This window comes from Ascaphus truei, chromosome 21, assembly GCF_040206685.1.
Source record: "Ascaphus truei isolate aAscTru1 chromosome 21, aAscTru1.hap1, whole genome shotgun sequence".
NCBI lineage: Eukaryota > Metazoa > Chordata > Amphibia > Anura > Ascaphidae > Ascaphus > Ascaphus truei.
The window spans coordinates 20,229,104-20,350,999 of NC_134503.1; the positions used below are offsets into that span (position 1 = coordinate 20,229,104).

At 43.7% G+C, this 121,896-nt stretch overlaps 2 protein-coding genes across 4 annotated transcripts in view; one reads left to right on the forward strand and one right to left on the reverse strand.

Moving 5' to 3' along the window:
* TPRN (taperin) overlaps positions 1 to 7,364 on the reverse strand; it is a 70,829-nt gene extending 63,465 nt beyond the window's left edge. The window contains exon 1 of the mRNA XM_075579277.1: positions 4,633 to 7,364. Coding sequence (XP_075435392.1) covers positions 4,633 to 7,212 — 2,580 coding nt within the window. The 5' untranslated portion in view covers positions 7,213 to 7,364. The remainder of the gene's footprint in view (positions 1 to 4,632) is intronic.
* Positions 7,365 to 58,055: 50,691 nt separating this feature from the next.
* Positions 58,056 to 116,520, forward strand: LOC142472295 (multidrug and toxin extrusion protein 1-like). 3 transcript variants are annotated; one of them, XM_075579279.1, is made up of 18 exons: positions 58,056 to 58,218; positions 58,318 to 59,129; positions 74,032 to 74,133; positions 76,125 to 76,193; positions 77,379 to 77,527; positions 84,249 to 84,291; positions 88,458 to 88,502; positions 91,589 to 91,686; positions 92,860 to 92,957; positions 93,753 to 93,866; positions 97,901 to 97,968; positions 99,456 to 99,564; positions 101,289 to 101,364; positions 103,754 to 103,823; positions 104,256 to 104,388; positions 108,621 to 108,715; positions 109,172 to 109,247; positions 114,950 to 116,520. In XM_075579279.1, the coding sequence occupies exons 2-18, from the start codon at positions 58,923 to 58,925 to the stop codon at positions 115,171 to 115,173; spliced, it is 1,776 nt and encodes a 591-aa protein (XP_075435394.1). In that variant the 5' UTR covers positions 58,056 to 58,218; positions 58,318 to 58,922; the 3' UTR covers positions 115,174 to 116,520. The 3 variants fall into 3 exon arrangements, with proteins under 3 accessions (XP_075435394.1, XP_075435393.1, XP_075435395.1); XM_075579278.1 differs by having other exon boundaries at positions 58,056 to 58,214; XM_075579280.1 differs by having other exon boundaries at positions 58,095 to 58,161.
* Positions 116,521 to 121,896: the final 5,376 nt, after the last annotated feature.

Genomic DNA, 121,896 nt, shown 5'->3' on the forward strand with positions numbered 1-121,896 from the left:
TATGCATGTAGCATTGGAGCTTCTTTGTCCATTAAGAGTATGAACCACCAGAAGACATGGACAGGTATGGGCCCTGTGTTGGAATTATCTGGATGTACAACAAGGAGTTTGCACAATCAAAGCTCCCCTCTCCTTCCATTTTACCTAAAACTTAATTGGCTCTCCGATAAGGATGGGGTGGGTTAAAGATAGAGGAAACCAACACTCCTCCACACAAATGCTCCCAAGAATAGGAATCAATATGAATTAATTGCAGGATAAACTACAGTCACATATTTGCTTTTAGTTTAATTATCTAAAGTGGCAAATAAAAGTTTGTGAACCCCGATGAAAATTACAGAAAAGTCCATAGTTTTTCCATGATAAACTTTTTGAATCAAAACCAGTCTTTTCTTCTGAATCAAATAGGGTTTATATTAACCAATTCCATGTCTTGAAACCCAATTATGTATGAATTAGACAAACAATGAGTCATTAAAAGTCTGGGTATGTGCAAAAGTACTGTAAAAGTTAAATCCTGGATCAGTTAAATTAAAAAGGAGATTATTTAAACACCTGGTTGTAATTATTAGGTAGATCTTCAGGTGTGAATTTGAGGCCCCACCCTATATAAAGATCATAAACGTTATGAGTTTAATCTTCACCATACAGGTGTGTGGAAACACCTCATGCATGATCAAAAAGCAGCTATTGATGCTCATCTATCTAAAAGGGTTACAAAACCATGTCACTCTATGAAAATCTCTTCAAGAACAAGCCGGAAAATCATCCAGGAAATCACACAGAACCCCAGACTAACATCTAAGGATCTGCAGGCCATCTCGCCTTAGCTAATGTGAGTGTGCATGACAACTATTAGAAAGCCTGAGAAGAATGGTGTTCATGGAAGGATAACCAAGAGGAAACCACAGCTCTCTAAAAATTACATTGTTGCCCGTCTGAACTTCACCACATAGATGATTACACAAGATTTCTGGAACAATGTTCTCTGGACAGACGAGTCAAAAGTAAAACGTTTGAGCCTCAATGAGAAACATTGTTTGAATTTTGCCAAACACTGTTTGAACAGAAGAACCTCATCTTAACCATCAAGTATGGTGGTGGGAATGTAATGTTTGGGGCCACTTTGCTGCCTCAGGACCTGGACGGCTTGCCATTGACACAACCATGAACTCTGCATTGTATCAGAACATTCTAGAGGAGAATGTCAGGCCATCCATTCGTGAGCTGAAGCAAAAGTGGGTCATGCAGCAAGACAATGATCCTAAACATACAAACAGATCCACAAAAGAATGGCTGCATAAGATTAAATTCCGTGTTTTAGAATGGCCTAGTCACAGTCCGGACCTAAAACCCATCTAAATGTTGTGGCAGGATCTGAAGCGAACGGTCATACAAGGCAGCCCTCAAATAATCACAGAGTTCAAGCAGTTCTGTGTGGAATGGGCTAAATTTCCTCAAAACCGATGTGAGACTGACCAGCAGTAACAGGAAACAATTAGATTAAGTCATTGCTGCTCAAGGGGGCGCCATCAGGTACTGAATCTAAAGGTTCACATACTTTTTCACACATGGATATTGAATGCTGAATGAATCATTTGTGGATAAATAAATGTTGAAAAAAGTATCATGTTTTTGTCATTCGCTCAGGTTATCTATTAGGATTTAGATTAACATCTAATAACATTTTAGGTTTGAAATGTGAAAATCCTAAAAAGGTTCAAACTTTTTATCACCACTATAGATTGATAAATTCTTTACCAAAGGTTATTTTTTGCTAGCTCTCTGGGATTGTGCCTTTAGTCTATTACATATGCCACTGTCCTTAGCTCACTTTTGTCCTTGGAGGCACTGCCCCCTTATCTACCAACCACAGAAGCCGCTTGGACATTGCTCCTAATGAGCCCAGAAGTTTATTCTACTGCTCTTGGACAAGTCTTGGCTGCAGATCCAAGTCTTAATTCCCTTGGCAATGAGCAGCATAAATTGTAAACGCCTCAGGAATTGTTTACAAGCAGAACATGATGTACAGTACAAGTGCGGAGGACCAAGGCAGGCCATCAAAAACACAGAATTGATCTGCAGATATCTAAAATAAAAAAAGTTTTTAACTTCTTTGGTGCCACCGAGGCCTGTGAACCAATGGTGATTCCCACTGGTAAAAGTGGCTTTTAAGAAACGTGGCACTAAGACTTGAATAAATTTAACATCGCAGAAAAGCTATAATCGGAAAGACACAGAAGATTTTTGGGTTATGTCGCCAACAAAAACCTATCCAGGCACTGAGCTCTGCTGGGCACTTGGTTAGGAAACACACATTTATGCTTAGAAGTAGAGCAGAAGAGAGACTTACTAAAAGAAATCCACTTTAAGTTAGAAAGTGGAACTATAAGTAGTGGCCATGATGATGATGATGATGATAATAATAATATTTTAGTCCTATTTTGTAAAGGACCTTATTAATTATTATTAGCAAATGTAACAAAAACAGGATGATATTTTGCAGCCACAAGATGGCAAATTGCAAATCTAAATTAACATTCTACCAATATAAAACCTTAATTACAACATTTAGAGAAGCATATTGAAAAAGGACAGGTATAATATGGATATCATGTGTAATACAGATGTATCCAGACTTGCTGCTTGCGTGGTCACGATCGCTTGCGGCCCTGTGACCGCGCCAAATACGGCCTGGAAGGATTAACGCTGCGGAAGGCCCCATTGATAAGAATGGACCCCCACGCAGCGCCAACCCTGCCCCAGTGCCTCTGCTTGTCACCGTTTAATCCGCAGCCACGCGGACGGTAAGGCTGGCTACATCTGTATGTGCCACGTCAGCTTCCAAGGTGCTTTGGAAAGATGGGGGCGAATAAGGTTGCAATTAGTGTGCGCGACGGCACGTGCGATTGCACGCGCTGCGCGAACAAAGTGCAGCATATATACGGGCCAGCCAAATTATTTTGTACATTCGCGTGGCTTCGCCGTCACGTGAGCGGTTCAGCCAATGAGGGTGAACCAGCCTGGTGATACGTCCGCCACGCCTCCATCTAAAAGGGCACACATCGCTCGGGCGACAGGCACATGCGATGCCATGTGCTTCGTCGCACAAGCGCCAACTATAAACGCAGCCTTACGCCTCGGCCATGTTACCTGCTGGCGTGCTGAGGCTCAGGGAAAGCGGGTGCTTTCCCAGTCAGGGGGCGGGCCAGTGACGTCACGGAGCTGGTTCGCCCTCATTGGGCGAACCGCTCACGTGACCGGCCCTGCGCGCCGGCAAGCAGGGAAATTTTAAATTCTGGTAAGACCTACGCTTCCGCGCGCTTGCGGAAGCGTAGACGAGCCCCTACTAAAGCCGCTCTAATTGCGGCTGTAGGGGCTCAGTGCTGAGCGGGAGCGCGCCTCCGCCAGCAAGCAGCAACCATGGCCTTAGGCTGGGGCCAAGGTGCCTTCGCCCTCGCGGTGGCTGGGAAGGTGCTTTCCCTGGCCATAGTGGATGAGCCGTTGGGGGCGTGCCTAGGGGCGTCACGGAGCTGTTTCGCCCTCATTGGGCGAACCACTCACGTGACAGGCCTGTTGCGCCAAGAAATCAGTTTCAACTGATTTCTTGCGCAACGCGCGCCCCCTCCCGCTTCCGTCCAAATGGACGCGATAACTGCCTTAAGGCAGTCTGATCGCTCAGTATGCGGATGCACGGTCTGCGGCAGCATGGCACCAGCCTTAGAGTAGATTGCCTCTGTCTATGGGGTAGATTCATGATAAGAAGACGCACATTGGTCCAAAAGTCATATATACATCATAGGCTAAAGATCGCAAAAGTTTAGAAACAAAGTTTACAAATTGGTGGAAATTCTGGCATTAAAAAGGTATATGTATCAAGGAAGAAAAAATACAAAATTGCACCAGATATAGCCAAGAAAAAAAGGATTTGTTTTTTTCATTGATTCATATAATGTAGATATTTTCGTAAACAATTTCTCCACTTTTGCCTTGATAAATATGACAACAGGAAAAGTGAGACATTACCGGCATTAATATCCAGATAATACCCCTGTTACTGCAAAATTAAGTATTCTGAACCGGATGACGGTCACTGACAGCTTTCTGGAACTAGGAAAATATTGCATTGAAATAACACAGTACTGTATCATGTTAGTCAAAGAAAAGTAAGCAAGCTTTCTGAAAACAAAGACAAATTATGGCAAGGGGGAAGGGAAAAAAAAAAAAAGGTGAATAAAGCGAAATCTAGTGCACTTTCTATGCAGCCGTTACACTTTAATTAACTGCTATATTTCTGTTGACCAATGAACATGCATAATGATCAAAAGTATCTTCATATTATTCTACAGTACCATTCATGACCAATTATTTTACATAAATATGACAGGCTACCTGGTTGAAAACCACTATAGTAAAATGTGTATTCAAGGTGTGGGCAACTATTAGCATAACCATCTGTTTTGTTACATTATAAACTTCCTCATTTGCCAACCATTGATCTGACTAACAGAAGAGCATTGCTATGTTAACCTATTGAAGACTTGTGTCACTGATTGTTAATGGATAAACACTTCAAGGTACTAACACCAACCACTTGCATTAAATGTTAAAAACGTGTACATAAATCATTACCTTCTTTCTAGTTGAACCAATCTTAGACAGGCAGGATTTTGACAAAGATTGATATCCACCAATTACTTGGATCTCCTCCGCTGTTGGGTAGCGCTTTTTCAGCAACGCTCCCAATTCAGAATAGGGAGCCTCCATGCCATTTGAGGATTTGCTTTTAGATCTGGCCTCTTCATACTCTTCATCGTCCTGGTCTGCTGTCCCACCAGACCTCAAGGCCTCACGCTCAACAACTGGTTTCCTCTTGGGCACTACAGTGAAGGTATTACCTCCTTTAAAACGTACAGAGGACAGTGCAGCATGTGGTCGGTAAGAAGGCATGGAAGAGTCAGTCCCTTTAGAAGCTGGTTTGGCCTCATTGTTTATATCCCTGTCCTCAGAATTCACTATGTCATCTATATTTGTGACAGGGATGTCAGGTTTAAGAAGGTCTTCACCGTGAATTTTCGTGACAGGGATTTCCTCCTCTTCTTGGATGCTGCTGAAATACTCCAACTCAGCCCCTATGTCAGTGAATGAATGGCTCTCTGTGGAAGAATGTGGCAAAAGGTCACTTTTCCAATGAAAATCTGTAAGTGCAGGTACAGGAGATGCTCTCTCTGTCACATAATTGCCCATCTGTTGAGTCCTTTCCACACTATCAATAGTGTCCCCTTGGTGTGTTTCAAATGGTCTGCCATTTGACTGAATGACATTCTTTTCAGGAGATTCTGTATGTTGGACCTCGTGGCCATTAGATACGGAAGCACAATCTTTTACCTTTGGCTTGTTAATAGTTGTTCTTTCCCCCCGATTGCCTGGTTTTGGTATAGAAGGGGCCTGCCTCTTCTTTGGAATAAAAACAAAGGAGTTTTTGGACTGCATCCGGATATTTGCCAACGCCTTTGCCTGGATATCATTGTCTGGGATGCTTTGGAGATCTGGTTTTGGAGCTGGTCTGATCTCGAAAGAATCATTGTTGCTGGTGGAAGCAGAAACCTTTTTTTGCTGGGAAGGGGTGGCACTGGTCAAACCACGTTCACAGTGGTTATAGGAAGGAGTTTCTGACTGAGTGGCACAGTACTTGTAGGGAATTTTAGAATTAACATGGTCCACTTCCAACTTTGGCCTCCAAGTGTAGGTTTCCTTGGAGATCTCATTAATGGAAACACTTGCAGTAGATGGCACTTGCCTTCTTTCCACTGATGCAGTCTGAACCGAGGTTCCCCCCTTTCTCTTACTTTTGGAAAGGAGATCTTGGATTTTAATGGATCCACTTGACTTTGTGTCTACTTTGGAGTAGTCAACATGACCATTTGTAAGAGGTGGGCAGCCTATTGACAGATCACAATGGGGATCTGAAGATTTCACCTTGGTATTAGATATAGCTTTTGGGTTGATAACCATGGTATTGTTGCCAATCTTCTGAGAAACGTTACTCGGTTTTGACTGGGATAGATCATTGTGTGTGGAGCTATTCTCAAACCTTTCCCTGAAAGTGGCCACCACAGGTGACCCTAGTTTGTCTTCTGTAGAGGAGTCATAATGAAAAGACTGTAAAGGAGAAGAAGGGGATAAAGGAGTGACAGGCCCCGATAGTGACAGGGGGCTGGAAGGTCTCTTGTGAAATAGACCAGGATCAGGTAGGGAAAGGATAGCAGGATGTTTAGAAGGAAGCCAGGACGGGTTGTTAAGTGGGAAGCGTTTACCATCTTCATCCAACATGGAAGAAGGTGAAATATCTCCAGACCTCCTGGATGTCTGGTTCAGTGGAGCTTGGCTGTGCCTCTCGGCAGTAGATGGCTTTGGCAACACATGCGACTTGCTCTTCTGGGCTGCAGGCGGTTGGGAGTCTCTCTCCAGCATGTTCTCCCAGCTCTTGGTCCTCACCGGTTTGGTGTGACCATGGTCAAACTTCTCCATCAACCGGCTCACCCTCCCAGCCTCCTCCAACACCTCACTGTGCCCCTTCTCCAGCGTGGCCGGGGCAGTAATGGAAGGGTCCCTCTCGTAGATGACCACTTCAGCCGCCCGGATCTCGGCCACCTTGCTCCCCCTCTTGGCCAGCAGCTCCTCCATGGGGTCAGAGTGACACGATGGGCCCTCCGTCCCTCCTCCAAAGTATCCCGGGTCTGACTCTATGATGATGATGTTCTCGGCCCGGATGGTACGGATCCCCGGTACGTTGCTGTAGAGATCCAGCAGGTGCCGGATGGGGGTGGCAGCCCCGGAGTGGGGGTGCTGAGGGCGGCGGCGCCTCCGCTCCTTCTCCAGCTTAATGAACGGGTTGTCGTGAAGGGGTCCCAGGCTGTCCTGCAGCACCAACCGCTCCCCGGACCCGTCCTCCTCTTCCCTGGCGGGGCTGCCCTTGTTCCTCCCGGGCTGCCTCACGGGGCTCCCCGCCGGCGACCGCTTCCTGCCGTGCTCTACCCGTCGGCGGTGGGGGGACACCTCGCGGCCGCGACCCCACGACAAAGCCACGGCAGGGACACTCGCCATCTTCGCCCGCTTCCTCTCCAGGACCCGGAGCTTCCACTCCGGCATGTTCCCGCCGGGGTGTGGGTCCGAGGCCGGCCGGGTCCAGGCGCCGCCGCTGACAGACATGGCGGGGGGTGTGGGTAGGAGGAGCGCTCGGTGCTTGTGTCTCACTTATCCCTGTGTGTGTCCCCCCCGGACCCGCCGCGCCGGCAAACTACTCACTGACTGACCCTCCGGAGCTCCGGCAGCCGCATCCCTGTCACAGGAGGACACGCCCCCTTCCACGTGACCTCGCCAACAACATCACTGTCAGGTAAGGACACGCCCCCTTTCGCGTGACCTCATCCCCCCGCCTACCCCCTATCCACGGCAGGTACTCGAAGAAAAAAAGGACGCCGAGCCGGTGTTTGCGGATCCAATCAGCGTCTTGATCTGTGGGAAGGTTGCGTGACTCACGGGTCATAGCGAGGCTGGGAACGCAACTTTGTAAGCCACGCCTCCCTGTCCAGGTGGTTTTCCCTGTAACCACCTGACCGCGTATTTGCATAACGCTCTGGTAGCGGCAGCTCCTATTGTTAACTCCTTCAGAGCTAGAGATCGCTGGATCCTAGCTGGTCCAAGTTGCTTTTCTTTTACCTCAAGGACCCCCCAAAGCCACAGCTTTTTTTTTTGTGACCTACCTAACTGCCTTCCCATGCTCCTTCACTCTGGCATCTTCTCTGTGCGTGACGCGTTGACAACGTGGTGTCAAATGGCGTGGCCATGTCATATGGCTCCTTGTTGCCATGAAAAAGTGATGCTAACAACGTTTGTGTGTTGAGAGCGGGGGTCTTACCTTCTTAGGAGCGGCCCCTCGTCAGCGCCGGGTGGTCATAGCGGCCCTACATCAAATGACACAGCGATGTCACTTGGCAACGCGCCGTTGCATGCCGCCGTGAAGTCATGGGGTCACCCTATGGGCGGCAAGAGGTGAAATCTGCTCCGGGCAGCATTACCATGGCAACGCGCCGTTGCTGGAGGAGAGGAAGAGCAGGAGAAAGTAAGGCCTCGTCCAGGGTGGTGCTGAGCGGGTGCGCGCGCTCACGCTGGACACGTTGTGACAATGTACGTGGCCTGCGTGAGCGGGCAGGCGCGCCTGCTCGGCGCTCAGCCGCTTGCCGAGCAAGCAAAATTGATTTTGCTGCTCGCAAGCGCGTCACGTGAGCAGTTCGCCCAATGAGGGCGAACAAGCTCCGTGACGTCGTGGCCGCGCCCCCAGACGCGCGCGCACCTAGCCGGCACTCCTGTTTCTACCCTGGACAAAGCCTATGGCTGCGGCCAGGCAGGGAGTTGGCGCGCTGTTGCTTGTGCGCGTTGACGTCACGCTCCCTGCTCTGCCGGGAGATTTGTGGCCGGCTAGGTGCACCCGGGGGGGGGGGGGGGTGGGCATGACGTCACAGAGCTGGTTCGCACTCATTGGGCGAACCGCTCACGTGACGCACGAGCGAGAGACAAATTCAATTTGCTTACTTCGGCAAGCAGCTAAGCGCCGAGCATGCGCAGGTGCTCATTCACGCTGGCCACACACATTGCTGCAATGTGTTTCAGAGCGGCCAGCGTGAGTGCGCACGCCCGCTCAGCCACCCTGGCAGCAGCCTTAGAGTCCCCGCGTTTCCCCCGGGTCCCGGCACCTACTTTCTTACAGAAAAAAGCACTGGCCAAAATCTCAATGATTTTGGTCCTTGGGTGTGACATCTCTGCAAGTGTTCTCCATGTGGAGTCAACCTTAGCCAAAGGTGAAAGTGTGATGGTACAAAGTATTTGATCACCCACAGTACCACTACTATTTATTTTTCATTTACAAACTCTATTTTATATTTCAAGAAAAGAGATTTATTTGAGAGAGCCTTTCCCCTTTTCTATGCAGGTAGCACAACTATCACTGATATCTTCCAAAAATACAATTCATGGAGCTTTGCCCCAATGTTCAGCAAGTGCAGATCTCTCTTTTTTTATTATCAGACTACGGGGCTTATGCAGAGAGGCTAGAGAATGGAAATAGCGCCATCTTTTGGCGAAAATACGGAGGCGAGAAGCTTGTCCTGCCGAGAACATGGAGGGCAATTCAAATTCGCCAGACGTGTGGCGAGAAGCGTGATTTCGCCAATGCTGAAACACGCAAGATTCCAGTAGCTCCGATGCGCATGTACGCGCCAATCGGAGCTACTAAATGGCGCGTTCAGGGGACATTTTGCCCGCCAACAAAAGTTGGCTGTATTGTGGTCAAATACAACGCGCCACTACATGGCGAGTTTCACACCAAGTGAAACTCGCCTAATTAGCAATTTCAAGCACACCGCGCTAACGGAGTACCCTGCATAGGACCAAATTTATTGCCAATCCTGCAGCGAATTTCAGCCTTTCTGGGAGGTACCTCTCTGCATAAGCCCCTACATTTTAAAGCGAATTCAACCACTGCCTACAGTCCACCTTGTTCAACATGTGAAGGGAGATTTAAGGAGGAAATACATGAGGATGACCTCACCGTCACTGTTACTCAGTGTCTGTCACATAAGGTCCCCTAAATCAGTGGTGCTGAAAACCCCAGTCCTCGACACCCCCCCACAACAGGTCCGGTTTTAAAGATACCCCAGCTGCCATCTCTATGAGGCTGATGCGGGGTTACCCCTCTATGCTATGACTAATACATCCGAGTCTGCGTGAAGCTGCTTCCTGATATGGCGGCGTTAACCTGATGAGTCATCTGGCTGCTTAACAGTCTGATATCTCCACAGCATATCACTCGCTAGCTATCATCATGAGTTTGGCCCTCTGGAGATGAACACCCATTTTAAATTTACAATCATTTTTTATTCTGTTTTAGGAGCACCTGTTATATATATATATATTATAGTTATCCTGTATTTATTTTAATATGCCTATTAAAGTTTGATTTTATTACCATCCATTCATTCCTTGTGATAGTGTGCACCATTAAGGGATCTCTGCGTTCCATGTACGCCGTAGTACATTTTTTAAATAACCCAGCTTCAGCACAGATGGCTCAGTCAAAGACTGAGTCTCTGGTTGAGCCACCTGTGCTGAAGCAGGGACTAATTGAGCCACCTGTGCTGGGTGACGCTGGGACTGATTGAACCACCTGTGCTGAAGCTGGGATATCCTCGAAAAGCTGACCTGTAGGGGGGTCTTCAGGACTGGAGTTGAGCACCTATGCCCTACATGATATCATGCGGTTTCCATGGGATATATTTAATAAAAATGTGGCCTTAGCCAAAGTTGATCATACAGTACGTCTTGGTGCCCCGACAATTTTCTCAAAATTGTTCAAACGTCCCGCTTTTTTAGCTTTTTCCTATTTGGACACACTTAATACTCTTAAAACCGTAAAAACTGCCTGTTTTTATTTGATCGATCATATCAAAGAGTAAAAATGTCAAATATATTGGTAAAATAACAATTTATTAATATGATTTATTTCTAAAATGTTTTTGCCAGGAAATAATACGTGGACTTACCTCTCTGTTTGAACTTTGCCATGATAACAATACATGGCTCCATGAAATGATCAGAGGTTCAATTGACCATTTCATTGAGATTACATTCAATTTACAGACATTTTGGGACAGTTCGAGATAACATGATTGTGGGCGTATGTAACAGTGACAGACAAGATTAAAATGTAAGACCGCTGACAAACCGTCACTTTGCTACACTCAAAAGTTTGTGTATGATAGGAAACTGAAATAAATCAATAATACTGCATAGTTGGAGGCTCTAATAGACAAATACCCTTACAAAGAAATATTATAAGTGATATCATTTGTTTTATAAATAATATTTTAATGTGTCCCGATTTCTCCTTTTGAAAATCTGGCCTCCTTAACCTTAGGGGGTAATTTATCAAAGTCTCCCGGCTGCTAATCTGCTTCAAAACTAGTCCAAAAACACCACCAGATTTATTAAAGGGAAAAAATCCTGTTGATTTCAGTGGAAATGGTTTTCCGTCGTAAATTGATCGGGTCTGGTCTGTTTTTCCAGCCGATGACTTTGAGAAATGACCCCCTAAGCGTCTTGTTCATGGAGCATTTTGCAGCACATTAGGAATTTTCAACCAGGAACTCTGTGATTGTGATAACACTGAGACTGATAATTACTAATCAACTACAGGCATACCCCGCATTAACGTACACAATGGGACCGGAGCATGTATGTAAAGCGAAAATGTACTTAAAGTGAAGCACTACCTTTTTCCCACTTATCGATGCATGTTCTGTACTGCAATCGTCACATACGTGCATAACTGATGTAAATAACATATGTGTAACAGGCTCTATAGTCTCCCCGCTTGCTGGTATTGCTGTTCAGGAAGTGTTGACAGGCGCATGCGTGAACTGCCGTTTGCCTATTGAGCGAGATGTACTTACTCGCGAGTGTACTTAAAGTGAGTGTCCTTAAACCGGGGTATGCCTGTATTTGTTTAAAACACTTTCCGGCACATACACTTTTCCATTCAATTAACATCATTTTGTCCGCATTCCTAAATGTCACTCATTTCAGTCCTTGGAGGTTGACATCTCTGCATTAAAGCTTCCCATTATTTAATAAACCCTGTCCTTTGTTGTGTTTATCCCCTTGTGTTTTGCATCTCGTTAAAAAATGGCAGCAATTATTCGAATGTATTTATAGTATCCCAAATCTGTTTACAGACCTGCTTTTTGCATTATTGTATCTCCAATCTTGTTAGTACATGGGACTGCATTTCTCACTGGCAGTTAATCTTCCTAGCAGTTTACACAGGGATTACTGCTAATTACATTGCATTGCATTTATAGACAATCTGACACTTTAATGGTGTATAAATCCCGAAGCAATGCTCTTGTAATGCTTCCCTAAACCATAGCGTGATGTGATGTCAGCGAGATCATGCTGTCATAGTTAATGGTCGACCCCTACTTTCTATTTAAAGACGCCGTCCCACTAAAGCATAGTTAGGTTCATTCAGCCATCCAAAGAATTCGGTGCAGTTAGGCAACAATATATATTTTATTAAATAACCGATTTTTTTTATTATAGGATACACCATGTTCAAAAGGTGCGTTCCCATACATGCGTACTCTATTAATAAAGTAATGGTTCCGTGCCAGACTTCAAGAATCGTGAAGCGGCCTATATATTAATCTATATCTTTATTTATGTTGTGCCCACAATGAAGATGGGACGATTTCAAGCCTAAATATTAATTATGGTATATTCTCTATATACAGAAATATTCCGCATGGAACTGGTTAAAAGAAGTAATTTAGTATTAAATTAGAAATTATATTGGCAAATTATTAGCTGACTGCAAAGATAAGCTGAAGACAGCCAGGTGTATAAATGTTTTAAACCTTATATGTTTAATATCCGCTGAGTTGCAACAGTTTTGATTCAAAGGTTAGTTAAATAGTTAGTAAGACAATACAATAGAGATGGGTTTTAATAGATAAGGAACATATGATTACGTATAGTTACTTATTGAGAGACCAAAGAAGGGTCTTCTAAATCAATGTCTAAATGAAGAAATAGTGTTCTAATGTTAATGATTGACTAAGAATATTTGGGCTGACGGTGAGAAAAACAGGGATTGCTAAAATGTATAAAGATTGCATTTGGATTGATAGAATTCAGAATCATTTAACACCCAAGCTAAGAACAACGAAGCTAAAGATCCTCCACTCTATAAGTAAATCCTATATGCCAGAATGATGTACTGTAACTGGCTGAAATGATGCTGTGAAAGATGTTTTCTATGGTCTCTGAATAAATTGAGACAAGAACTGGACCGTGGACTATTTGATATATATTGAAAGGTGAGACATGTATTTGCACCCATCTAATGAGCAAATGTTCATGCAGTGTACTCAGGGCTTTACAGAAGAGACAATACAATACAGGGACTACAATAAGTGCAGCAAACAAAATAAGACAATAAAAGGAAATCCCTGCCCCGGAGAGCTTACAATCTAAGGAGTATGTTGGGAGACTTACAGAGACAGCAGGTGAGGGAATAAGTGCAGTAGATGGCAGTGCTTGGCCACGATGGTTAGTAGGAGCGACTGTGGGTGTGGGACAGTAACCATGAGTCCAGGCTATTGAAATGCATAATTTAAGAGGTGGGTTTTAAGGTTTTACTTAAAGGTGGGGAGAGAAGGTGCTTGGCATATTCTGAGTGTGCGGGAGTTCCACAGGTAAGGGGAAAGGGTTTAAGGCAAAAGAGAGCAGTAGAGGTGAAAGCGGTGGAAAGGAGACAGTTATGGGTAGAGTGCAGGAGACAAATCATAACGAGAGATCAAAGCTGTTAAGTAGGAATGCGCTGATGAGTGGAGAGCCATGAAGGTAAGAATAGAACTTTGTAGGTGATCCGGGTTTTGATGGGTAGCCTGGAGAGGGATTTAAGGAGGAGATGAGCAGAGACTGTTTTGGGAGAAAGTGAAATTAATCTGTCAGCAGAATTCCGGTCAAATGTGCTAAGATGATATCATAGTGTATATTTTTTGTTCGTCAAAATATGAGTGCTAAAAGTAGTACAAACCTTCATAAAATGTGCGTTATATGTAGGAAGGTCGCTATGTGATTTCATACATATGACGCATAGTTCATTAAATGAAGTTTGGCGCATTGCGTCATGTTGAACAACACATCTATTTAGCTGCGTATGTGACTAGAACCATTTTTGACGCCTGTGGCGCACTTTGAGCAAAGTAAGGTTAGTACCTAGGTGCACACAAGCACAATTAAATTAGAATTTTCTATGAGTCAATTGTAACCCAAAAATGCTATTTGCAGCATGGAACCTAAAACCTATTACAGCGGCAAGTCTTGCTGCCAGTTTTTTGGGGAGGGGGGTTTCTAACGTGAACGTGTTGCTCTCGTTTCCAGGGACCCCCAGTTGCTGCTAAGTTAACTCCTTAATCTCACAGCGAATAATTTTTTTTTTAACGGAGCGACAATATGGCTGCTGGCTCTGTTATTAAAAAAAAAGACTGCGAAACAGTAAAAGTGCATTTTACTGCCAGCTAGTTGGTGTTGGGGAAGGTGGGGGGGGCGGATCTGGAGCTGAGAGCACCACGGTTGGGAGGGCGGGGGGGCGACCTCTGGATGGTCCCTGTGTCAGATGGTAGAATTGAGGTTTGTCTCTGCTCTTTTGCTTAGTCACAGTCCCCTTAGGGGACTGATCATACAGTCCCACCCCGCAGGGCGAGACACCCTCACTCTTCAGAGTCAGAGCTCAACATGTATGTATATACCAGTATTACCTCTCTGAACATGTATGTGTATACCAGTATTACCTCTCTGAACATATATGTGTATACCGGTATTACCTCTCTGAACATGTATGTGTATACCGGTATTACCTCTCTGAACATGTATGTGTATACCGGTATTACCTCTCTGAACATGTATGTGTATACCGGTATTACCTCTCTGAACATGTATGTGTATACCGGTATTACCTCTCTGAACATGTATGTGTATACCGGTATTACTGGTGAACATTACAAGAAAATCTGGACTCTGCACCATAACAACAACAACTTTGCTACTGTGAGAACTTGACTTTCTAAATGCTGTGATTATTTCTCCTCTCCCTATCCTCCAATAACTGGGAAGTCTCTCCTCCTGCATCTCACTATGCCCTCCCTATTGCTTTTTCTGTTTACTGTTTCCTCACTCCTTTGTGAATGTCTTTGTTCTCTCCAACTTCCCCACTGCACCATTATTTATACACCTTTCTTCCATCAACTTCTTTATCCCTCAATAAAAAACACCCACACAAATCCTCTATTCACACCCTTTATCTACTCCTTCCTGCTGCTGGGGATTTCCCCTAAACCTGAACCGAGACATATACACCTGATCTCACCCACGCCTCCCTGCCATCTCTTCCCCTGTAAATGGTGTTAACCTTCTGATTTAATACTGACTAACCTTAAAACTCATCCCACAAATCAAGCATCCCAATAGCCTGCACTCATGGTTACTGTCCCACACCCACAGTCACTCCTGCCTCCATTATGGCCAAGCACTGCCATCTACAGCACTTATTCCCTCACCTGCTGTCTCTGTAAATCTCCCATCATCCCACTTAGATTGTAAACTCTCCGGGGCAGGGTTTTCCTTTCCTATTGATTTTGCACCGCTTATTGTATTATTATAATTCCCCGTACTGTATTCTTTGTGAAGCGCCGAGTACACTTTTGGTGCTATATAAATAAAGACATACAATGCAATATAATTACCTCTCATGATATGTATGTGTATACCGGTATTACCTCTCTGGACATAGTGACGTGACCAGCTTGGGGGGCCGTGAGATTTCCCCAAGCAAAGAGAGAGCAGGGCTGTTGCTATGGGACTGGGCAGCTTCCTCAATCCTGATTGGCTGCATTATGCAGCAGCAGCCAATCAGGAGGAGGTGTCAGGAGCCTGGGGGTGGGGCCAAAGAAAGAAGGAAACAGCATGGAGCAGAGAGAGGGGTGTGTGTGTGTATGTGTCTCGAGCGTGTCGCGCCTTTCACCATTGTGTCCAGTATTTTTGGAGATGCCCCCTGGCAACCCTAGTCATGTCACCTTATCTACTTGCGTGCAACAGGCATCAAACTTAGAATGTAAGCTCTTTGCGGTACATGCTTATTCAGAATTCTATGTACATTGTTGCGTACACTGTCAGCTCTATATTATCAAACAATATTGGTATTATATAAAAGATGCACGTGTCACTTCAAGGTATCATTAGCTATGTAGATCCCACTGTATCTAGACCTCCCCGGAAAGCGCTATTACTCCCTGCCATTTATTAGCTCACCTGTGTGTATGAGAGTGCCGAGTGTTGCTGGCTTGTGTACACGGTGGCGAGGCGGGGATTTCGGCCAGGGGGGAGCACCAGGCAGCGCGAAGGCGAGGCCGGCAAAGTCGGATGGAAGCAGGTAGAGAGGGGCTGCTTTTAATTTGCGGATGGATCGGGTGGTTCCTTTGGTCTGCGGATTGGTTGATTCGTCTTTCCGAATTGTATTTTTGGCGGGATCCGGTCCTCAGATTCCAGTGTCCGTTGGTGGATTTTTAACCGGGTGGTGGGGAAATTCTCCAGCGGATCGCAGATTTCTCCGGCGGATTGCGGATTCCTCCAGCAGATTGCGGATTCCGCGGATTGGATTCTTGGAGCTTGAGCAATCCGGCGATGGAGGTTGCACCGCAGAACAGATTTTGAAAGGAAAGTTTGGGAAATTCCGGGAAACAGATTAGTACAGTTTCATTCATCTCCAGGGGCAGAGCAGGTCCAGGCTTCGGTGCAGTCCCAAGCGGCGGCACAGGCCTGGAGGTGCCGGGGCCTGGTGAGGCGAGCAGAGCAGGGAGAGGCCGCAGCACGAGGAGAAAGAGCGGGTACATGGCTTTGTGCTGCAAAACACTGCTCCCATCGCGTGTCATCAGGAGGGGCGGGTCAGGTGACATGACCGCCCAAAGCAGCAGGGAGCAGAGGATCAGGAACCTCAGCAGGGAACGGCAATCCCGGCCCAGCTAGGTGGTGCAGAAGAGGATGAGGCCGGCCTTGGATCGGCGACAGGTAAGTTGACCAATTGAAGGGGTGGCAGTGGGAGGGTGGGGTCAAGGACCAGACTGGGCAGCCATAGGGTGCTTGCACAGGAGGGGCAGGTAGGGTTAGAGCAGGGTAGTAGTGATCATTCCACCTACAGTTTTAGGGACGCCTACGTTTGCTTAGCTAGCACGCTGGGGATGCATCTATCGTGACGTTGAAGGAGCGGGTTTGAAGGATGACTGTGAATTTGCTGACACTATTGCCGGACTACAAGGAGCAGGCAAAGTCAAATAAAAAGAAGGATGTGGAAGAGGAAGAGGGAGAGGAGGCAAGCTCTCAAGTCTTTCTGGTTGCAGGCCTCCGTGATTTTGGTCAGCGTGATTGGGGAGAAGAAGCCGGAGTATTGCTCAACAAGTCCCTGGATTCTATTTGGGAGTCCTATACATATTACGGGGGTTCGGGGTGGTGAAGTACCATAGGGACTTCAGGCTGGTAAAGGCGATTAGGAAGCAGTTGCAAAGGATATGGACCTCTGAATGTCCAAGATGATGCCACATAATACAAACCCCTCTCAAGCCTGGGCCGGCAGCTTGCAACATATTGGGTAGTCGGCCAGGAGTAAAAAGGGGGCTTGATCACAGTTTAATGAAGGACAGTGTAAGTGGGGTGTGAAATGCAACGGCTGCAGGGGTAGCCAGCCCGTGATGAAGTGCTTTAAAAAGGGCAACGGTGGAGTTAAAAAAGGAGCAAGTGGAGAGGCTGGGGCAAAGACAGAGGACACCTGTGAGTGTCAATGAGATGACACCGTAGCTCCGCTGCTACACTAACAGGGAGGAGGTGGAACTTCTAGAGAAGGGGTTTCTAGATCCCATTGAGGGAGGTGGTGCTAGAGATGCATGTGGGAGTAGCGGGGAAAATAGAGAGCGGTGGGGGTGGTCAGAATGGCGACCCGTTTTCTTCTTCCCCATTACTAATAGTTGAGGGTTTCTCCTTTGGGAGTGGTTGCAAAGAAAGAGTCGTGTTCATTCATCACCTGTCATACCCGGAGGGATAGGATTGATAAGGGATTGTGTAGCGTGCAGTATGCATCCTTTGACAGGAAAAACTAAAACAAGAAGGAGAGCAACGAAAGGGACCGGTACCCTTCTTGTTTTCGATTTGGAGCAGCAGGAGGGACTTTTCTCTTGCATCATTTGACAGGGCCAGGGACCTGGTAAGGGAAGCTGGAATGGGGGCATGGATGGCAAAAGCCGACGTAGAGTTGGCAATTCGTCTATTGCCGTGCACCAGGAACGCTTCCACCTGCTGGGGGACATGTTGGGAAAGGAGTTTTTTGTGGATCTATGCCTCCCGATGGGGTGTTAGATCTCCTGTTTTTATTTTGAGACGTTCAGCTAGTTGGGTGTTGGGGGCATCCTGCACTACTTGGACAACTTTATATTCATAGGAAGGGATGGGTCTGATGTGTGTGAGAGATTTCTGGGAGAGTTGCAGGAGCTCATGGCCCTTTTTGGGGTTCCTTTAGCTAGGGACAAAACGGAGGGACCAGCGGTGTTCATCAGCTTCCTGGGAATTTAAGTTGATACAGTGAAGATGGAGGACCATCTCTCAGCCAGGAAGCTGGTGGAACTGGTGGAGGGCTTTGGTGAGGGAAATTATGGCCACACAGAGGCGGTTCCAGTCCCTCCTGGGCCATGTCAACTTCGCGACCAGGATCCCACCAATGGGAATGATCTTTGGGGGGCCACTGGCGTTTGCGATGGCAGGGGTAAAATCGCAGCGCACTTTATAAGGGCAGCAGAGATGTATGGGGAACTTAACATTCTTTGAGTTCTTTCTGCTGGTGCTGGAGCAAAGGGGGACAGAGCTCGTCAATAGGGAGGTTATCACCCGGATAGACAACATGGGCGTGTTGGCGACCGTAAACGGGCTATCGACCTCATCTCCTTTAGTAGTCCGCTTGCTGAAGTTGCTGGTCCTAAAATGCCTGGATCATAATATATAGTTCAAGGCCAGGCACGTCCCGGGATTGGAGAACAGGATGGCACATTTCCTTTCTCAATTTCGGTTTGTGGCATTTCGGGAGTTGGTCCGGGGAGCAGCCACAACAGGGGAGCCCTGCCTGTGGAAGCTGTGGCAGGAAGCAGTACAGGAATGATGGAGCTGGTGAGGGCTTCGGTAGCCTTGGGTACGTGGTCAGCTTACACCAGGGCTTTGGAAGAATGGCAGGCCTGGTTAAGAAAATATTTGGAAGAGCAGAAGATAGAGTGCGCAAGGAACAGGGGGTTTTAGGGTAAGGGCTTAGGGTAGGGGTTTTTAGGGTTAGGCACTTACCTTAGTGGCAAAGTGGCCGGCAGCGGCAGGTCCCGGAGGTGGGTTGAGTCACGGTGAAGCACCGGCGGTCATTTGGTCACAGGGAAACGACTGCGACCAAATGTCCTAGACCGGTCTCGCAAGGCCGCCGACACTGGGAAAGCTGTCTGCGGCCCTGGTAGTCCATTACATTTAAGGAAGGTTGAACTTGATGGGCATGTGTCGTTTTTCAACCTCATTTACTATGTAACCGATTGTAGTTCCATACGAGCTTAGCACTTACTGCGCATGCTTTATTTGGATATACTGACCTCTTGTGGACATATTGTACTACTACACATGCAAATAAATGCAGAGGAAGACTCGTATTTACTAAGCAGTGAGTGCACTGTATAATTTTTTTTTTTAATGTGCTATGCAATAAGTTCTGGAACCACAAGACACATTATGTCCCATTGAAGTGAATGTCTTATGGCATAGCATGGTTAATATGTGAACTTGTGAAAAAACAGTCACATTTGGGCCCCTCTTTCCTCTCCACCAACTTTTTACAATGTATTAAAGAGAGGGGGTGGGGACTGTTAAATACTTTTCTGCTATTTACCCAAAGCTGCTGACATTGTTATACTGGAATTCTGTAACGGAATACATATAATTTGATTCATGATAAACCCCATTTCATCTGATGAGGCACGTGTCAGCATTTCCCTGTGACGTGCATCCCTGGCCCTGTGTTTGCACAGCAGATGGCTCCTTTGCCGACACTGAAAATTGCGAATTGGGTCATTTAACAAGTTACCGGTTGTTATGTAGCCATACACGCACCCTTTTTATTTCCCCTTTGCACTGAAAGACTTTGTCATGGCAAAATATATATTCCCACCTGCTGGTATCTGTGTGTATTTTATTGTTCATTTCAAGTACGACGGGATACATTTTGATGTTACCATTTTTGAAGACTGTTGTTATTTTGACACAGATCAAATGTTGGTGCTTTAATAAATTGTCATGTCCTGAGCACAGTTTATGGAGTTGTCTGTGTCTGTTTGTTGGTTGACATTCTAACTGCATGTCTGCTACTTAAACATGCAACGTTACACATCTTTGGACTAGCATGGTGTAACAGGGTACCTTCCCTGTTGACGTTTTTGCAGGAAAACATGTGAGGAGAGCTTGAGCCCAGCACTGAGCAGGTTAATTCAGAGGAGACTGTCCTAATTAACCTGCTCAGCTGGCTCATTAGCTCCTTTAAAACGCCTGCAGCATTGATTGCAGGGAGAGAGAGAGAGAGAAAGTCTGTGCTGCCAGAGAGATCCCTGTTCCAGGTAACACCGTTCCCTGGAATCCGCCAGAGGTAAAACCACACAGACCCTGGAGTGACATGGAAAGCACCCTGCCTACAGGTACTAGGGTTGCCAGGTGTCCGGTATTGAACTGGACTGTCCTGTATTTGGACACTGTCCAGTAAGAAATGAGAGGTAATATTGGACATGTGTGTGTCCGGTAATACCTCTTTGGACATAGTGACCTAACCGGATTAGGGAGCCGGGAGAGAGCAGGGCTGTTGCTAAAGGGGCTGGGTAGCTTCCTCCATCCTGATTGGTTGCTGCTGGGTAATGCAGCCAATCAGGAGGAGGTGTGAGGAGCCTAGGGGTAGGGCCAAGTAGAGGAGGAAACAGCATGGAGGGGAGAGAGGTGAGAGGGGAGGTGTGTGTGTGTGTGTGTCGAGCGCTTTACTCCTTTCACCATTTTGTCCAGTATTTTTGGTGAAGCCACCTGGCAACCCTAACAGGTACCTCTCTTTGGACTTGGATCAAAAGGTTGGTAAGAGGCCTAGCCTACCAGCTCCCAGACAGGGACTGCTGAATGTTAATCAGTCCCCTACATGGGGTTAGGCCTGGTTGTTATTTTTTGATCTGAGTTTGTTTGCTGGTATGAAGCTGTTTTCTGTTTAAAGCTGCCGGTTAATAAAGCCTATGTTTATTTTCTCCTTAAAAACATCTCTGGTGTTTTTCCCTCTGCACACATCTCCTACTCATGGTTTAGTGAATACAGCCAAGATAAATAATCTACCTACAACGCATTATTTAGCATTTATTACATTCGAATAATTTATTGCACTTAATTATCTAATATTTGCACAAACCAGAGAAAACCGTGTTATTTTTCAGCTGTGGTAAAATACCATATTTTGTTCCTCACAAGAAAATTAAGGTGATACATACATATACATACTCCATGGACTATACTCCGTCCTGAGACATACTCTGTCCTGAGACATACTCTGTCCTGAGACATACTCTGTCCTGAGACATACTCTGTCCTGAGACATACTCTGTCCTGAGACATACTCCACCCTGAGACATACTCTACCCTGAGACATACTCTACCCTGAGACATACTCCGTCCTGAGACATACTCCGTCCTGAAACATACTCCGTCCTGAGACATACTCCGTCCTGAGACATACTCCGTCCTGAGACATACTCCGTCGCACAATGATTAGCCGCTTTACCTTTTCTTACATTTCCCCTTATTCCCTCTCTACACTGTAAGATCTCGCGAGAAGGACCCTCGTTATCTTCTGTATCTGTGCATGTTTGTCCTTTTTTGGCACGCCATTCTCTTTATGTAATATACATATCTCTGTACTCCCATTGTACCGCGCTCTGGTATATGATGGCGCTTCACAAATAAATGACAATAATATAATCTATATATACAGTGGCGAGAAAAAGTTTGCGAACTCCAATGATAATTACGGAAATTCCATGGTTTTTCCATGATAAGCTTCTTGAATCAAAACCAGTAATTTCTTAAACATCCAACAGGGGTTATATTAACCAATTCCATGTCTTTTGAAACAAAATGATGTATGAATTAGACAAACAATGAGTAATAATCAGGATATGTGCAAAAGTAAGTGAAACTTTGGGTTTATCAGCCAAATTAAAGGGGATAATTAAAATCAAGTGTTTAAATAATTGGGTAGATCTTCAGGTGTGAATTTAGGAGACCTCACTCTATATAAATATTAAACTTTGCGAGTTTGGTCTTCACCATACAGGTGTGTGGAGACACGTCATGCCACAATCAAAATAAATCTCTGAGGACCTCAGAAAAGCAGTTATTGATGCTCATCAGTCTAGAAAGGGTTACAAAACCATTTCTAAAGATTTGGGGCTCAACCAATCCACTGTCAGACAAATGGAGAGAGTTTAAGACCACAGTCACTCTATCCAGGAGAGGTTGTCCTACCAAAATCTCTCCGGAACAAACTGTAAAATCGTCCAGGACGTCACTACAGGCCAATCTCACTTCTCCCAATTCTATCCAAAGTCATGGAAAAATGTGTCCACTCCCAATTAAGCGATTACTATACCAAGACAAATTTCCCTAGCCAATTCCAATCTGGCTTTCGCCCCAAACACTCCACCGTAACTACCCTGCTAAAAGTTTGCAACGAAATCCAGTGTGGAATGGAACGGGGACAACTCTCTGGTGCAGTATTCCTAGATTTTGCAAAGGCTTTTGATACTGTTGATCATGCTATCCTGCTTAACAAACCCCAGAGCTCTGGAATAGGGAAGCATGCTTTAAACTGGTTTCATTCCTACCCATCAGGTAGATCCCAACATGTGTCCATCTCAGGCTCTAACTCCAACCCCCTGGATATCACCTGTGGTGTCCCGCATGGCTCTGTTCTGGGGCCCCTACTCTTCTCAGTGTTCATTAATGATCTTCCCACAGCTTGTAAGGAAGCATCAATACACATGTATGCAGATGACACAATCCTATATGCACACAGCCATAGCCTCTCTGACCTTCAACACATACTTCAGTCTTACTTTTTGAGACTCGAAAACTGGATTTCCCAAAACAAACTGTTTTTAAACACTGACAAGACTGTAACAATGGTATTTGGGACCAAGACTACATTTTTAAAGCTTCCAGCGACTGAGCTCCAGATTAGAACCAACGCTAACACCACTCTAACCCCTGTCACTGGTTTTAAATACCTGGGCATATGGTTTGAATCCCACTTAACATTCGGGATGCACATTGATACCATGACAACCAAGACCTATGCCAAACTAGGGGTACTTTACAGGAACAAATCCTCGCTAAGTCTCCTGGTCAGAAAGCGTATCGCACAGCAGATGCTAATGCCAATTATTGACTATGGAGACATAGTATATGGCTCGGCACCTCAAAACCACCTTAGCAAACTTGACACCCTCTACAATTCAATTTTTTTTGTTTTGTTCTCCAATGCAACTACAACACACACATCACTGCGAAATGCTCAAAGAACTAGATTGGTCATCACTTGAGTCTAGACGCAAAGATCACCTTTCCCGTCTTGCCTTCAAATTCTTTATGGGCAAGCTACCCACCTATCTGAAGAAGCTCCTCACCCCTACCACATGCAGCACTTATCACCTGAGATCAGACTCCAAAAGTGTCAGGAATAGGCGTTCTCCACGGTCCCCACACAGAGCACCCCCTTCCCGCAGGGAGTCCCTGGACACACAAAACAAACCTGCCTTACCGGCCTCCACGGCTCCTCGCCCCTGCCGCCGTCGTGGGATCACTCCCGTCGGCGATACCTCTGCTCAGCGCCGGGCGCGCCCACGCCCTCCTGCACGCACACCTGCACCATCCACTGGCTCGGTTCCTCCAGATCACTCAGGGACGGCGAATGGTGACACAGTATGCTGTGGAATTCCGGACTCTAGCAGCCGAGACTAACTGGGGACAAGAAGCTCTCGTTTCCGTATTCTGGCAAGGCCTGGCAGATCCCACCATGGACGAACTCTCTCGACAATCCAGGCCGGATCAATTGGAGGTCCTCATTGATTTGGCTGTCCGAGTGGATCATCGTATCCAGGTACGCCGCTCTGAGCGTCAGCGCACTCGCTTCCATAAGTTTCAAGTTCCGTTCTCCAGTACTCCCAGCAACATTCCTGCTCCCCCAAGTGCTACCACACCTTTTCGTCCTGCACTGGAGTTGCCAGAGACAATGCAATTGGGGGTACAACGTATCCGCACACCGATACGGCAGTTCCGCCACGCCGGGGGATTGTGTTTCTACTGCGGATCCATGGAACATCTGGTTCGGGAGTGTCCACTGCGTCCGGGAAACGGGAACACCCAGTGAGTACAGAGGGGCTCTCTCTGGGTGTAATGTCTCCACGTCCCCTTTCTAAAGGTGAACTCCCTAAGAAACTTACATTTCCAGTCTCCCTTTCAGGCGATAAGTTCAAGACTTCTACCGCCGCTTTCATTGACTCAGGAGCTGGAGGAAACTTCGTGGATCTTGAATTCGCCAGGTTAAACCGCATACCACTCGTGAGAAAGAAGGTTCCCATCGCACTCGTCGGTATCGATGGACGTCCTCTTACCCCGGCCCACATCTCCTTAGAGACGGCTCCCTTGCTTCTGTCCTCACATCTGCACAAGGAGATCTTAGTTCTCGATGCCATTCACGCTCCTGGGATACCCATCACCCTTGGTCTTCCTTGGCTCCAGCTTAACAATCCTCTCATTGACTGGACTTCCTCTGCTCCCATTTCCTGGAGGCCGAGGTCAGGCGAGACTCATCAACTGCTGGCCAATACCTCTGTTCCCGAAGTTATTCTACCTTCCGTTTACCATCAATTCCGGGACGTTTTCAATAAGGTACAGTCAGACCTCTTGCCGCCACACAGGACTTACGATTGTCCGATCGATCTAGTTCCAGGTTACTCCCTACCCAAGTCCAAGACCTACCCCTTGTCGTTACCAGAATCTCACGCTATGGATGAATATATCCAGGAGAATCTCAAGAAAGGCTTTATTCGTCCCGCCAATTCCCCAGCAGGGGCTGGGTTTTTCTTCGTCAAGAAAAAGGACGGGTCGTTGAGGCCTTGCATCGACTACAGGGGTTTAAACCACATAACTATTAAAAATCATTACCCCCTTCCCCTTATTACCGAACTGTTCGATAAATTACAGGGGGTCAAGATTTTTTCCAAGTTGGATCTACAACGGTGCGCATCAGGAAGGGGGATGAATGGAAGACGGCCTTCAACACGCGTAGTGGGCACTACGAATATCTGTTAATGCCTTTCGGCTTATGTAATGCTCCCGCTGTCTTCCAGGATTTCATCAACGACCATTTGTACGCCAAACTGGAGAAGTGCACCTTTCATCAGACCTCTACTCCGTTCCTGGGTTACATCATTTCCGATGAGGGTTTTATGATGGACCCCGGTAAACTTCAAGCAGTCACTGAATGACCAAGACCCAACTCTCTCAAGGCCATACAACGTTTTTTAGGGTTCGCTAATTATTATCGTAAGTTTATACTGAGTTTTTCCACCATTGTGGCACCCCTTACTGCGCTCACCAAAAAAGGAGCTGATCCTTCTGCTTGGTCATCCGAGGCCATCTCTGCCTTCGAGACTCTCAAGGAAGCCTTTATATACGCACCTATTCTCCGTCATCCCAACATTGAACTTCCCTTCGTCCTGGAGGTCGACGCTTCTGATTGCGGCGCTGGTGCCGTTCTTTCTCAGAGACCCATGCCCCAAGATAAGTTACATCCCTGTGCATATTTTTCCAAGAAATTCTCGTTTGCCGAGAGGAACTATGACGTGAGTAACAGGGAACTTCTGGCCGTGAAGATGGCTCTTCAAGAGTGGAGACACCTGCTGGAGGGGTCGAAAGAGCCGTTTACTATTCTCACGGACCACAAGAACTTTCTTTACATAGAGAACGCTCGAAGCCTTGGTCCACGACAGGCTCGTTGGGCTCTTTTTTTTTCGAGATTCGATTTTCACCTTTCCTATATCCCCGGGACCAAGAACGTAAAGGCAGACGCACTCTCCCGTATACATTCTTCTGAAGAGAGGCCAGAGGAATCTTTGGAGACTATCCTTCCGCATGAGAGGATTCTCGCCACGTCTTCTTTCAAGAATCTTGACAAGATTTTGCACTCCCAGAGACGCATTCCCAAGGACTTGGTCGTTCTCAACAACAAACTCTTTGTACCTTCCAAATTTGTTCCAGAGGTCCTGTCTTGGGGTCACTCCTCTAAATCTGCAGGTCATCCAGGTTTTAAGAAGACTACTGATCTCATTCGTCAGAATTTCTGGTGGCCAAGGATGTCTCAAGATATTCTGGAGTTTACCCGCGCCTGCCCCACGTGCGCTCAAAGCAAGACTCTCCGTCAAAAGCCTCAGGGTTTTCTGTTACCCCTTCCAGTTCTCGACCGCCCCTGGTCCCACATTTCGATGGACTTCATCGTGGTGTTGCCCAGGTCCAGAGGAATGAACACTATCTTGGTGGTCGTGGACAGGTTCTCGAAGATGTCCCATTTCATTCCACTTAAAGGATTGCCCACCTCTCCCGCCCTTGCTGATATCTTTATGGAGCAGATTTTCCGGATTCATGGGATCCCTTCGTCCATTGTTTCTGACAGAGGTTCTCAGTTCGTATCCAAATTTTGGAGAGCTTTCACGAAGAGATTGGGCATCTCTTCTTCTTTCTCTTCCGCCTATCATCCTCAGTCCAATGGACAAACGGAGAGAATCAATCCCTGGAGAAGTACCTGAGATGTTTTATATCCGATTTCCAGGATGATTGGGCTCAACTCCTCTCTTGGGCAGAGTATGCCGTCAATTCTGCCAAAAACGAGTCCACCCGGGAGTCGCCCTTCTTTATAAATTATGGGTTCCATCCTCCCTGTCTTCCCATCCCCAACATCCCTTCTGGAGTACCAGCCGTAGATGAACGTATTTCTTCCCTCCAAACCGCATGGTCCAGGATTCAGTCTACCCTTCTCAACTCCTCCCGCAGATCGAAACTACAGGCCGATCGTCGTCGTCGTTCGGCACCCAGTTACAAACCAGGGTATTTGGTATGGCTCTCCTCTAAAAATATCCACCTCAAGGTACCATCTCCTAAACTGGCACCTAAGTTCCTGGGTCCCTTCCCTATTTGTGAACAAATCAATCCCGTGGCATACCGGCTCCAACTACCACCCAGTATGAAGATTCCCAATGTCTTTCATGTGTACCTCTTAAAACCATTTATCTCCAGTCACTTCTTTCTGGATCAGACTCGTAAACCGGATCCCATTACTGTACAAAATAACGAGGAATACGAGGTTCACTCTCTTTTGGATTCTCGCCTATCCAGGGGTCAGCTCCAGTTCTTGGTGCAGTGGAAGGGCTTTAGCCCTGAAGAGAGATCCTGGGTACCTTCAAAGGACATTCATGCCCCGGCCCTTCTTAAGTCCTTCAGGAAAAAGTTTCCAGAGAAACCGTTCTTGGACCGTCCTGAGGCCGTTCCTGAAGAGGGGGGTACTGTCAGGAATCGGCGTTCTCCACGGTCCCCACACAGAGCACCCCCTTCCCGCAGGGAGTCCCTGGACACACAAAACAAACCTGCCTTACCGGCCTCCATGGCTCCTCGCCCCTGCCGCCGTCGCGGGATCACTCCCCTCGGCGATTCCTCTGTACAGCGCGCGCCCACGCCCTCCTGCACGCACACCTGCACCATCCACTGGCTCGCTTCACGCGCGTACACGAGTTACGGAGCACGCTCAGTCTGCACACTCTTATTCCCGTCCCCCGGACCTCAGGCTCCGCCCCCGCACACTGCACGGGCATACTCAGGTTACCAACAAGACTCACCTGGCCTGTTATGCCTGCACCAATCTGCAGTGTCTCCCTGTAGCTCTTCCTGTCCCGCCTCAGTTCCTAATTGGACTTTCCTATAAACAACAAAACAGGTAGCGCTAACCGCAATGTGTGTGGTGTAGTAACTATTACCTTATATATTAATTAAAACTATACATAAGGGGCTGCCTAGGACACAAAGCCTGACCCCCTGGTCAGGAAAACAGTATGGACAGGGAATAGTTCCGTGGGCGCCTATAAAATTTTACCACTATAAAGGATATACGAAAACCAAGCCTGTTGGTTGTGAAGATTGTTGATCCTCACGGTGGGCTTGAAAACAAAGAGAAAGCACAACACATAGCGTAATACTGTTGAAACATTAAACAAACAACATATAAGACAACATATAACAGCTGAATACTGAAATGGTATTTTTAGGACAATAAAATCATTTAATAACAATTAATATTTAATATAATGCACAATTTGCATGGACATATAGATTTAAGCAATTAAAAATCTGAATAGGTGGTTCAACTGCTCCGTAGCACCAATGTTGATGATAGCAATGCCTACTCACCAGATGGAATAGGTTTGCAGGCAGTGGATATTTTAGAGAGTATCCCCTCTCATCTGTGTGCTGCTCTCTGCTTAGCTGGCGTCTCTGTCGGCTCGTGGGTGCAGCTCATCAGCAGGGACTCCTGCAGCTCCAGGAAGCACGTCTGAGCAGATGGAACTCAGCTGCAGCTGATTCAGCACGATGTCAGCCACGGACCACTGTGAGCTCGTCTATCTGCTGCTCACTGCTAGCTGGCGTCTCTATCCGCTCGTGGACGCAACTTGTCAGCAGGTACTCCTGCAGGGCGCCAAGCAGGGCGCTTGAATAATGGGAAACTGCAACAGCTGGTTCAACTCGTCGGCGGCTATAAGAGATGGTTAGCTGGCAGCTCACGTTGATTCACCGATGTACGGGGGGTACTACACCAATGTGTGCGGGGCTTGAACCTCCACCCTACGCGTTTCAAGAGCGATCTGCTCTCTTCCTCAGGGGTATATGAATAAAAAAGTCCAAAATGTCCTTTAAATACTGACTTCACCATTTGGGTAAATAGTTCCACCTGTAGCTAATTGCACATGTGCTGTGCTTGTGATAAAGTTGCTCTTAGTGTGTTTGCAATCAGACACTGCACAGTGAGAATGTCTTTGAACAAAAAAGCTACTTACTATTTTGTACAGCTGTTATACATAATGACAACATTAAACATAACACAATATACAATGAACATATACTACTAACAACATATATATTTAAACATGACACAATAAACAATGAACATATACTACTAACAACATATATATTTATGTATATAAACAAAAAATAAATGAATAAAAATAAATTAAAAAAAAAAAAAAATGCATAATTTTAAGGTAGGACATAAAAAAAAAAAAAAAATTTTTTATTTAATATAATATTGCGAATTATGATTAGATAAAATGTATTAAACCAGTGATAGTGTGCTTATTTATGTAGGATGAACCTACTGCTATAAGCGAATTTAAACACTAATGTATATGACGTCACCTTATGTGGATGTATTTGGTACTAACCCACCAAAAAGGATTTCAAATCGAATTCTACATTTAAGCCCATTGGGGACAGAGTACATAACTCATAAATCCAATAGGACTCTCTTCTCCCCAATAGGCTCAATGTGTTACCTCCTCTCCAGTGTGGTACAATGCGCTCTATTCCTACGCACCTCAAACCTTTTGGGTCTTTATTGTGCACCTGAAGAAAATGATTAGACACATTGTGTGTGACTAAACCAGTTTTAATATTGTATATATGTTCATACAAACGCCTTTTTATAGCTCGCGTTGTCATACCCACATACTGCAGACCACACGGACATTCAAGTAAATATATAACAAAGGAACTACTACATGTAATATGTTGTTTAATTTTATACTGTTTATGTGTTTTATTTGATATAAAATTTATTTTTTTGTTACTGTATTTGCATGCCGTGCATTTGTTACAGAGGAAGTATCCCCCACAGAGTGTTGTGTCTCTTTGAACTGGCTGCAGCGATGGACAGCCTATTGGGGAGAAGAGAGTCCTATTGGATTTATGAGTTATGTACTCTGTCCCCAATGGGCTTAAATGTAGAATTCGATTTGAAATCCTTTTTGGTGGGTTAGTACCAAATACATCCACATAAGGTGACATGTCATATACATTAGTGTTTAAATTCGCTTATAGCAGTAGGTTCCTCCTACATAAATAAGCACACTATCACAGGTTTAATACATTTTATCTAATCATAATTCGCAATATTATATTAAATAAAAAAAAAATTTTTTTTTTTTTTATGTCCTACCTTAAAATTATGCATTTTTTTTTTTTTTTTTTTAATTTATTTTTATTCATTTATTTTTTGTTTATATACATAAATATATATGTTGTTAGTAGTATATGTTCATTGTTTATTGTGTCATGTTTAAATATATATGTTGTTAGTAGTATATGTTCATTGTATATTGTGTTATGTTTAATGTTGTCATTATGTATAACAGCTGTACAAAATAGTAAGTAGCTTTTTTGTTCAAAGACATTCTCACTGTGCAGTGTCTGATTGCAAACACACTAAGAGCAACTTTATCACAAGCACAGCACATGTGCAATTAGCTACAGGTGGAACTATTTACCCAAATGGTGAAGTCAGTATTTAAAGGACATTTTGGACTTTTTTATTCATATACCCCTGAGGAAGAGAGCAGATCGCTCTTGAAACGCGTAGGGTGGAGGTTCAAGCCCCGCACACATTGGTGTAGTACCCCCCGTACATCGGTGAATCAACGTGAGCTGCCAGCTAACCATCTCTTATAGCCGCCGACGAGTTGAACCAGCTGTTGCAGTTTCCCATTATTCAAGCGCCCTGCTTGGCGCCCTGCAGGAGTACCTGCTGACAAGTTGCGTCCACGAGCGGATAGAGACGCCAGCTAGCAGTGAGCAGCAGATAGACGAGCTCACGGTGGTCCGTGGCTGACATCGTGCTGAATCAGCTGCAGCTGAGTTCCATCTGCTCAGACGTGCTTCCTGGAGCTGCAGGAGTCCCTGCTGATGAGCTGCACCCACGAGCCGACAGAGACGCCAGCTAAGCAGAGAGCAGCACACAGATGAGAGGGGATACTCTCTAAAATATCCACTGCCTGCAAACCTATTCCATCTGGTGAGTAGGCATTGCTATCATCAACATTGGTGCTACGGAGCAGTTGAACCACCTATTCAGATTTTTAATTGCTTAAATCTATATGTCCATGCAAATTGTGCATTATATTAAATATTAATTGTTATTAAATGATTTTATTGTCCTAAAAATACCATTTCAGTATTCAGCTGTTATATGTTGTCTTATATGTTGTTTGTTTAATGTTTCAACAGTATTACGCTATGTGTTGTGCTTTCTCTTTGTTTTCAAGTCCACCGTGAGGATCAACAATCTTCACAACCAACAGGCTTGGTTTTCGTATATCCTTTATAGTGGTAAAATTTTATAGGCGCCCACGGAACTATTAATTGGACTTTCCTGCTTTATCTAGCTCCTCTCTGCTCTCAGTCTTTGCTCGACATAGTCTCTGTATGGAAGTACTTCTGGATTCTCTCAGTGTTTTCACAGGTTCTGACGCGGCTTGTACGACTACCCCCTCTGGCTCTCGATTTCGGCACTCCTCGGACAACGCTCACTCTGGTAACCCCTTGAACACGGCTTGGACAACGACCTATCTCCACTCTCCACTCCCTGACTTCGGCGAGGCATCCTTCACTCTATCTCTACAACCGGTACCGGCAAGTATTGTCTACCTTACTACACCTGGCCTGGCAACGCTTCATACCACACTCCGGACACGCTCCTTTTGCTGCGGGTGTGTGTATTACCACTTCCCCCTTCAGCTCAGGGGACGGGTCTCGTCTGCGGGCAGCACCGGCGTAACAAAAAAGACTGTTTATGGTCCCAAGGCTCAACAAAGTATCCGGCCGTTCTTCCTTCTCTTACCGTGCACCCCAAAACTGGAACAACCTACCAGAGACTCTCACATCCACCACCAGTTTAAGTTCTTTCAAATCTAAGGCTGTCTCACATTTTAATCTGGTCTGTAACTGTTTCATACGCCCATAATATATATTTTCTTTAACTGTGCATGCAGTGTCTTCTATATAATGTATACCCTGTCCATTTATGTAACTGTACTTGTAACCATGTATTATTTGTCTTAACTCTGTGCCCAGGACATACTTGAAAACGAGAGGTAACTCTCAATGTATTACTTCCTGATAAAATATTTTATAAATAAATAAACAAAGAAGCCCAGAGTAACATCCAAGGATCTGCAGGCCACTTTTGCCTTGGCTAATGTGCGTGTTCATGCCTCAACTATCAGAAAAAGATTGAACAAGAATGGTGTTTATGGAAGGATAGCCAGGAGGGAACCACTACTCTCTCAAAAGAACATTGCTGCCCGTCTGAAGTTTGCCAAAGAGCACATTGAGACAAACACTCAAACAGGCTGAATGAGTGTTAGGCCTCGGCCATGGTTAATCCTGGCGTGTGGAGGCGTGCTGAGGTTGAGGGAAAGCGGGTGCTTTCCCTGGCCTTAGACAGCGCACCGTCCGGGGGCGTGTCGGCGGGTGGGCCAGTGACGTCACGGAGCTGGTTCGCCCTCATTGGGCGAACTGCTCACGTGACCGGCCCTGCGCTCCGGCAAGCGCGAAGATTTAAAATTTCCCTAAGACCTACGCTTCCGCGCGCTTGCGGAAGCGTAGGCGAGCCCCTACTAAAGCCGCTCTCATTGCGGCTGTAGGTGCTCAGTGCAGCCTCCGCCCGCAAGCACTATCCATGGACGCGGCCTTAGTGTTGATAATTTAAACAACATAAAGTGACAAATATAATATATATGAAGTATTAATAACATACGTTGGCTGCAGGCTTATAACGCGTTGGCCAAAGGGTTTAACTAAATAACCCTTATTCATGAGATCACTATTTTAGCCTTATTGGTAGGAGCGCAGGAATCGTTCTTTTAGTATTAATAACATACCTATACGTTTCATCAATATGCCTCAACATATTATAGTGTGTGTTTTCTGTTTGAACATGTCTCTAACGGTCCTTTCTGTCTCTTTCAGTCATCCTATGGACATGAGGGGGTTAACTCTAAGCCCTCCTCATGTGAAATTTATAGCACATAACATATGGTACATTTGTGATAGCTCTATTTTTAAAATATGTTTATACCTCATATAATCTCTCTTGAAGTAATATTGTATTTATTTTATAAAACAGCAATGCATTTGAGTTTTTTATTGTTCTGTGTCAATGAAAGTAATTGCAATGTTTTTATGTCACGCACCTTTTAGGATTTTAACTGATAATTGTGTATACCTGTGAGTGATTGTATCAGCAGGTGTGTTCAGGCTTTAAGAAGGACTCACATGACAATGCTGAATGTATTCTCCTGAGGAAGTTGCTTGCCAGAGACGAAACACGGAGAGATGTTCTGATTGGTGGTTCCGGTAGTGACGTAATTTGATGCGCTGCGTCTAGCCACGCCCCCCCGATAGCAGTCAACCTGAGAATCCCCTGCTCAGCTGTGTGTCGGCGTACACATCAGCTGCTGAACGCAGAGTGCACTCATTTTCACGGCGCCACTGGCGCCCTTCCCCGCTCCCCTGCGACACTGAATAACATCGCAACTGAGCCCAACAGAGGCCGTCCAGCCTGGAGGCTGCAGCAGGGAGGTGATTCACCCTGGCTCCAGTGTGTTCCTGCAGACACACAGAGCAGAGATTCCTACCTGTTATCAGGTTTTTCTACCATGCGATTTTAACACCTTTGTTTGTGAGTGCACATTTTAATGTTTTCACAACCATATAAATGTACTAAACGGTATGGAAAGCGTGAATAAAAAAATACAATCTGAGGGTTAAATTGCAAAATGACAAATGAGTTTATTGGTATAACAGGTGCACACACCGGAGAAAGCTTCAAAACAAAAGCTCTCTACAGAAATATGGCCTTCAAGACATTTTTATACCCTAATACTAAAGCTCACGCCCCCTTTATAACAAATATGAATATGAGAACATTCATTTAATAACATAAATCTAAAAGAATAACAACAATTAATTAAGTCAGCTAGAAAATCATTATACAAGCTCGTAACCTTACCCCTACATACGTCGGTTTCTTGCAGGGGTACATTTGACCATGAGCTCCCTCTATTTCTACCACTTAAAATGTGAGAAGTGACTGTTCTCTTTACTCTAGTTTCACAACGGCAGCGCATCTTCTCTTCAAGGTTTGTGGCTAGCTGAAAGCTTATTATCACAAAAATATTTAGGAGCAAAAGAGAAAAAAAAATGTTTCTTTAAACTCAACTTTCATTCCACGCAGTTTTCATGCAAACAGTAGACAAAATGGATGACAAGATCAGGCACCTAAGATGGATACTGAACAAAATGGCAGCTTAGATCCTAGTGCTGTTTACGTCAGACCCCCACCCCCCTGCATCATATTTTTAATGTTGTCAACGGTAATACACTATGGGCCATGCGCTTCTGCTCTTTGTATGTATGTATATGTAACGGGTATTCCACCCCACCCAATCGCAGATATAGTGTGGGTGCGTAGAACATGCGGTGTTACCAGGTGTGGTGCGTTATACCTGTCAGGCTCACAGGAGGCCTGAGCCTCCGCTAGTGAGAGCCTGGGGTGAATCCTCTGGAACGTTCTCGGTTTCAGCGCCTCCACCTATGTAGGATTCTATGGGAATGTAGAATGACCCTAACATAGGAACCCACCCAGAAACCACATACACCAGTATTATGTATAACAGGTTTACTGAATGAACAAAGAATACTATAACATCATACTTATGCTTTATAACATCACCACATTATAACATCCCCACACGGTGCCCACAGCCTCACCCCTTTGTCCCGTGGTCAGCACTGCCACTATGTGAGAGAGAATGTTATGATCTGTTGGTGCACTTATAGAGTGCCTGCCGAGTGCTCCTGCACTCAGGCCTGCAAGGAACTTCACAAAGGATCTGTCGTTCTGTGATCCCGTCTGATCCGGTCCGGTGAATCCTTGCTTGGGGTCCGCCCGGGGAGGTCCCACCCTGAAGATAGTCTTTCTCTCTGGGCATAGACTTGATCCCAAGTCTCCTTTCAGGAAGCGCAGCGTCCGCTGTGTCCCTGTCGATCACTGGCCCTACGTGACACGCGCTATACTATAGGCCGTCCCTACAGCACAGCAACCTGTAATTGCTTTGGGGAAAACTCCTAGGGCCTACGGGGTAGCCTATCTTATGCAGGGGTCCCTGACCCCCTGCACCCACACTACCTCCTCCCGTACTACCCGAGTCCCCTCTGCCTCACTATTAACTAACTGGTCCCAGCACCTGCAGCAACAAGCTGTGACCCACTGGATGCTTGCAGCCAACGTGCTGCACAACACTGTGCCTGCCTGTCAGACCTCACGGCACTGACAGCCGTGACTCTGACAAGACAGCACACTGATACTAAGGGCAGCGTCCCTATCTTGGGCCGTCCCTTATAATTACCCACTAACTGGTGGAGAGTTGGGGCCTACCTGGGATGTGGGTACCTATCTGGGTGCAGGAGCCGCACTCACTCCCTGCCCCTTCCTTCCCTCACAGCTCCCCAGCTCCAACTGCCTAACGTGCTGCCAGCCCGCGAAAATGTATCTTTTGCCTGCCTGGAGATCCTAAGCCCTACTGGCTCCCTGGCATCACGTGCGCGCAGAGGCTCCTGGGACTCGTAGTCCCTACCTAGAGCCTTCCTTGGTAGGCTAGGGCTTCGCGGGCTTTCTCTGTGCTGTCCTGCGCCTGCGCAAGCTATCTGGGGCTGCCTCAACCTTTCCCTGCCTAGTCTCACGCTCGCGCGACTTCTCCCTGGCTCGGGGGCCCTACCTGCGCATGCGCGATCACTGCGCATGCGCAAGTCACTATTCAATGGCGGCGCCCTCAACGCCCGGCTCCGGGAGCGCCGGGAGCCCGGTGACGCGATCGCGGCCTTGGCAACCGGCCACACGCGTCCCCGGCAACCCCCGAGCCAGAGCCTGACCGCCATCACCCCTGCGATCGGCTCGCGGGGCCGCCCTGGGACTCGGCGGTACCCGCGATCGCGCTCGAGGTGAGAGGGGTGCTGACAGCTAAGGGAGACCTGGCTACATATATAAATATATATATATAGAGGAAGAAAAGAAGAGAGAGCGCACGCCCCATAGCGTAAAAACGTAACATTTAATGATGGGAAGGAGGGAAGGGGAAGAAATACACTCACAAGGGTAAGTATAAAATATGCGATTTGTGAATATAATCACCGCCCAGCTGGTAACTCTGTGTCCGGAATCCACAGTCCAAATCTCACTCCGTGGTGTAGGCGAAAAGCGGATCGCTGAGGAACCCCAAAGCACCTGGTATCTTCACAAAAGTCCAATAAAACAAATCTCCTGTTGCAATCAACCGCAGAATGTCCCGCGCTCAATCCAACCTGGTAGTGCGCGTGCGTGATGACGTATTGACGTAGTGCCCCTGCGTGTTGCGTAATAGCGCTCCCTTATGCGTTTCGTCGCTCTCGGGCGACTTTCTCAAAGGTACAAGATGAAATGTTTTATGTCAATGGAGGGTTAATCTAATAAAAAAGGTTAATCCCAGCCTGCTGTCTCTCTTGCCATGTCGAGGTCTCTCAATGTTTGAGCAAAATATTAGGAAAATGTATATTGCAATAGGGTACAGCTGTATGATATACTGGTACCCTCTCCCCTCTACCAGATACCCCCTGTGGTTCCTCTATTCTGTGTAACAGGCAGCCCCAACCATTTGCTGCATGACCCCCATTTAAAGCTCCTTAAAGTCCATACTGAGTGTCACCACTTTGTATAGTTACTTTTGTTGACTGTGTGTTATATGTTGTGCATTGTACCCTTCCAGATTAAACTCTTGTTTAAAATCCCTTTATTGTCATGACTGAGTGTTAAAGCTGCAGTTCAGTCTTTTTTTTATTTTATTTATTTTTTTACTTCAATAGTTTCATGTGGGCAATCTCGAATTACCTAAATAACTGTATAGCTGCCAGTCAATTCGTTCTCCATGTATTGATAGGCGAAATTTGGTGACATAATTAGAGCTGGCATATGTTTTTATTTGCTTCTGTCAGTCAGTGGAAGCTCATGAATATTCATGAGCACTCCTGCACTGACATGTGCTAGAGGGAGGGCAGGGCTGACAAAGGGGTGTGCCAGGGCTTGTGACAGGACATGAAGGGGCAGTGCCTTAGCAAATGGCTGTTAAAATAGAATACAAGAAAATTGGTCTTTCAAAGTTGTTTTTTTAAAAACAGAAAATGCTAAAAGTATTTTTTCTTACTACAAAACTGATTTATTAAAAAAACACACATGCAGGATATTCACTGAACTGCAGCTTTAACCCACGTGGTTTTGTGTAACTTGTGACCTACTGTATATTGTGATATTTGCTGAGACGCTACCCCCTATTGCGTTTAGGCTAGGTTTGTTACTGTATGTGCCCTATGATTCGTTAACTTTGCTGTGTGCTCTCTGGGACTCTCTAGGTTAAGGGGAGATCCCAGTACCCCCAGGGTAATAGAAGCTGGGTTAGGATCATTGTGGTGTGTGTAATGTATAGACAGACAGGTGTCCTACCGCTCAACCTAATAGGTGTGTGTACAGGGATTGTGTAACTGTTTTGTGTGAGTTCTGGTAACTCTGCACTCACAGAGGTCCCCTTGTCCCCAGAACCCACCAAGGTATCAGAGTAAGGTTGTGACTCCCAGTGAGAGCCTGTTATCACCAGCATTGGGTGGGTGGTATTCCCAGCGTGAGTGTGGCTCTTCAGGTGGACCCTTTAGTGGTTCTTGGTGGTGACCCTACCCTGCTAGCAAAGTTCAGTCTAGGGTTCGCAGTGTGTAGTTTCGGTCAGTGACCCCAGGATTGGGTGGGCGGCATCCCAGGTATAAGAGCGTGGCTCTTGGGGAGGGCCCCCTAGTGGTTCGGGTGGTAACTACCCTCCTAGAAAAGTCAGGCTAGGATTCCTAGAGTATAGTCTGGGTCAGTGTTCCCAGGAATGGGGTGGGTGGAATCCCAGGTATAAGAGCATGGCTCTTGGGGAGGGCCCCCTAGTGGTTCGGGGTGGTAACTACCCTCCTAGAAAAGTCAGGCTAGGATTCCTAGAGTATAGTCTGGGTCAGTGTTCCCAGGAATGGGGTGGGTGGAATCCCAGGTATAAGAGCGTGGCTCTTGGGATGGGCCCTCTAGTGGTTCTGGGGGATGACGCTACCATCCTAGAAAAGTAAGGCTAGGAATAGAAGTGGATGCTTTTGGGCCCCTTTTTGCCCGAGCGGGGACCCCTCACAATCAGTAGGACCAAAGCGCTTTCCCAGCCGGCAGAGTCTGGATAGACTCAGTATACCGGTGACCCATGGTTTGGAGTACTGACAGCCTGGCACTCCGGCTTGCCCAGACCTTTCCGTGACGGCCGTCTGTCACAATGATCTGACACGGCATAGAAGTCTGTGTGAGAACACAGACTCACCATTATATATTGGCCATATTAATTTAGAGATAAAGAGATCTCCTACAGTGTCAGTCTCCACCTAGCTGCTGAGGATTGATATTTAATAATAAGTGTGGTGGTTTCGATGTAGTTCTCTGTGAGGTAGATTACTTTTTTGTTATTTTGTTGTGAGGAAGTTATATGCAATAAACTGAGCCCGATTGAGGTTAGGTTTTATTTTTCTTTAATGTATGTTTTTTGATATAGCTTTTTGAGTGAAGGAACAATGTGTAGTAATAGGGAGTACCGTTGTATCTTTTGTGTTCGGATCACACTAGAAACACTACAGTACTGTATGTACTGATATTTCCGTAATTGTGCTGATGAACGCACAATTCTAGTTGAGACCTACGAGCAAACATAGGCGACTATATAAGAGACAGGGTAAGATCACTGCCATTAACCCCTGAAAAAGCAGACAGGTGAAACGGGTAGTTATTTTCTTCTTGATTTCTTTAGAAGTTTTTTGAAGTTTGATCTGGAAGGTGGTTTTGATGTCTTTTATAAAGTCAGGCAAATCTTTCTGTGAAGGGCCACATTTCGAGGCTATTGCCTAGGAGAAGGTGTGGCTCAGTGAGTAATGACACTGACTGGCACTGAGAGTTTGAACATGGGAACCTGGTTCAATTCCCGATGTTGGCTCCTTGTGACCTTGGGCAAGTCACTATCTCCCGGTGCCTCAGGCACCAAAAACATAGATTGTAAGCTCCACGGAGCAGGGACTGTCTGCAAAATGTCTCTGTAAAGCGCTACGTAAAACTAGCAGCGCTATAGAAGAACATGCTATTATTATTATTACATGAAAATGCCTGCACCTTGAAATGTAGCTTTTAATGTGCCGGTAAATGTTAAAAATAAACAAAATCAAGATGGCTTCCAGGATCGTCCAATAGGAAGTTGCAACGTTATGTCAGATGACAATCGCAACTTCCGATTGGACCACCGGAGTGAGGCCAATTTGGTGGCCATTTTGATTTTTTTCTTTAAGGGAAGATTACTGGAAAATAAAACAAAAAGTACTTTTCTGGGGAACAAGCGAGGACCCCAGGGATAAAAATAATGTGGTTCAAAATAAACGAGTAGCATGGAATTGCTGCTTTAAACATTTCATTGCCATTCTTTCTTTTTGGTCTTAGGAGGGAGTATACCGCAAGGAAGCCAATTACATTATAAAGTTGTTATATGCTTTTGTAAGCAGAGAATGGCTTTCAAATGTTAACTTTACTGAAATTTAGTAGACAAAAGTTCTCATTATATTCACTTTAAACCCACCCTGGTTTAGCCTCGGGACAAAACTGTACTTTCCTCCATGAAGATTTCTCTTCATAATATCTTATATCATAGAGACCATCGACTTGGCAGAAGCAGAGGCGTCCATTAAAATAGAGTGTTTGGCTCTGTCATTTTCTATAATAGTAAGCTTGCTGTGAAAAGGACGTTGTTCATTGTATCAATGTTATTTTCTCTCAATAAAATGATATTAGAAGAAATATGGTCTTAATAAAATGAAAATAAACAAATGAAATCTGCTTAGACAGAGCCGTACGTAAACAAAGGACATCTGGTTATTATATCATTTGGCATAATTACTATCTCCCGTGTAAATATATACTTATTTCACACTGGTAGGCTAGACATGTTTACCCAAATTTTCCCGAAAAGGAAAAATATTTCTAGAAATGCAATCTATTATCTTGCCTGGCTTTACAAATGGGTAAGAATGAGAGCGAAAGGCACTCAGGGAGAGGGTGAGAAGGTGATGATGTGGCGGTGGGAGAGGGAGAAAGAGGGTATATGGGGAGAGAGATAAAGGGGATGGAGAGAGAAGAAGGGACGGGGGGGGAATGAGAGAGGAGGAGTGGTGAGAGAGGGGATAGGGGAGAGGGGAAGAGGGGGATGGGGAGAGAAAGAGAGGAGATGGGAGAGAGAGAAAGAAAGAGGGGATGGGGAGAAAGAGAGGTATATGAGAGTCGCTGTGATCAACGTAAGCTTAACATGTCAAAATGTCACCTACTCAGTTAGGCCGTAGGCTAAAGGTACTTTTTTCCCCTGCCGCTCTGCTGATGTTGCGGTGCGGCCCAGGTCTTGGAGTCATATATAATTGTCCCCCAACATATTCTAAGTTTGATGGGTTAGCTATGAATCCTTAAAGATGGACAACCGGGTAGCTTTCCAGGGGGGCCGACCGGCGCTGCAAGTTGGGCCTGACTTCTGGCCAGGCCCGGCTGCCGGTCGAAGCTGGGCCCCGGCTCTCCCTCAGTTGCCTGCAAGCCTCTTCCCCACTGTGTCCCTAGCTTCCACCTCTCCTGCGTGACGACCCTCTCTGACGTCAGCGCGCCGCAAGTAAGCTGGCTTCCGGTGCGCGGGCCGGCATGAGAGGGAGGCCTGCCGCGCGCTGACAGTGGAAGCACGTGGGACACAGTGAGGGAGAGGCCTGCAGGCAGCTGAGGGAGAGCCGGGGCACCCCACAGCCTCCGGGCCTGGCCTGAGACCATCCCCAAGGTAAGTCTTTTTTTTAATATATGTATTGGGGGGGAGCAGAGGTCTTTTTAATATGTATTGGGGGGAGTTAATTTTTATTGAGGGGGAGCAAGGGTCTTTTTAATATGTATTCTGTGGGGGGGGGATTGAGTGAGAGTGGGGTAATTGACGGAAGGTGGGGGTGAGTGAGAGGAGAGGGGGTGAGGGAGGGAGTAAGGAAAAGAAGGGTGTAAGAGTGAGACGCAGGGGAGAGAAATGCATGTGAGGTGGGAGGGGGGGGAGAGTGAGAAGGGGTGCTTGAGGGAGTGAGACGGGGGGTAGAGAAATACATGGGAAGAGGGGGGAAATAGAGGGGGCTCGTAAGGTGTGAAATGGGGGGGCTCGTGAGGTATGAAATGGGGGGTAGGTCACGATACCGCTGACACTGGGGGAGGGGGGGCCCCAGAAGCAACTCTAGTCCTGGGCCCGAGAAATCTGTCAGCGGCCCTGGACACGGAGCTAAACTACAGACCTGCGACTGAAGTGGGAAGGGTGGCTGAGAAGAGGGGCCTGCTGTGGTAAGTTGGAGGAAGTGGACCAAAGCGGCAGGAGAAAAAAAAACGCCTGCTACAGAATGGCGAGACTCTCGCCGGCCAGGTGGGGTGACATCCTGCATCTTGGTAAAGAACAGTTAAGTAAAACAGTAGTGGGTCCTGAACTGCCCACCCTCCCCACCCGCTCTGCTTCTTCTTTTCTCCCTCCACCTTAATTTCCATTTCACTCCAGCCCCGCCAAACTGAAGGCAGTTAAATAAAAATGGCCACTGAAAACACACACAGTTAAGGCCTGCAATACAGTGAGAGGGTAACTGTTGAGCTGCAGCAGGGAAAGTAAGACACTGGAGACAGACCAAATGACTACAGAGAGAACTTAAAAACCACCCCAGAACCCGTGTAAACCAAGGCACATATCAAGATTAAGCAGGGGGTTGTGGGGATGGGAAGGGGTAACTGCAACGAGGAGGACGCTAAAGATCAATAAAAACTTGCAATGCCTAACCAAGGGAAGTAGATAATTCCACACAGTTAAGAAATGCAACCTTGAAATAACCTATACGGTGATACCGGGAAAGAGATAAATCTGACAACGTTGCACCAAAAACAGCTCTTTCCTTCCAAAACACGAGTATATGGACAAATTCGACACCAAAAACCCGAGTGCAATGAGATCCTCACAAAGCGATAAACAGGAGAAGAGGAAGGGGGAAAAGTGACAAAAAAGGAGGAGAAGCAGAAAATATGGCTGAGCATCCAGATGAACTGAGTCTGTCTCAATGCGAAGCAATAACCAGACAAGCAATAATGAGTATTTCAACGCTACAAGGCTCTAAACTAGAACCAATCCAGAAAACACTGGAAGGAATACAACAGTCTCCTGTACTGACCCGGCAGCTTAAAAACAGATAATCACAAATTGTATTACTAGAATCAAGACCCCGGACGATAGGGTGCATTTATTTCAGTCCAATATAGAAAGGCAGTTTCTTAAATATTATTCCGAACTCTATACAACTCAATTTGATCATTCTAATACACTGCCTAACCCTGTGACTGCGTAATGCTAAAGACCCCAACAGTAGGATAAATGAATGAATGAATAACCAGATACTTGTAGGGGGGAACCCTAAACATAAACTTGATAGAAGACAGGTACTGGGTTGCAGTCCCGGATGGTAAGCTCACTAATAAGTGACGCTGTTGTTAACAATAACACCAGGAAGATTGAGCATAATAACACCCTATAACGTACCAATTGTTTAAATAAAGTCCTGAACAGGAAAACATGTAGCAAGCGATTGACTCACTCTGAGTGCTGCACAGTCCATGCGATCCAAAGGTGAGGGGTCCCCAGGTGTGCTTCCGTCCAAGGGGTAGGCTAGTAGAGAAGGAGAAAAACTGGAAGAGCACTACTGTAGGTATCAAAAAAGTAGAAAGGAGGGTGCGTATCCCATAAAAAGATTATTTATTGGTCATGGAAAAACAGGGCAATGGAGATGTTTTTCCATGACCAATAAATAATCTTTTTATGGGATATGCACCCTCCTTTCTACTTTTTTGATACCTACAGTAGTGCTCTTCCAGTTTTTCTCCTTCTCTAATACACCGCCTATGTTGAAGGCATTAGCTAATATTGCATTAAACAAAATTACAGCGACAGATTGGGATCTCTTAGAGACTCTCATCGCTGAAACAGAAATTGCTGGTGCAATTGCTAAAATTAAGGGTGGTAAGACGATGGGTTCGGATGGATATCCACACACGTTTTATTAAATATTTTCCTCGGAAATTCGTCCTTTATTGCGTAGAGTGTTTAATGAAGTAAGAGGAGGTAGATTAATTGAACTTTTGAACACAGACAAAAATACGTGCAATAATCGTTCCTGGCCACTCGCCAGGAACTCTTTATGTGCCAACTTGAACATAGGTATCGGTAGGATTCATTGGAGGCGGACACGAAGCAGAGAATGTTAGAAGAGTGCTCAATATGATGTATCTGTTGCATAACACTAACTGCAAAAGCCATTTCATTTTAGCATTAGATGTCTAAAGGCATTCGATCAACTGGAATGGACACATTTATGGGCTACTTCAGACAAGATGGGTTTGGATCTTGGGTTCTGCACTATGATCCCAGCTTTAAATGGTAAAGAACTGTTGGAACCTTCTGACAGGACCCTTGTACCCAATTGATGCAGATGATATTGCCCTCTTTTGAGTGAGCCTGAGACCTCGTTCCAAGAAATTAATTTGATACTATAAACATATGGAGAGGAGGTGGGTTATAGTGTCAATCATATTAAATCCAAGTTAATGTGGATGGGATCCCACCCTTTTAATTTACCTTTATGTAATCACATCCCTATGTGGATGTATCGTTTATCTTGAAGTTGTAATCCCGGCTGACTATCAACGTCTATATTAATTTAACTACAGCAAAACACTCATTAATTTAGAGGTGCTGCTAGAAGAATAGTGTCAGAAATGTCCCTGGTGGGTCTGTCTCGCTCCAAGCCTGGAGTTCTGCCAATAAACTGTCCTCGATCAAGTTATGTTGAAGAAAAAACCCCAATTGGGTATGTACTCACTGAATAAATCGCTGAATGACGCAGCTTCTTGACTCCATGGCGTCCTCCCAGCCGGTAGAGAACAGATGTTGAAACCCAATGAGTGGAAATTGTGCACAGCTGCAAGAAAAATAGAGCTCAGCAAAAAGATATAAATTAAAAACAATTTATTGAGTAGGTGACATCTAGGATCATGATGTGGGCAAAACTCTAACTCTAACGCTTTATCAGCACCGCATTAGAGTTACTGTTGTGCCCACATCTTGATCCTAGATGTCACCTACTCAATAAATTGTTTTTAATTTATATCTTTTTGTGCTGAGCTCTATTTTTCTTGCGGCTGTGCACCATTTCCCCTCCTTGGGATCCAACAATTTATCGTTTACAATGTTTAACGAGGAGCCCAGACACAACTTTTAGGATTTATAGCAAGTTCGCTTGCTTGTTTGCTGAAGATATAACCTGTGCACAAGACGTGGATGATTATAATGAGTTGCAAGATATACAGTATGGGGATAACTGCGAAAAACTTCTATTTCAGCTTCATTAATAGAAACAGGTTACAACATTCTCTATAGAGTGTATTTAGCCCCAGTGACGGCAGCCTACATGCAACTGGGTCAAAGAGATGTCTGTTGTAAAATGTGTGGACAAAGGGCAGACAATTTGCATCTATGGTGGAGCTGCAAAACATACAACCCAGAGGATACCTGCTCAACCTCAAATATTCATAGGTAGGTGCACTTCGGGAAATATTATAACATAGAACAAAATCTGAAACACAGTGACTGAAGATAGACAAAAAAGCCCCAAATTGTATGTACTCTATGTAAGTTATTCTGTGTGGAATTAGGAGCCCCATCGAATGGCATGGAGCAAAATAACCGGTGTAGGATGCAACATCCCTTGTCATGTACTGTAGTTTACCCCTATTGAATAAGTACTATGACTAGAATTTAAAATACAACTTTTATTTTTAACATTTCTAAAACGAGTGGGGAATAGAAAATCTTATAGTGGTGTACTGGTATGATACAGCAAGTTAACAGATCAATCCGACAGGTGGTCAGGGATAAATGATAGCTCGCGTGACACACGAAACTCCAGTATCTAGACTTCTAAAACGTTTGCTCTCATTAGTGGCACAAGGTCTGATAGACATGAGTCAAAGTGCAAACTACGCTGCGCAGTAGGGTGCTACAGAATAATGTGCTTGTTGCTGAAACCAGCAGTGAGTAGCAAAATATTAGAAAGTCTCAATGAGACTCGTTGTTACTGTAACCTCCAAGCTGTTATTGGGAAAAATACCACCGCCTCATTACTAAAATCATAGTTTGGTTAGTAGGCAGAGTTACCCTTTTGTGTACTATTCTGAGACCCATTATAGTCACATACAATAGGGGTGTATAGGAGGGTGGGGGGTAGGTAAGGTTGCCTATAAAGAGCATACATTTTGTATTGCATCATTCTAAATATAGACTCCATAGATTATGGATCCCAGAGATTACATTTTGCATTTGCCAGGCATAAAATCAGGTGATTCTTAATAACGACACCTACACAGATTTTCAGAAGGTGTGGTTACCTTGGATTCTGAGTGAAAATCAACAAGAAATTAATACCCACTTAATTTTGTTGTAACAAAAAAAAAAAAAAGGATATTTATATTAACTGTGTGATAGAATATTTTAAGAAATCTTGTTAGGTAAAATTGTAAATGAATGTGAACTTTCTCCCATCTCTATTTTTTGTACCCTTCCCTCCCCCCATTTTTTATTTTCTTCATTCCTCCCCTCCCCCTAAAAAATTTTAATAAAAATTAAGTTTAAAAAAAAAAAAAAATCAGGTGATTCATTCTTCAGGCGTTGACGGTCTGGCATTGCCAATCTTCCAACCGCAAATTATATAAACCAGACGTTCCCAACTCCCGTCCTCAAAAACCACCAATAGTGCAGATTTTAAGGCTGCCATTATTATCACTGAACCACTCGTGTTCAAGATGGGGTATGCTTAAAACCTGCACTGGAGTCGGGAACCTCTAATTACAGTCGTTATTGATCATCTTATTCTAGGTTTACATTTGTTCCAAACAAAATCATAAATAGTTTTCTCCATGTCTTTAAGGAAAAGAAGGGGAACTGGTAAAACTTGAAATAAATATAACATTGTGGGCACTATCATCATTTTGATAGAAGTAACTCTCCCCGGACTAGGAAAGAGAAAAATGTGCCCAGGAGCACAGATCATGTTTGATTTGCGATGCCAGCGGAAGATTGTTTGATGTAAACTGAGTCAATGTTTTCATTATTTGGACACTCAGGTATTTAAGGCTTATATATTTCCATTTGATTGGAAATATTGATTGGAGTTGATGTTAAACTGCAGTTGTAGTTGAGTCTGAACCTCTAGCGATGTAAATAGGCTCAGGGCTTTTGACTTGGAAGTATTAGCTAGTGTTGGACCGGGTCCTCATTTAAAAAAAAAAAAACAGGTAACGGGTACTCGAGGGTTTCAGCGCCTGTTACCCGGCTGGGTACCCGGCTACCTGGTTGGCAGGGTAAAACCAATCAGTTAGAAACGTCAGCGAAGTATGTATTAAAATTAACACCTATTTTAATCATGCTACATTAATACTGCAATATAAACATACCAAATAAAATATACATTTCCCTACAGGAGCTAGTTTAATGGTTTGATAATGAACTAAGTTTTTAAATAAAATGTTTGCCTTGTGAACCCCCTGACAAGTCCTAGCTTTTTTTAGTGGCTACTTTTCAATCATACATCCTGTTTCCCTTGAACCTCAGTCTGGCCTGTGGTTTGCGGTGGTTTTCTTGCTGTCAGTCTGACTCAGTACTATTGCAGGCTTGCAAAAAAGAAAAATGTGCTTAACAGCGCTAATGCTTCAAATATTATTAAGTGCTTACAAAAGGAATACTTTAAATTGTGAAAGATAGGCAGCCTGAAAAATAGACTGATACAAATCTAACCAATGACATATAAAAAACGGAAATTCGGCGCCTAATATTACTAAGTGAATATAGAAAAACTATGTGAACTAAGTGTCCAGAAAATAAATAAAAGGAACTCCAACCATAAATAGTCCAATGGCCAAGATGTAGCAAACCTCCAATGGGTCTCTTGAAAGTGGTATGGTGTTGCACTATGATATTCTTTATTTGTGATTTCAATGTGCTGTGAGACCACTTTCAAGAGACCCATTGGAGGTTTGCTACATCTTGGCCATTGGACTATTTATGGTTGGAGTTACTTTTATTTATTTTCTGGACACTTAGTTCACATAGTTTTTCTATTTACTGTTGCAGGCTTGAAATAATGAGTTCCGCCTGGAATTTTTTTTGAAGTGTCCCCTGACGACGAGACAAAAGCAATGTGCAAATTATATGTTCCGTTTAATCTCGAGGAGGTACAAGTACCAGAACCTTCGGAACATCAACCCAACCCAACATCAACCCAACATCAACCCTAATGAAACATGTACGGTACGGTACAAACATTATACAGAATTCAGTAAAATGGATAAGAAGAGGAAATTAGATTTCCCCAGTCGCGAGACCGTCGCATCCAAATAAAGGACAAACATTGGAACAGTGTTTGGACAAAATCAAATCATGGGACATAAATCATCTTAAGGCAAGTGCAATTCATTATAAAATTGGAGAAATGATAGCTGTGGACAACCAGCCTTTTTCTATTGTTGAAAATGTTGGATTTATTCATCTTCTTCACACATTGGGGCAGCGATACAAAATACCGTCCAGAATTTTTTTTTACGCAAAACATTATTCCATCAATATACGATAAATGTTTTGCCAAAATTCAGGATTTGATGAACATTGACAATTTACCAAACAGTTCCGTCTCCTTGACATCTGACATATGGACCTGTTCAGAGAATAATGAACGTTTTTTAAGCCTCAGTGGGCATTGGATCACTGAGGAATTTAAGAAAATTTGCATTGTTATAAATGCTCGTCATTTTTCAGGAAGGCGCACAGGTATTGCCATTAGTGATGCATTAGCCGAGATGCTACAACTCTGGAAGTTAAGTCCTGAAGAAAATATACACGTATTGCTTCGGGACAATGCACGTAATATGAAAAGTGGCCTAAATATGACCGGTATGACAAATGAGTCCTGCTTCATCCATTGTCTACAATTGGTGCAAGATGAAGCAACGAGGTGGAATTCTACATATCATATGTTAAAGAGGATTTTTGAACAAAAGCCATCACATTATACTCATCCGATCACAACATACCGAGCTTGGCTGCTGACAATTTTAAGCTGATTGAAAATGTACTTCTACTATTGGAACAATTATTCACTGTCACAGTCAAAGCCAGTGCAGACAAAGCGCTTATATCTATGGTGATTCCAAATGTTGCTGTTTTAGAGCGTTTTCTCTGCCAAACCAAAACCAACGGCACACAAACCATGCAAACAGAACTGCTGAAATCTTTTCAAACTAGGTTTCATCATGTGGAATTTAATAAATTGTATGTGATCGCCACCGTTTTGGATCCACGTTACAAACTTACATTCTTGAAACCCAATGTACGTGTTCTGGCTAAAACTTGGATAATTGAACAAATGAAAATTCTGCCTCCAATATGTGCAACTAATGGAACAACAGAAGAAAAACAACAAGAACCAACAGAAGAAAAACAACAAGAACCAATAGAAGGTAACACTGATCACGTCAAAATTAAAGATAGGGAGAAGGAGTGGCTCAGTGAGTAAAGGCACTGACTGGCACTGTGTTTGAAGCAGGGGAGCCTGGTTCAATTCCTGGTGTCGGCTCCTTGTGACCTTGGGCAAGTCACTTTATCTCCCTGTGCCTTAGGCACCAAAAACATATATTGTAAGCTCCACAGACCTGTGCCTCCAAAATGTCTCTGTAAAGCGGTACGTAAAACAAGAATATGTTGCTATTATTATGTGTGGGCTTGCTTAAATAAAATTTCTGTGGAAAATGAAAGCCAACAAGAAGATGTTCCAACTGCAGATGATAATATGTCTTATTCAAAAGAAGAGAGGCAACTTGAACATTTTATTAAATGTCCTAACATTGCTCATAAAGAAAATCCTTTAACATGGTGGGCACAAAATGCCACTATCTTTCCAGAGTTAACAAAATTGGCCAGACATTACCTGTGTGCACCTCCAAGCAGCAAACCCAGTGAGAGGATGTTTAGTGAGCCAGGAATCATATACGAAGAGAGGAGGAATAAACTCCTTCCACGAAATGCTGAAAAACTATTGTTTCTTCATCATAATCTCCCACTCTAGAATTTTAATTATTAGCATTGTAATTGCAGTAAAATATTTTTACATTTGCAAAAAGTAAAAAAAAGTTAAAAGCTGGTGCTGGTAGTTAAGTTAACCAGCTGTTAAAAAAAAGGTGTGGTGAAGTACCATCACACTATTTTATAGAGTGCACTCAGTGCTTTCATATGCATGTGTTAAAAATATTAATAATTATAAATATTTCATATTATTTGAAATGCAAAAAAAGTGGTACTGGTAATGTTAACCAGTTGTTTAGCATCCATTACGATGCATAATATGCTTAAATAAAAACAAATTTCACACTCAATCTGTCATCCAGAAGTTTATTCTCTTAGTTATATACATAATGACATCACTACCCGGCGCCGGGCACACTTTCCATTTGCCGGGTCCGGGTAATGTCTGGGTAGTTGGGAAGGCGTCGGGTGATGCCGGGTACCGGTTAATTCTGGGTACTCGGTACATCACTACTATTAACTAGTAAGTTAAGCAAGAGATCTGACCGGACGTTTCAATTTCTACGAAAAGTAAAGGTTGGGGTCTCGTTCAATGGTAAAAGAAGGTTGTCCGCAAAGAGATGTTTTGCATTCTCTATTCTTTTTCAAAAGACCTTTAATTTTAAAATGGTGCTGAATGTTGGATGCCAGGGACTCAGTAACGATTGCTTTCCGATGTGGGAAGAAGAGGTATCCCTGGCGGGTGAAGGGCGTGGAGGAGAAACTATTAGATTTAATCATGGCTGCTTAATGACATTATAACGCATTGACACCATTTACAAATCTAGTCCCCACTTTTTGAAGGGCTTGTGACATAAATACCAGTTAATTCTGTCAGAGGCTTTTTCTGCATCCAATGAAATACACTGCAGGGTAGTTGGTAGAATGATAGTGATGTTTCAGTTTGACCACCCTACGAATGTTGTCAGCTGCCTCTCTTTCACGGATGGACCCCACTTGGTCAGGTGGACGAAAGAGCCCTAATAATCGTTCATTTCTGGTGGCTAAAATGTTGGCAAAGATTTTGATATCGGTGGTTATAGGGGAAATTGAGAGGTAGCCGGCACATAAGTCCGGGTTCTGACCCGTTTTTAGTATTACGGTGTTAGTAGCGAAAAGCCTCTCTAAGGCTGCGGCCAGGCAGGGAACGGGCGCGCTGGTGCTCGTGCGCTGCGCCCAGCTCGGCCGGGCGATTCGTGGCCGGCTAGGCACGCGCATGGGGGAGCGGCCACGACGTCACGGAGCTGGTTCGCCCTCATTGGGCGAACCGCTCACGTGATGCGCTTGCGAGCGGCAAATGTAAATTTGCTTGCTCTGAGCGCCGAGCGGGCACAGGCGCTTGCTCACGCTGGCCACACACATTGCCGTAATGTGTTTCATTTTGGCCAGCGTGAGTGCGCGCGCCCGCTCAGCACCACCCTGGACGAGGCCTTATGGAAATCAGGACCCGTCAAGAATGTTGTTATACAATTTTGCCAGGTATGGGGCAGTGGAAGGGGCAAAATAAAATGTAATTAGAAGTTATTATAGGCTAAAGCTGTTAAATCCGGGAAGTATTGTATTGCATTGTATGTCTTTATTTATATAGCGCCATTAATGTACATAGCGCTTCACAGTAGTAATACACGGGGTAATCAAATAAATAACAGATAATATAAATAACAGATCATGGGAATAAGTGCTTTAGACATAAACGTAACATTAAGGAAGAGGAGTCCCTGCCCCGAGGAGCTTACAGTCTAATTGGTAGGTAGGGAGAACGTACAGAGACAGTAGGAGGGAGTTCTGGTAAGTGCGTCTGCAGGGGCCCAAGCTTTATGTATCGTGTTCAGAATATCCACAGTGCTATTCATATGCTTCTTTAAGCAAGTGTGTCTTAAGGTGGGTCTTAAAGGTGGATAGAGGGGGTGCTAGTCAAGTACTGAGGAGAAGGGCATTCCAGAAGTGTGGGGCAGTCAGTGAAAAAGGTTTAAGGCGGGAGAGGGCTTTAGATACAAAGGGGGTAGAAAGAAGACATCCTTGAGCAGAACGCAAGAGTCGGGATGGTGCATAGCGAGAAATTAGGGCTGAGATGTAAGGAGGGGCAGAAGAGTGTAAAGCTTTAAAAGTGAGTAGAAGAATGGAGTGTGAGATGCAGGATTTGATCGGAAGCCAGGAGAGGGATTTCATGAGGGGAGATGCTGAGACAGATCTAGGAAAGAGTAGAGTGATTCTGGCAGCAGCATTTAGGATAGATTGTAGGGGAGACAGGTAAGAAGCAGGAAGGCCGGACAGCAGGAGGTTACAGTAATCAAGACGGGAGAGAATGAGGGCCTGAGTTAGAGTTTTAGCAGTCGAGCAACAGAGGAAAGGGCGTATCTTTGTAATATTGCAGAGGAAAAAGCGACAAGTTTTAGAAATGTTTTGAATGTGAGGGGCAAATGTGAGAGAGGAGTCGAGTGTGACCCCTAGGCAGCGTGCTTGGGCTACTGGGTGAATGATCGTAGTTCCAACAGTAATGTGGAAGGAGGTAGTAGGGCCAGGTTTGGGATTAAGTATGAGGAGCTCTGTTTTAGCCATGTTGAGTTTAAGGCGGCAGAGGGCCATCCAGGATGATATAGCAGAGAGACATTCAGAAACTTTGGTTTGTACAGCAGGTGTAAGGTCGGGTGTTGAAAAGTATATTTGTGTGTCGTCAGCATAGAGGTGATATTTAAACCCAAAAGATGTTATTAGGTCACCTAGAGAGAGTGTGTACAGAGAAAAGAGAAGAGGTCCCAGGACAGAGCCCTGGGGTACCCCCCCAGAGAGATCAATAGAGGAGGAGGTGTTAGCAGAAGAGACACTGAAAGTACGATGGGAGAGGTAGGATGAGATCCAGGATAGAGCTTTGTTCCGAATACCAAGAGTATGGAGAATATGAAGGAGAAGAGGGTGGTCCACGGTGTCAAATGCTGCTGAGAGGTCGAGTAATATGAGCAGAGTGTAATGACCTCTGTCTTTGGCAGCATGGAGGTCGTCAGTTATTTTAGTGAGGGCTGTTTCCGTGGAGTGAGCAGTGCGGAAGCCAGATTGTAGAGGGTCTAGGAGAGAATAGGTGTTCAGAAAATGGAGCAAGCGAGAGAATACAAGACGTTCAAGGAGTTTAGAGGCAAAAGGCAGGAGGGAGACAGGTCGATAGTTAGAAAGACAGGTAGGGTCAAGCTTGCTGTTTTTGAGTAATGGTATGACTGTTGCATGTTTGAAGGAGGATGGAAAGGTTCCAGAGCAGAGGGAGGAGTTAAAAATGTGTGTGAGCGTAGGGATTATAGTAGGAGCAAGAGGTTTTAGGAGATGGGAGGGAATGGGGTCAAGAGGGCAAGTGGTAGAGGGAGAAGAGGCGATCAACAGCGACACATCCTCCTCTGAGACAGTGGAAAAAGAATCAAGGAAGGCAGGAGGAGAGTTAGGAAGAGTTGTAGGATGGGAGGAAGAAACAGAGGGGATGTTCTGCCGTATGGATTCCACCTTTTCCTTAAAATAGTCAGCAAAGTCCTGAGCGGAGATGGAGGAAGGAGAGGCAGCTGAGGGTGGTTTGAGTAGAGTATCAAAGACAGAGAACAGTCGGCGTGGGTTAGACTTGTGCATGTTGATTAGTGCAGAAAAGTAAGCTTGTTTAGCTTGTGAGAGGGCAGAGTTGAAATAGGATAGCATAAATTTGTAGTGAAGGAAGTCTGCGAGAGTGTGAGACTTCCTCCAGAGGCGTTCAGAGGAACGAGTGGAGGAACGCAGCATGCGCGTGTGGGAATTTAGCCAGGGTCTAGGGTTAGAAGGGCGAGTGCGGCAGAGAGAAAGCGGGGCATGTAGATCAAGAGACGAGGACAAGACAGAGTTGTAGTTCCTGACCAGGTTGTCGGGGTCTGTAGCAGAGCTGAGAGAGGAGAGGGAGGAGCGTAAAGTGGACTCAAAGTCAGGTAAGTGAATAGAGCGCAGGTTTCTGCAGAACCGGGGGGTAGATGGAGGTGGAGAAGGGGAGAAGCGAGATAGGGAGAATGAGATGAGATGATGGTCAGAGAGAGGAAAAGGGGAAATGGAGAAATCGGAGAGAGAGAAGTTCTTAGTGAAAACCAGGTCTAAGTAGTGGCCATCCTTGTGGGTGCTGGCTGCAGTCCACTGTTGAAGGCCAAAAGAAGAGGTTAGAGAAAGAAAGCGGGAAGCCCAAGGGAGAGAGGGGTCATCAATGTGGCAATTGAAGTCCCCAAGGAGAAGAACAGGGGAGTCTGAGGAGAGGAAGAAAGAGAGCCAGGATTCAAAGTGACAGAGAAAGGCAGAAGGGGGATGAGTAGAGGTAGGTGGGCGATAGATGACCGCCACATGGACAGGAAGAGGAGAGAAAATCTGGACAGTGTGAGCCTCAAAGGAGGGAAAAGCAAGAGAGGGAGGTATAGGAAGGGTTCAGTAACGACAGAGAGAGGAGAGCAGGAGCCCCACGCCTCCACCCCTGCCATCAGGGCACGGAGTGTGGGAGAAGGAAAGGCCACCATCAGAGGGCAGCTTCCAGAGTATTGAAATCCCTGTAGTGTGTGTGTGCGTGTGCCTGTGTGTGCGTAGAGCTGCAGATTGTGTGTTTGTGTGTACAGAGGTGGGGGGGGGGCAGTAATGCTCTGTTTTTTCTGGGATTATTACTTAATTATAGGCTAAAGCAGCGGTGCGCAATCTTTCCAGCGTGCACCACCCTCCCTGCTCGCGCTCCCCCCTCCCTTACCTCCTCTCCGGCGTCAAATGACGCCGCGGGGTCACGTGACATCATGTTGCCATGCCAATGTGATGTCACATGACCACGCGGCGTCATTTGACACTGCGTTGCCATGGTGACACGTCGCCACAGAGAAGGTAAGTGTAACGCGTAGCTCACCACAAACCAGACGTGACCGCGAGGCTGAGGTAGGGAATTGTATAAACGCCAACCCACAACCGCGAGGGCGCGCCTAGAGTGTAGAATGGTCTTGCAAGCCGGGTCAGGAGTATAGAAGGTAGAGTAGTCGTTATACTTGCCGGGTCTGGATTGGAGAGTGGAGAGTAGCCGAGGTCAGGAGTAGAAAGTTCAGAATGGTCGTACGTAAGCCGGGTCAGGAGAGATGTGGAGTCCAGATACGAAGCAGGGGTCAGGCAGCAGCAGGAACAAGGCAGGAAGCAGCAAGGCACAAGGCAGGATTGCAGCAAGGCACAAGGCAGGATTGCAGCAAGGCACAAGGCAGGATTGCAGCAAGGCACAAGGCAGGATTGCAGCAAGGCACAAGGCAGGATTGCAGCAAGGGTCATTTAGTATTACCCTTTGGCCAAAGCGTTGTAAGCTTGCGAGCCATGTCAAGGCAGACACCTGTTCGCAAGGCCTAACACTACCAGATAAAATACTAATATACCTCTATTAGGATTAAAATTCTCATTTACCTCTATCAGGAGGGAGAAAGACCACAGTGGGTCTATATCCAGCAGAATGAGGCACTTTCAAACTATGGAAGTGGGGAGGGGCGGGCTTAAAACCTGGGAAGGAGGAGCCACTAACCTCCAACAGATGAAACAGCTGAGAATGGGTTAACAAAACACAGAACCCCAGCAAGCTCTTTTTGGGAACCCCTGAGCCCCCACAGAATATATATATATGTATATGTGTCAAAATGGAGTGCTATTGAGCGTGGCATACAGTGTATATATACAACAGACGACAGAGAAGCCCAATGCTACATCCAACATGACAGAAATATACAGTAAAATACTTATATATTCTCTTGAAATAGGGTCATTTAGTTTAACCCTTTGGGTTAGGGTTAAACTAAATGACCCTATTTCAAGAGAATATATAAGTATTTTACTGTGTGTTTCTGTCATGTTGGATGTAGCATTGGGCTTCTCTGTCGTCTGTTGTATACATATGCCACGCTCAATAGCACTCCATTTTGACACATACATATATATATTTTGTGGGGGCTCGGGTTCCCAAAAAGAGCTTGCTGGGGTTCTGTGTTTTGTTAGACTACTGAGTGTGCGAAACGAGAGAGTTCTCCTGCTAGAGGAGTTGCTGAGGCCTAGCCCCTAGGGGGTAGGGTACTACGGAGATAATGGCTAATGCCTCAAGATGGGTTATCATGTCAATCCTGTGATGCAGTGCATGTATCCTGCTTTTCGATAAACCTCAGTCATACCAACACCTGACGTAGTATTTGAAGCATGACTGGGAAGCAAATTAGGAGTGTCCATTAGTGTCATCCTGAAGGACTCAAGATCCTCTTGGACTGGAGGCACTTTCACAAAAGAACCACCGTGAGCTTGTCCTGATGTCCTCCCCACAACACTGTGGAGATCTCCTGCCTCCTGTTTACCAACTAGCTATGAAACAGCAGCCACAGAATACACCAGTAGCAAGACCATTTCCCAGGGGTGGAGGGCAGAGGGCTACACTTATACTCCGTTTACATATATAAACCATCTTCTTTTACAGCCACTGCTACCTATACCTGAATTCCCTGCACTTTACGTATTTATTGAGCCTTCTAAATCAACAGCTAATCCTCTCTAAATCTAGAGATTAAATTGAATAAATGAGGCATTGATGAAATCTGCTAAATCCCACAAGCATAACCAGCTGCCATAGCAGCAAATTAGCATCTTCCGGTTACCATGACAACCTGTGGGTATTTAAACCTATCCAGGAGCGAGGTTGTGTCAGCACTCCCTCGAGAAAGCTCCCGTAGGATTGAAACATGTGTTGGGGCTGGTTGCGAGTGACGTAAAATTTTAAGGGAGGGGGAAGGGGGGCAGGAGCTTAGAGGTGTAGGAACGCGGCAGTGTTCAGATACAAGCTGTGCACTGCTGCAGTACAAGAAAGACAAGACTTTAATACTTACTACTTTGGGCAACCAGGCATAATATGTCAGCCAGCCCTGCTATTTACTAAGATAGTTCTTATCTTCTCCTAACCTACCTTACCATCCTGGGCTAATAGGCGCATTTTATAGCCGCCAATAAAACTATATATTTTGTGTGCACACAGCAGGAAGGTATCTAGGGGGTTTCCCCTGTGCTGCTCTTTAAATTGATATTTATACCTCCTAGAGCAGTCATTATTTTACACTTATGAAAAGTCAGATTTATCTATGTGACCAGGATTTCTATATACTCTATTTTGTGGACACTCGCTGCTCAGACTCTGAGTCTGAATTGTAGGCCTCCACACCACGTGGCGATCCTCCGCGCAGTAACGTGGCGATGCTTTGTCCAGTAACATGGCGATCCTTCGCGCAGTAACATGGCGATCCTTCGCGCAGTAACGTGGCGATCCTTCGCGCAGTAACGTGGCGATCCTTCGCGCAGTAACGTGGCGATCCTTCGCACAGTAACGTGGCGATTTTTCGTGCAGTAACGTGGCGACCCTTCGCGCAGTAACGTGGTGATCCTTTGCGCAGTAACGTGGCGATTTTTCGTGCAGTAACGTGGCGATCCTTCGCGCAGTAACATGGCGATCCTTCACCTGAGGATCTCATAGGAAAACTAGAAGGCGTTTCAGGTCAACATGTGCCCAGGTATTGGCCAAATAACGTCCACCCCTGATGAACTGCCAAATGTGGTGGAGTTAGGTTCCCTTGATCCCAGCGGGTTTAAAGGGAAGATCCCTGTTATTAGCCAATGGGTATGAGAAAGTTGTAAAAAAACAAAAACACAATGATGGCAATGTTAATCCTCCAGAAACACAGGTTTTTCACCACTACAAACTGGTGAACGATATCCTTTAATTAAATGACATGCATAAAGAAGGCTGGCGACATTAATATATAGTGTCTTCATTAAATCTTACGCAGAGAACCTTGATAAAATGACAGAGAATGGAAAGGCCGTTTGTTTCAAAATTGCCCATCGTATTATATAGTATAATATATTATACAGGTAGTCCTCGTTTTACAACGCTTCACTTTACAACGAATGGCTTATCCAACGCTATGCAATGCATACCTATGTTCATTTTTACAACGCCAAAACGGCTTATCCAACGCTCTTACGACGCTTTGCAAAGTTGTTTATGTGTATATAATATATATATATTATACTATATAATATATTATATTATTATATTATATATTATGTTATATTATATATATACAGTAATTACAGTATATACACTATATAATGTATGTGTGTGCTGCGTATCTTATTGTCTGCGTAAAATATTTTGTGTATTTTAGCATTAAAAATGCCTTCAGGAACGGAACCTTTCATTTAAACAGTGTTCCTATGGGAAAACGTGTTTCGCTTTACAACGTTTCGTTATCCAACGCCATTTTGAGTAACGCATTGTGTCGGATAACCGAGGACTGCCTGTACATGTATATACACAGGGGAAATGCGGTGGAATGCAGTTCCTGTATCTTTGTTCATATACCATGTGGTAACATTTTATAGCATTATTGTGATAGACTAAAAAAAAAAAAAAATCCAATGTTTTATAAAACAATTAAAATGTAATAATTATTATGCACAAAAATAATAACAGTTTGGGAAACTATTTTGAAATATGTGAATATATTATTGCGCATGTCCAAAAATCCCCCCCCCCCCCAACCAAGAATACCCACTCCCATCCTCACGTCAGGTACCCTCACCTTCTTTTCTAGAAAAAATGCACTGCTGCTTTGGACGGTTCGTTTGCAGTTCAATCCATTTTAGACTACACTGACATTAAAGGGTTTTTGGTGGTGACTCATTTATATCTAGAGGCTACACAACAGTGAACTACAGTAGTTCTTGAGTACAGTATTGGCAGTTCTGTTTATGAAAGGAGGGGCATGAGGCTGGAAACCTAAAAAAAAAACTCTCCCCTCTCCTCCCCCCAGCTCACTGTGCCTGCAAATCAGAGATGCCTTTCCATCTGCGCTTGATGTTTTTCTGTTCACTAGGCAGCCTGGTATTTCCCTGGGAGAGACAAAGCAGCAGAGAGTGATTCTTGAGAGTGAAAGTAAGAAGAAAATTACCTGCAGCTTGGGTCACAGAGATATTTCCTTATATACAGTAGGTGTGAGATGTGCAAAAGCTTTACATACATGTGAACTTAAATGCTGTGGTCCTGATGATTTCCTGCTTAGAAACTTACGCTGTCTTTTTTTCGTTTTAGAAAAGTGGGCTGTTCTTTTTCACAAAAAAAACTCTCTACATGGCTGTTTTTACAGCAAATATTTGTATGAACGTGGATTGCTTAATGGGACGCTGCTCTGATCCATATATTTTTTTACTTTCAAAGTCTGTGCATAGAATTTCACAAGTTCAATGAATTGTTGACCTTGAAAAGTGACTATTTTTGGAGTGCTGCATGCACCAGAAGATAATAATGTTATAATAATGTTGGTCCTTGTATAGCGCTGCTAGTTTTTACTCAGCGCTTCACAAAGACATTTTGCAGACACCGTCCCTGCCTCGTGGAGCTTACAATCTGTTTTTGGTGCCTGAGGCACAGCGAGATAAAGTGACTTGCCCAATGTCACAAGGAGCTGACACCAGGATTTGAACCTGGTTCCCCTAATTCAAACTCGGTGCCAGAGTCAGGGTCTTTGCTCACTGAGCCGCCCTCTCTCAGTTGCACTGACTTACAACTGACTGGTACCTGCTCTCAAACCAAGATCTCCCAGTGGAAAAAACAATGCTCAAGGCTACTTCCCTCTAGCTTTTTCATGAACATTGATTGCAGTTTTACTAGGAGATTGCCCGTAAAAGCTGTCAGTGATGGAAGGAGAGGACCCGAAAGCAGCCACAAGTCAGGGCGTGGAACAGGTCACTAGTTCGGAGTCGGACAACAGAGACTCGTGTATTCCTCCGGAGCAGGCTCCAGGTGGATGTTGCACAAATGGATGTGCACAGAAGGTGTGCAGTTTCCTGCCTGCAGATGTCTTCCAAGAAGCCCGTAAGCTTCTGGCACTAGCTGGACCAACGGTAAGGACAGAGATGCTACCAGACATGCCAGTGCCCCTCCTTCTTAAAATGTTTGAATTTTTCATAGTATGACAAAAAGAAACAATTGAAAACAGCTGTAGCACGTATACAAAGTTTGTTATATTTTCTGGGGATTTTTTGGAGTGCTCATCATTGAGATTTTTTTGTCTTGTTTGTGCTATACTTATTTTTGTCTCAGAGCACCGACCATTCTCTAAACTTTAGAGTATATACAGTATTGTATTGTATTGTATGTCTTTATACTATTTACTATGGTCTTATAAATACCCTCAATAAGGTGTGTATGCGGTCTATACGTGTGTGTGTGTGTGTGTGTGTGTGTGTGTGTGTGTGTGTGTGTGTGTGTGTGTGTGTGTGTGTGTGTGTGTGTGTGTGTGTGTGTATATATATATATATATATATACACATACTATTATTTGTAAACCTCCAACATACTCTGCAGCAAGGTACATTGGGGGTACAAATGTATAACGTAGATGTGTCAAGTGATATAAATGACATAAACAGAATGGGGTAGCCACTCTTCGTCATGGGATCTGGCCGCCCACGGGCTACGTGACGAATTGTCATCATTATGTCCGCAGATTGCGAGGGAGAGCGCGAGACGCGATTTGTAATGCAGAGAAGAGGACTCTTCCCATTCTGTTTCCGGGTTAGGCCGAGATTACACACCCGGGCGACGTGTAATTGTGCGGGAGGCGATGGGGAGGTGGGGTCGGACGCGTCACGAGGCTGGTTCGATCTTGTGGAAATAAATTAGCAGTGGAGGTAAAAGTAGAAAGAAAATGTTTGTAGGGATATGCTATGAACCACCGAATATCTGTGAGATTGAGGAAGCCAAAATACTTCTGCAAATGAAGGCTAAATCCATATTGCAGGCATCAAAACTAGGTCATGTTTGCATAATGAGGTATTTTAGTTATCCACACGACTGGAGTAAAGAGATTAGCGTTGCTACGAAAGGAAACAGTTTTTGGGAGTGCTAAAAGACAATTACATGTCGCAAATTATTGAGAAATCAACCAGGAGAGGGGCAATACTGGATTTGGTAATATCAAACAATGTATAGGTAATAATAAATATTCAAGTCCGGAAACATTTGGGAAACAGTGATTATAACATGGTGTGATTTTAAATAAATGATCAAAACCCATATTATATGGGTTCCACAAAGACTACATTTTAGAAAGGCAGATTTTTATTAACTGAGGAATAATTCAGAAGGAAGACATGGGAATTACGTTTTTGCCGGGAAAAATGTGGAAGATAAATGGACAGTCTTTAAACCACTGTTAGAAGAGCACACACCAGTTTTATTGCCTTGGGTAATAAATATAAAATAAAGAAGTCTAAACCAATGTGCCTAAATAAACAGGTTGGGGAGGAAATGGAAAATAATTGGCAGGCGTTTAGATTCTTTAAGTCAGAAGGGATGGAGGCATTGTATCAAAATTATAAGGAGTGTAACAAAAATTGCATAGGGCAATCAAATTAGCAAAAATTGAAAATGAGAAAGGATTGCAATAAAATGTAAGATCAACCCTAAAAAGTTATGTAAACAAAAGATTAAAGAAGAAAATATAGGACCCTTTCAGTGTGAGATGGGCAGGAAAATTATTGAAGATAATGGAAAAGCAGGGGAAATAAATATATTGTTTGCTTCTGTATTTACCAGGGAGGAATCATGGAGATTGTGATGGCAGATACAATAGATTTGTTAACAAAAGGTTGTCGATCTTTTTAGAAAGGAAAGGTATACAGGGATACACCAAATAAGTAAACATGAAAAGGAAGTTGATCTAGGGATTAATCTGATTGCCAATATTTGGAGTCAGGAAGGACTTGCTTTTTCCCCTTATTAGATGTCACTGGGGTTTTTTGTTTGCCTTCCGGTGGATCTATATACTGTAAGTACAAATATAGGATAAAGTATCTGTCGTCTAAATTTAGCATAGGTTGAACTTGATGGAAATGTATTTTTTCAACCTCATCTACTATGTAACTATGTAACTATGTAAGTATGTCATTATATAGTCCTCAGTCAAACAGAATCATATAATTAACTGATATGCTTGAAACCATTGTTTCTAATAAAAAGTGATACATACTGAGGAACGTAAGACAATGAATAAATCTGTCTAAGGAAGCCACTCAAGTTCTTTAAAATATATATTTTGACCCGCTATTTGCCATACCGCCGATAACCCGGGACTGTCAGTATAAACCATTTATCTAAAGCAGCAATTTGCACTTCGTTTTTGGGGAGGGGCGGGGGGTATTTTATTTAATTACCTGGTCCATGGGGTCATTCAAGGACTGTGGTCCTGACCTCCAGGGACCCCATGGTTCCTGAGATAGAGCTTGCCTAGTGGACACAATGGCCGTGAGGGTCACACTTGCCCCAAGGGTGAATAGAAAGATGCAATGTCATTGTAAGATGTATTTTATCCCCTGTTATTACTGTGTCAAATACTGGGACAAAAAACTCTGATTTCACAGGAGGTTTTGGGGACCATGATCAGCTCCGGGAGACCCCTTAGCTAAGAAAAGTAAAAGGGTTAATATTTGTGACACTATGAACCTTGCTGTTTTGTCTCTAACACACATTCCCAGCAAGCTCAAATTTGGTTATACCTTGACGTTGGTATGCAGGCTTATGACGCTTTGGCCAAAGGGTTTAACTAAATAACCAAGAAAATATTATTATTGAAGTATTTAACTTTATACTTATTGTCATGATAATGTCATGAGATATTGGGTATATTTAATCGCTCTGGTGCTTGAGGGGTTAATGAGCTACACTTTTAAGAAAAATACAAAATGCTGAGTCTGAAACAGGTCAGAACTGTTTCTTTGAACTGCTCTGAATTTCAAAGGGATTTACTTGGGGAGGGGGGTCCGTGTGGATGGCCCACTCAAGGTGTCAATTGAATTAATCAAGGTCTACAGAGAGGGTTGGGGGAGAACAGCTTCAAGGTATGTTGTAGAAGGGGTGGACTCATGAAGGTGCCCTAAGAAAGAATTGTACTTAAGTCTGGGCCAGGTTGTAAAACGGCAGATCTGACCACGGGCATGCTGGGAAAGCATGGCAGACCTCCTCTTCTGAACCAGCGCCTCTCTGGGAAAAATCCATAGCATGTGGTAATGTACTGTATAGGATTTTCTGTTTTACCCCTTTTATTTTAAGAAGCTGTTCTGCCTTAGGCCTCGGCCAAGCTCCCCGCTGGCGTGCTGAGGCACGCTGAGGCTCAGGGAAAGCGGATGCTTTCCCTGGCCTTAGACAGTGCGCCGTCAGGGGGCGTGTCGAGGGTGGGCCGGGGGCGGGCCAGAGACGTCACGGGCGACCTCATTGGGCGAACCGCGCCGGCAAGCGGGGAAATTTAAAATCTTGCTAAGACCTACGCTTCCGCGCGCTTGCGGAAGCGTAGGCGAGCCCCTACTAAAGCCACTCTAATTGCGGCTGTAGGGGCTCAGTGCCGAGCGGAAGCGCGCCTCCGCCAGCAAGCAGCAACCCTGGACGAGGCCTTATATTGTAATTGTATATCTATTTTGTAATACCTTTTCTGTAATTCAAGCACTGTATTTTTATATATATTAAAACATTTAATAAGTAATGCTTTGGGCTCTGAAGGAACTTAGTACACGCTGGAGAGAATAACTTGCTAAATTCGGGCACATGTTACTACAACTGATTTTGTGTTAGAGGGCATAGTTTTTCCTATAATAAACAGGGACCTGGGGCCCTGCCAGATATTTTAGTCTAAAATCTTTTATCATATCTGCATAACCTCAGGTGGTGGTAGTGGATGGTTATGATGTGCAATTGAATGGGGGGTTAATGCTAACTCGCTGGTTCCTTGCAGAGGAGAAAGTTAGGGTGGCTAGAGTAGCTGTGTGTATTAACCCTGGTTGCATATCTAAAGTCTCGTGCTCACTTGTGTGCTGTTCGTGGCGGTGGTATATTGGGACAGCTTGAGGAGAGATACAACCCATTTGAGGGACCCCTGAGTGGGTGAAGAGTGGGTGCGCTTGCGTGCGTCGGTATTAACCCTTGTTCCGTATGCGAGTTGCGTGCTAGCAGGGGGTCGTACATGACACATTACTTTATATGTTTTGTCAATTGGATGTAGCATTGGGCATCCCTGTCTTTTGTTGTATATATTTTGTCTCTAATACACTGTTTTGTATTTGCCTGCTCATTTCTTGTACAGTTACTGTACTCTTAATGGGTTCTGTTTGTTCTTTGTGACCCTACCTGATTGGGCGTTTTGTTTTTTGTTTTGAACGGCACCTTGCTGGGGTTTTTCTCTCCCATTGTTCTATCTATTGTTGGGAGGATTGGTTAATTGGACAGTTCATGGGAAGAACCAGTGACACTTTGTCTATGGGAATGGGCCAAAAGAAGGGGCTAAACCCCAAAACGTTATTGATTTTTCCATTTAGATAATTGCTCTTCCACCCTCCACTTACCTTCCTCGGTTTTTCCCTTATCCTCCCCTTTTTTCCTCACTGTGTTTCCCTGTTTTTCCCGATTGGTAGCTGCCATTTTTCTACCCTCTCCCTTTCACTCCTGTGCATGGTGGCAAAGCTCTCACTTCAGTCTTTTCTGATGTTTTATGCTGTGTATTCTCATTGTGTTTTTTCATATATTGTCAATTCCTATTGATACTTATTATCATTAAAATGTATGACTTGGTCCTCACCGCATTTCTTCTCTCTGTGTGAGTACTGGGGACTTCTGTTGTTTTTGTGTATCATTATCACTTAGGGAATTGGGGTCCCATTTGTTCCCATCGCACCACCAACATCAGGATTATCTCCACAGTTATTTATATATTTTTTGTTTTGTGCTGTCTTCACAGTCATGTATATATTTTTTAAATATCAGGACATTAACCAGGATTTCCTCCCATAAAAAGCATGGTGCTATGTAACGGCTAATATTCCAAAATGATCTGCTCATTATAGCCTAAAAGATATTCATCCCATATTCACTAAGCTCTGTTATCTCAGCTGTATTTAAGTCATATGTAACTCTGCTGTTACTTATATCCAGACACTAAAATAGGGCTTTTGGGGGAGAGGGTAGGAGGGAAAAGGACAGGAAAAGAGAGGATAGCAAGGTGAATTTTTATAGTATAAAAGAGTCTGTGTGTCCGTCAGGGCCATAGCTCCACGACTACGAAACATAGAAACCTGAAACTTTGAATGCATATTAAGGGGCTCTTGGGAGTTTTGGGATTTTTTTTCTCTCCTGTTTTTATGTCTCCTGCTTCAGCGAGGTTGGTTTCTTGGCACAAGGCGGCTGATTGGCCTTTGATTTGCAGGGAGGTATGTGATTGGTGGCCGCGTTGAGCTGGCAGCCTTAAGAAAGCGATTTGGATCGCGAAACGTGCGTGTCGGCACATGCAGCAGAGGTGCATGCGCAGGATTACACTGGTACCGCTTCCAGCGATCTCGCACAGCGAGTAGTTGCGGCTCCCTGCTGCTGCACCATACAGATCCTCTGCAGTGTCCAGGCGGACACGAGGGGTCTCTATTTTTAAGGTTTTTTTAAGGGAGGTTAGTTATTTTTTTTTATTATGGCATCATGTACCCATTCATGAATATGGGTTGCCATTCTCAGTATCTCCTTTAGTTTGTACTTATTTTAATCTACAAGTTATACTTGCTCATGTACAGTTTATTACCACAGTGTATCCAGATATACTAGAGTAGACACTGGTTCACACGGACCTGGTGCATATAATTGATATATTTTATCATACAGATCCTCTACTGACTAGGAGGTCTCCGCTATTGATAATTTCTGTGCGCATTGCAATAGCACTAAATGTAACGACCTGGGAGTCACGCCGCCCTCGGCGTGCTCCCCACTTACCCACGGTTCTGCCGGGTCCTCCCGCGCCTCGCAGTGATCCTCCCTCCAGGACGCCGATCGCCATCTTGCCTAGGCACGCGCGCGCACGTCTGCGTGCCCCTTCTAGTGCAGGGTCTGGGCGTGTGCCCGGTCATGCGCCCGAAGGTGCGGCCACACGGAGGCGCGGCCACACGGAGGCGCTCCAGCCTCTTAAAGGCACATCTCCTCTTTTCAATGCTGCTATCAAATGTACCCTTTCTTCTGGCATCCCGAACTTGGCATACGGCAGTATGACTCTCCGCACCTCTGGCACCCCGAACCCGGCAAACGGTAAACGATTACGTCTCTCTCTCTAACCCCGGACTTGGCTAACAGCACCCTCTACCATCCGTATCTCTCCTGCCCCGACTCGGACTCCCAGACCACTCTACTCTCAAGACGTGCCCTCGTGGCTGTGGGTGGCGTTATATCCTATCCCACCTCAGCACCGCGGTCCCGCCTCGTTTGTGGTGAGCTCGTCCTGACACTAAAGCATTCAACAGCGTGACTACCTATCTACAAGCTAAAAGAACTGAGGTCACTCTAGGACATTGCCTATAGGGAATGTGTCCAATTTGTTGATGTAAAAGCATTAAACATAAGACTTAGTATGATAGGAATAGGTTCAATCAGAACCCATGCTTGATATGTATAGTGCATCATACGGACCCTTCAGCTGACTAGAAGGGCTCCGTATGCACACTATAATTAGCACTCAGACAGGCATCTGTGTTGATCACAAAAGGTCATTCCAGGACAAACTCTGCACAACATGTGTACTACTCTCTGACATATAATTAGTGACCCATGAATTGATATAACAATAAGATATAACTATATCAGTACCAATAGCAGTATACTGCGTTTGGGTGTTCAACTGCACACACTCACGTTCCTCTTTGCTGGTATCTGCACACATAGGATTATTCACAGATCTCAATATCCTACTGCATGTTACGCCGCGCTGATAGTGCCGGCGACGCTGGGGTCGAAGAAAAAATCAAATTGAAGTGTCTTCCAGCGATCGTGACCAAGCTGTCGCGCCGTCGGGTCACTCCTACTATAAGCGCACGCGACGGCGTCAATGCATTTGTGTTGACGCAACGTCGCCGGCACTATAAGCGCGGCCTTAGTGCGGATACTTTGTATTTAAGGACCGTAAGGGCATCTGTTGAATCATTTATTCTTCATTTGCCTTTACCAATAGGTTGCAGAGTTAATATTATACTCGACATAGGATCATATGTGTGACTTGTTTGTCATTTTAACACCCTGTATTTTAGTTTAATGGGACGTATTAAAGGTTATTTTTAATATTTCCATCCAACATTCAGAGCGGAAGCCTGAGTGCTTTACTTGGGTTCCTTCTCTTTAAACCTTTCAATTATGAAGACGTGAATGTGCTCATAAATATTCTTTTTATTTGCTAAAATATATACATTTACATTTTTTGAGGAATCTCCCCAGGGGCAATCTGTTTGGAAGCAAATAAGTTAATGGGCCCTTAACTAAAATTTTGTGGGATAAATATAATTTAGCCGGTAACCAGCTTATTTGCATATCATTTCGATTGAATAACAACCATTATAAAAAAACAAACAAAATCCATGCTTTTTATGGGAATACATCCTGGTTAATGTCTTATTATTTGCTTCAGTGAAGACTATGTTATGAATAACAGTATCTCCCCACTCGTGTCTCTCCCAAGCCCCTTTTCAGTGGGAGTAACGCCAATACTTAAATATTTCCATGCTATCCTGAAATAATGTGACGTAAACCCTGTGCTAATGAGCTCGATTATAGCTGTTGGTTTTGCATATAATTACCCTAGCGAATACTTAGATTGTAAGCTCTCCGGGGAAGGGATTTTCTTTCCTATTGTCTGACTTTGTTGCACTTATTGTATTATAATTCCCGGTACTGTATTGTCTCGTTTGTAATGCGCTGAGCACACTGTGGGCGCTATATATAAATAAAGATATACATACATAATAGGATAACTCGGGGGAAATAACAGCTGTTCCTGTTTTAGGTAACGTCACATTATTTGCCCTGATTTAATGGCGCTCAGTGAATGCAGAGAATTTGGTTCAGCGGCTCTCAGACTTGGGTGCAGTGGAATTTCGGCACTGTGTAGCGATGAATATGTGTAAACCAAGTACAATCTGCAGTTATAGTGTAGCGGATATACCCTGCTCAAGCGAATGAAGAGGGATTAATACACCAAACAGTATAGGGGAAGGGTGGTGCGCACAGGGAGTAAATAATAGATTAAGTGAGAGGAAAGACAGAATCCCTATAGTGTGGCACTAAGAAAGTGCACCCAAATTAAAACTTAATATTTATTATGTAATCTTAAAATGAAACTGTTTGGAGTTACCATAAATGCAGGACAAATTATTAATTAAAATAATAAAAAAACGGAGAGGTGGGGTAGTACATAGGGTAATTATATATTAACCTTATTGTCAGTCTATTTAACCCTTTGGTGGTTTATAAGTGTAGGAGAAGTGTCACACAGGTAAGTATGGCGAGGATGAAGCCCGTCACGGTGAAACGTACGTAGGGTACGTCTGACGTCACCATCACGTGACGTCGGCTCATCGGAGTGGTGAGGGCTTTTGTACCGTCTGCGTGCTTCGTAGACTGCATTCGTGGGCACCAACAGCACCCAGACTTTAGTGTCAGTCTGTTTTAAAAAAGAGTTTGTGTCCAAATCTATTGAGTTAGAGGTTAGCTACTTAGATAGAGCTAGGGCTGTATATATGGCTGCTCTGGACATAGATATTTATCTATATAGCTAGAATCATTCTTTCCCCCTCTCACTCTATGCAAGTTTATGGCTACCCCCTTTCAGCCTCCTTGTAGGATCTGATTACAAAGGACTAGTGATATAACAGTATCCTCACTATACTTACTTGTGTGACACTTCTCCTACACTTATAAACCACCAAAGGGTTAAATAGACTGACAATAGGATTTATATATAATTACCCTATGTACTAACCCACCTCTCCGGTTTTTTATTATTTTTTTATTATTTTAATTAATAATTTGTCCTGCATTTATGGTTACTCCAAACAGTTTCATTTTAAGATTACATAATAAATATTAAGTTTTAATTTGGGTGCACTTTCTTAGTGCCACACTATAGGGATTCTGCCTTTCCTCTCACTTAATCTGTGTAGGGATGAAACAGATCCACTTAAATTTAAAGCGGCAATACACCTAGCCCACCCTGGCCTTCTCAAAAAACTAATAAAGTTAAGGGGAGGAAGGGCTCTTGCTGAACACACAGTGACATCAGAGTGAAGGGATCCGCCTAAGGAACCCAAGCCCTCCCAAGTCTCAGCTTATTAAAAGCCCCCTAAGTAATAAAATTTGCCATGAATTTCCATAAGAACAAAAGCAACCAAATATTAGATTTTTTTGTAATCATGGTTAGGTTTGATTAAAGAAGACAATTGGCTAGCCTATATATATATATATGACTATATATTTTTGGGCCTGGCTATGTGAGATTGCATTTTTATCGTTTAAAGCTATATCAGGTGGTTATAAACCTACTCTACCATGCCAATTTAAAAACCTAAGCTGGCTGGACCGGTTTAATTGTTTTGAAGCCAGATAAGAGATTAGTGTCGGGTTTAGAGGCAGTTCGCACCATGTTTTTGTCTGCAGAGAACACTGAATTTATTTACAGTAACTTCAGGTTCAAGACTTGGAAAGATTCCAGCACAGTCACATAGCCGCCGGATGCTCTGTGCTCACATGAACCTATACACCTGTTATTTTTTATTACTTTTCATAACTGAGGCAATGCTCTACAATTCTCATCTAAAACAATATCTTGTTCTGCTGCAAGGTAACAGGTTTGCATTTTGTAGAATATTATTATTATTATTAATGTTGTGGTACTGGGCTGAACCAAACCATATGAAATGAGCTTCTCTATAGCGATACAGTTATATCCCAGAAGTCCAAGAAACAAGTGTATTATGCATGGAAGGGAGCACAGACCTTGTGTAATAAAGGGGCAAAGCTTTTTCAATACCCTTTTTTTTTGTAATTTCTATTTTTATTAAGATTTTGAAACATAAATGGGATTGGAAACAACCATTTTGTATCAGAATTCTTACAATCGACAAGTCACATTGGGTATCATACCACATTTAACATTTTATAACTTTTTATCAATTATATTTTATCAACGACAAATCCTACACTCGTCACTCCCAGGTCCTCTATCGCACCTAGCCGCCGTTAGTATATGCAAAATTAATTTAGCTGTGTAATGATTTACATCTTGCATAGGCTTAGCCAAAATGATTAAAATTGGGTCTAGCGGAACCTTGGTTCCCGACACATCTTCTATCAATTTCAAAACTGTCCTCCGATATGCCTGCATTACTGGGCAGAACCACCATTTATGTGCTAGATCCCCTATCTGTCCGCATTCCCTCCAACATCTATCGGTCGCCTCCGGAAACATTGGCTTTAACCGTTTGGGGTTGTAATACCAGCGAAACAAAATGTTATAAATATTCTCTTTTGTAACTGTATATATAGAAGTTTTACCCGCATTATCCCAGTTATCTTCCCAGTCCTCTCTTGTTATTTCAGTCTGGAAATCCTGAGCCCACTGGTCCATATATTTGTGGGCCGGTGCATCCTTTTGGGGGATTAAACCTTGGTACAGGGATGAGATCAGACCGTTTTGATATTTTTTTCTTTTGCATAAATCTTTGAATCGTGTATATTTAGGGAATTCCTCCTCATAGAAGCCCTGACACACAAAAAGTCGGACCTACATATATTTAAACACCTCCGTCCCAGGTAAATCGTATTTTCTCATCAAATCCTCAAACGACATCAACTTATCTTTTTCTAATAAATCTCCCATCTCTAGAATTCCTCTGTCTCCAGGTTTCAAAGTCCCGACCCTGAAACCTCGGGAAAAACCACTGGATTACCGAATAGTGGCGTAAATCTAGATGGAGTTGGCATAATCTTATATTTCTTTTTTTCAGATTAAACCAGATTACTCCCGGCTCAGGCTGTCTCCCAAGCCCAGTCCTAGAGCTCGACCACAGCAGAGTAGGTAGGCCAACCAGGTATTTAAGTGTGCTTTCTAGATCCTCCTAGGCATAGCTCCCTCCCGGGGAGTGCCAGTAAAACATCTGTTTCAAATGAGGCTATATAATGTTTTAGAATATTTGGAACCACTAGACACCCTCCTTCTTTAGACTCCAGCATAATTGACCTGGCTATTCTCGGTTGTTTATATTTACAAATAAATTGCACAATTCGGTTTTGGATTTCTTTTATATTTGTATGTGGGACAGATATTGGTAATGTTTGGAAATAATATAGAAGTCTAGGGAGGATATTCATCTTAAAAGCGGTTATACACCCTATCCAAGTTTGCAGATCCTTTCTAATCTTAGAAAAAAGTTTGGGATAGTTATATTTATATAATGAGTTATAGTCCCTAGTAAGGTACATCCCCAGATACTTCAGATGGGTCTATTTCCACCTATAGTCAAAATGTCGTTAAAGAACCTCGACCTCCTTTTCTATTAACGTTAAATTTAGCGCTTCCGATTTTCCCACATTAACTTTATACCCAGACAACTCCCCAAATCTCCGGAGAGCGGATTATAAATTCAGGAGAGATGTCAGTGGGTTAGCTATAGTAAGGATAATATCAACCGCGAAAAGTGATAGTATGTAACACATCTTTTATATTAATCCCTTGTATATTTGGGGAAGCTCTGATTTTAGCCGCAAAGGGGTTTGATTGTCCAGGCAAAAAGAAGAGGAGAAAGGGAGCACCCCTGTCTAGTCCCATTCTTAATTGTTATCAGATTCCTCTCCCCCCCTGGGATCTTCAGAGTGGCCGTTGGCGTCTGAAGAGGGCCCGGACCCCTTGTAAAACACCCCCCCCAGAAAATCCAAATGCCTCCAACGTCTTATCTAGAAAGTCCCATCTTATCTTATCAAATGCCTTCTCCGCATCCAGGCTCAACAGCACTGCTTTCATCTTAGTTTTATGTACCTGATCTATCACAGTAATATTTTTCCTTGTGTTATCCAACACCTGGTGTTCGCTTACAAAACCTACATGGTCATAGTGGATTTATGTAGGAAGTACAGCTCAACCCCGTTATAGCACGATCCGTTACAACGCGGATCCGCTTATAACGCGGTCTGGGCGTGGCTCCCGATTTAGAAGAACATCTACTACCTTTCTTGTTTTTTTGTTTTTTAACATTCAATGCTTTATTGCTAACGGACACACACATTCACGGACACACACATACACACACTAACTAACTAACTAAATGAGATAAAGGTTGATTTAGCAAGTACAGAGCTACGGTGTATAACCCATCAAAGGCAAAACTGTGGGAATGAAGGAGAAAGAGGAATATCTCACATAATGCCTTGGTCTTCTTCTCTGTAATCCTGTTTACTTCTCCCATGGGTTAGAAAGAAGAGAGCCAGAGTTTCTGATAATACAGCTACTCACTCAACCAAGAGATATGAAAGGAGCAGGACACTGCCACTATGTAATTATAGACTTTTATTATTCATGCTGCCTGCAGCATATTAATTGGCTCCCAGCTTGACTCAATACAGGAAATGTATATAGTAATATATCCGATTCCCTCACCTGCCAGCAATATCCGCCCTCTTCTTTAATTCGTCACAGACTCATATTTCTTATTATTAATTAAATGGTAATCTAGCTGTCATTTGGCTATTCTTCAAATAAGGGCTATTATCTAGTTGTTCGCCATTACTGCAATCCTCCACGACTTGGTTAACCCCTTATGAATTTGGAAGAGCTTATAACAAATGTCTCTTAGGACCACATCTCTGCTTTTTTTGGGGTCCTCAAATCTCGGTCCCTGGGCTCTGTGGGCTCTATCCATCAAAAGATTGCCATCTTGTAGCTGGGGGTCAATTGACAAACAGTCTCTTAAGATATGGCTGGAGGGCTTCTGCGAACACACAACTCAGGGACATGACGGATTAGTAAATTCTGCCTTCGCTCCATATTGTCTAGAACGTCTATACCATCCCTCATGGCTCTTTTCTCTTCATTGAGACGCAGGACCTCATCGTCAATATTTACCTGGTTTTGTAAAGAAATGTCCATTTTATTTTCAAGCTGCGTAGTTCTTTTAGTCAATAAAGAAACTTCTGTTTTAAATTCCTTTACAGCTCTATCCAGAGCTGACTGAAAGCCCGCTTGCATTTCTTTAAGCATGTTCTGGAGGTCCTGTTTAGTAATTAGTGTGTCTGCCTCTGCCACACTCAGCTCTCTGTCAGAAACAGCTCTCCCCACTGCCTCCTCCTCTGCTTGGCCCTCTCCACTGAGTTTCTCAGGGTAGCCTTTCTGTCAGTGATATCCCCCTCAGGTCCTGCAACTTGCCTCTCTCCTACTTTGGCTGTTGCTGCAGACGTGCGCTCCTGTGCGCTTGGCAGCGCCATCTTTGTTCTTCTCTCCACTGCTGCTGGCTTCCCGCGGCTGAAGCGGGAGAGATCTGGGGTCCCCGGCTTCGGGGTTTTCTTTTGTGCCATCCCCGCTGGTTCCCCCGGCTGATACAGTGTCCCACAAGGCCGATCGGAGCGGCGATCAGGAGTTAAAATGAATTCTATTGGTGGAGTGCACGGAGCTTCCTTAGCCCGCGTGCATCCGCGATGACATCACGTGTGCGCCCCCTTCAATACCCTTTTAAACGGTTATAGTTACTGTCACGGTAGACCAGACTTTACACAGAAATCGTTAACACGAGGCAGAACGAGATGGTTAAATAAATGAAGGTTTATTCCGGTTGGAGTCAAAATAGAGCAATACAGTACACAAACACGGAAAAACTCACCACAAACTCAGGGCACAGGGGACTCCTAGATCACTAGGTGTAGGGTGCTGCTGGAGTGGATCCCAGTGACCGGAACAGAGTCAGAAGCAAAGACGTAAATGGGCTCACAGGCATGGGTCCAAGGCAGGCAGGGAAGGGGCGTCGTCGGGGTCACAGGCCAGGTAACAATAATAATTCGATAGTGCACAGAGAATAGGGTTAGGTCGTCTACAGGGCGAATCAGTATAAACAGACACTTAGCAGCAGGTAAAGGAAGGTTGCTGTTTATATAGGCTGCTAGTATATTGATGGAATTTACTTTTATTTACATGAGAATTTGTTTGATATTCTTTCCATGATGAAATAAAGAATACCTGTTTATGTAGTGATTAGTATGTGCTTTCTCATTCTCTAACTGAGTAGCTGGGCAGACTGTGGACTGAGTATAATCTATTATCTTTATATAACCTGGTGTTAACCTAACCAATAGGATAATATATCATGATGGGCTATGTTTGTGTAGCTGTTAAAAATGTTGGGACCTGATGAAAACCCATACTTCATAACCCTTCAGGATAATATAAGGGATGGAAACTCTTCATGATGAGATAACAAGATGGAAACCCATCCTTATGTTAACATAATATAATGGTAATCCGTCTGATCAACTCTTCGCAATGAGATAATGAGAGTGACACCCCCATCATAGACATGATGAGATTATATGTCCATGATAGATATCTATGACCAGATAGGAGGATGGTCATCATACCTCAGTCATACTATAACTCCTTATGGTGATGATTGTAACCTATTCTATCTCAATCCTTTTAGCTTTTCAAGATGATATTATCAGATGGCAACTCAAACCAGTATAATCCATGTAGGGCAATATCTATTAATGACAAACCAATTCTTATAGCATCTAATGGTAACTATACTTATATAGCTGTTAAGGATTAATATACTTGTATATTATGTATTAGTATTAATATCTTTAAGGCAAACCACATTTACATGAACTGTAAAAGCTATGTCAATGCATATTGCATAAAGTGTATGACGGTTTTCTTTCCTATACCTTACACTTTGATTTTTATTGTTCTTCTAGTTCTTGTCGCAGTTGATGGTCTTCATGATAAGTATTGTGAGCTCCATATTCTGCGGGCACCTGGGGAAAGTGGAGCTGGATGCAGTGTCATTAGCTATTGCGGTATGTCTTGATTATAGATTATGTGTTTGTAGCACACCCACTTTCTGTGAAGCAGTCCTCCCCGTGCTGGTAAAAGTATAGTCCCTCTTAAACCCAAAGGCCTGTTTAATAGGTGAAATGTAGGTGAATTACATTTGTTTTTTTGTTTTTTTTCTTCCGCAGAGCAAATTGTGTCTCGAAGAATTACCCCATATAGAAATATAGGCATATCTGCCTAGATCTCTTTGTTTTGTATTCTCATTTGCTCAGTCTGCTATAGTATGGTATAGTAAGTGAGACCAGCCTGGATCATTAGACTATTGATCTGGAGTTAAGCATGTGAGGCATAAGTCACAACATATGTTACTATAATATATCCTGACCCAGATCCTGTAGTGGAAATGTTGTAATTATTGATGTGGTTAAGGACAGCTCCTCTGTTTCATATGTGATATCATCATCACCAACACCATGTCAAAGCATTGCTGGGTGAAAGCTTCCCCAATGTTGTTCCATGTACTGTGGTTGCAAAAGTATGGTTTCTACGGTGCACACTGGGTGAATAAGTGAATACATTGGTGACAAAAAAACTGTGCAAATAAAGATGGTATAACCAAACATGTCACTGGTCTCTCCTGCAGCAGTTCTTTCCGTGTCTTCACAGTGTGGAATCACTTATTCTTGTGTGTATTGTAAGACCTCACGCATGAAGAAACACATGTAGAAAAAGCAGATAGTGTATTAACTTTTTACTACGGGTCACATACAACACAGGGGAGAAAGGAAACACTCACACTCTCCCCACTGGTGACTTGAGGCGCTCCAACCTGGCTCCGGTTTCAGACACAGCTGTTCGTCCTCTCCCAATCGATCCCCGTACTCTCAGGGCTATGGGATGGTGTGACTGCCAGGTACGGTGGCCTCTGAACGCCAAAAGACCCTGTTTGGTTATACCATATTTATTTGCACAGTTATTTGTCAATAATGTATTCACTTATTCAACCAGTGTGCGCTGTAGATACCATACTTTTGCATCTTGATTTATACGGCTTGAATAACCGCAGGTATCTGGTAGCACCTGGTGTTTTCACCATTTGTAATTCACTTGACCACAAGTTGTGATATATTTAATTTATTCACTTATCACTAGCACTTGATTTACACTTTGGTTTATGGGTTTGCACTTCATTTATCTTTATTTCGCCATACTGTGGTTGCAAGCCTCTCTTCTCCACATCGCTTCAACAAATTTCCTAATATTATCCTCTCATATTGGTCTTTTGATATCCCGGGGAATCCAGTCCACTACCATCTTCCTCCAACAACTGTAATTTCATCTTGCGATATGACAAGCCCATTGCCATTTTAATTTCTTCACCTTTGTGAGGATGTCAGACTTTTGTTTGCTTCAGAACCCATTCATTCTGTTTGCTGTCTCTTCAAATAATACCCAGCATACATCTCTCCATACTTCTTTGAGTTGTCGGAAGTTTCTCAATTATCTTCTCATTTAGGGTCCAACCTTTATATCCATACGTAAGTACAGGCAGAATACACTGACTTTGTTTTCTCTTTTCTCCAAGCAGTGGAGGAAATCTAAAGGACACAATATAACATTTGTAGTGTAGGAACCTACAGAAAGGGTCTAGCTTGATATGGTTCAGACTTAATACATTTGGGCCAAAAGATTAAATAATCCATATTTATGGGAAAAATAATTTGTCATATTGAATGTGTATTGTTCTTCTTGGTTTACTGTTGTTTATTTGAGGTCACTTGTCCAGTAGCACTCTAGTTTAAACTATTATATATATAATACTGGGGGTTTTGGGTTTTTACCTTGCTAAGATTGTGTATTTCTAAACAATTTCTAGTTCTACTCTCTCTCCCTCCTTTGTTACTTCATGGTAGTTTTAAGGTAGATCACTGCTTTAAAGACTTGATTCTTTCAATAAAACTACAGTTAAAGTACTGTATGTCATTACAGAACATTCTAATTTCTGTGTTTGCAGGTGATAAATATTACTGGGGTAGCAGTTGGTACTGGTTTGGCTGGAGCATGTGACACTTTAATATCACAGGTAAGAGTCAAATGCATTTTGAAATGTTGAACACAACCTTTGTCTTCTGCTTCAATTAGGAAAGGGAGAGAGAGAGACGCGCACCATAGCGTAATACAATAAAAACAATTATTTATTTAAAAAAGGAGCACAGGTGGGACGCACAAGTGTAGGAGAATTAAAAGCAATTAGGTCGACAATAGTCAGCAGCCAGTTCCAGCAGATGAAGACATGTTGTCTCAGCGTCTCAGAGAAAGGTGGGACTGGTGCAACCCCCCAGTTGGTGTTGGGAGGGGGGTCCAATATGTCCCAGCAGCTACTCAGTTTCCCTCGATCCAAATACCAGAGAGGAAACTGCATTCTGGATATGCAATCAGCTGTGGAGGGGGCTGGAGCTCAAGAGGCTGTCCCGGCGAGGCAAGCTTCGTGACGTCGCTGATGTAGCCCAACGCATTTCGTCACAACATGTGACTTCGGCAGGGGTTGTCCTTGGTATAATCTAGTACTCTTTAAATAGCCAAAAGTTGCTATGCACCGTAGACCAACCATTCAAAAGCTGGAAACTTTATCCAGGAAAGCGGAGAGCTAATGCTATTACTAAGAATTAACTTCCATTCATTATATATCTCTACAGTCCTTTCCGTTCAGTTCATTCTTAGCAATAGCATTAGCTCTGTTTCTCACCTTCATTCTACTTTGTGTTTATGTCTATATTTGCTACTTTTTATTTATTTTTTCTGGCTCTGAGGTGCCCGGCTAGGAAATATGCGAATGACTATGCAATGTATTTTTAAATGAGTCCCATCCCACACTTCCTAAAATAATTTCCATACAAACTATATAAGTTGATAAGCCTAAGGCACAACCTAATGACTGGAACAGTGTCAGGCTCAACAGGACTAGAACTCACAACCACTGATTTATTTAGGCCACAGCTCTAGCAGTGTGAGCATTACCAGCTGATAGAGAATATGACTTGTCACATCATCTTTTGACCTGCTCACTGCTCACACATGTAGCTCATCTAGTAATTAGCATATCTCACAAGTATTTCAGGTGTGCTCCACAAGGAACATTAAACTGTCAACCAGGAAGTGGACATGGTCTGCTTTAATAGGAAGCCAGGTGGAGAGAGCTACTACAGGTACACATTTGGTGCTAAATTCCGGATATGCACAAATAAAGCTCTTTGTGTTTTTCTTTCAGACTTTTGGAGGACGCAATTTAAAGCATGTAGGAACTATCCTGCAGAGAGGGATTCTAATCCTGCTTCTCTTCTGCTTCCCGTGCTGGGCTTTGTTCATTAACACTAAACCCATTCTGCTACTATTCAAACAGGATCCAGAGGTATCTAGGTGGGACATTGCTTTTGTGTTTTCTTTATATTGCACACTAGCGCCACAATACCATCTTTAGGTGACAAAGACAGACCACTGTAAAATCCATTTCACTTGTATAGGTACTGCTCTCAACTCTCACTATTTATAATTTCAAAATAAAAATGTATCCTTTTCTTGATTTTCCCCCTGAAAACAATGAAAGTATCCCCGTGTTTATATACCAGATCTTCTAGAAAACATTTTTTTACGTGATCACCAGTATAAACTACACCTGTATATAATAGAATGATCATCTAATTTCAGTAATTGGTGCGCCAAAGTTAACCTTTATTGTGACTCAGTGACGTACTCCGTATATCATGGGCACTTGCTGGTTTTCTTTAGGGGGTGTTTGGGCTGAGTGATCAGCTGAACGGAAGTGGTCCTTGTCACGGGAGACCAGCACTTTTAACACCGGGATCACTATCACCAGATGGGACAAAGAAGTTGAATAAATGGAGTTTATTCTGGAAAGCCAGAAGACATCCAAAATACACAATTACAATGTACACTCACCAATTGCGGGTCTGGGGGGAAGACTCTAGCCTTGACTTGGTGCAGGGGCCTGCTTCAAGTAGCCTTATCCTGTCCGCTTCTCGTGCTGGTTCCTCAAAGTGCTATTTGCTCAATAGCAACTTTGAAAATCCTGCCAGATGAATCACCGTCAAACTCCACACTCTGTCTGGTACTCTGATCGTCAACGCTCCTTACATAGCACTCAAAGCTATTTTTTCTTTGAAGAAGGGGCCGCCGACCAATCAGAGCACGGATTGAGATGGTGCAGCCAATCCCCAGCCGGGGGCTCGCCCGGCTGCACAAGTCAGAGGAGGAGGCGTGCCAAGGGACTCAGCACCTCCCCATGATGACGGAGCTGCTGGCAAGTGAAAAATTTGAACAGGCCAATAGAAAATGTGCCTACGGGCTCCGTCCCGGAAATGGCTTCCCCTGGCCAGCCCTATACCAACTGCTCGGTAGGCGACACAAAGTCTGTGGGGAACAAAGGCTCAGAGAGCCCATCCCTGGACCTAATTGTCCGCCCTTCCCTGCTCACCAAATGTCCTGACACCACGCCGCTCCCAGCCTTTGTCTCAATCCTGCATTTCTATGCAAGTAGCTCAGCTGATTGAATCACCGAGTCTGCCTTCATAGAAATGAATACATATAACCCACAATACTAGTCTGCTAGCTGGGAAACCTAGAGTTTTACCGAGAATAAAGTGCTTGTGATATATATACATTTCCCAGTCCCTGTATCCCCCCAATATATCACATACACATAGTGACTAGTCGCTCACCTAGTAGTACAGAATGACTAAAAACTAGGTGCATAGGGAAAAATTAGATAGCTAACACTTGAACAGGTGACCACAAGGGGTCACTATAAGCCCTATAAATTGCACTCTAAAGTTGCAGTATCCAAATATGGACACTGTGAGGTTGGAAAATGTATATTTATTAGGACCAAAAAGAGGGTCCACTGACCCTTAGACAACAGACTCAAAAGTCAATTAAAACCAAAAAAAAACCAATAACATTTTAATTAATCTATATATGACAAATATAAACACAAATACATATAGGGAACATGTAGACATAGGAAATTAAAATCCCCAGTGGGAGAGACGGCTAAGTGTAGGGATGAGCTAGTGTCTATATGTACACTGCTCAGACAGGAACAAATGACCTAAGCGGATATAAGGTGTAGGACATATATCACAATCTATATATCAAAGCTGTAGTTTAGACTTGGCCTCACAGAAAAGTTGCTAGCAAAGTCATAATTGCCACCGGAAACGGCAAAACGAGACACAAATCCATATTTCCCGGGATACAGGAATAACGAAAACAGATAAATGTCACACAAACAGTGATTACCTGGGTCGTAATCAGAGAAATAAATCTGTATATAGATATACATGCGGGATAACGGAGGAGATAATAATCCTCAGTATCCTCACTCATCCCTACACTTACACCTACACTCTCCCACTGAGGATTTTAATTTCCTATTTCTACATGTTCCCTATATGTATTTGTGTTTATTTTTGTCATATATAGATTAATGAAAATTTTATTGTTTTTTTTTTTGGTTTTAATTGACTTTTGAGTCTGTTGTCTAAGGGTCAGTGGACCCTCTTTTTGGTCCTAATAAATATACGTTTTCCAACCTCACAGTGTCCATATTTGGATACTGCAACTTTAGAGTGCAATTTATAGGGCTTATAGTGACCCCTTGTGGTAACCTGTTCAAGTGTTAGCTTTCCCCCCCCCTAATATATACATAAATATCCCCCTTCCAGATCACACAGTGATGAGGCTCATTTCCATAAGGGGTCATAACAGACAAATTGTATCCGCAATATGAATGCACATAGGCAGTCAAATACAGATGGTTTTAGGGGTAGCTAGCCAGCCTTCACCTTTATTATGTGAGGCCAACTACCCCTACCATCACAGTCCTCCCTCCACGTCAGTGTCTGGCATCCCAGGGCCTGGTCACATCATGTGCACGCTCATGGAGCAATCCCACGACCCACACGTGCCAGAGGTTGCTGTACTCCCAGCACTCTAAAGCTTAAATTGTCAAAGCAACACATTTTTAACAAAATAAAAAATGTTATGAAGTGAAGAACCCCTTCATGCAGCTCCCCACATAACCATGATAACCACTACATATAAGATTGGGGTCAGGCTTTGCATACCATGTCCGTTGTTTTTCTTCAACGCTAAAAGAATAGTGAAATCTGTGGTGCTTATTCACCAATATATACTAGCTGTTTACTGTATGGTAAACCCACTGAATTAAATGGGCTTAATATACCACAGTGCCTATCACCGGTTACTAAATTAGTCCCAGTAGGGAGTTGCAAAAGTGTTAAACAAGTTTGGTTGATTCACACCATGGACAGTTGAAAAGTTGAAGTTCTAATTGGTAATAAATGCTAGGTGCAGCCAAATGTTGTCTTCTGAAAGTATGGGTACCGCTTGAAGATTTATTTCTTTATAAAATGGTTTGACCAGGAATACATTGAGAGTTACCTCTCGTTTTCTAATATGTCCTGGGCACAGAGTTATGATGACAGATACATGGTTACATTAGGTGAAGTTTCTCCTAAGGACAAAATGTACCAGTGGCATTGATATTTGACCAGGTGAAATCTGGATAATTGTTACCTTTTTTTTTTGTACAGAATGAGATACCGTATCTTTCAACATTTTTTTTAAGTTCGTTTGTAAACACTCGAGACTTAAGAGTGGTTTGATTTCCTCTGCCCAATTAACATTGATCTGAAGGCACTGTAGGTTTAACATGAGTTTTCATGGGCAAAGCCCCCTCTACTTCTTTTTTATATCTTTATTAAACTTGGACAGGGTGGTCTTTGGGTATAGGATTCACTAAATTGACAAACACTGCCACAGTCTGAAGAAAAGGAAATCACTAACTTGCAAAGTAGTAATCCTATGCTTGCTGCATCATGCTCATTTGTTCGAGTTAGACAATTAAAGTACTAAATACTTTACAAAAACGTTTTTTTTAATCAGCTACAAGGGGCGGTACTATGAAGTGTGGCCGGGACATCACATTTGTTTAATCAAAATCAGACTTGCCAGTGAGCTCTGCAGTGATATAAATGAATGATAATGGCAAAATCAGTACTAGCTGAGCCTGGCAATGTACATCCAGAGCCCTATCCGTGATCTTTATCAGTTTAATTATTAAACAACATTATTATACAGGACTCGGGGGTTTGATAATTATTAACTTGTTGATACATTATTTATAAATCCAAGAAGATGACCTCTGAATTGTTAGGTGTATGTACTGTATGTTTCCAAACAAAGTAATGACTTTACTATCAGTGGAATACCTACAGTATTACTGTATGTTAGACCTGGCCCTTCCCTACAAAATCCATCCTCTCACTTTGGCTCGTATTCACTAAAGGATGCTAAGCTTTAGCACATCTGAACTCCCATTCATGTGGATGAGAGTTAGGGCATGCTTATAATATGTAACCAGGTAAATCTGACAATTGACCCACCAGGCGCTCAGAAATAAGGCAATGCTGCACAGTGGTGTAACTGGAACTTAGGCTATGGTAGACCCCAAGCATAGAGACAATAAATTGTGTGAACAATCTTTTCCAGCAACAGGCTCCCTTAGAGCACCATGTAGTTGGGATAAAAAGATTTACTTATCTGATTCAGGGGTAGCTGGTTCCATGCCCGTAATGTCCTCCTGTGATGTAGCTTCTCCTGTAGATGGACCTTTTACTGGAGCTGTATGGATGTGGGGGTATAGCACGACCACCCCACTTCTTAGCTTCACAATGAATCTTCACCGCCAACCCTGCATCCGCTGACACGGTGGGCGGTCACCTGACCGGCGGCCCTTGAGAGATATCCGGGTCCTGGTCGCAGGAGAGAGAGATGCGCAGCTCGGCGTGCAGGCGGTAGAAAGCAGCAGTAAGCAAATCCTCCCGAGGGGGGTGAAGACGCCGCACAGCCACAATAATGGAGAAGGCTGATAGGTGACTCAAAAAATAGCTTTATTCACACAGAATGTGCAAGAGGATCCGCTTGCACATTCTGTGTGAATAAAGCTATTTTTTGAGTCACCTATCAGCCTTCTCCATTATTGCGGCTGTGCGGCGTCTTCACCCCCCTCGGGAGGATTTGCTTAGGGCATGCTTATGCTTAGCACCCTTTAGTGAATATGGGCCTTTGAGGATGAATTGTCATTTAATTGAAGTGGACTATGGGTGTGAAAATGACATTTGGACCGTTTACATAGCAGGCAAACCAGGGCAGATAACTACAGAGTGTTACCCTGCTACAGTTCTTACCAGCTGGAAATGTAAAAGCTATGCTGAAATCTGACAGTAGTCTGTTTCATTTCGCAGTTGTTGATTATAAATGTAGGTAATGTTATTACACCTCATAACACATCATTGTTGTAGAAAAAAAAAAAGTGTTCAATGTGTCCCCTGGCAGGACTTTATTTCTCACGTCAAGATTTGTTTAATTGGCGCTCTGTCAAATCTTGCATTAAATGACACGCCAGCTTTGACACAGTGTGTTAATGGGTGCAGTAAATGTGGGTACACGTATGTAGGGCTGCCATTTTGAAAGCTTACTGAGCTGTGCTCCAGTATATTTCCAGAAACCGAAATTGCCAATCTAGTTTGTCACGCGTGTGCATGGGTGAGGAAAAAAAAGATTTTGGTAGCAGTTTATTGAGTTGGAAAACTGGCTTTCCCTACTTTGAATAGTGTGCATAGGGCGGAGTATATGAAGGCTCATACTAAGGAAACCTAGTGGTGTTCCCAGGTTTTCCTGTTTGGGTGGCAGCTGGGTGGCAAGGCCCATTGCTTGGAGGGCAAACTTGAGAAAGCACAATAGTGCACTCTATAAAAAACAAAAACTATGATATATTATGCAACTATACTTTCTCATCCCTAAAAATGAAACCTTGTGCTATTCATACAGACACACACACAATATAATTACACAAATACACATACCCTTATACAGCCATACCCATACACCCACGTAAACAGAGAAGCACAAAATACACACATAATTATACCCTTACTGGCAGCCCCCCTCCTCTATGCCTCGTACAGTCCCTTTTCTCATACTTTACCCCCCCACCCCATGTAACCCCTTACATCATACTATCCCACCTCCTCCAGTTCCATCCTTAATTATCTCCCCCCCTGTGAACCTCCTTGAGTCCCTTTTCCCTCCTCATCTAATCCCTCCACTCTTTTCCCTCTTCTTCCTCCTCCATTCCCCCTTTATCTTCTCCTTTCCTTCAAATGTTTCTCTCTCACTCTGCCCCTAAATAACATCAGGTTAATTCCGTGCGTTAACCTGAATGGCATCTAGTGGATATGCAATGCTAGGGCTAGGATGAAAAAAACGTAACCATACATTATTTAAAGTAGTTACTTTTACGTTAGGGTTAATGTTAGGTTATTCTCTTTAGTGGATAGACATTATGATAATGTAACATTATTTTAGTTTTTATAGCTTAACTGAGTATAGTGCACCTGTACCCAAGTGACTTTCATACCTCCCCAAACACTCCTTTAACCTGAACACACCTGAGATACCTGGGAAATATGCAAATTTGGATATGCAACGCAGTGGCTGTGGGGGGCCCGGGACAGTTGTTCCGGCTGTCCCCCCTGTCGGTGGCCCTGCACACAGCCCAGCAACAAACACCTAATGTAGAAATTAACTTTTTTTTTAAATCTTCACGGTAGTCCTCGCAGCTAATGTTCTTACACTAATGTTTCTCCAACACAGTAACCTACTGAGTTATATGATTACATAAGTAAAACATGAAGAAGATACCTATATGGTTTCAGAAACCCATATTGGTCCATTACATGGCATCTCAGCCGACAACGTACAGTTTGTGTGCGTATGTACAGTATAGCTCGGTGGGAATGCACCTTAATGTTGGTGGTAACCTTATTAACCTCTTCAGTGCTAGAGGGCCAATGAGTTGGGGACACCTGTAGCAGTGAAATGGTTACGAATAAAGCCGGAGGCTATAACGTATACATAAATCAATTTAATTCAGAACAAACCCAACGCATTCATAGATATAGGATTGTATTTTGGTTATTTCCAGTTGGAGAGGATGTATACTGATTTTATGTCTTACTTTCTCACCTTGTTGCAGTTTAACCCAGATGTACGTGATGATTTTTCTACCAGCCCTCCCTGTAAGTTTATTTTTCTCTTCACAGACATCTGTAACTATGGAAGAAAACTTCCAATCAAAGGCAACGTTCACTTCCAATCACAGGCAACGTTCACTTCCAATCACAGGCAACGTTCACTTCCAATCACAGGCAACGTTCACTTCCAATCACAGGCAAGGTCCACTTCCAATCACAGGCAACATTCACTTCCAATCACAGGCAACGTTCACTTCCAATCACAGGCAACGTTCACTTCCAATCACAGGCAACGTTCACTTCCAATCACAGGCAAGGTCCACTTCCAATCACAGGCAACATTCACTTCCAATCACAGGCAACATTCACTTCCAATTACAGGCAACGTTCACTTCCAATCACAGGCAACGTTCACTTCCAATCACAGGCAACGTTCACTTCCAATCACAGGCAACGTTCACTTCCAATCACAGGCAACATTCACTTCCAATCACAGGCAACATTCACTTCCAATCACAGGCAAAGTTCACTTCCAATCACAGGCAACATTCACTTCCAATCACAGGCAAAGTTCACTTCCAATCACAGGCAACGTTCACTTCCAATCACAGGCAACATTCACTTCCAATAACAGGCAACATTCACTTCCAATCACAGGCAACATTCACTTCCAATCACAGGCAACATTCACTTCCAATCACAGGCAACATTCACTTCCAATCACAGGCAACGTTCACTTCCAATCACAGGCAACATTCACTTCCAATCACAGGCAACGTTCACTTCCAATCACAGGCAACGTCCACTTCCAATCACAGGCAACATTCACTTCCAATCACAGTCAACGTTCACTTCCAATCACAGGCAACGTTCACTTCCAATCACAGGCAACATTCACTTCCAATCACAGGCAAAGTTCACTTCCAATCACAGGCAACATTCACTTCCAATCACAGGCAAAGTTCACTTCCAATCACAGGCAACGTTCACTTCCAATCACAGGCAACATTCACTTCCAATCACAGGCAACGTTCACTTCCAATCACAGGCAACATTCACTTCCAATCACAGGCAACATTCACTTCCAATCACAGGCAACGTTCACTTCCAATCACAGGCAACATTCACTTCCAATCACAGGCAAAGTTCACTTCCAATCACAGGCAACACTCACTTCCAATCACAGGCAACATTCACTTCCAATCACAGGCAACGTTCACTTCCAATCACAGGCAATGTTCACTTCCAATCACAGGCAACGTTCACTTCCAATCACAGGCAACGTTCACTTCCAATCACAGGCAACATTCACTTCCAATCACAGGCAACATTCACTTCCAATTACAGGCAACATGAACTTTCTGCGTCCATCAAGGTTAATGCATTGGGGCACTGTAGGAAATGTCACCGTTATCGGCTCTTGCATTATGGCTTCTCCATTCACATTTCTTAAAATAAACAATTATTAAATTATAACGTTGTATTAGCAGAACATATAGTACAGCAGGGGGCAACTCCAGTCCTCAAGGGTCACCAACAGGCCAGGTATTACGGATATCCCTGCTTCAGCACTAGAGGCTCAATCAGTGGCTGTCAGAATGACTGAGCCATCTGTGCTGAAGCAGGGATATCCTTAAAACCTGACCTGTTGGTGGCCCTTGAGGACTGGAGTTGGTCACCCCTGATATAGTAGGTGAACCCACAACACCCATTTAAAGAGTAACCCTTTAAATGCCAAAAGTTACAGCATGGAACAGTACAGTCTAGTGCTAAATTGATTAGAAAGCATGACGTGACACAAATTGAGTCATTGGCAGTAACTGGAATGACACAGATCACATTAACTAGCACTAATCCATTCTCAAATTTTTTTTGCTCAAAAATCCATCCTTGAAACACTGTAAATTCTAGGAATAAAAACTGGACCGATAGAAAACATCTCTGCCATCACAGTCATGTTTGATTCGGAATCCACAGGTTGACGAGCTCCAACATGACATAGTAATGACAAACCTTATGGACCCATATTCACAAAAGGGTGTTAAACTTTAGCACGACCCAAGTCCCATTCAAATCAGTTGCAGTTGATCAATTGGGGGAATCCTTGATGGAGAAGGATTTAGGAGTGCTTGTAAACAGCAGGCTTAGCAATAGTGCCCAAAGTCATGCAGTAGCTGCAAAGGCAAACAAGATCTTATCTTGCATTAAACGGGCAATGGATGGAAGGGAAATAAACATAATTATGCCCCCTTATAAAGCATTAGTAAGACCACACCTTGAATATGGAGTACAATTTTGGGCACCACTCCTTAGAAAAGACATTATGGAACTAGACAAAGGGCTGGGAAGAGCCACCAAACTAATAAAGAGGATGGATAATCTGACTTATGGGGAGAGGCTAGCTAAATTAGATGTATTTACATTAGATATGAAGCGTCTAAGAGGGGATATGATAACCATATACAAATATATTCAGGGACAATACAAGGAGCTTTCAAAAGAACTATTCATCCCAAGGGCAGTACAAATGACACGGGGGCATCCCTTAAGGTTGAAGGAAAGGAGATTTCACCAGCAACAAAGGAAAGGGTTCTTTACAGTAAGGGCAGTTACAATGTGGAATTCATTACCCATGGAGACTGTGATGGCAGATACAATAGATCTGTTAAAAAAAAAACAAAGGTTGGCCATCTTTTTAGAAAGGAAAGATATAAAGGGATATACCAAATAAGTAAACATGGGAAGAATGCTATCCAGAGAGTAATCTAATTGCCAATTCTTAGAGTCAGGAAGGAATTTATTTTCCCCCCTTATGGGATATCATGGGGTGATGTGTCACTGGGGTTTTTTGTTTCCCTTCATCTGGATCAATAAGTAAGTACAAATATAGGATTAGTATCTGTTGTCTAAATTTAGCATAGGTTGAACTTGATGGACACGTCTTTTTTTTTAACCTCATCTACTATGTAATTATGTAGTTAGAACGTGCTAAAGACCAGCACTTCATAGTGAATATGGGCCATAGTTACTATGCAGTATTCTTGGAGTGGGATCTTGTCTACAGTATAAATGCAAAGTTAAAGATACCAACACACATCCTGCTAGATCTCCAACTTCTTACACGTAATGCTGCTTGGAAGCCTGCAATACAAATATAATTAACCAATTCATATCTCTTAATGCTGTGCTCATGCTGCATAAAGCCTGAAATACAATACCATTATTCCTTGCATAAAGGGATGTGCGGTGATCTGCAATATTTAACTTTTGCTCTTACAGACATGCTGATCTAATAATGTAGGTTAGATTAGACATTTGAAGGGTTCTGTCTTTGACACACTGAGTTTATACTCCAAGTCAGCGGAGGATTTCTGAAGCTCCATGAGAACAAGAGTTAAACTCATAGTTTCAGGCTGAAACTGGAAGACAATGTTTTATAAACTTTAGCCAATAAAATAGTTCTGCAATTTATCTTGCCCAAATCAGGACACCAGGCATAGGTACCCTAGGAACGCAAATATAAATAAACATTTCTAAATGCTCTAATATCAAAAGCTTATGGTAGGAAAGTACCAGCTTTTATTTTTACTTCTGCCATTTCTTCTCTTAATTATATAATAATCTGATATTGAATTATGTGGACATGTCAATGCATATTTCTGAGCGCCTAGATTAGCCGTATTTACATGGTGCGCTATGTTCATCATTTTATTTATGTAACTGAGAGAGGAAGATGGCCCAGTTTGACATTAGTATTTATTGGAAGTTGAATGACATTGCAGTTATATATGTTTTTTATATAGCACGTTTCTGACGTTAGATAAAGCAGCAATCCCCCCTAACTAATCCCCCCTTCCCAGAAGCCGAACAGCGATATTTTACCTCCAGTTCCCGATATACATACCGGTCTTAATTCTTGTTTAAAGGGGATTTAAATGGCCAGCCAATAGGAATCTGCTTCAGATAACATTGCAGCTTTCTATTGGCCCAATATTTTTTTATCAAGCCCAGGCAAGTCCACCAATAAGAATCCCGGAAATGGTGTCGGAGGGCTTTTCAGAGCTTAAAATAGCACTGTTCAGCTCAGAGGAACCCCCGGGATCCCGTCCTGCAGCAAAGAAATGGGAGGTAAAAGTAAAACGGAGTAGGGGGGCTGATCACTTTATCTCAGAATTGTATGAAAATGTTTGTATTTTGTTTATTTCTATCAGGCGACTTTCCTATACCAGCTCCAGGCAAAATATCTACATAATCAGGTATTTATTTCCATTTCAAATATAAACATATTTTTATAAACAGAGTTAAGTTTAAAGGAGCTATACCGCCTACAATGTGTTATTTAATCTGACCTCAACCTGCTGTCTCCTAACGTCCGAGACGACCCCAAGGTAGTCCTGGAGCTGCCCAAAGAAGTGAATCTGGAATCTCCTACCCAGATTTGGTAATGTAGGGGAAAGACACCTCCCGTGGCGCTGAGGAATGGTTTAATTGTGATTGTAGACAAAGTTCTTTTCTTGATGGATTCCTCAAGAGAAAAAGAGAAAACAAGCATACACACTGCAATAGTGCATTACCCAGGGACAACTAGGATGTATAAAGAGAGCAATTTTAATACAATAATAAAATACAGTATAACATATAAAATAAAAACAATTGATTACACTAAAAATACAAAAAATTATACTAAAAAGAATTATACTAAAAAGAACTATCTGTGCCTTGGCCTTCTCTTGAGGAATCCATCAAGAAAAGAACTTTGTCTACAATCACAATTAAACCATTCCTCAGCGCCACAGGAGGTGTCTTTCCCCTACCCTAAAACTTCTGCTGAAACTCTGACACAGGCCCTCATTCTCTCCTGTCTCGACTACTGTAACTTCCTGCTGTCCGGCCCTCTTGCCTCTCACCTGTCTCCCTTACAATCTATCCTAAATGCTGATGCCAGAATCACTCTACTCTTTCCTAAATCTGTCTCAGCATCTCCCCTGCTGAAATCACTCTCCTGGCTTCCTATCAAATCACGCATCTCGCACTCAATTCTCCTCCTCACATTTAAAGCTTTACACTCTTCTGCTCCTCCTTACATCTCACACTAATTTCTCACTATGCACCATCCCGACTCTTGTATTCTGCTCAAGGATGTCTTCTCTGTGCACCGTTTGTGTATAAAACCCTCTCCCGCCTTAAACCTTTCACTTACTGCCCGGCACCTCTGGAATGCCCTTCCCCTCAATATCCGACTAGCCCCCTCTCTATCCACCTTAAAGACCCACCTTAAAACACACCTGCTTAACAAAGCATATGAGTAGCAGACACACTTAGCAGAACACCCTCCTACTGTCTCGGTACATTCTTCCTACTTAACATTTTGATTGTAAGCTCTTCAGGGCAGGGACTCCTTTTCCTAAATGTTACTTTTATGTCTGAAGCGCTTCTTCCCATTATGTGTTGTTTGTATTATTTGTTATTTATATGATTGTCACGTGTATTACTGCTGTGAAGCGCTATCCACATTCATGGCGCAATATAAATAAAGATATACATACACACAAACATACCCATTGACTTCAACAGGAGTTTCCACGCTTATAGTGCCTTCGACAGCGATGCGACGGTGACATCACGCTGCGGGCGCTGGAAAAATCAAATTGACTTGACTTCCGGCGATCGCGACCAAGCCGTTGCATCACTTCTACTATAAGCGCACGCGACGGTTTCGATACATTTGTTATGTCGCGTCGCCGTTGCCTCGCTGGCACTATAAGCGCGACCTAAGAAGCACACAAATAAAACAGACATCCTATACCTTTGTAAGGGCTAACTCACTTTCCCAGTCCCTATTTGAAGTGCTGGGAGGATAGGCCTCTTGCCAACCCATGACCCCAAAGTCCAAAGAGGTACCTGTAAGCAGGGGACCCTTTATGTCAGTCTCTGGGTCTGGGTTGGTGTCCATTGGGGGGGCCACCCTCTGTTGGGTTCCAGGGTCCGCTGCTCAGGACCACTTGTTCCTGTAAATCTCTTCTGGCAACACAGTCCCTCGGTGCTCAAGAGATCCCGCCTGCAGCTCCAGCAGGAGCTTTTCTACCTGCCTGATGAGTCAGGTGGAGGCTGGTTAATTGTCTGTAGCTGCAATTAACCATCTCCCTGCTGGATTGCTTAGACCAATGCAGGCTTTCTATTGAAGTCCTTTTAGACAGGGCCCAAAATGAGTGCCTGACCCTGGGCAAAGTATATCCCTAATCCAAATCTGCTTGAAATCTAAATCAATGTCCACATCTATCTTTCTTAGTGAATATTGTATGTCCCAAATGACTAGAAGATTTCACAGTAAGTATGCGAATAATATAACAAAAGACAAATATACCTAATGCTACATTCAGTGTGACAAAATACATAGTTAAATACTTCAATGTAAGTAGGCTTATAACACTTTGGCCAAAGGGTTTAACTAAATGACCCTTACTCATGAGAATACCAAAGTATAGCACAAAGTGATTCTTTGGACCCCAAGCACAGCGTTATAAGGGGGCTGAGCTGTATATGATGTGGTGGGTTCTGGGGTTAGAGCTTGCTGGGAATGTGTGTTCAAGTATGTGAATAAGATGGGAATGTAACATTTGGAGAAAAAAATATGTGTAACATTAGAAGTAGAGATGTGGGAACTGTTCAGGGCCCACAATCCTCTAGTTCCGCCCCTGCCCGCGACACACTGCTCTGCAATGCATTTCTCCTCCAAAAGAGTGAACGGGAAAAGTGAAAGATATGTTTGCTGTTCACTACTTTCTGTTGGAAGATAAAGAGGTTTTTGCTGAGAAATTTGCGGTTTTATTTACACACATAAAATACCCCCCCCCAAAAAAATAATCAAATCATTAAAAGTCAATGTGCAAGTCACATGACCTGAATTGCCGGATACCCTTGACAGACTGTGATTTTGCAAAATTCAAGCGAAATTCACAATTTTCTTCAAAATTTTCCGAAATGTAAATTGAATTCTCAAAAAGGTGAAATGTAACAAAAAAATGAATTCCTGAAGAAATGTGCACTGCACCTTAAGACATTTGCAAATCGGCCCACATTTGCTTAGACACAAGACACCTTATTCATAATTCACTTGCATGGGCTATAAAGTATAATCTGACGCCAGAAGGTGCCTAACATATGGTAGCACCATTTAGTAAGTATAAGCCAATATGCCTTCAGATATTCACGCTAAGAGGTGCAACATAAAGTGTATGTTCTTAATGGCAATTTCTCACTTCATGTGTAACCCATTCCTTTCCAGGACACTCAAGATTTCAATCGTTCCTACTCAGTCTAATATTATTCTGTTTTTATCTAGGGTATCGTTTTCCCTCAGGTTTTAACTGGATTTATAGCAAACATCTTCAACGCTTTAATAAACTACATCTTTCTGTATGTGCTGGGCCTGGGAGTGATGTAAGTAACTGGGTTCTTGTCTGGAATATTCACAGATAATAGCAAATTATAGCACAGAATTATTTGGACTAAATGATTGGGGGTAGACTGTGTAAAGTGTTAATTGTACTTGAGCTACGAGAACGAATGTGTTTCATAAGCTGCTTAGAGCAAAACTCATGTTTCGATCACTTGATTAAAAAAATCAACCATTACTTTTTATTCCTGTGGAGAAGATCCAGTGCCTGAAACACAAGGTTAGAGATGTCCACTACATTATAATAATAGCATGTTCTTGTATAGCGCTGCTACTTTTACGTAGCGCTTTACAGAGACATTTTGCAGGCACAGGTCCCTGCCCCGTGGAGCTTACAATCTATGTTTTTGGTGCCTGAGGCACAGGGAGATAAAGTGACTTGCCCAAGGTCAACAGAAGCCAACATTGGGGAATTGAACCAGGTTCCCCTGCTTCAAACTCAGTGCCAGTCAGTGTCTTTACTCACTGAGCCGCTCCTTCTCCTGGAGTGAGATGTTACCAACATCTAGACCAGTATCCTGTAGCAAGTATTGCAAACTTCTGGGTGAGCTCAAGATAGAGCACGGGCGGCCAATTCCAGTCCTCAAGGGCTACCAAACAGATCAGGTTTTCAGGATAGCCCTGCTGCAGCACTGGTGGTCAAAGACTGAAGTCGCTGTTTGAGCCACCTGGGCTAAAGCCGGGATATCCTGAAAACCTGACCTGTTGGTGGCCCTTGAGGACTGGAGTTGGCCAACCCCTGGTATAGAGCATCCCCCGGCCCCTGCCTCCAGATGTGTCCTTCCTGCTAGTTTGTGGACTTCCTCTCCATGAATAGAGCTAGCCCCTTAAAACAAGTAACGCTCGTTGCTGTCACAATCTTCAGTAGCAGTCTGTTCCCAAGGTTGGATGTCCAATGAATGAAAAAAAGCACTTGGTTTTATATGTGGTGGATGCTGATCTCCGCGTGTGTCCCTTGATCCTTGTGCTAAGCGAGCTTATGAATCACTGTTCCCTAATTATTGCCTCCGCAAGATTTTAAACAGTTATTTTGTGTCGCCCCATGAGTCGTCCTTTTTTTGCAGCGTAACAGTAACGGCAAACACAGGATTGTGCTTGAAGAAGTGAAAACGTGTAACCACATTGTTGAATAACAGCAGGTTTCTCCTCCTCCACAGGGGCTCTGCTTGGGCCAACACCATATCGCAGATCCTACAGATGCTTTTTCTGTTCCTTTATATCGTGTGGAAAAGGCTTTATGTAGAGACATGGGGAGGTACAGACCAGCTTTCTCTATCATATCAGATATACTGTTAGCATTGTCACCTAATGCAGGGGTGCTTAACTCCAGTCCTCAAGCCCTCCAAACAGGTCAGGTTTTTTTTAGGATATCCCAGCTTCAGCATAGGTGGCTGAAGAGTGAGCATCTGATTGAGCCACCTGTGCTGAAGCAGGGACTGATTGAGCCACCTGTGCTGACGCAGGGACTGATTGAGCCACCTGTGCTGAAGCAGGGACTGCTTGGGGTAAACGGTAAAGTGTTAATTGTACTTGAGCTACGGGAACAAATGTGTTTCATAAGCTGCTTAGAGCAAGACTGATTCAGCCACCTGTCCTGAAGCTGGGATATCCTGAAAACCTGACCTGCTGGGGGGCTTGAGGACTGGAGTTGAGCCCCCCCGGCCTAATAATGTAGGACGCCTGATTCTGGATATTTTGTACACTACAATCTCCAGGCAGAATTGCAGGTTTTAAATAAAGCGTTTTATTTCAGTAGAGTTAAAAACGAATGAAAAATATTTATTTCGAGTTCTGGCATCATTTTGCAGCGATCAACAAGAAAAGCCCCTCACTGAATTTGCAGTAAAACATTTTAACAGCGTATTGTATAAATGGAGTAAGTAATACGAGGCTTCTCAATACAGTCTCTTCACCTGCCCCATGTGACCATAGGTAGTTCTTGATACCGCTGATTTTGCACTGAAAGTGCATTGTTGATATCTCTGTCATTATAAATGCACTGTATATTACTGATTTTAGTTGTGTACATGCGTATTGTTTTCTTTTTCAGGTTGGTCCAGTGCGTGCTTTCAGGAGTGGGGGGCCTTTATACGCCTGGCTATTCCTAGCATGCTCATGCTGTGTATTGAATGGTGGGCCTTTGAAATTGGAATCTTTCTGGCAGGTCAATTAAATGGGCAAAGTGTCCAATTTTCCTTTAATCTCGTTATATAGAACCAAGCCAGCCAACTGGCATTGTACAGTATTTAGAAAATCAGTTCAGTAAAACTGGGGAACATATATATATATATATAGTGGCAGGGTGGCCTTGTGGTGGGGTCAGTAAGGGTCCCAAACAGTGTGTTGGGCTGTAACTGCAGTGGTTTATTATCCACAATAACAACAAAAGAATAGTCACTCTGTCCCTTTAAGGAAAACAAAACCATAAAATAAAACCTTACTCCCTTTGGGAGACTGACTACACATCACATCCCTAGCTATCCACCTGGGTAGCTAGCCTACTTCCAGACTTAAACACGAATACTATCCAAATGTCTGGAAAGAACTATAAAGTCCTTATCTGACAGTTGCTGGGGAATGCCTCCTAGGGTCTCCAGGTAATTCCCTCAGCAAGATTAGAACGCCGGTTCCTTATATAATCCGCTCCGTCCAGCAGCTTGTTGGCCTGAAGTCTGATTAAACAGCTAGCCTCTCCAGGAGGAGTTTAACTGCCTGCATGCTGGAAAGCAGACATACTGCAGTACCCTCCAGCATACAAAGACAGTGACTTAATCACAATATATATAGAGAATGCAATTTTTCTTTTGTGTGTATATATATATATATATATATATATATATATATATATAGAGGCGCGGAAGGGGCTGGCTGCCGGAAGGGGGAGGAGTGAAAGCGCAGAGGAAGGAAAGTATTGCTGAGAGGCGGGGGAGGAGCGAAGGCACTGCTCAGAGAGCCGTAGGCGGGGTAATCTCCCCCAACAACATGAACCCGCCTCCGGCATTTTTTTTTCTCTCCAGCGCGAGCGGGGAAAAACAGCAGCGCGAACGGGGGGAAATTAAAAAAACAAACATGTGTGCTGCTTGGGCCAATATTTACTCGCCCGGAGGTTAAATCCCCTCGACCCGGGTGTGTAAATGTATATGATTGTCGAACACTGTATATATATACTGTATACACAAACACATACACATACACACACAGTGGCGAGGAAAAGTTTGTGAATCCCATGGTTTTTCCATGATAACCTTCTTGAATCAAAACCCTTTTCTTAAAGTATCAGGTTTTTGTGTCATTTGTTGTATCAGGTTATCTTTATGTATTATTTGGACTTAGATTAAGATCTAATTACATTTTAGGTTTGAGATATGTGGTTCACAAACTGTTTCTCGTCACTGTATAGATACACCCCCCTCTCCTGTCCACAGCCCCCCCCTCCTGTCCACTGCCCCCCTCTCCTGTCCACTGCCCCCCTCTCCTGTCCACTGCCCCCCCCCTCCTGTCCACTGCCCCCCCCCCTCCTGTCCACTGCCCCCCCCCTCCTGTCCACTGCCCCCCCCCCCTCCTGTCCACTGTCCACCCCCTCCTGTCCACTGTCCACCCCCTCCTGTCCACTGTCCACTGCCCCCCCTCCTGTCCACTGCCCCCCCTCCTGTCCACTGCCCCCCCTACTGTCCACTGCCCCCCCTCCTGTCCACTGCCCCCCCCCTCCTGTCCACTGCCCCCCCTCCTGTCCACTGCCCCCCCCCTCCTGTCCACTGTCCACCCCCTCCTGTCCACTGTCCACTGCCCCCCCCTCCTGTCCACTGTCCAGCCCCTCCTGTCCACTGTCCACTGCCCCCCCCTCCTGTCCACTGCCCCCCTCCTGTCCACTGCCCCCCCTACTGTCCACTGCCCCCCCTCCTGTCCACTGCCCCCCCTCCTGTCCACTGCCCCCCCCTCCTGTCCACTGCCCCCCCCTCCTGTCCACTGCCCCCCCCTCTTGTCCACTGCCCCCCCCTCCTGTCCACTGCCCCCCCCTCCTGTCCACTGCCCCCCCCTCCTGTCCACTGCCCCCCCCTCCTGTCCACTGCCCCCCCCTCCTGTCCACTGCCCCCCCCTCCTGTCCACTGCCCCCCCCTCCTGTCCACTGCCCCCCCTCCTGTCCACTGCATCCCCCTCCTGTCCACTGCCCCCCCCTCCTGTCCACTGCCCCCCCCTCCTGTCCACTGCCCCCCCTCCTGTCCACTGCCCCCCCCTCCTGTCCACTGCCCCCCCTCCTGTCCACTGCATCCCCCTCCTGTCCACTGCCCCCCCCTCCTGTCCACTGCCCCCCCTTCCTGTCCACTGCCCCCCCTTCCTGTCCACTGCCCCCCCTCCCCCCTTCCCACCGCCTCCCCTCCCCCTTCCCACCGCCTCCCCTCCCCCTTCCCACCGCCTCCCCTCCCCCCTTCCCACCGCCTCCCCCCCCCCTTCCCACCGCCTCCCCCCCCCCTTCCCACCGCCTCCCCTCCCCCCTTCCCACCGCCGCCCCCCCCCTTCCCACCGCCTCCCCCCCCCCTTCCCCCTCCGCTCCCCTTTCCCCCCCCCTCCGCTCCCCTTTCCCCCCCCTCCGCTCCCCTTTCCCCCCCCTCCGCTCCCCTTTCCCCCCCCTCCGCTCCCCTTTACCCCCTCCGCTCCCCTTTAGCCCCCTCCGCTCCCCTTTCCCCCCCTCTGCTCCCCTTTCCCCCCCTCCGCTCCCCTTTCCCCCCCCTCCGCTCCCTTTTCCCCCCCCTCCGCTCCCCTTTCCCCCCCCTCCGCTCCCCTTTCCCCCCCCTCCGCTCCCCTCCACCCCCCCCTCCGCTCCCCTCCACCCCCCCTCCCCTCCCCTCCACCCCTGCACCCCCCTCCCCTCCACCCCCCTCCCCTCCCACCCCCTCCCACCCCTTCCCCCCCTCCTCTAACCCTTCCCCCCCCTCCTCTAACCCTTCCCCCCCCCCGCTCCTCTAACCCTTCCCCCCCCCGCTCCTCTAACCCTTCCCCCCCCGCTCCTCTAACTTTTCCCCCCTCCTCTAACCCTTCCCCCCTCCTCTAACCCTTCCCCCCTCCTCTAACCCTTCCCCCCTCCTCCACCCCTTGCCCCCCTCCTCCACCCCTTGCCCCCCTCCTCCACCCCTTGCCCCCCTCCACCACCCCCTCCTCCCCTTCCCGCCGCCCTTCGCCTTCCTGCCCGCCTTATCGCCTCCCCACTCCCGCCTCTGCCTTTCACCCGCCCTTACTCCGGCCGCCTCTGCCTTTCACCCACCGCCTCACAGCCGCTGCACGCACTCAACAGACACCCGCCACACTCGACACATACCTGCCGCCACACACACCTGCTGCCTCCCGCCCCTACGCACCGACATCACTGTCCCACCGCCTCACACCCTAGCAGGACCCCCACTCACAGACAGCACTCACAACCCACGCGCCACCCGCCGCCTCACACCCTAGCAGGATCCCCACTCACAGACAGCACTCACAACCCACGCGCCACCCGCCGCCTCACACCCTAGCAGGACCCCCACTCACAGACAGCACTCACAACCCACGCGCCACCCGCCGCCTCACACCCTAGCAGGACCCACACTCACAGACAGCACTCACAACCCACGCACCACCCGCCGCCTCACACCCTAGCAGGACCCCCACTCGCAGACAGCACTCACAACCCACGCGCCACCCGCCGCCTCACACCCTAGCAGGACACACGCCTCACATTTTTACATCACTTATGGCACCAAAATATACATTGTACTGTGGTGTGGTTACAATAAACCATTTTTATACAACATCGTATTACATTTTCTTCCATCTTTCTTTTCAATATTATTATCCAACCTTTACAACAAATACTCACCTATTGTTCCACAATTTATAAATAATACTACCTATTACGCATTTACATCCCGGGCAACGCCGGGTCTCTCAGCTAGTTACTTATAAAAACAAAACAAAAAACACACATGCACACACACACACACACGCACATCATTGTAGAAGATTTTATGGTTCCTATAGCACTGATATAATAGATAACTAAGGCCTAGATCCACAAAATGGTGCGAAGCTTTAGCATTCAAATGAATGGGCGCTAAGGTGTGCTAAAACTTGGCACACGTTTGTGTATCGGGACCCAACACCTGCATTGTATTATTTTCTGCACATTGTGAAACAAATCTGAACTTCTTTGTCTTCCCTCAGGAACTATCAGCATGGTGGATCTCGGTGCTCAGTCTATTATTTATGGGGTTGCTAATATAATTTACCTGGTAAGTACTTGAGTTGCTTCTTCTGTCCTGGAATCACAATGTGTGTTTTTCCCACAACATAACAGGGGGGAGGGGGGGAGGAGGAAGGGGGAGGGGATTCACTAAGCGCCGATAACAGGTATTGAAGCTCTATCCCGCGTTAACTGATTATCAAGTTGAAGAACACCGGATCAAGCTCAGATACACCGACACACCTGATACACCGGTGCTTCGTGAATACCGGCTAATTCATTTTACAGGTACCAAGATTTTATCACCTTAAAAGCTAGATATACACTAGTTATAACACAGTTTTACTTTGAATTTAAGACAGTCATTTTAGACAAGTTGAATAGAAAAAAAGGCATACAAAATGTGTTTGTCCCACCCTTTAAGTGAATTATATTATAAAGCTTCCTAGAGCTAACATACCATGATCAGAAATACCAAGTATTTATTAAATATGCTTTTTGTTAGTACTCATGACAAAGAGGCCTGTGAGGTTCAAACTGATCATTTGACACCTGTGTACTCAGTATTATGTACCTGAAGAACTCTCATGTTGCTCCATTCAAAGTATCACAAACGTTAGTGAATCTACACGTTGCCAGTAGAACTTTACAATTGCTTAAATGTGAAAAGCTGAAAAAGCATACAGTGTCTTGACATTATGAAACCAACATTAACCATAGGTGCCTGCAATTTACTGTAAACGCCTTTAAATTATTTCACTGTAAATGGGACGTGCCCTCATTTAAATCAGAGAAAATAGCTAGGAAAAGGATGACAATCTCATAATCTTTTTTTGACTTGAATTAGGACAACAAAAATGCATTGTAAGAGAATTGTCCTGGTACTGGGTATGTTATAGGGGCTCAGTGTTACTAACCAGTGTTAAGTGACAAACTGCTTTACTGCAGCCGTCTGCAAGGGGGTCTGTATTCTGCCAGACTTATTAAATGTACAAACAGGGTCGTTTGTCATATTCACTACCCAACGGTAACCTAGCCATCTCCATTTATTTTTCCCATGGGTCCAACCAAAAACAAAAGCACAGTTCTAGTCGTCTCTTTTATGCTAACAAATATTCCTATTTTGTGTCATTGACCAATATCATAGAAGTTCCTTTGATTGATCCTTAAGGTTGACTGTAGTGGATTATTTTTACTTTCCCCAAACTCTTAAAAAGACTGCAGTATATGACATTTATAAATAGGATTGACTTGAGTAAACGTTAGTACTGCATCTTCAAATGCAAAAGAAAAGACCTGTTGAGTTAATATCGTGCAGAACCACATTGTTCAGATAAGATAGTTTATCAGTAATATATTCCAAAGACACAGACATATAATGTTGCAGAATGGCCATGTAGATGGATTTTAGATACCGTTTTTTGGAAATGATTCTCGTTAATTGGCACGATACGAACCATGCAAGTTCAGACAGTCATAATGCAGTGGTACACCGTTTTTTCCCCCTACCATTTAATAACGCTTTCTATATTCCAGGTCCCTGTCGGGTTTAGCATTGCGGTCAGCGTCCGCGTAGGAAATGAGCTCGGAGCTGGGAACACCGAAAAAGCAAAGAAGGCAACAGTTGTTGCCTTGTTTATGACCGGTAAGAAGGAGCATTAAGAGGAATTGAATATACAGTATATTTAAACCTCATATGGGGAGTAAATTAACCATGTATGATGTCAGCCACATGGTTTGTTACATCTGGGTCGATAACATGGCTCAGTTGGATGGGTTTTTTGGAAAATGATCATTATGATTCTTCTTTAAAATGAAAATGGAAAAGATAGGTTAAACCCACCATGACAAATCTTTGATGTGCACACCGGAAGAAATAGTGATGCGAATCAAAGTGAATGATTTAACTATAGTCCAGTTATAGTACAGTTGGTCAAACTATACTATGTGATCACATTACAAAAATATTATCAATGGAAACAGTTTTTTAGTGGTTTGTATTAAATATTGGACCAAAATGTCAGTGTGATACAGCTTGGGATTTCAGTTTTAGGTCTAAACTGGAAAAGCACCACCAACTGATCATTTAGCTCTCTTAAAACTGAAAATTAAGCAAAATGTCCTATTAAATTCCACCTCTTGTATCATCCCAGCCACCAATAAACACTAAATTCATAGAGTGTCTAAAGTTGACGCTACCAAATATATGTGGAAAAATATTAAACTGTTAAATATAAAGGGACTACAAATATGATAAATACAGTGTAGTGCTACAGACAAAAGTGAAGCTGAAAAATATACATAAAAATTGTGAATGATCTAAACAGTGAAACAGATTACTCAATGGAAAAACACAAATGAAGTGATCAATGTGAATGGTGAATGTATAAACAATGAAATGTTGAAAAACCCTTCACTCAAACACCAAAAAAGGAACTGGTCCCCAAGTTCTTGGGTGTAGACAAAATTCTTCCAAAGGATCAGGGTGGCACCATGGTAGGGAAAAAAACAGAAAAAAAATAATCAGGCATTTCGTTGACGGTTCAGCTTCCTCAGGGGTAAATATCTTCCTGAGGTAGCTGAACCGTCAGTGAAACGCGTTGGTATGATTGCAGAGAGGACTGTGAGAGATGCGCTCCTATTTCCGGACGGCCGATACTGGAATAAATGGAGAACCTCATCTACTTGCAAGACGCTGAGACGCTGCAATCCTGAGACGTTGGCGCGATTTCTCACGGAGGTGGCGAGGCTGGGGAAAGTCTCCTAAATAGGAGATCAGACTCCTGACCTGTTTTATCTTGCGTTTAAAGAATAACGTTACGTTTTTTACGTTATTGCACCATTGTCCCTTTTTCTGTTTTTCGCCTTCCATGGTGCCGCCCTAAACTCCCCTGATCCTTTGGAAGAACTATGGGACTTTAGAATAGACGTAAGATTAACATACATACCATAGGTAGAAGTAGAGTTCAGAGCTGTCTTTCCATCTGCTCAAATGCGTCTGGACTGACCTGCTGTCCTAATGTTGGTGATCAAAAAGATGAAGCCAGTAGCACAGTGGGTAGAGCAGTGTCTTTCAACTGGGGTTCCCTGGGTATCCCTAAAGGCTCCCTGTAGTTTTCTGGTCATTTGAAAATAGTATCAAATATAGAAGAATTTACAATGCATCAGATGATCTCAGACGCACTATTAGAGATGGTTGGGGTTCCTTACCATGCTTCTGATGTCAGACACGCTATTAGAGATGGTTGGGGTTTCCTCACAATTTCACTTAGGTTTCCTTAACCAAAAAATGGTTGGAAACCAGTGGGGTAAAGCAAGGAATAATGAGGGTTGGGAGAGGGATGTAATACTGACTGATTTTCATTCCAGAAACATGTGCTCTAGGATGCTGTATCCTGCTAGTCTGCTTAAAGGACGTGGTGGCCTACATTTATACTACAGACGCGTAAGTTTGACATTTAGCAGTCTACATAGCAGGGGGTAGGTTACGGTTGTGTTTATTTAAACAGTTTAGTTTGAACTGCTAAAGCTTGTGTGATACAGCAGTTCCTCATGTCTGGAGTTACAGCAAATGAGCACTTCTCAAATAAGACGTAAATGACACTAAACTTACAAACCTAATGCAAATTAAACTCGAACACAAAATAATAATAAGAAACATCTTGCAACATTGCACTCGACCCCTTTGCTGCCAGAGGTCCAAGCAACACACTGCAAAGCAACTGGATCCATTTGCTTTCTTCTGTTAGATGAATGTGAACGCAGCAATGTGTTCTAGATAGTAACTGTTGTGTCAAAGGGAATCAACCCTACAATACTAAGGAAACGTGGCCCTAAGCATGTTGTGATGATCTCAGTAAACCTAAACAGTGAGTGACTTCACACCTGCATAGTTGATCTGTAGTGCAAACACCCTATTTCTGCTATATGCAGATACACTCTATAGCAGGGGTGCGCAAACTTTTGCCCCTGCCTGCTCTCCCCCCCTGCTCGCACCTCCCTCCTTACCTTGTCTGCGGGCGTCGCCAAAGGTAAGGGAAGTTGCAGAGGCCTTGCGCGATTCCTGCCGTCCCCCACCCCCCACGTTTAATTTAAATGACTAGGGGAAGAGTGTGGGGCCTCTGCAACCGCCGTGACCCCCCCTGGAAAATCTTGCGGCCCCCCCAGTTTGCGCACCCCTGCTCTATAGCGCTAGATCCGCAGCGTACCACAATATTCACTTTTTTGTGATGCTAAGCCTAACAACAATTTAACTATATTTTGATTGTTATTCCACCATCTACCTTATATCCATACAGGATATCTGTTCCTATATGAGCAGTGTATATTTATACCAGCTCATCCCTATACTATAGCCGTCTCTTCCACTGAGGATTTTAATATCCTGTGTATATATGTTCCCCATATATGTTGGTTTGTCTTTTGTTACAAATAGATTTATTAAAAAAAAAAAAAAATTGGTTTTATTTGAGTCTGTTGTCTAAGGGTCAGTGGACCCTCTTTTGGTCCTATTAATTATACCATTCCCACCTACAACAGTGTACATCCTTGTACACTGTAACTTTTGAGTGCAAATCATAGGGCTTTTAGTGACCCCTTGTGGTCACTTGTTCAAGTGGTAGCTATCTAATTTCTCCCTGTGCACCACGTTTTTTAACACTCAGTACTACTACAGTAGGTGAGCGATTAGTCACTATGTTTATATGGTCCTAGGAACACCCACTGCATTAACATTTGGGGCTACAGTATATGTATATGTTAGTTACATCTTCTGGTTAAGTAATTTCTTTTGCATAGAACAAAGGAGGCTTACAAGGGGAGTTAAGAGTTATATGAGGGGCCATTAGATGGACAAAGAAAAGGGAGAAAGTTTAAATCATTACGGATTTTGCTAATCTAATTTATTAAGCCAAATCTCCGACATTTCGGCCAATGCAATGGCCCTTTTCAAGTGTGCAGTAGCTGGCATAATAAAACACCCCAAGTGTCTCTTATTTATAACCCCAAAGTCCCCAGGTGTCCCTCATTGTGGATCAGCCTCCAGTGTCCTCCGCATTCGTCTGACGATCCCGCCCTCTTCTGGTAGGCGTGTGGCATAATCACGGCGTCCTCCCGGCATCCTCCGTCGGTGTTGATTGGTCTGCTTCAGATCCAGTAATCTCGCGACATCTCGAGCGGCGTCTGACATGATTCCGGAGGCGAGCCTCCATCCATAGCTTTCCCCATCCATGCTTACAAGAGACACTTGGGGTGTTTTACAATGCCAGGTACACTTGAAAAAGGCCAGGGCATTGGCCGAAACGTTGGAAATTTGGCTCAACAAATTAGTTTTGCAAAATCCGTAGTGGCCTGATTGTAAACTTTGTTTGCTGATGCTCTAGTACTGACAGCGATTCCCTGAACCAGGAGCACTGGTGATATAATTTTCTTTCTCTTTTGTGGTGTGCAGCATAGATCTGTTTATATTGCAAAGAAAATGGAGGGCATTGGGTGATAAATAAACAGAGGGTCAAAAACAGGGACAAACAGAAAGAATAGCCGTTTTCCTTCATCAACAACCCAATTAATATATTCCTTTACTTGAAATGCTTATTCTTTTAAATGGGAGTTGTTGGGGGACATTCTTACTCTGTGCACCAAATACAAAACGAGTGCCCTGGATACAAAACAAATGTTTTTGGGAAGCAACTGTTTTGAAAGATTGAGAAGCACCGATTTATAATCCTTCTTGTTGTCTCCGTTGGTCCACAATCTCCTTCCTGAGGAAGAAAACGATAACGGTATTATTGTCATTGCTTGGTACTATGTTTTTTTTATTTTTGCTCTTTCTACAGGGAAATAGTCACGCTGGTCACTTATGTCATCCCGGTGTATGCCGCTACGCATCTCTTCGACGGATGTGTGGTAAGAATGTCCTAGATTTCGAGACCTTGGAATACAAATGAATGAGCTTTTGGTTCAGACACATTTCCTTGTAATGGAGAGGTACTCAGGAGAAGAACCCCCTTTGTGCTTTTGTTTTACCAGATCTGGACAGTATTACAACAGTACCGCTGTTTTCTAATCACTGGGAGGGATTGTAACTTTAATGACCAGAGCATAGCCTCTAAGTAAAGGGGAGTGTAATGTAAGATGAATGATTGTAGTGAAAGGCAAATAAGCTTTTACCCAAGTCAATGAAAGAAGCCTGGAGAATCATGTAGCTGTCCCAGGTAACGATGCAGAATAATACTGTAGCCAAGTGTCGGCGCCGAACAAATGGCAGATTTTAGACATTGAAGAATATACATGTGCAGTTGCACAAACTGGGTCAGTAATTTCTTCTGTCTTATACAGGCCACCTGCGGGGGGATTTTGCGAGGCACAGGAAAGCAGACGATCGGAGCCATCTTTCACACTGTCGGGTATTATGTGATTGGTCTTCCTGTTGGAATATCACTGATGTTTCCAGCAGATTTTGGCATAATAGGTAGGATTTTTAACACTGCCACTAATCAGGTTGTATTCAGCATTATGAGAAGCGGGGAAATGCAGTTAAGGCTGCGTCCCCGCTGCCGCTGAGCGCGCTCATGCTTGAGAGCGGTGAGGTCAACAACTCACCAAGCATGAGCGCAGGCTGTTCTGCATAATTTTGCGAGCGGGGGCTGTGGGGATCGGGGCTATTTCTGAGTGTAATGTATGTGGGGCTGTGTGTGTGTGTGTGTGTAGCTGTGTTCTGTGTGCTTTGTGCATTTACTGCTGCTGAGCGCACCTCAAAATCTCTTTTCTTTGTCTCCCCAAGCGCCGAGCTTGGGAGAGCGTACGTGCCTGGGCATGAGCGCACCGCGATAGCGTGCCCGTGCAGATTCACGTTCACTGAAGTAAATACGCCAAGCGCGCTCAGCGGCAGCGTAACAATGCATTGATTTATTTTCAAATGACTTGTGCAGAGTAAATGAGCACTTCATTACTAGTACTTCAGTCTTGGTTCAGATAAAAAAAGTTATCACCTAACAATTGATATTTTAGCAGAAGCTTTAGAGAGTTCTTTCTCTTCCTCAGGTCGGTAATACGGATTTAGAAAATATTCTACGAGATTAACTCAGATGTACAAACCAAGATAACAGTATTAGGCAGGCGAGGTAGAGAAGGAGTGGCATAGGAGATAGTGAATAAGTAGACAGGGCAAAACATCCATCCAGTGGTGAGAAGGGAGTGGGGTGCAGGGGGGCACATTCATCTCGTATACTGCAGAACAGCCGACTTTGTTTTTGTTAAACTTCTCTTGATCCCACTTAACCTTTCTCCCCCCCCCCCAAGGTAGGTTTAACCCACTGAATCCTCTGTAACCCCTGTTTACAAGAATCAGCCCCACCCTGCCTATATGTATGATCTGTGGTATGTTAGATTAGGAAACTTGATTTGTTAATTGTGTTCTGTTAATTGTTCAGCTAGTAACAGGCAGATTTATTGGGGGGAGGTTATATGACTGTTTAGATGTATAAATTTGAAAGCACTTAAGGGAAGCATTGCAAGGTTTAGCATTGCATCTTAAAGTGGCCATCTTTAAGTGAATATGTAGTTAGACTGTAGTTGAACAAGAGTTGGACTGGAAGTGTATCTTTCTGCAAATTCAACTACACAAGGCAAGAAACGGTGAGACTTTCTGACCACACTATTATCCCATGCTTGTTAGTCTGCACAATCAACCCCCCTCACACATTCACTTACTGCAGTCTCTCCCAACACTTGTCTGCACACAACTGCCTCTCCCAGTTCCTTCTGCAATCCTTTAACAGACCATAACACTGCTAACTGCAGCACACTTTCAGTGACAAGTAAAAGGCACACAAATGTCTACTCAATGCGCACACTACTTCATGCAAAGTTACCTACATTTGTGATAATGAACCTGCTACTTTCCTCAAGTCTGTTATTTACTGTGGTCTCATGGAAATGTTACTCTCTCTATTCATTACAAACTCCTCACTCCTGGCCCACACCCAATATCATCATGCACCCTAGGCTACTGTAAAGCCTTGCATTTTCTACTGAATGGTGGTGGAGAACTCTGAAAACCAGAATACCAACCACTACTCACTCTAATGGCAAACATCACACGTTTACAACTTGCAAACAACTACTCAAATGTATATTTATACTCTTACTCTCTGTAGCAGGTGATATTGAACTTAACCCAGTCCCTCCATTTTAAACTTTGTCCCATGCCCCTGAGAATACCCCTTTCAAATTCTAAAAGGGCTATCTGTCGTCCACATTAATATCCGTAGTCTGTTGCCCAACTGGATGAACTAAGGTAATGGTACCTTATGCATAAACCCAAAGCCATCATTATCACAGAAACATGGCTAACACCTAAAACCCTCTATGCAAATATCGCCATTCAGGGATACTCCATTTCTAGGAAAGAGAGGTCAAAGAGAAGAGGAGGGGTGTTACTTTATATTGAAGACACCTTACAATTTACACTGCTAAATTGCCCCCCAAGCCCACCCTTTTTTGAAATCCTATTTGGCAAAATCTGCCTTACCTTTTCTACGCTTGTCTTGATTGCTGATATCTACCACCCTTATTGCCCCGCTAAAGTCCCTAACTAACATCACTCAGTATCTTGGCTCAATTTCCTCTCTCAACTGGAAGTGTGAGCTGTTAGTTCTTGGGGATTTCAACAACAATTGTCTTAACCCTAAAAACAACAAAATCCAGACACAACTCAAGCCACCAAACCTAATCCAACTAACTTCACAATCCACACGCACAAACCTAAAATCTAAGAACCATTCCTTGGGTCTTAACGACAGATGCCTGCGGAATATGTGCACAAGGCAAACAAGACACGCAAACGCCCAATATTACTCTGACAACCTACACCAGAATACATCAAATCCAGATAATTTCTGGAAGGTCATCACCAATATATTCCAGCCTTCTAACCATCAACAACCATCTAATATCATTAAGGATGATATTTCTCTGACAAATCACACTGACATTGCAAACTCATTCAATGATTACTTTGTGGAGTGTGCTACTTCCCTATTAGCAAAACGTATCACGAACTACAAACATGAAGTTTAATCTGGAAGAACCCATATAGTCCCACCCTCTCCCAACACTGCCCACAATTTTCAATTTGTCCCAGTATCTGGAGAGGAGATTACACACGCACTCCTCAAATTAAAACTAAGCAGCCAATGTGGACCTGACGCTGCAATCAAATTTCCTACGACTTGGTGCCCCAGCCGTTGCCAAACCTCTTGCCTCCCTAATCAACTCTATTCTGTCTGCAGGCCATATCCCTGAGACCTGGAAAACTGCCAGAGTCGACCCAATCTTCAAAAATTTGGGACAAAAACACTGTTTAAAACTACTGCCCAATCTCTCTTCTCCCAATACTATCCAAAGTCATGGAAAAACGTGTTCACTACCAATTAAGCGATTACTATACAAAGACAAATTTCCCTAGCCAATTCCAATCTGCCTTTTGCCCCAAACACTCCACAGTAACTACCCTCCTAAAAGTTTGCAATGTGATCCAGGGTAGAATGGAACTGGGACAACTTAATGGTGCAATATTCCTAGATTTTGCAAAGGCTTTTGATACTGTTATCCATGGTATCTTGCTAAACAAACTTCAGTGCTCTGGAATAGAAAAACATGCTTTAAACTGGTTTCACTCATACCTGTTGGGTAGATCTCAACTTGTGTCTATCTTGGGTTCTAGCTCCAACCCTTTGGATATCACCTGCGGTGTCCCGCAGGCTCTGTTCTGGGGCCCCTACTCTTTTCTGTCTTTTTCAATGATCTGCATACAGCTGGTAAGGAAGCTTCAATACACATGTATGCAGATGACACAATCTTATATGCACACAGCCTCTCTGACCTTGAACATGTACTTCAATCTGATTTTTTGAGACTTGAAAACTGGATTTCCCAAAACAAACTGTTTTTAAACACTGCCAAGACTGTAACAATGGTTTTCGGGACCAAGGCTAAATGTCGAAATATACCAATGACGGAGCTACAGATCAGAACCAACTCTAATACCATCCAAGCCCCTGTCACTAGTTTGAAATATCTGGGGATATGGTTTGAATCTCACTTAACATGTGGCTTGCACATTGATACCCTGACATCCAAACCCTGGACAGAAAGCACACCGCACAGCAAATGCTAATACCAATAATAGACTATGGGAACATAGTATATGGCACAGCACCTCAAACTCACCTTAGTAAACTAGACACCCTCTACACTTCAATATGCCACTTTGTCCTCCAATGTAACTATAACGCACATCACTGCGAAATGCTCAAAGAGCTAGATTGGCCATCACTTGAGCCTACGCGCAAAATTCATCTCTCCTGTCTTACTTTCAAAGCAAGCTACCCCTGTATCTGATCAAGCTCCTCACCCCTACCACACGCAGCACTTTATCACCTGAGATCTGACTTGCGAGTAAGGCCCTGATCCCATTCAAATAAAGGGGGTTCGAAGGCTTTATCGACCTGCAGAAGCAGCTTCACAGTATATTGAATAGGACCCTTTGGCCACTGAATAATGGTCTTTAACTCTCGCTAGTGAAGTAGGATATTAAGTATGACTTATTTGGATAAGTAGGATATTAAGTGACTTATTTTGAAAAGTTTCCTGCCAACACAATTATTACTGGTGTAGACACTTTTTTCTTATGCGCCACAGGTTTCTGGCTTGGTATTCTGCTCTGCGCAGCAATCCAAGGCGTTGTGTTTATTGTATTTATATCGAAGCTCAACTGGAACAAAGCATCTGAGGAGGTAATGTTTCCATCTGGTCTATTTTTTTTAGCTCTAAGGAGAGACGGCTATCACATCTGTGCAGTGCTTGAGTAGCAATACCATCTCTAGCTATTTTCCATGTTTCCTACCTCCTAGTAACCTCTAGTAACTCAAAATAAAAGGGATAGACATTATTTTGTTCTTAGAAGACTACATGTATGTTGCAGATATCTACATGGGCCCATACCTTCTTTTATTAGGTTACCCTCTTTTATTAGGTTTTTTTTAAGTGCCTACTGACGAGGTTGTCCACTGGATTTAAGTAACATTGAAATATAGTATTTGACAGTAATCTATCAGAGATGCGTAAACCAAGGTCCCTCACATGATTATTTATATTGAAGTTGTCTGTAATAAGGAAGAATTTGAGACCCCCAAATCAAAAGCAATTCATAAATGGTAATAAAGCGTTTTCATGCATGCATTTTATTTTAGGCTCAAGTGCGGGCTATGATGAAGATGACTAGTTACTTAAACAACAAGCCGGTTGTGTATCAGAGTGCATCCTCAGGTACAGTATGTGTGTTTCAATATCCTTTAAATAGAGGGTGTCCTATGGAAAAGCATCCAAATTAATTGTATTTCTGTATGGTCGCATATTTCATGTATGTTCCCCGTATTATATTGAATTGTGCCTACTTTTTTACCATATACATGCATGATGATGATAATGCAAAGGCAGAGTTTACCAAATTTGGATTCTGGGGTAGACCGCTGTGAATATAAATCCTGCCAACTAATGTAACTCCAGGTGAATAGTGTGATAATGATCCTGGGTGGTTTTTCAACAGATCTTATTCTATTGTATCAAACTTTGTAACACAGTGGACAATAGAAATACAAAACTAGGACTGGATTATTAATATTACATGGGATTAGCTGGTATTTACATGTAGACTGGCTGAAGAAGCGGCTCAGTAAAAACGCTGACTCTGAAAACAATGATATTCAGTGTGAATCGGGGGAACCTGGTTCAATTCCCGGTGTCAGCGCCTTGTGACTTTAGGTAAGTCACTTTATCTCCCTGTGCCGCAGGCACCAAAAACAGAAATTGTAAACTCACCTGGGCAGGGACTGTGTCTGTAACAATCCGATGTTCTGCGCTATACTGTAATTCTGATGCACTTTGAGTGCCATTGGGGAAAAAAGTGCTATAACAAATAAAATTATTATTATTATTACTGAAGTGTTGGTTTGTTCCCTGCCAGAGAGGCTGCACAACATAGTCAAACAAAGCATTGTTGCTGAGCTAAGTGACACTTGTAGAAGCTGTCTCGCTGCTTTTGGGGAGGCGATCACAGTAGGTGCTCACCCCGGCTTTAAATAGCTGTTAACACGGACTCATTATTAACATCTATTTATCACGTAGTGAATAGTACAGCAGAGACTGCGACTATTCTAACACAAACCAGTGGCAATCGCCAAAAAGACTCAGGTACACCCAGGTACACGCTGGATACATGCCTTAAACTAGACCCAGCATCTCTGCATTGATCAATGGCCCATCAGATTTACAGCGGGGGTCCCTGGCAGTCCCATTCAAACTGGGACTGCCCCAGTCGTGCCCCAGTCAAACTGAATGGGACTGCCAGGGACCCCTGCTGTGTTAATCCTATGGGTCATTAGTCAATGCAGAAATGCCTTAAACTAGCTAGGTTACACCCAGCACATATCCAGAATATAACCGGGCTAGTTTAAGGCAAGCTTTAGAATACTCGTGGTCTCGTCTGTAGATTTAGTGGAGCAACATTAAGATTAATCATAAATTATACTGTAGAGAGTTTTCAGTACCATGTAGAGCAGGCTTAAGGGCCGGCTTCATGGTGGTGCCATCGGTGAAACTGCACTTTCCCGTGGGACACCACAGGTAGGGCTATGGGGAAGGGAAAAGGCCTCGCACACACACTGCATCGGACCCCATGATTTTAAAAGCCGGTCCTGACTATGAAGGTTTCTTCTACAAGCCTTCTTCAAGAGGTTTCAAAAGCTTTGTACACTACAATTTAATGTACAAAGAACCATAATGTTTGTCTCCTAAAAGGTGTCACAATCTACAATGGATCTTCATTTCTCGTTGAGCGGATACAACAACTTTGAGTTACATTACAAAGTGAATACACACAGGGAACCACTAGGGGGAACAATGAATGCTAATCAAGTTAGGGATGTCTAAGTCCATAAAATATGAACATAGTCACTGCTGAAAAAACTCAAATACATTGAAGGCGGCAGGAAAAAAACGTTAACATCAAGTGAAAATCAGATACAGTATATACAGATATATAGAGAGGTAAAACTCCAGCACACAACTCCTTTAACATTGTAATGATTTATTAGAGGAGTGGAGTCATACTATGAGCCATATTTACTAAGAATTGCTACTCCATAACACATCTTCCGTGATGGAAGACACCTTACTACCCATCTACGTGAATTAGCCATAAGAGGTATTACTGCATATGACACCTACAGAGGCAAAAGACATGTTCCAGCCCATTCACATGAAGCCAGGAAAGTTTGGAAAAAGCACAACACATAGGGCCATATTTACTAAGCTGCGCTATTCCATAAGTCACCGTCAAGCATTGCTTAATACTCAAACCTATTGTCACGTACGACACACCTGTGAGCACGTGACCTGCCCATGAGAACAGGGTCACTACACAGCTCACAAGCTGGCCCGCTTTTCACCTCGCAAAGGTCCCTCAAATGAACAATATCTCCGCTCAATCCGTCCCCATATACCATCTGTCACGGACAGTGTCACGATAGCTTGTGCAGGGTTATTATATACACCAAAATAACTGGGTTGAATTGAATGCGACTGTGATATGATAAAGAAAGTTTATTCCTTCGAAGTAATATGAACACACAATATTGAACAAATAACACACAGAATGTAGACACTTACGTGGGAAGGGGGTCAATGAAGTAATCAGGATTCGGATTAGCAATTCATCAAGGCATCAGGTTGTATTCAGATATAGTCACGAACAACATTGGGCATAGAGCTTGCACTCGTTTTATATGGGATTTAAGCCCTATACCCTACCATTGGGTGTCAGGTATTGGTTAACAATTACCTGCACCCAATTACCTTTTGCCAGCTAACGTGGGAAGCATTTTGGTACCTGCCTCAGGTTGCTGGCACATGCGCACATCCCTCTGGCCAGAGACCCATTTTCAGTACTCCACATTAATCAGATGGCGACTTAAAGAATACCTTCTGGGGGTCTGGGCTGGGAAACTCCAACCAGAGTTGGAAGCCACAGTGTGAAGCACAACACTTTACACAAGTACCCATGTCCTGCTCTTCCCCGTCCTAGAATACATAATCAAGGGCGGTGAGCCTTTCATTCATGGGTTTCCCTCAGATATCCTGACGCCCTGTGGCCATTAAGATTGCTTCTGGGCCAGTAGCTTTCGCGGGCTTTGACATATCAGGGATGCGGAGTAACATTTTAATATTATACATATATTAAAATAATCTGTTCTGTGGGTCTGAGCGGGCTGAAATTTGCTAGGTCCTCATGCCGCAGGACACTCGCTATAGTGGCCAAATTTCAGCCTTCCACGGCCCCCAGAACCGGAGATAACAAAACCAAGTTAAAATCTCCTATTAACTTTAATGCAGGATTCTCCGCCACAGGGTAAAAGAAATCACTGCCTTTCACTCTTTCCATTGGATTCAATGGGCTCCGCCACCATAGGCTTTTAATGGAGCAACTCCGCCATTAGAATCAATGGAGACTCCGCCGCTAAAGGCTATGAGAAATCTCAGTGGCTCACTCCTCCATTGGAATCAAAAGGGCCGGTGCCGCCAAAGGAAATGCATGGGCCAGCGCCGCCATAGGATTCAATGGGGAGAGGACTGGAAATTGCCATGCAATCATGCCAGAGCAGTGACTACATGGTGGCCAAATCCCAGCCCTCTAGTCTCTACGGAACCGGAGATATGGGTTTTCTGTGTACACAGTTTTATAGTTTTCTCCGTCATTGCGGTCAATGGGGCGACCTTCGTGGTAGCCGTGACCTTTTCCCATGGCCATTGCCCATCGTACCCTGTTGGGATCGAGTAAGGGGGTCCACCTGAGCTAGGGGCAAAAGGAATTTTAATGCTAGTTGCCCTAGAACAAAAGTTACACACGTTAATTGGTGGTGAACTTGGCCATTGCCTAGTTCCCACGCCAATTGAGAGATCAAGCTCTTTTCAGTGAAACAGTAGCCATTTTCGGATGCTGCGGTTTGGCAGGCATCCAACTCATTCTTGGAGAGTGGGCTTGAGGAATCCCCATTGAAAGACATTACGCCATTCACTTTCAATGGAGAAGCTCCGCTCCTCCTCTCGGGCGCCACCTGCTGGTCTTCTCAGGTATCGGGCCCAAATCTGTGAAATCTCAATAGGGTTGCATTGAGCTCCAATGGTGGCCTATGGACAGGCTGCAAATGGAGACTGAAAAGGCAGGAAGGGGAACAAAGGACCATAAACATGTAAATACAATTGAGCCTTTCCCTCCCGACCTGATCCCAGTGTATGTGGTTGGTGCATACACTGTAGGGGTACAAACACCGATAATTGGAACAATACATACAATCAGCAAAGAGAACGCATTTTGCCCTGAGGTAGGGGAATAAAAATACATGTAATCACTCTACTTGTGGGAACATGATAACCAAAGGGACATACATTTTGGTTGTGAAGCAGGGGACCATGTGTATTCCAAGTACATTTCTGGTTAACCCCTCACTTCCCAGACGGTTGAAGGGGGTGCCTAATGGGGGTGACCCCTTTATTACTCGCTTGGCACCCCGCTGCCGTCACAGACGGCACACACATGAGCACGTGACTTAGATATGCAACCAGGGTTAATACACATGGCTACTCTGGCCAACTCACCTTCCACCTGCGCAAGGTACTTTCAATGAGTTAATATTAACCCTTTACTCAATTGCAATCATTTCTATCCCTGCCACCATCCAAGAAATATGCAATATATGTAATTAATATATCTGCCAGATCCCTCTTTATTCTAGAAAAAAAACTATGCACTTAACATACAATCTGTTGTAGCAAAATGTGTCCAAAAATGTTAATACGCTCTCCGTAGCATGAAACAGTTGATTTGGGGCCCCAAAAGCATAATTTATTACATGTTTTAATATATGTGTATGTGTGCTTAGATTACAGAAAAGGGATTACAAGAACATACAATTATAGTAAATGCAGAACAGTTTCTTGAAATAACAGCATAAAACAGAAATCCCTATACAGTACGTTACCATGTCATTGGTTTTTCCCCAGAGAGGTCAGAGGCGTAGAAATATGAAATTTCAAGTGTTTGATCCCAAAACACATCTCTGTTGAATTATGATTTCATTACTCCAGGGCAACCCCTATATACCATTCTTTTCCTATTGAAAACAACATAAATCCATCCCTGTCGTAAATCAGCTGCTACGTTGACGGTTTTACGACTTAGAAGAAACCCTACTCTAATAAGGCGGTTCAAATCTTGACTCAATATATAACACTCATAGCTTAATTTCCCCAATACTTAGGACGCCATCTTCACGGTTACGCCACACACACACGCTTGCACCTATTTGACAGCCTAATATCTATTTCTGGAGGAGAAACAATGTCTTTGGCACCTCTTGCTCAGGCAGTGTGGTATGATTTGTCGTATTGTCACAATGCCATATACGTATCTCTTATTATGCAGAATTGATAATGTCACAATATTCTCATTTTTAATAAAGTCCTTAAACTAAGCAGTGACTTGTGGGTCACCTCTCTCTGGGATGCACAAGTGATCATTCAAGAATGTTCTGTTTCCTTTGAGGCTGACAGACTAGTATCTGGTTATCGTTTATTGCTTTATAAACAACACATAAATCACTTGTAGTGAAGTCCGTTTTTTTAGATCTGCACAGACCCAGGAAGAGTCTTGACCTATCATAAATATATTGTATTTTTTTAAGACAAACTATAACCACATTAACCACTGAAGCACCAGATTAAAATCCATAATTCTCATGATATTATCATTACACCTGGATTTTCAGGTGAGGCAAAATAAGCCTTGGGTAATTTTTAAACTATATTTTTGATTGTAATATTGCTGAAGACCAGTTTGCTATAGTGAGCATCTTTCTTTTAGCCGGCTACAGTAATAATGAAAACTGTGCATATTCTGTATCTTTGTTTTGCAGAGGAACCAGAAGACAGTGGGAATGTGGCACTGACTGACCTAGATAATGATGATAGCCAAAGATGTGAGCCCATGCTGAATGAGCCCCCTGCGTGTGCAGTCACTCAGCACAACAAAGCTTTATCAAAGACTCAGCTGATTCTGCGGCGTAGTCTGGCCCTTCTGAGTGCAATTGGGGTTTTAATGATAGGGGTTTTAATACGAGTCACTGTGGGAACTCAATAAATCAAGATAATGTTTAGAACAATATAATGCAATGACAAGAGAACATGTGGTTGCTTAAACTTGCTATACCAAACCATATGTTCCACCATGACTATAACTAGCTCTTGGTATATCAGCCTAATTGACAAATGGTGATACTGGAGCAAATCTATGCAATTAGGGGCCAAAATAGTCAGCATTACAGCGAACTAAGGCTACATCAACATTGGAGTGGATCAAGAGTAATAAAATGGAGCTCATGCTGTTAGAACAGACTTGGACATCCTGATACACTGAGAATATTAATGGTGTGTTTGTATTTTACATATTTTTCCTGCAAAGGGTCATTATCGTGCTCTTTAGAATTTTATGTCAACATGGTTTTCGGCTGCATTGGCTCTTCATCTATAAACAGATATAGCGCCAATCTATATTGGCGCTATCACAGTTTATAGAATAATGGCCTTTAGTTTTAAACTGGAATTAGCCTGCAACACACAGTGTGCTCCACCCCCCTTAGCCTATAAAGACTGTTTGTTTATCATGCACTCACTCAGATGACTGAAATCGGATAAATGGTTTAAAGAAGAACTTATGTCCTGTCATTAGTATGGTAAATTAGAGGTTGACCATTAGACACTTGTTACAAATCTAGGTTTAGGCTTTAGCCAATCACAATGCTGCATTTTTGCAAAGGATTATGGGCCTTATTTACTAAGTGACACACGTTTCATCTTATTTACAAACTCAATTTACTGTGCACATAACCCATTTGCTGAGATTTGTTTGTCACATTGTTTGCTTTTGTTTGGAGCCCTTAGCCCTATTTTGTATTTTATTTACCAGCATTCTCACTTGTATACTATTTTTGTGAAGTGCTATGTTCACAGTTACCTTTACATAAATACTAAACATACAAATAGGTCATTCCACTTGTATACTCTAAACCGCTCAAACTTAACAAGGAACTTGAAACATAGTTGCTGCATGATTGGTGGCTTTCCTTATGTAATGGATGTAGGTTGTTGGGTAACACACACACAAACACACGGACCCCTATAGAACCAATTTTACTATATCAAAGGGGATAAGATGCCAAGATTGTGAATTGTGTATGCGGCAGACTTGTATTGTCCATTCACCAGAAATGCAAGTCGGTGATCGCGAGTTATTGTGTCTTAAAAATCTAACTGCAATGCAACCTGTCACTTATTCCCGTTCATGTGCGCACGATCCAATATCACACAAATGTATGTACTTCTAGTGTATTTCATTGAAATCTAAAGAGCAAAACGTGAACACACCAAAAAGTATTTTTAGAGAATGAAATGTTTTATTTGCACACAATAAAGTAAAAATGAATAATACAAAAATACAAAGTCTCTTCTTCCAAATTTACAATGTTCTTTTATTTTTCTTCTTCGAACTGGCTGGCTCTTGGATGTCTTGGCCTGTAAAGAAAGAGACACTATTCAACATTAATAATCGCACATACAGTAGTAGTGTGCTGCGCATGCGTGTTGCCATGAAGCCTGGTTGAAACGAATATAGCGTCATAGCATTTCTGCGCATGCGTGTCACTATGGAACATGGTTGACACGCATATCCGTGTCATAGCAAAAAGAGTGGTGCACGCAGGTATAAGGGTCTGCTTAAACAGATATAAAAATAAGAGAGTACCTGCAGCACTCATAAACAGCTGTGAAACTAATAGTGGTTAAACACAAAGAAATGTAATGCAAATAGAGCAAACAAATCTCTTAAGCAAAGCATATTACACAGGGGACTGTCAAGATGCAGCTGCCCCCAAAAAATACTCCCTCAGAGAGGGGTATACCCAGGATGTGTAACGCGTAGATCACCACAAACGAAGCTCGACCGCGGTGCTGAGGCAGGGAATTGAGATACGCTGACCCACAGCCACGCGGGCGCGCCTAGAGTGTAGAGTAGTCGTTCAGGCCAGGTCAGGATTATAGATATTAGAGTAGTTGAGGTACTTGACAGGTTCAGGAGTGGAGAGTTGCGGATCGTCAGTGTGCGTAGCTAGGTCCAATAACATGTGGTTGTGGCAAGAGGTATGTGGGGAGGACGACTAGAGCCCTTAAGGTCAGGATGTTAGAGCATTTAAGGCTCATAAAATTGAGAGACACTAATCATCCAGTCTCAAAACATTTCACTGAATGTGGTCAGGGAGGAATTAATAATTTTTCCTTTTTGGGGATTGAATCAGTTATTTCTAAATCTAGAGGAGGTGATCATATCAACCTTCTGGACCGTAGGGAGGCGTATTGGATCTTCACTCTCCAAACGCGCTTCCCTATGGGCTTGAACATTGACTGGCAACTAACACATTTTTTGTAAACATTTTTGTGATAGACGTATTATGGTGTAATTAGTTGGTAATACAGATTAAATAAGACAATTGTCATTATATTGGACATTATATTCTTGTCATTATAACCTTTGAACCTATGCCTTATCATGCAAATATTATGCTAATATGTAAGCTTAAATTGTTCTTTGATGTATCTTGTGGATAATACTTCATATTTTATAATGGTTGTATTTCCCTGGTTCCTATGATTTAGGTACACAATCTGTGTTATGCAGTATGTATGTGTAATATGTCTTTAAATTTACTTTTCTTGCACATTTTTTTAATCATGTCTAGAGGTTTTTATTTTTAACTTTTTTTTTTTTTTTTTTTTGTATATAACTTAGTTGCAACACAGCTAGTTTTTTTAATCCACCTTGTTCATGTTTTTCCTTGATATAATAGTACCCTTTATTAAGCATTAGTTTAGTTTAATATAGCTTTATTTCGTTTAAATATGCTTGTCCAGTTAGCAGCAATGTATTTTGTTCTGCTGGAATGGTCAATAAAGCTTTGTTATTGTGTTCCTATGTTTGCCCACATCCAAAATGGCCACACTGCCTTTGGTACTTCCTTTTGCCCTTAGATCGGCACTGAGTCGCTCTGTTATGACGTCATCAGGTTCTGATTTTTGGCGCGAAATGGCCCACAGGTAAGAGGGTATATAATGGATGTTATCACATTGTGTTTTATCCTTGAAAAAGAACGCTGCGACGTTCGAAATGCATTGGATGGGTCTTTTGCCACATTAAAGTGCCCTTTTAATCATTTTTTTGTTCTGGTTTTCTTCCTGCTCCGTTTGTGCTGGTGCGCTTTTTGGTCTCCCTTTTCCCTGTATTGCATTGAGTAGCTGCACAGCCTGCCTGCCTGCCCTACCAGGATGTGAGTATTTGCATATTTTTCAGGGGAACCTGCCAATGAGACATATGGTGAGTGGGTTGCACCACACACCACCTGTCTTCAGGAGGATAGTACCCATTATATGACACAATAGGTACTATATCAATTGTTAGTACCCTGGTACAGTGGTCTGGCTTATTATCATTTTCAGATATACCTGCATTTGAGCGCTTCAGCTATTTTCCATATTGCAATATATACAGGTTGGAGCCGCACATGCATAGGTTTTTTGGAGCTTAATCTTTGAATTTAAAAGGAAGATCCCTAATTTTTATATTTTTGCTTTTTATACACTTTTATAGTTACTTTTTTGTGGCTTCAGTACCCCCTTTGTGTTCCATTATATTGGTATGGAGGAACCAGGGGATAATATGGATGAATTAGAAGATATTTCGGATACTTATTTTTTCAACACTTGTGATGATACACAGAGAAAAAAACAAGCTTTACGTGTGTTTGATAACATTGTGGATTTGGATACCACTGACATCTCTGATCTCAAAATCCACTTTCAAAAATTGGAAAGTTTATTGATTCATAAGAACCGCTTATGGTGGGACATTATAAGCCTGGAGAACTATGCTAAATGTAAAAGGATCCCAAGAGGACTAAGGGTTAAAAAAGCCCCCTCCTTTGGTTTTCCGGATGTGGATTTTGAAAATAGATGGGTGACAGCCCTCAATGACTGCTCTTTTCGTTTGATGGAGTTAATAGTGTTTCAGAAAATGAAGGAGAAAGATCAGCTTGATATTCAAATCACAGAACTGCAAAAAAACCTATACAGTTTCAAAGGTTTAAAGGGCTTTAAGGAATTTGATGTTATTCTCTCCAAAACGGTAAAAAATGTGGAATGTGGTATTATGTCTAAAAAACAAATTAAATATGATCGGGACAGATATGACTATGAAAAGAACCAGGTTTACCATTGGCAGAGGATAAATTCTATTCAGGAAAGATCAAATAACAAAGATAAATCATTCATTCAGTTTAAATCTACTCCCAATAAGTCCATTTTAAAATCTAAGAATGTGGATTATCAGAGTGGCGAATCTGATGTTTCAGATGCAGAAACTGCCTCTACCTCTCATTCTGTATCTTTTGTCAATACATTTGAGAATGATGATCATCGTGGTCGTGGAGCTCCATCCAGGGGGCGAGGGAGGGGTGGACGCACCTTTTGGGGTCAACCACCTAGGTCCCAGGATGCTTTTTCTTATCAAAATGTTAATCAACAGAGACAGCAACAGCAACAACCAAAATCTTTCCCTTTATTTCAAAAGGACACAAGAGAATCAGAAGAGGGAGGAGGGGGGGGAGGAGGAGGGGGCTACAGGTCCGCCTCCAAAAGGAAGAAGTTTTGAATGATATATCTAATGTTATAAATATTTCAGGAACTGCTCTCTCTCCTACAGAGTTGTCACTACTGGATAAAGGCCTAAAATTTTCACCTTCAATGAACTTTAATTTGTTCGAAACCACTATTGATGTGTATAAGTTTGTTCGGAAATTATCCTTGAAAAAGTTTTTTGACAATTTTATTCCAAATGTTACTAGGTCGACCGGAGATGAGGATTTAGATGGGGGGCCATCACACGCTACCGAGAGTGATGTCCCCTCATCCGACTCTGTTCCTCCGGTATCTATTGCTTTACATACATTTAATGATTTTTGTACCCTGCAAGATATGAATGATCTTTTATCTGAACAAACGGTTGATGATGTTAATATTCCTACATTTTCTGAATGGAATTCAGGCCTAAAAAGGAGTTCTGTGTTCTACCCCACTCATGTCAAGGGTCAATTTCTGACTATGTTTGAAAATCTGGTTATAAGAGACCTTCGTCTTCTAGCTCAGGGATTTTCCCTATCCTATATAGATCATGGCAATTTGAATCAAAGTGAGCGTTTAGCTTTAAAATCTTTGAAAAATAATTCTGCATTGGTCATTAAGAGTGCGGACAAGGGGGGTGCGGTGGTGGTGCAGGGCAGAGACGGTTACATCAGGGAGGCATTACGCCAACTGGATGATGGCCGGTCCTATCGTGTACTATCCGCCGACCCCACACCGCAATTCTTGGAGTTCCTTGTAGAACTGGTTGACTCAGGTGTTATTATGGAAGTTCTGTCGAAGGACGAGGTTAAATTCATTATTCCATCTCATCCCATTATTCCTATCTTCCACCATCTCCCAAAGATCCACAAGACATTGGTCGACCCTCCAGGTCGTCCCATTGTCTCTAGTATTGGATCTTTGGGAGATGGTCTGTCAAGATATGTTAATGGTTTTCTTCAGCCATTTGTTAGGAAATTGCCCTCATTTATACGGGACTCTGGTGATCTTCTTGATCAGATCAAAAATGTTAAATGGGGTAATGATTACCTGTGGGTAACACTTGATGTTACCTCTCTGTATTCTGTTATACAACATGACCATGGTTTGGCAGCGGTCCGCCAATTTATTGAGATACCAGAAATATCAATCTTTCAATCGGCTTTTATTTTGGACGCTATACACTTTTTACTCACGCACAACTTTTTCACATTTAATGGTAAGTTTTATTTGCAACTTATTGGCACTGCTATGGGTACAAGTTTTGCTCCTTCTTTTGCGAACTTATTTATGGGATGGTGGGAAGCACTTTTTATTTATTCGAGCACTAATTTATTTCGTCACAATATTGTTTTTTATAAAAGATTTGTGGACGACCTAATTATTATTTGGAGGGGGGATGTCACTACACTTCACACTTTTGTATCTTATCTTAATAATAATCTTTATAATCTAAGATTTACATTAAATTTTCATTTCCATCACATTGAATTTCTGGATCTACAATTATTTGTAGACATAGACAAAAAAATCCAAACGGATGTTTATAGGAAGCAAAATGCCAGGAACACCTTTCTTAGGGCGGACAGCTGCCACCCATCCCATGTCATAAAGGCCATACCAAGGGGACAGTTCCTCAGACTGAGAAGGAATTGTTCCACTATGAGTGGTTTCCTTTCTCAGTCTGAGGAGCTTACAAGGAGATTTTTGGAAAGGGGATACCCCAAATCACATTTAGCAATTGCATTTGAAAATGCATTACATACAGAGAGAGCATCATTGTTGCCCACACATCCAATTGGAGATTCTCGCCTTGTTAACAATGTTAAGACAATTGGTATTAAACAGGACTCACATGGACTGACAGAATCAAAAAACAAATGTCCTCTTTTTATTTCACAATTTAGTAAACAAAGTGGAAAAGTAAACTCTATAATTTCAAAACATTGGAATGTCTTATCCATGGACCCTGTCCTTAAAAAATATGTGGATTCTGGTCCTACTTTTGTATATCGTAGAGCGAGAACAATTGGATCTCATGTTTCACCAAGTGAACTCAAATCTTCTGGTCTCAAAAAAACTTTTATCACTAGGGGTTCCTTCAAATGTGGCTCTTGTAGTGCATGTAAACACATGAAGC

Coding starts and splice junctions, on each gene's coding strand:
- LOC142472295 (XM_075579279.1), top strand. CDS start 58,923: ATGGAAGGAGAGGACCCGAAAGCAGCCACAAGTCAGGGCGTGGAACAG. Junction 104,389..108,620: donor AGCAGATTTTGGCATAATAG/GTAGGATTTTTA, acceptor TATGCGCCACAG/GTTTCTGGCTTGGTATTCTG. Junction 108,716..109,171: donor GGAACAAAGCATCTGAGGAG/GTAATGTTTCCA, acceptor ATTTTATTTTAG/GCTCAAGTGCGGGCTATGAT.